The 137,596-nt window shown below is 50.3% G+C and overlaps 2 protein-coding genes and 1 long non-coding RNA gene across 5 annotated transcripts in view; all 3 read right to left on the bottom strand.

The window, feature by feature from the left end:
• Positions 1-6,911, bottom strand: part of LOC142910232 (protocadherin Fat 1-like) — a 14,878-nt gene extending 7,967 nt beyond the window's left edge. The window contains exons 1-6 of the mRNA XM_076059938.1: positions 5,654-6,911; positions 5,272-5,396; positions 4,940-5,171; positions 2,928-2,989; positions 1,228-1,557; positions 795-1,008 (exon numbers count right to left, since the gene is read on the bottom strand). Of these exons, the coding sequence (XP_075916053.1) occupies positions 795-1,008; positions 1,228-1,557; positions 2,928-2,989; positions 4,940-5,171; positions 5,272-5,396; positions 5,654-6,911 (2,221 nt within the window). The remainder of the gene's footprint in view (positions 1-794; positions 1,009-1,227; positions 1,558-2,927; positions 2,990-4,939; positions 5,172-5,271; positions 5,397-5,653) is intronic.
• A 13,093-nt stretch (positions 6,912-20,004) lies between these two features.
• LOC142910269 (uncharacterized) lies at positions 20,005-27,569 on the bottom strand. Its single transcript, XR_012932810.1, has 3 exons — positions 26,821-27,569; positions 23,469-23,595; positions 20,005-20,339 (listed from the first exon to the last, which is right to left on the bottom strand). It is a non-coding gene; the product is annotated as an uncharacterized LOC142910269 (long non-coding RNA).
• A 1,862-nt stretch (positions 27,570-29,431) lies between these two features.
• Positions 29,432-102,196, bottom strand: LOC142910177 (uncharacterized). Of its 3 annotated transcripts, XM_076059852.1 has the most exons (8): positions 102,023-102,196; positions 99,199-99,335; positions 98,978-99,055; positions 35,454-35,546; positions 34,295-34,406; positions 33,103-33,269; positions 31,983-32,231; positions 29,432-29,872 (listed from the first exon to the last, which is right to left on the bottom strand). In XM_076059852.1, exons 1-8 carry the CDS (start codon positions 102,133-102,135, stop codon positions 29,703-29,705), a joined length of 1,119 nt encoding a protein of 372 aa, XP_075915967.1. In that variant the 5' UTR covers positions 102,136-102,196; the 3' UTR covers positions 29,432-29,702. The 3 variants fall into 3 exon arrangements, with proteins under 3 accessions (XP_075915967.1, XP_075915969.1, XP_075915968.1); XM_076059854.1 differs by lacking the exon at positions 99,199-99,335; XM_076059853.1 differs by lacking the exon at positions 102,023-102,196 and having other exon boundaries at positions 99,199-99,428.
• Positions 102,197-137,596: the final 35,400 nt, after the last annotated feature.

Here is a 137,596-nt window from a genome sequence, read left to right as displayed (position 1 = left end):
GTGTGGGGTGTGTGGTGTGTGTGTGTGTGGTGTGTGTGTGGTGTGTGGTGTGTGTATGGTGTGTGTGGTGTGTGTGGTGTGTGTGTGGTGTGTGTGGTGTGTGCGGTGTGTGTGGTGTGTGTGTGGTGTGTGTGGTGCGTGTGTGTGGTGTGTGTGTGTGTGGTGTGTGTGTGTGGTGCGTGTGGTGTGTGTGTGTAGTGTGTGTGTGGTGTGTGTGGTGTGTGTGGTGTGTGGTGTGTGTGGTGTGTGTGGTGTGTGTGGTGTATATGTGTGTGTGTGTTGAGTGTGTGGTGTGTGTGTGTGGTGTGTGTGGTGTGTGTGGTGTGTGTGGTGTATATGTGTGTGTGTGTTGAGTGTGTGGTGTGTGTGTGGTGTGTGTGGTGCGTGTGTGTAGTGTGTGTGTGTGGTGTGTGTGTGGTGCGTGTGGTGTGTGTGTGTGGTGCGTGTGGTGTATGTGTGGTGTGTGTGTGGTGTGTGTGGTGTGTGTGTGGTGTGTGTGGTGTGTGTGTGGTGTGTGTGGTGTGTGTGTGGTGTGTGTGGTGTGTGTGGTGTGTGTGGTGTGTGGTGTGTGTGGTGTGTGGTGTGTGTGGTGTGTGGTGTGTGTGGTGTGTGTGTGGTGTGTGTGGTGTGTGTGTGTGGTGTGTGTGGTGTGTGTGGTGTATGTGTGTGTGTGGTGTGTGTGGTGAGTGTGTGGTGTGTGTGTGGTGTGTGTGGTGTGTGTGTGTGGTGTGTGTGTGGTGTGTGTGGTGTGTGTGTGGTGTGTGTGTGTGGTGTGTGTGGTGGCACCACGTGACCTGTGATGCTGAACCACAGGAGGCTCCCCCACGTGCTCTCCGTGGGCAGCACGATCACCACCATGCCCACGGCGGCCGTCTCCGCCACGGTGACCGCATGCTGCCTCAGGGCGAAGGCCGCAGGCGTCTCGGGTGGCCGTGGAGCGGCGATCCACTCCACGTGGAGTGTGGCCATCGATGACTTGGGCGGTCGCCCCCCGTCCGTGGCGTGGACCTGCGGGGCCGGCGACGCCGACATCGGCGAGTTCCGTTTCAGCGGTCGAATCGTCGCGGCGATAAGAGGCGAGGCGGGGGGGGGGGTCCTTGCGTCGGGTCGGGGTTACCTCGTCATGCGTGTCTGCGTGAGGAGGGAGAGGAGGAGGGAGAGGAGGAGGGAGAGGGGGAGTAGGGAGAGCAGGAGAGGAGGAGGTAGCATGTGGAGTGTGCCCAGCACCGTGATTGAGTTGGATGTCCCCGCAGCCTGCTGCCTGCTCTGGCTGTAGACGATTCCTCGCGCGCGGTCGATGGCAAAGTCTCCGACGTCGTGCCCCCCGCTGATGACGTAACGCAAATCCGCGTTGATGCCCCGGTCGGCGTCGGCGGCGTAGACACGGGCGACGGGCACCGCCGGGCCCGGGGTCGGCGCCGCCGCCGCCGCCGCGACGACTTTGACTCGCGTGAGGTTCCTGGGGAAGCGCGGGGCGTTGTCGTTCTCGTCGGAGACGCTCAGCGTCACCGCCACCCTCGCTTCACGCGGGGGGACGCCGCCGTCCACGATGGACACCTGGCGCCGGCCGGCGGGAAGCACACACAGACACGCACAGACACGCACAGACACGCACGCACAGACACACACGCACAGACACACACAGACACGCACAGACACACACAGACACACAGACACGCACAGACACACACAGACACGCACGCACAGACACACACACACAGACACACACAGACACACACAGACACACACAGACACAGACACACACAGACACGCACAGACACACACTGACACGCACAGACACGCACAGACATGCACAGACACGCACGCACAGACACACACAAACACGCACAGACACGCACAGACATGCACAGACACGCATGCACAGACACACATGCACAGACACACACAGACACGCACAGACACGCAAGCACAGACACACACAGACACGCACAGACACGCACGCACAGACACGCACATACAGACACGCACGCACAACAACAACCGCCATTCGGCCACTAAGTGGCAGTGATGTCACCATGACGCTTGTGCCAGGCTAGGTGCACGTTGAAGCCACGTGAAGTATCGAACGCCCGCTGGCCGGAGGTCACGGGGCAGACCCAGGTGCCACGGGTCGACTGAGATGACTGGCTGATGCACCAACTGTGTCCCCTACTGTACCACCACTACCACCACTACTACCACCACCACCACTACCACTACTACCACCACCATTATCACTACCACCACAACTACCACCACCACAGCCACTACTACCACTACCACCACCATCACTCCACCACCACCACCATCCCTACCACCACTACTACCACCACCACCACTACCACCATCATCACTACTACTACCACCACTAATACCACTACCACCACCCACCACTACCATCACCACTACTACTACCACCACCACAACTTCCACCACTACCAGCACAACTTCCACCACCACTACTACCACTACCACCACCATCACTACCACCACTACCAATGCCACCACCAACACAACTACCACTACCACCACCATTACTACTACCATTATCATCACCACCACCAATAGCACCAGCACTACTACCACCATCACCACTACTACCACCACCACCATCACTCCACCACTACCACTACTACCAACACCACTACTACCAGCATCACTACCACCACCGCCACTATTTCCACCACTACCACCACAACTTCCACCACCACTACTACCACTACCACCACCATCACGAACACCGCTACCAACACCACCACAACTACCACTAACACCACCACTACTACAACTACCACCACTACTACCACCACCATTATCACTACCACCACCACTACTACTACAACCACCACTACCACCACCACTACCACCAACACCACCACCACAACTACCACCCCCACCACAACCACCACCCTCACGGTGACTCTCACCTCCAGCTCGTGCTCCGCCTGCCTCTCTCTGTCCAGCGGCCTGCTGGTGGTGTGGATGACGCCTGTGACGAGTCGTTCACCAGAGGTGAACCACAACCCTCCCACGCCGGCCGGCACACGCACACGGTGGGGTGGGGGGCGTCAACGTGGAGACGGGGTGGGGGGGGGGGTAGCTCGTCAGTTGACAACTTAAAGACGACATCACCACGTGATGTCAGGCTATGTTGGGTCACATCGTGCCAAATGGAAATGCGTCGATAGTAAATGTTGTTGGATTTGCTCTCTATACACTACAATACACTACAATACACGCTATACACTACGCTACACACTGCTATACACTACACTATACACTACTATACACTACACTATACACTACTATACATTACACTAAACACTACACTATACACTACAATACACTACTATACACTACAATATACACTACACTATACACTACGCTAAGCACTATTATACACTATACAATACACTATACACTACACTATACACTTATACACTACAATATACACTACTATACACTACACTATACACTACTATACAATACACTATTATACACTACACTATACACTTATACACTACAATATACACCATAATACACTACAATACACGCTATACACTACGCTACACACTGCTATACGCTACACACTGCTATACACTACACTATACACTACTATACACTACACTATACACTACGCTATACACTGCTATACACTTCGCTATACACTATACACTACACTATACACTACACTACTATACACTACACTACTATACACTACACTACTATACACTACACTACTATACACTACACTATACACTACGCTGCACACTGCTATACGCTACACACAACACTGTACACTACACTGCACACTACACTATACACTACACTATACACTACACTATACTACTGTAGAGGTGTTAACTACGCGCTGTTGCGTAACCTGCATTGCCACCAGGGCAGTGCAGCATTACCCCTGGGTACAACGGTTGGGGTCAGTCGAGGTGAAACGAATCGAAGACAGAAGACTGGGCTGAAGCCTAGCTAGGACCCTGGACCAGCCTTCCAGCCCTTCTAAGGGCTAAGGCTCGGCATACCCAGTGGTCAGGACCCACCGGGCCAGCGGTGGGTCAGATAGCCTCCCCTAGGTCCTAGCCGGAGGACTAGGATAGCGGTAGACGTGTGAGTCCCGCCAAGTCCGGAGGTTGTACCTCCTTAGGTATCAAGGAGGTTAGCGGTAGACGTGTGAGTCCCGCCAGGTCCAGAGGCTGTACCTCCCTAGGGTATCGGGTGAGGGGACCGAATATCCCTCTGTGTGTGTTAAGCGTTGTACAAGGAAATAATACAATAAACAGAGTGTGCCTCCAAAAGAAGTCTGCTCGTCCTTACAACACTACACTAAAATACACTACAATACACTATACACTACGCTATACACTACGCTATATACTATACACTACACTATACACTACACGCTATACACTACTATACACTACGCTACACACAACACAACACACTACGCTACACACAACACAACACACTACACTACACACAACACTACACTATACACTACACTATATACTACACTGCTACACACTACACTATACACTACACTATACACTACGCTACACACTGCTATACGCTACACACAACACTGTACACTACACTATACATTACTATACACTACAGTACTATACACTATACTATACACTACACTATACACTACGCTATACACTATACACTACACTATACACTACACTATACACTACGCTACACACTGCTATACGCTACACACAACACTGTACACTACACTATACATTACTATACACTACACTACTATACACTACACTATACACTACACTATACACTACGCTATACACTATACACTACACTATACACTACGCTGCAAACTGCTATACGCTACACACAACACTGCACACTACACTATCGTTGTAAATGTTGTGGATTTGCTCTCCACCCCCAGCACCACCGCCCCCACCTGTGCTGGTGTTTATGCTGAAGAATCCCTGCGGGTCTCCGCAGACGATGTTGAACGTGAGGCCCCTGCCCCGCGCCTCCCCGGCGGTGTCGGCGGCGGTGTCGGCGACGGCGTCGGCGTTGTCCGGGTCCCAGGCGTCAACTTGCGCTGCCGCGACGCCTCCTGGGGAGTTCTCCGCCACCTCGGCCCGGTACCACAGACGCGACGCCCGTGGGGGGTTGTCGTTCACGTCCTGGGGGGGGGTGGCGGGACGGGGGCGGGAGAGACGCACGGTGCAAACGCACGCACTCACACGTGCGTGCGTGCGCGCAAGTGCGCACGGGTTCCCGTACCTGCACCTCCACGTAGACGTGCAGCGTGGCGAAGCGAGGGACGAGTCCGCGATCCGTAGCGCGCACCGCGAGCCAGTAGCTGCTCGCCGTCTCGCGATCCAGCGGCCGCGCCGTGACGATCGCCCCTGCCGGCGCGGGACACGGCATCATTAGCCGCGAGGGTTTTTAGTTTTTTTAGTTTATTTATTTTGGTTATAGCCCTGTGAGCCATTCGGCGCTTGAATCGGGTGCAACCACAACAAACAAACAAAAACACGAACAAGAAAAACATCTTACAGTGACTATGTGACTGTGCAGGATGAGGGGGGGAGGGAGGAGGGAGGTAGCGGTGGTAGCTGTAGTAGTGGTGGTTGTAGTGATAGCAGTAGTGGGTGTGATCTACCGGTCTCCGGATGAACGCTGAAGACCCCCAGGTCGGACCCGTCCACGAGGGAGTACCGCACCTCCCCGTCGATTCCCCGGTCTTCGTCCGCGGCCGCGACGGTGACGACGACGGCCCCCGCGGGGGTGTCCTCCCGCACGGCGGCGGCCGCCGCGAACTCCGTGAACCGCGGGGCGTGGCGGTTCTCGTCCACGTCCGCCACCTCCACCGTCGCCCGGCAGACCGCCGGCGGCGGCCCCCCGGGGTCGCCGTCGCGCGCGGCCACCGTCAGGTCGTAGCGGCGTCGCCTCTCGAAATCGAGCGGCCGCGCCAGACGCAGGGCCCCGCTCGTCTCGTGCACCGCGAACGTGACGCCGTCCTCGTCCTCGCCCCGCAGGGAGTAGCGCGCCTCCCCGGCGGGGCCGCCAGCATCGAGCCAGCCGAGGACGGCCCCCACCGGGACGTCCTCGGGCACGCGGAGGCGGAGGGGGGCCGGCCCGCACACGGGCGCGCGGGTCGCGGCGACGGCGACGCGCGGGGCGTGGGCGTTCGCCCGGCTCACGTTCACTACGACGCGCGCCGAGCCGCTCAGCCCGCCGCCGTCAACGGCCGTCACCTTGAACTCGTGCGGCCCCGCGTCGCCGGGCTCCGTCAGCCTCCTGGCGAGCGTCACCTCGCCGCTCGCCGGGTGCACGGCGAAGGCGTCCGAGCGCTGCTCCAGGGCGTAACTGAAGCGCCCGTTGGGGCCCTCGTCGGCGTCCGTGGCGGCGACGCGTAGGACCGCGGCGCCCGCCGGCGCGTCGTCGGCGACGCCGGCGGAGTACGACGACGCCGAGAACAGCGGACTCAGGTCGTTGCGGTCCAGCACGTGGACGAAGACCTCGGCGGACGCCGCCCCGCGGCCGTTCTCGGAGAACGCTGTGACCCCCAGCGTGTAGCCGCGGCGCTCCTCGCGGTCCAACGGCACGCCCCTCATGCGGACGCGCAGGAACCAAAAGTCGCCCACGACGAGCCCCTCCGCCTCGAACGCGGCCCCCTCGTCCCCGGACACGACGGCGTACCGGGCCCCGGGGGCCGAGCGGCCGACGTGGATCCCCATCTTGTCGTGGCTCTCCACGTACGTGCCGGGCGCGGAGTTCTCGTAGACGGTGGCGTGGTAGGACGGCCTGGTGAAGCGCAGGGGCGACCCTGGTGGGCCGCGTTGCCCGGCGAGGCATCTCACGCACGGCGGCAGCAGCAGCGGCAGGAGCAGCGGCAGCGGGAGGAGCGCCAAGGCCATCGTGTCGGGCGTCGGGTCCTGCGCCTGAGAGCCGCCGACGACACGGAGCCGCAGTCGGAGAGGCGGGCGCCGTCAAAGTCTCCGGGTTCGTTGGGCGCTCCCGATGGGGTGTCGGTCCTCCTCCTCCTCCTCTAACGTGTCAGATCGAGACCAAACACAAACCAAACAATTTTTCTTTTTGCCAGGCAAGGCGCCCCGCTGAGCTACCGGGTAGCGCTTTTTCAGAAGCGACCTGGCCATCGTAAACGATAGCTCGACAATGTGGCTCATCAGCGTCATCGTCATCATCATCACGTGGACATTTACAATTACAGCAGCAGACAAATACTCAAAAGGCACGTTTCTACAACAACCGCCATTCGCCACTAACTGGCGGTGGCGTCACCACGACGCTTGTGCCAGGCCATGTGCACGTTGAGGCCACGTGAAGTGTCGAACGCTCGCAGGCAGGAGGTCACGGGGCAGATCCAGGTGCCACGGGTCGACTGACTGAGATGACTGAGATGACTGGCTGATGCACCACCTGTGCCCCCTACTGTGCCAACCTGCTGTGCTTTAGCCACCCGGCGCTCCGCTCGTTGTTGTGAGCGTCGCTCCTCCGCCCTCCGTTGTTGTTGGAGGGCGACTGCCTCCAACTGCCAAGTAGCGTCCTTCACGAGCATCCTCCACAGAGGCCGATCTTGACACCGCTGGTACCAGTCATCGGCATGTCCACTCAGCTCCACATCCTTCTGTACCACGTCACTCCATCTCTTCTCTAGCCCGTGCCGCGCCCGTTTAGCTCCCTCAATCCGGCTGAACAAAAGCTGTTTAGGCATGCGGTGACTGGACATGTGGGCTACATGACCCAGCCAACGCAGCCTTGCCTGCCGGAGGAGCTCACCGATGGGACTTTGTCCAAATCATTCAAGGGTTTGTAAGCTCCTTACAGAATTCAGCTTGGTTAAACCAGCATAAATTTTTCCAACCGGTGAAGATGCTCCATTAAGGGAGTTAACGTTTCGCAAGCATAAAAAAGGGAGGGAATGACCGTGGCCGAAAAGACCTGAAGCTTCGTGCGGAGCGACAGACCAGGTAGCTTCCACACAGCAGCGTTACGCAAACGATGAAAAGATATTGCCGCTCGACTGATTCGGAGACATCTGCTGTCAAACGGGAGCCGGTCATGAGCACACTGCCCAGGTATTGGAAACTCTCCACTCTCTCCACAACTGCCCCATCACCTCCTTCTGTTCGCCCACTTATTGGTTACTCACAATACTCCTCTACACTACTGTAGAGCCAGACACTACTGCAGAGTCACTACTGGATACTAACTTGATTAGGCGCTTTCGTGATTTTTAATTAACCGACCGTCTGTGTTGCTTTATATAGTTTCCAAATTTTGCTAAACCCTGTTTGATTTAGTGTGATGTGCCGTCTCTCTGTATCCCTTGGTATATCTGTGTTAATTCTCCCTACTTAAGGTCTGTCTGTGGTTATGTTTCCTCTACCTGATAATGATTGCTTGTGTTGCGATCGAAACGTCGTATGCTATTATATAATTTGATTTTTTATTATTTTTTATTATTTCTACGTGACTTTACCGAAAAAAACAAAGAGTCACTACATACTACCCACCTGCATGTAGGGTGTGTAGGTATCTATGCCTACACAGGGATGTGTCCCACCCCCCCCCAATATATATTATAATTACGGCCTTGCCACACACTACACATTCTTATAATTTCGAGACCACACACTACACATAAAAAAGACCACACACTACATCGATATATAAAAGGCAAAGTTGTGATTGTGTGTTGTCTGTTCAAAATGTTTAGCGTACTTCCCGACATGCAACACACTTTAAATTTGCCATGTGGGTACTTTCCAGACTGTACACCGTGCAAACTTTATACAAATACACTTTTGTTTCTTTGGGGGGTGGGTGGGGGCACAATAATGCATTTAGATTTTGCACGGCAAGTGAGCTGTGACGTCACATGTGTGTTGTGGTTCGAGCAGCCGGCGACCCGGGTTCGATTCCCGCCCACGGCCACCGCCGGTGACGATTATCTGAACCGGTCCTGGGCCTCCCCTAGGTCGACTCAGCCTCAAATGTGTTACCCGGTGCTGTGTGTAGTAAACATCGCTAGCACTGGGGAGACAAAGGTGGCCGGGCGCGGTGCTGGCCACCCACCCCCTCGTGTGCCACAGTGCCGGCGGCCTTCATAGCTGCTGCTGCTGCTCGCTAGCAGCACTTGCCCCTACAGTCTCACAGGCTACACGGTGTGGGATCTTTGTCTTTATCCTTTGTGTGTGGCGGGGGGGGGCAGTGACTGAGTAGCGCTACGCTGCGCTACGAACCCGGCGAACCGAGTTCCATTCCCGCTCACGGCCACCGCCGGTGAAGATTATTTGAACCGGTCCTGGGCCTCCCCTAGGTCGACTCAGCCTCAAACGAGTAACTGCTGTGATGTGTGAACATCGCCACTGGGGAGACAAAGGTGGCCGGGCGTGGTGAATCCAAATCCCGGGCGAAGCCGGGCAGTAGCAGCTAGTTGTCTGTATATATAATGAAAGGGAAATGTGTGGATGTGTGTCTGTTCGAGATGTTTAGCATGCTTCCCAACATGCTATAAAAAAAAAATTTGGCACGTGGGTAGCTCCCATATTCTAGATTTGAAGCTTTCGTGACTGCAAGGATCCATACTCTTTGGTTCTATTCGGTAAAGTCACGTAGGTAAAAAAATAAAATAACATAAATCACGACGTTTCGGCCACAACACCTGATGAAGGCCACTTGTGCTGTGGCCGAAACGTCGTGAATTTTATTTTTTTACCTATGTGACTTTACCGAATAGAACCAAAGAGTATGGCTCCCATATTGTACACAATGTCAAACGTATAAAAATAAGACTTTTTGTATATTGGTCTGCAAGGCTGAACCCCTACCACGTGGCGTGCTCCACGTGGCGTGCTCCACGCGGCGTGCTCCACGCGGCGTGCTCCACCTCGACAGCTGTGAGCAGCGTGCGAGAGTTCAGGTGGCGTACGCCTCGCTCCTGGCCCATTAAGCCACTTGGCCTTCTTCTCCCGAGTTGCAATACTTGACATGGCACGCGCCACCTCTCAAAGTTTTCGCTCTTTCGCGGATATCACCCAACTTCCTGGGACTCGTGAACCGATATAACAGCCTTCAGAGCGGCATTGAAAATCAGACAAATATCTTGTTGGATTCCGTTAGTGTTTTATAAGAGCAGGCCCCGTACTTACGAGGCCTAGGGAGCCATTTCATTGTCACGCAATTTGTGGAGGGGTTAAATTTCGATTTAAAGCTTTCGTGACTGTAAGGATTCATCTTCTTTGGTTCTTTCGGTAAAGTCACCACCACGTAGAATGAGAATAAAATAATAAATTGATAAAATAACACAATAAAATTCTCACGACGTTTCGGCCACAACACAAGTGGCCTTCATCAGGTGAAGGGGACGAGACTGTCTGGAGGACAGCGCAGTCTCGTCCCCTTCACCTGATGAAGGCCGCTTGTGTTGTGGCCGAAACGTCGTGAGAATATTATTGTGTAATTTTAGCAATTTATTATTTTATTATTTTATTCTCATTCTACGTGACTTTACCGAAAGAACCAAAGAAGATGTGGAGGGGTTTTTAGTCTACTTGGGGGGGGGGGGGGGGTTTGTGAACATATTTTATCTCGCCGCGTCTGCAATAAGAGCCAGTAGCGTGTTGTCTGGAGCTTGGTGTCTGTCCTCACGCAACCCTCTAGGCTCAGAATCACCAGCGGCACTCAGCTGTTTAATATTACGACTAGGACTAAACTATCGATTTCCGTGAACGGGGACAACTTTGAGTCATTAATATATCGAGACCACACTTACAGCGTCAAGTGCAGTGGTAGTAGTGGTGGTGGTAGTCGTGGTGGTGGTAGTAGTGGTGGTAGTAGTGGTAGTAATAGTAGTAATAGTAGTGGTAGTCGTGGTAGTAGCAGTGGTAGTAGTGGTGGTAGTAGTGGTGGTGGTGATAGTAGTGGTGATAGTAGTGATAGTAATACTAGTGATAGTAATAGTAGTGGTAGTAGTCGTGGTAGTAGTGGTGGTAGTAGTGGTGGTGGTAGTCGTGGTGGTGGTGGTAGTAGTGGTGATAGTAGTGGTGATAGTAGTGGTGATAGTAGTGATAGTAATAGTAGTGATAGTAATAGTAGTGGTAGTAGTCGTGGTAGTAGTGGTGGTAGCAGTGGTGGTGGTAGTCGTGGTGGTGGTAGTAGTGGTGATAGTAATAGTAGTGATAGTAGTGGTAGTCGTGGTAGTAGCAGTGGTAGTAGTGGTGGTAGTCGTGGTGGTGGTAGTAGTGGTGGCAGTCGTGGTGGTGGTAGTTAGTGGTGGTAGTAGTTGTGGTAGTAGTGATAGTAATAGTAGTGATAGTAATAATAGTGGTAGTCGTGGTAGTAGCAGTGGTAGTAGTGGTGGTAGTTAGTGGTAGTGGTGGTAGTTAGTGGTGGTAGTCGTGGTGGTGGTTGTGGTGATAATAGTGATGTTAGTAGTGATAGTAATAGATGTGGTAGTCGTGGTGGTAGTTAGTGGTAGTTAGTGGCAACATAGTGGTAGTTAGTAGTAACATTGTAGTAACATTGCCACTCGCCTGCAGGCTTGTGAGAGTGAACGGCGCCACGTGGAATGCGCAGCTGCACCAGCACGGGACGGAGGCAGCGGCACACTGAGGGGGAGGGGCAGCGCTGGGGGGAGGGGCAGCGCTAGGGGGGAGGGGCAGCGCTGGGGGGAGGGGCAGCGCTAGGGGGAGGGGCAGCGCTAGGGGGGAGGGGCAGCGCTGGGGGGAGGGGCAGCGCTAGGGGGGAGGGGCAAAGCGAGTGGGTGAGTGAGTGGGTGGCTGTTTGGGTGAGTGGGTGGGTGGGTGAGTGAGCGGGTGGCTGATTGGGTGAGTGGGTGGGTCAGTGGGTGGGTGAGTGGGTGGCTGCTTGTGTGAGTGGGTGGGTGAGTGGGTGGCTGTTTGGCTGATTGGGTGGGTGAGTGGGTGGGTGAGTGAGCGGGTAACTGATTGGGTGAGTGGGTGGGTCATTGGGTGGGTGAGTGGGTGGCTGCTTGTGTGAGTGGGTGGGTGAGTGGGTGGGTGAGTGAGTAGGTGGGTAAGTGAGTGGGTGAGTGAGTAGGTGGCTGATGGGCTAATTGGGTGAGTGGGTGGGTGAGTGAGTGGGTGGCTGATTGGGTGAGTGGGTGGGTCAGTGGGTGGGTGAGTGGGTGGGTGATTGGCTGATTGGGTGAGTGGGTGGGTCAGTGGGTGGGTGAGTGGGTGGGTGGGTGAGTGAGTGGGTGAGTGAGTAGGTGTCCGGCAAAACAACCCCCTACCTAAATTTTGATTTAAAGCTTTCGTGACTGCAGTAATTCATATTCTTAGTTTTTTCGGTAAAGTCACGTTGAAGAGAAACAACAAAATAACAAAATATATATAAACCCCCTACCTCCTCGCGGTGCCGGACGGGCAACTCTGTCGTGGACAGTGCTGTGAGGAGAGGGCCAATTCCGATTGGCCCCTCCCCTCATGGCGTCTGTGACCACCACAGTGGCTAAACGGGGGCCCCGGGGGGACAGGCGTCTATGACGTCTCCTGGCCAAACCCCAATTGGCGGAGCCAGGAGATTGAATCTCTACCCTCGGGGCTCCTCCAGAAACAACGAAAAGCCACTTCGTGTGGCCACGTGGAAGGTTCGAATGCTCACTGGGGAGGAGAGGCTGCCACTCCTCTGTCGGGAGCTGGACCGGTACCGCCTGGATCTCTGTGGCATTCAGGAGGTCCGGTGGACCGGTTCTGGCTCCTGCCACCATGAGGGGTGGACAGTCCATGAGGGATGGGTGGTTACTTATGCCCCCACCGAAGACGAACATCCGTGGAGGGATGCAGGCAAAGCTGATGAGTCAGATGCCTTCTATGACCTCCTGTCACAGGTGCTGGCTAAAGTGGCCCCTCGGGATAGAGTCATCTTGTTGGGTGACTTCAATGCCCGAGTTGGTCATGATGCTGGCACCTGGTCTGGAGTGATTGGAGGGCATGGGCCAGATCAGCTCAATAACAACGGTAGGAGGCTGCTAGATTTTTGTGCAGCCCATGGGCTTGTAATTACCAACACGCTGTTCCAGCATTGGCGCATCCACACAACATCATGGATGCATGCCGAGTCCAAGCAAGAACATCTGCTGGACTACATAGTGACGGACCAGCGGATGCGAGCCCATGTCCTTGACACCAGGACCTACCGTGGAGCTGATCTGCCCTATAACCATAGACTAGTCATCTGTAAGATGCGGCTGTCATTCTTTCACTCCGGTGGTGGATGTACATCCAGGACCCCATTCCAATTTTAAGTGGCCTGGTCTCAGTTATCTGATGAAAGTTGCAAGCGAGAATTTCATCATGTCGAGGGTAAATGGGCGAGGTTTAGGACTGTGACTCATGCTGCTGCAATGGCTGCTTTGGGTACGCGGTGCAGTCCTGCCCAGAGACCCTGGCTGACAGAGGTGTTCAGGATGTTTGAGAAAAAGCGACAGGCCCACTGTCATCGGCTACAGAATCCCACGTCAGAGACTGAGGAGGCTTACCGCAGCCTTCGCTCGGAGGTTCGGAGAGCCATGAGGCGCTGCAAGGATGGGTTGTGGTCGCGGGTTGCAGAGGAGATGGAGTCTGCCTCAGTGGCCCGTGATCAAAAATCTCTATTTAACTCCATCAAAAAAATAACCTGCAGTGCCACACCTATTACCATCATTAGGGGAAAAAACGGTGGTCGAATCTCCGGCCCCCAGGAAAAGGTTTGTAGATGTGCTGAGCATTTCTGTGAGGTCCTGGGGGAGGGAAAATCCCTCAGCCAGGAAAACATCGTGGCACAAAGTCGGGATGACCCTGCTGAAGCTGCAGTGCCTCAAATATTGGAAGACGTTACCCCGTGTGAGTGGCTGGCTGAGGTGCCATCAGTTGAGGAAGTACTGAGGGCGATCCGGAGTCTGAGACCAGGAAAGGCACTGGGCAGAGATGATCTCCCAAGCGAAATGCTGAGGGAGGGTGGCGTTTGTGCACAGACTGCCCTATATGACATCATAACAACAGTCTGGACCTCTGGACAGGTTCCGCAAGATTGGAAGGATGCCCTGGTGGTCCCCCTCTTTAAGAAGGGGGACCACACAGACTGTAACAACTACAGGGGCATCTCACTCCTCAGGGTGCCGGGAAAGGTCCTGGCAAGGATTATTCAACATCGACTTGCCAGGCACGTTGAGGAGAGGCTTGCGGAGCCCCAATGCGGTTTCAAGAAAAGGCGGTCCTGCACAGATGCCATATTTTCTGTCCGTCTGCTACAGCAGAGGTGTAGGAAATTCCAATAAGACCTACATCTCTGCTTTATTGACCTGGTCAAGGCCTATGATACCATCAGTAGGCCTGGGCTCTGGGTTGTTCTTCGTGCTTTTGGAGTCCCTGACCCTCTGCTCACGATCATTAAGGACCTTCATGATGGTGAGTGGGCCCGGGTAAAACTACATGGCCGGGAGTCAGCGCCATTCCCTGTACACCTTGGGGTGCGACAGGGATGTCCTCTGGCTCCCACATTATTTAACATCTATTTTGACCACGTAGTTCGTGAAGCCTTCAATAGTTGTACCGGGGGAATCTCCATTTGGTACAGATATAATCGGAGGCTGATCGATGTCCGGGTGCGATCAAGGGATGGCTACCTATTGCTCAACCACGTTATGTATGCCAATGATTTGGTAATAGCTGCTCATTCAGAGGAGGAGTTGGAGACGCTGCTGCTGGGACTGGAGCGTGGCACTAAGAGATGGGGCCTTACTATCAGCCCCACCAAAACTAAGCACCTGCCTGGGTATTTTGTACCATCAGACACTCCAACCCCACAACTCCCAATCGGTGATGGGGCAGTTGTGTTTCCCATACCTGGGCAGTGAGCTTACGACCGGCTCCGGTTTGACAGCAGAGGTCTCACTCCAAATAAGTTGAGCGGCAATATATTTACATCGGTTGCGTAATGCTGTGTGGAAGCTACCTGGTCTGTCGTTCCGCACGAAGCTTCAGGTCTTCTCGGCCACGGTCATTCCCTTCCTTCTCTACGCTTGCGAAACGTGGACCCCCCTAATGGAACATCTTCGCCGGTTAGAAACATTTAGGCTATCCTGCCTACGATCCATCCTGGATTTAACCAGGCTGGATTGTGTAAGGAGCTCACAAATCTTTGAAAGATCTGGGCAAGGTCCCATCGGTGAGCTTCTCCGGCAGGCAAGGCTGCGTTGGCTTGGTCATGTAGACCGCATGCACAGCCACCGCATGCCGATACACCTTTTGTTCGACCGGATCGAGGAGGCTAAACGGGCGCGGGACAGACTAGAGAAGAGATGGAGTGATGTGGTACAGGAGGACGTGGAGCTGAGTGGACTTGCCGATGACTGGTACCAGCGGTGTCAAGCCTTTGTGGAGGAGGCTCGTGAAGGACGCTACTGGGCAGTTGGAGGCAGTCACCCTCCAACAACAATGGAGGGCGGAGGAGCGATGCTCACAACAACGAGCGGAGCCCCGGGTGGCTAAAGCACAGCAGGTTGGCACAGTAGGGGGCACAGGTGGTGCATCAGCCAGTCATCTTAGTCAGTCGACCCGTGGCACCTGGGTCTGCCCCGTGACCTCCTGTCAGCGGGCCTTCGACACTTCACGTGGCCTCAAGGTGCACATGGCCTGGCACAAGCGTCGTGGTGACATCACCACCACTTAGTGGCGAATGGCGGTTGTTGCTGTTTAGGTGGCTGTTTGGCTGATTGGGTGAGGTGTATATTGTAGTGTATAGAGTAGTGTAGTGTATAGTGTCATGTATAGTGTAGTGTAAAGTGTAGTGTATAGTATAGTGTAGTGTATATTGAAGTGTATAGAGTAGTGTAGTGTATATTGTAGTGTATAGTGTACTGTATATTGTAGTGTAGTGTATATTAGGGTAGTGTAGTGCCTCCATAGAGCCCAATGTATTAGCTTACCGTCCATTCCCCTGTTAACGATAGGTTGTTGAAGGTACAGTAAAAATGTATGAATGCATCCATTAACCATGTTTCTTTTAATATTACTTGTTTATATCTTTATGTTTTAATATCTATTGTTTCAATATATGAAGTACAGTGGCACCTCGGTACACGTCGTTAATTTGTTTCAGAAGGTAGGAGGACTCATACCCAAAATGATGAATACCAAACGCATTTTTCCCATAAGAAATAAAGGGAATGGAACTAATCCGTTCCAGAGTAAAAGAAATGATATTTTATATGGCATATTATACATTAATGGGGTTGTATACGATAATTTAGACACTACTTATTACTAAAATGCATACATAAATTAAAATAAATGCATAAATAAATAGAAAAAAATAAAATTTAACGTCACTTTGCCTTGTTGAGAGGAGTTGATAGCCTACGAGGATGGTGGTGAGGAAGGGGAGAAATCGGTGACTCATCCCGACCCAGACAAGTTCTAGCAAGCACATCGTACCTCAAGCAAGACGCCGTATCACAAGCAAGACGACGTATCACAAGACGTCGTATCACAAGCAAGACGTATCACAAGACGTATCACAAGACGTCGTATCACAAGACGTATCACAAGCAAGATGTATCACAAGACGTCGTATCACAAGCAAGACGTATCACAAGACGTATCACAAGACGTTGTATCACAAGCAAGTCGTATCACAAGCAAGACGTATCTCATGCAAGATGTATCACAAGCAAGACGTCATAAAGTCACGTAGATGAGTTCTTTTATTTTCTTTGAACCTATCAACGTGACCTGAAAGACCCAAGAATACGTACACTAGACTACTGTACACTACACTACCATGGTCCTCTACACTATCCACTACGCTATACACTACACCAGTGGTTCTTAACCTGTGGGTCATGCACCCCCTGGGGGGTGCGAGACATGGCCGGATGATTTTTAAAAGTGAAATCGTCAAACTCAAACGAAGCCACGGGGCAACGTAAGTAAGAACTTTGTTTGGTCAAGCCCCCTCCCCCTACGTCGTTATTAACATCGTCACATGTCTAACGATTTCAGAGCCAAAGGGGGTGGGTGCAAGGCTACAGAAAAGGTTCAAGAACCACTGCCCTTAGGTTACAATAGCAGCAGCAGCAACTCCTTCTTGCACTGGGAAGTTCAGCATGCATACATACACGAGCACAGTTTTGTTTACCGTCTTTTTAATAATTCCCTATAGCAAGAGAAAGGCACGACTCTATTGTATACACGCACGTGGGGTGGTCACACGTGGGGGGGGGGGGGTATAGTGTCCCCCGGGTAGGCACTAGGCCTGAACGATTAAATCGATTTAAAATCGAACAATCGCAATTTGAAACAATGCGATTAGCAAAATCGCAAAGGTTGCGATTTTTGTTGCGATTTGACAAGTCTTATTACTCTCTTAATGGCATTGTTTTGTTATTATAACTTTATTTCACTTAACAACTGTTCTACGTTTGATCGTTCTATTCCAATTAAAACGTTTTAAATGAATACACGTCGGAAGCGATTCACATCTTTTAAGTTCTCATCCTTGCATTAGAATATATATGTAGTGGAGTAGAAAATACACATGGGTAAATTGGCCATATACAGTACATACAGTGTGGGTCATGTAAGTTCGAGCAGGTGATGAAGTCACGGGTGGCGTAAACAAGCCAAAGTAATTAAGGGAGTCAAGGGACGAGGGCTGTGATTGGTCGAGAGGCTGTTAGCGTTAAGTGGCAGCGTCACAGAGTCTGGGCCGTTGGACAGGTGCGGAGCTGGCGGGAAAATGCCAGCGAGGCACGTGGCAATTAATTAATGCTGATTGGAAAGGGGATAAAAACGCTAGGTGATTTGGACGGCAGGGGAGTTGGCGAGAAGTGGAGACAGCAGCGGGTAGAGAGAGATGCAAAGAGGCGAAGCCGGCAAGTGTTAGTGGGAAATAGATTGAGAGCCGAACCCAGGGGACAATAAATAGCGAAAGCGAGAGTTAGCGTTAGCAGAGTGGAGATTACGGTATAGGTAGGTACAGGGAGAGTTAGTGATAGACAAGTCACTGTGTGTGAAGAGATAGACAAGTCACTGTGTGTGAGGTGATAAACAGGTCACTGTGTGTGAAGAGATAGAGTCACTGCGTGTGAAGAGATAGAGATAGAACTACTGTGTGTGCGGTGAGGAGATAGACGAGTCACTGTGTGTGAGGAGATAGAGATAGAACCACTGTGTGTGCGGGGAGAGAAGAAGAGACTGTGTGGGGAGACGAGCATGAGCGGACAGTGCTGAGGGGAATTCGAGTGTTCGAGTTGGCGGAGCGCGGAGAGGAGAAATTATATAGTGTGTGTGAAATTATAGTGTGTGTGTGTGTGCGGAACGATGGAAATAAAAGTGACGGTGGAAGAAAGGCGATTGTCGTCCGAGTGAATCCAAGGCACTACATATATAGAGAGAGCAGTTGATATTGTTGATGGTATCACGTGCTAATGCTCCATCACGTGTTTTACATCTATTACACAGTGAATATTGAACTGAAGCTTCACTTGACAATGAGGCGCGTGTCGCACAAACGGCTCGCCCCACGATATTTTCCCTCGCGGGTGCCCCTTGGGTTGTCGCTTCCCTGCTTCTGTGCTGGAAAGAAGTCGAGCAATAAGCGATGCCAAAATCTGCCATCGGGGCACGGTTAATGCTGAACCATCCTGAATCTGCAGACACCTCGCAATCTACAGGGGCATCCATTAAACAAACTAAAAAAGAGGCGTTGTCCACGATTAAATTAGTTTTTTTTATTCGTCGGAAGTTACAAACGCACGGCTCAAAGTGTTGGCTCAATGCGCATCCTCTTCGCTTAGATTGCGTTTCGAGCTGAAGAGATGAGAGTGAATCTTCAGCGGCGCACTGCGTGAGAATCCGAAACACAATCAACAATCCCACGACGGCTGGGCAAAAAACAACCGTGACTTTCTAAACTAGATCCCCGCTCGCTGGCAAACGGCCGTGACGATTGTCTGAACCGGTCATCCCTGGGCCTCCCCCACAGGTTGACTCGGGTTCAAATGGGTACCTGGCGCGTTGTGCAAAAACATTGACACTGGGGAAACAAAGGCGGACGTGCGTGGTTTGCTGGCTACCTACCGCCTCGTGCCCGATGCCAGCCTTCACAACACGAGGTGCCGCTGGCTAACGCCGCTTGCTCCAACGGTCGGATAAAGGCTAGACGGGGTATTTCTGTCTTTTTAGTTCAACCGAGTTCAATGCGCTGTCAAATAATGAATAGTTAAACAATGGACAAAGAGTTTTCGTGAACAGCGCGCAAGCGATAAGTGACACGGGCCACCACCAGGGTTGTACCAATAATCCACGCCGAACAGAATTCCTTTCGGGCCACGAGCGTCTCCTCGTTATCACTTCGAGCGTAGACCTCTAAGACTGTGTGGGTGGAGTGGGGGGTGGGGTGGGGGGGTGGAGTGGGGGGGTGGAGTGCGGGGTGGAGTGGGAGGGTGGGGGGTGGGGTGGGGTGGGGGGTGGGGGGGTGGGGTGGGGGGTGGAGTGGGGGGTGGGGGGGGGTAGAGTGGGGGGTAGAGTGGGGGGTAGAGTGGGGGGTAGAGTGGGGGGTGGAGTGGGGGGTAGAGTGGGGGGTGGAGTGAGGGGTAGAGTGGGGGGTAGAGTGGGGGGTAGAGTGGGGGGTAGAGTGGGGGGTAGAGTGGGGGGTGGAGTGTGGGGTAGAGTGGGGGGTAGAGTGGGGGGTGGGGTGGGGGGTAGAGTGGGGGGTGGAGTGGTGGGTGGAGTGGGGGGTAGAGTGGGGGGTAGAGTGGGGGGTGGGGTAGGGGGTGGGGTGGGGGTAGAGTGGGGGGTGGAGTGGGGGGTAGAGTGGGGGGTAGAGTGGGGGGTAGAGTGGGGGGTGGGGTAGGGGGTGGAGTGGGGGTAGAGTGGGGGGTAGAGTGGGGGTAGAGTGGGGGGTGGAGTGTGGGGTAGAGTGGGGGGTAGAGTGGGGGGTGGAGTGGGGGGTAGAGTGGGGGGTGGGGTAGGGGGTAGAGTGGGGGGTAGAGTGTGGGGTGGAGTGTGGGGTAGAGTGGGGGGTGGAGTGGGGGGTAGAGTGGGGGGTGGGGTGGGGGGTAGAGTGGGGGGTAGAGTGGGGGGTAGAGTGTGGGGTAGAGTGGGGGGTAGAGTGGGGGATAGAGTGGGGGGTGTGGTGGGGCACCACAGTGCCAGCTGTCCCGGCACACCCGGCTGGTCACTGCTGCGCTCGTCACGCCGCTGCCGCTCCACCGGCCGCTCCGGCACCTCGCGGCTCCGCCTCGGCCAGGGGCTGCCCCCGCTGGGGAGTTGTCGCTGCACGGCCCGCCAGCGCTTCCCTCCTCCTGGTGGTTACTACACCAGCAGCAGCAGCGGCACACAGGGGGTTGTTGTTGTGTCCGTCCGTCGTGCATCCACAAATGGGAGGGGTGGGGCTGGGTGGGGAGGGGAGGGGAGGGTGGGGAGGGGCTGGGTGGGGAGGGTGGAGAGGGGAGGGGCTGGGTAGGGCTGGGTGGGGGTGGGAGGGGTGGGCCTGGTTGGTGAGGGGCTGGTGCCCTTATAAAACTCAACCCAACGTTCCCTACCGGCTCCCTCCGGCAGGAATGTGTTCTCACGCCGATGTCGGCGCGGCGGCGGATGGGGTCACGTGACCCCATCCCCCCTACCCCGCCGTGAAGGAGCGGACTTCCTGCGTGCCCTTGCCCGCTACGCAGGAGGTCGTGGGGTTCCATCCCGACCCCAGCACCTGCTGCTGCTGCCTATTTGGGAGTTGGCGTGCGTCTCTCTCAACGTCGATTTCCCCCCCGGGTTCCTCCGGGTTTTTCACCCTCCGCATTTTGTAATCGACGTCGCACGTTCGGAGAGTACTCGGCCTACCGCGAAACATCCACGCGGTGATAATAATGAGCCACTTCCGCTTGGGCTATCGTCATTTGTGATCGCCAGGCAGCTTACGATACGGCTCAGTGAGCCTTACCTGGTAAAATAAAATAAAAACAAAAAGTTGATCGTTGAAATAGATGAAATCAGAATCAGAATAATTATTTATACTGGAGGAATCCGATGAGCTGTTGAATGAATTTTCACAGATGTCCAGTAGGGGCGGATAAAAACGTTACAGTAACAAACAGTAAAACAAATGACCCAATCGCATGCAAATGAAACTAAACCATCCCCATCTCACCAGGCAAAGCCCACTGATGTATTCACTTATTTTTTTTGTCACAAGTGACACTGGCCACGAATGACAGCGCGACAAAGCGGCCCATCGTTTGCACATTCGGGAGCACCAAATTAATCTCCCAAAGTCTCAACGCATGTTTCTTCATGTGGAGGGATAAAACCGGAGGAGCTGGAGGAAGAATTTCACACGACCGCGTCAGGGTCGGGATCTAACACCCGACCTGCATACCAGGCGCAGGAGTTTACATCATCTCGGAGCCGCCCTCCGCAGAGAGAAGGGCGGCAAGTGAGCCGTGGCCAGGGGAGCAGAGGAAGGCCCTAAGTGGGGGCAAGAGTTCATCTTCTTTGGTTCTTTCGGTAAGATCACGTAGAATGAGAATAAAATAATAAAATAACAGAATAAAATTCTCACGACGAAACGTCACGACGAAACGTCGTGAGAATTTTATTGTTATTTTATTATTTTATTATCATTCTACGTGACCTTACCGAAAGAACCAAAGAAGATGAATCCTTGCAGTCACGAAAGCTTTAAATCGAAATTTGGGGGCAAGAGGTCCGGCGGCATGGATGGTTCACGATGGATTTCTTTGGTGGTGGGGCCAGTTGGGTCACCGCGTAAGTAAAATGTCGTGCCGCACACCCTCCTCCACCCGACGCGGCCGATGAAAACGGCCGTCACGTGGCGAACTGCAAGCGTCGCCATATTACGGCTTCGACAGCACCGCCGGGTGCTTCTTGCGGGAGAGCGATCCGCACGCGACGTTTGCCCACACGGGACGGACGTTTTGCTGCCGGCACAGATGGCTTCTTCACATCAGCGTGCGTTGCAGGGACGCCTCTCTAAGCGGGAATGCCGTGTAAACCCCAACCCACAATGCCTTGCGAGGTGCGGCCACTCACCAGTGTGTGCCTGGAGTGAATCTACCACCACAGCGACAGGAGATAAACCCCCTGGCACAGATCAAATAAGACACGCGCGCAGAGCGTGAATATTTCCCTCTCCTGCCCACTTCACACTCTTTCGTTCTTTCGGTAAACTCGCGTGGGAAGAAAGAAAATAAAAATAATTTTGATTTATTTTAAATTTTTGTTACTTATTTTATATCTAACTACGTCACTTTACCCTACACCCCCCCTCCCTCTATCTCTCCCCCCTTGCTCCTCCTCCCCCCCTCTCTTACCTACATGGCCTCTTGTCACGGCAGCCCTTCTGCCCACCTCAGCAACTGTCTCCTTGCTGTGGTTGTTCCCTATCTGGTGACGTACAGCTTCATGTTGCGCCCATAAACGTCGCGGATTAAAATTTTGATTGAAAGCTTTCGTGACTGCAAGGATTCATCTCCTTTGGTTCTTTCGGTAAAGTCACCACGTAGAATGAGAATAAAATAATATAAATAAAATAACACGATAAAATTCTCACGACGTTTCGAAGAAGGCCACTTGTGTTGTGGCCGAAACGTCGTGAGAATTTTATTGTGTTAGCTTATTTTATTATTTTATTCTCATTCTACGTGACTTTACCGAAAGAACCAAAGAAGATGTCGCGGATTTAATTTATTTTATTCCCGCGTGGACTTTACCGACGGAAGCAAAGAGCACGTGGTACCTATTGGTCCCATGTTGTAGTTGCTCACTACCAGCTGTAAATGCTCCGATAGCGACCCTTTGTCTTTGTACTTTTGTCCTCTTGATGTGCTCTGGGGGTACGACTCTGAGTGTAGGGTGTGGGCCAATCAGTTTCAAAGACAATGCAAATGTGATCGGAGCGTGTTTTGTTAACATGTTCAACACAAACACTCTCTCTGTGTCTGTGCGTGTGGTTAATGCAGATTATATTCGGTTTCTATTTTTGGTGTTTGAACATCTTAACGCATTTTATTTTTCGATTTAAAGCTTTCGTGGCTGCAGGGATTAATATTCTTGGTTTTCACACCCGATGATGATGATTGCTTGTGTTGCAGTGTGAGTGTGATGGGGGTGTGAGTGTGAGTGTGATGGGGGCGTGAGTGTGATGGGGGTGTGAGTGTGATGGGGGTGTGAGTGTGATGGGGGTGTGAGTGTGATGGGGGTGTGAGTGTGATGGGGGTGTGAGTGTGATGGGGGTGTGAGTGTGATGGGGGTGTGAGTGTGATGGGGGTGTGAGTGTGATGGGGGTGTGAGTGTGATGGGGGTGTGAGTGTGAGTGTGATGTGGGTGTGAGTGTGATGGGGGTGTGAGTGTGATGGGGGTGTGAGTGTGATGGGGGTGTCAGTGTGATGGGGGTGTCAGTGCGATGGGGTGTGAGTGCGATGGAGTTACCGGAGCTCACACTCTGTGTTGCAGCCCTGGCTGAGTGGCTCGGGCCGCCGTAGGTGATGGCAGCGCTGCTCCGAGGCCACGAGGCGATGGCTCTCCCGCACGCACGCCACCTCCCTGTGCTGCTCCCCTGCACGCGGGGGGGGGGGGGGGGGGGGGCGCCTCGTTACCCCCGTCGCCAGCTCACCGGCGGCGATCCCCAATTTGAAATCGATTCAAAACGCGCCGAAACATTTGACACTGCAAAACCAAACGTGTGCTAGGTGAGGTTTCAGATAACGGCCCTTTTCCCGTCGCTCTCTTACTACGCGCCACGAAGACGGGCCATCGACCGAGGTGGGCCACTGACCACCGTGCAACGTGGCATCACGAAACAATATTCCACGAGGGAGGGTTGCGGCACACACGTGCACGTGGGGGCCTCCGCCCCCCTCTATCCATGTCGATACGCCGACCACGTGACCGATCGCGCCGCGGCCAACAGCGGACGAACGCCGCCCCTCGGCAACGTGGACCCGGGGCGAACCTCGAACCGCGAACTCCCTGCGACGAGGGCGGCAAGACGCTCCCCCCCCCCCGCCGCCCCCCCGCTCGGCCGCGGTGCCACTGCCCGGGGGCTCGTCCGGGCATGCCCCTCGACGGGACTCGCGAAAGGGCGTCGGGAGGGTCGGGCTCGTGTCACGCAAAATGCCGATCTCGTCGGGGACCGCAAACCGCCGCCCGAAACTTCTGGGGCGGCCTCGCGAGCGGCGGCGGCGGCTTTGCGCTGACCGTCAAACGGAGCCAGGATGTGCGTTCGTGCCGGAGGAATCCGATGAGCCGCGAAGCTCTTTTTCACTGGACGTTCGAGAGTTGCGCAGATGCCTAAAAACAAAGGCGGTCACCGCATCGCGCGCTTTCAGGAGCGCTCCTGCGGCCGTCTGGAAAGCTCTTCCTTCTGATATCAGGAAGCCACCGGAGCTATGCACGAGATTGACAAATTCATTTTTTAGTAAAACTGCTTCCCGTGTTTCAGTTTGTTGTCCTTCCGCCGATCGTTCGATGAGCACGGTTGGCTCCAAACGGTGCGAAAGACGTTCAACATTCACAAATAAAGACAAAGATCCCCATATAGCCTTAACAGCCCGTTGAGACAAGTGGTGTTAGTGAGCAGCACCTATGAAGGCTGGAACGTCGGGGGGAGGGTGGCCAGCAACACACCCGGCCGCCTTTGTCTCCCCAGTGGCGATGTTTACACACCGCACCGGGTACTCATTTGAGGCCGAGTCTATCTAGGGGAGGCCCAGGACCGGCTCAGATAAACGTCGCCAGTGTTGGCCGTGAACGGGAATCGAACCAGGGTCGCCGGGTTCGTAGCGGGGCGTGCCAACCGCTGCACCACCGCTCCCCACAACACACACAGTGACACACACACACACACGTACACACACGTACACACACACACACACACGTAAACACACACGTACACACACGTACACACACACGCATATACGCACACACGTACACACACGTACACACACACGTACACACGCACACACACACGTACACTTACACACACACGTACACACACACATACACGTACACACACACGTACACTTACACACACACACGTACACACACACACGTACACATAGTCTTACACACACACATACACACACAAAAAACAAAGATCCCCCATATAGCCTTAACAGACTGTAGGGGCAAGTGCTGTTAGCGAGCACCTATGAAGGTCGGTAACGGTACACGAGGGGGTGGGAGGCCAGCACCACGCCCGACCGCCTTTGTCTCCCCAGTAGCAATGTTTTTTATCAAGCGCACCAGGTACACATTTGAGGCTTAGTCGACCTAGGGGAGGCCCAGGACCGGTTCAGATAATCGTCACTGGTGTTGGCCGTGAGCGGGAATCGAACCCGGGTCGACAGGTTCATAGCGCAGCGCGTTAACCGCTACACTACCGCTCCCCACACGTACACACATACACGTACACACGTACACAACAACAATCGCCATTCGCCACTAAGTGGCGGTGACGTCACCACGACGCTTGTGCCAGGCCATGTGCACCTTGAGGCCACGTGAAGTGTCGAACGCCCGCTGGCAGGAGGTCACAGGGCAGAGCCAAATGCCACGGGTCGACTAAGATGACTGAGATGACTGGCTGATGCACCACCTGTGCCCCCTACTGTGCCAACCTGCTGTGCTTTAGCCACCCAGCGCTCCGCTCGTTGTTGTGAGCGTCGCTCCTCTGCCCTCCGTTGTTGTTGGAGGGCGACTGCCTCCAACTGCCCAGTAGCGTCCTTCACGAGCCTCCTCCACAGAGGCCGATCTTGACACCGCTGGTACCGGTCATCGGCAAGTCCACTCAGCTCCACGTCCTCCTGTACCACATCACTCCATCTCTTCTCTAGCCCGTGCCGCGCCCGTTTAGCCCACTCGATCCGGCTGAACAAAAAGCTGTTTAAGCATGCGGTGGCTGGGCATGCGGGCTACATGACCCAGCCAACGAATCCTTGCCCGCCGGAGGAGCTCACCGATGGGACCTTGCCCAGATCTTTCAAGGATTTGTGAGCTCCTCACACAAACCAGCCTGGTTAAACCCAGGATGGATCGTAGGCAGGCCAGCCTAAATGTTTCAACCGGCGAAGATGTTCCATTAAGGGGGTCCACGTTTCGCAAGCGTAGAGAAGGGAGGGAATGACCGTGGCCGAGAAGACCTGAAGCTTCGTGCGGAGCGACAGACCAGGAAGCTTCCACACAGCGTTACGCAACCGATGAAAATATATTGCCGCTCGACTGATTCGGAGTGAGACCTCTGCTGTTAAACTGGAGCCGGTCATAAGCACAATGCCCAGGTATGGGAAACTCTCCACTCTATCCACAACTGCCCCATCACCGATTGGGAGTTGTGGGGGTGGAGTGTCCGATGGTACAAAATACCCAGGCAGGTGCTTATTTTTGGTGGGGCTGATGGTAAGACCCCACCTCTTAGTACACTCACACGGACACACAAGACACACACACACTAGTACACTCACTCTGTGACACTCTCTCACACTCATTAACACTCTCTCACACTCATTAACACTCTGTGACACTCTCTCACACTCATTAACACTCTGTGAAACACTCTCACACTCATTAACACTCTGTGACACTCTCTCACACTCATTAACACTCTGTGACACACTCTCTCACACTCATTAACACTCTGTCGCACTCTGTCACACTCTCTCACACTCTGTGACTCTCTCACACTCATTAACACTCTGTGACACACTCACACTCATTAACACTCTGTGACACACTCTCTCACACTCATTAACACTCTGTGACACACTCTCTCACACTCGCTGACCTTGGCGGGGATGGAGAGGTGTTCTCGCGCGTGCGAGAAGACACAAAGTGGGCAGCGAGTTGACGCCGAGACCCAGCACACAGAGGAGGCCTCCCCAGAGACCCAGCACACAGAGGAGGCCTCCCCAGAGACCCAGCACACAGAGGAGGCCTCCCCAGAGACCCAGCACACAGAGGAGGCCTCCCCAGAGACCCAGCACACAGAGGAGGCCTCCCCAGAGACCCAGCACACAGAGGAGGCCTCCCCAGAGACCCAGCACACAGAGGAGGCCTCCCCAGCGCATCGCTCACTCCAGCAGCAGCAGTGGTGGTGGTGTAGGTGGTGGTGAAGGTGGTGGAGGTGGTGATGGTGAAGGTGGTGGTGGTGAAGGTGGTGGTGAAGGTGCCGGGCAGGGAGCAGCAGCAGCAGGAGGGGGTGGGGTGCCCCACGCTCGTCTCCTCCTCCTCCTCCACCACCAACAGCCTCGCTTCTCAGCAGCAGCAGCAGGAGGAGCCGTGTCTCAACTTTCTCGATTTGCACCAAGCGCACTAATAATGATGATGCTGGCGTGTAGTTTGTGGACGCGGCTTTGCTGTCTGTGTGTTGTATGTTATATGTATGTTATACGTGTGTTGTATGTATGTTGTATGTATGCTGTATGTATGTTATATGTATGTTGTATGTATATGGAGATGTTGACATCGCACAGTACGTAGCCAAGCGTTTGGTGGAGTCAGCTGGACGACTGGGTGAGTGAGAGGTGAGTGAGAGGGTGACTGATTGGCTGAGAGGTTGAGTGAGGGGGTGGCTGATTGGATGAGTGGGTGAGTGAGAGTGTGGCTGATTGGCTGAGAGGTTGAGTGAGGGGGTGGCTGATTGGATGAGTGGGTGAGTGAGGGGGTGGCTGATTGGCTGAGTGGGTGAGTGGGTAGGTGAGTGGGTGGGTAGGTGAGTGGGTGGGTAGGTAGTGGGTAGGTGAGTGTGTGGGTAGGTGAGTGAGTGGGTAGGTGAGTGAGTGGGCGAATGACTGGATGGTTAGACGAGTGGGTGGGTAGGTGAGTGGGTGGGTAGGTGAGTGAGTGGGTGGGTAGGTGAGTGGGTGGGTAGGTGAGTGGGTGGGCGAATGACTGGATGGGTAGGTGAGTGGGTGGGTAGGTGAGTGGGTGGGTAGGTGAGTGAGTGGGTAGGTGAGTGGGTGGGTAGGTGAGTGGGCGAATGACTGGATGGGTAGATGAGTGGGTGGGTAATTGAGTGAAAGGGTGGGTGAATCGGTCGGCGGGTGAGTGGGAGGGTGGGTGTGGATGTGTACTGTGATGCATCTGCCAGTTGTCTCAGTCAGTCAACCCATGGCATCTGGGTCTGTCCCGTGACCTGTCAGCGAACTTGGCCTAAGCTCCGTGGTGATCTCACAGGCGGTGTTTGAATGGCTTCTCAGGCTGTGGAGGTGGTCGGGGCATTTAAACTGGAGCATGATGTGTTTATTTTGTTCCCCATAGAATGTGGAGATTTTACGTGGTAACAACTTCTTTAAACACCACCGAGGCGTCGTTAAGCGTCTCTTTCAAACCGTGATAGTTTGCGAACGGTAGTTTCCCTTATCTCCATATATATAAAAGGCAAAGTTGTGATTGTGTGTTGTCTGTTCAAAATGTTTAGCGTACTTCCCGACATGCAACAAACTTGAAATTTGCCATGTGGGTACTTTCCAGACTGTACACCGTGCAAACATTATACAAATACACTTTCAGTTTCTTTTTTAGGGGGGGGGGAGCTCAATAATGTATAGATTTTTTGCACGGCAAGTGAGCTGTGACGTCAAATCTGTCACGTGACCCTCGCATGTGGAAGAGTAACGCATTGTAGTGTAGCGGTTAGCGTTGTCTGTGTGTGTGTCTGTGTGTTTGTGTCTGTGTGTCTGTGTGTGTGTGGAAGCGTAACTCATTGTAGTGTAGCGGTTAGCGTTGTCTGTGTGTGTGTCTGTGTGTGTGTCTGTGTGTGTGTCTGTGTGTTTGTGTCTGTGTGTGTGTCTGTGTGTTTGTGTCTGTGTGTCTGTGTGTGTGTGGAAGCGTCACACATTGTAGTGTAGCGGTTAGCGCTACGCCGCGCTACGAACCCGGCGACCCGAGTTCGATTCCCGCTCACGGCCACCACCGGCGACGATTATTTCAACCGGTCCTGGGCCTCCCCTAGGTCGACTCAGCCTCAAACGAGTAACTGTTGTGGTGTGAACATCGCCACTGGGGAGACAAAGGCGGCCGGACGTGGTGAATCCAAGTCCCGGGCGAAGCCGGGTAGTTAAAGCTCGTGCTGTTATATTCATAATCAGATGTTTTTTTATTTCGACTCGAGGAAAATCGGTGAAATCGGAAGCCAACGATAGGCCCCAGTTGTGGGCCCTTCTTAACCTGCTAACAAAATATTATTCTTCGTCAGTGGTGTCCTCACCTAAGCGTCTGAGACGAGACGGACGCACAAGACTCTAGTCTCCCTTTGCTGTACATCACTCACAGAGCACCACAGCGCCCCCCACCCCCCCGATCCACAACAGCGTTCGCCCCGCAAGACTCTGGCACATTCTCCCTGCCTCAGCTGGACCATCAAGAACGGCAACATTTGTGTCAACAACAGCAGCAACAGCTAACTTGGCGCCTTTATCATTACGTCTTCAGCACGGCAGCAGCAGCACGGAACAACTTCAGGGCATGACTCAGTCGCAACTCGCGTTTAAAATCGTCACGCAAGACGGCTCTCCGCGAGACGTCGCGGGCACACGGCGCGTTACTTTTATCCCCGAATAAAACTCGGACAACGTGAATGCGTGGAAACGAGAAACGATGTCGGAACGCAACGGGGCATCGCAAATCGTGAAGATTTTTGCGAGAGCGGGAAAGAAAAGCTTCCTTCTAGACGTCGCCGCCGCGCGCCAACGACGGCACCAGCGTGAGCAGAAGCGCCGTGGGCCAAGCGGCACCGGGACAGCAAGACGCCTTGCTGGTGGCGGACGCCCGCCCCGCTGACGTCGTCACCGCTGACGTCGTCGCCGCTGACGTCGCCGCTGCTGATGTCGTCGCCGCTGCAAAGGGGCAAGCGGAGAAACGAGACGTCAGTCGCCATCGCTACGATGAGAGCGATGTACGAGTACCGGGGGGCCTCTTACAACCCTCCGCCTCCTCCATTTCCACCACCAACAACACCACCAACACCACCAACACCACCAACACCACCACCAACACCACCAACATCACCAACACCAACACCACCACCAACACCACCAACACCAACACCACCATCAACACCACCAACACCACCACCAACACCACCAACATCACCACCAACACCACCAACACCAACACCACCAACACCAACACCACCAACACCACCACCATCACCACCAACACCACCATCACCACCACCACCAACAACACCACCAACACCACCACCAACATCACCACCAACACCACCAACACCACCAACATCACCACCAACACCACCACCAACACCACCAACATCACCACCAACACCACCACCAACACCACCAACACCACCACCAACACCACCAACACCAACACCACCAACACCAACACCACCAACACCACTAACACCACCACCGCCACCACCTCCTAAGGGATGGAAGATTTGCTGGAGGTTGTTGGTAGTTGAGACTGAAACCTCTTCCTCACTTGTTCATTCAGCCACTCACCCACCCACCCAATCACTCATTCAGAGAGACGATCCATCACACTACGGTTAAAACTATTTGGTAAATTAAAACGCCGACTGTCACATCATCAACGTCGGGTGCCCGATTGTAACTCCTCTGCGGTGAGCGGTGGACCACCACCACCACCACCGCCACCTGCGTGTCAACAACGCTCTTTGCCAAAACAGCAAACCCCTGCCCAGAGTTGCGATGCTGAGAATCCTTTTATTGTCAAAGCGTTCTTTTATCTCCGTTTGACCGCAAATTAGTTGACTGCCCTCGATGTGTGCACCTCCGTGAGTCTATGGGAACCTTTAACATTGAAGTCTATGGGAGCCTTTAACAGTGAAGTCTATGGGAGGCTTTAACATTGAAGTCTATGGGAGCCTGTAACTTTGAAGTCTATGGGAGCCTGTAACATTGAAGTCTATGGGAGCCTTTAACAGTGAAGTCTATGGGAGCATGTAACGTTGAAGTATATGGGAGCCTTTAACATTGAAGTCTATGAGAGCCTTTCACAGTGGCGTCTATGGGAGCCTGTAACATTGAAGTCTATGGGTGCCTTTAACATTGAAGCCTATGCGAGCCTTTGACATTGAAGTCTATGGGAGCCTTTAACATTGAAGTCTATGACAGCCTTTCACAGTGACGTCTATGGGAGCCTGTAACATTGAAGTCTATGGGTGCCTTTAACATTGAAGCCTATGCGAGCCTTTGACATTGAAGTCTATGGGAGCCTTTAACATTAAGTCTATGGGAGCCTTTAACATTGAAGTCTATGGGAGCCTTTAACATTGAAGTCTATGGGAGCCTTTAACATTGAAGTCTATGGGAGCCTTTAACAATGAAGTCTATGGGAGCCTTTAACAATGAAGTCTATGGAAGCCTTTAACATTGAAGTCTATGGGAGCCTTTAACATTGAAGTCTATGGGAGCCTTTAACATTGAAGTCTATGGGAGCCTTTAACATTGAAGTCTATGGGAGTCTTTACCATTGAAGTCTATGGGAGCCTTTAACATGGAAGTCTATGGGAGCCTTTAACATTGAAGTCTATGGGAGCCTTTAACATTGAAGTCTATGGGAGCCTTTAACATTGAAGTCTATGGGAGCCTTTAACATTGAAGTCTATGGGAGCCTTTAACATTGAAGTCTATGAAAGCCTTTAACATTGAAGTCTATGGAAGCCTGTAACATTGAAGTCTATGGGAACCTTTAACATTGAAGTCTATGGGAGCCTTTAACATTGAAGTCTATGGGAGCCTTTAACATTGAAGTCTATGGGAGCCTTTAACATTGAATCCAAGCATGAATGGGGCAAGCACTTGGGAACCCGAGCAGCCAATGGAGATTCACGGGGTGGCCGAAACCCAGTTTTTTTTTTTAAACCCAGGACTTTCCGCGCCGCCGACCTCATTGGGCTGACCACGGCCATTTGCATCGTCAGGGTGGTCAGACGATCCAAGCCGCCGCCCTCCCGCGTACCTGGCGAGGTAGCTAACAGCTCGTCGTCGTCATCCTCGCCCTCGTCAGCACCGCCGTCACGGCCGCTACCGGCGTTGGGGGCCGATGGCGAGGACGTAGAGGCCTCCTTGCCATCGTCCTGGCCCTCCTCCTCGTCCTCCTCCTCGTCCTCCTCCTTGTCCTCCTCCTTGTCCTCCTCCTCGTCCTCGTCCTCGTCCCCCTCCTCGTCCTCGTCCTCCTCCTCGTCCTCCTCCTCATCGTCCGACGCCACTGTGGGGGTGGTTGTGGGGGTGATGGTGGTGGTAGTTAATGGTGGTGGTGGTGGTGGCGGCGGCGGGTGTAGCGGTCTACGCCGCACTACGAACCCGGCCGTACCGAGTTCGATTCCCGCTCACGGCCACCAACACGCGGTGACGATTATCTGAACCGGTCTTGGGCCTCCCCTAGGTCGACTCGGCCTCAAACGAACACCCGGTGCGGTGTGTGGCGAACATCGCCAGCACCGGGGAGACAAAGGAGGTCGGGCGTGGCGCTGGCCACCCACCCCCTCGTGCGCCGTGCCGGCCTTCACAGGTGCTACTTGCTAACAGCGCTTGCCCCTGCGGCCTGTTGAGGCTACACCAAACGTGGGCAAAGTACGGCCCCCGGGCCTTCTACGGCCCGTTGGGCTTTTTAATCTGGCCCGCCGAACTTGTCAAAATATTATTATTCAATTAAATTTTACCTTTCTCCTGTAATGCCCCCATTTCCCCATTAGAGGCGCTGTTTTCACGATGTTTGATCAGTCACGTTACGACATGTTTTGTATTGTTCATGTTCGTGCAATTTGTTAAATTGCCTTGCAAATAAATGCTTTGCTACCTGTTAAAGGCCAAATCCTTTCACGTAATGATTTTTAACACGTCATTTATATTAGTTCACACAAACACTCCATCCGTCTGTTCCTGGCCCGGCCCCTCTGTCAAATTTTAGAATCCACTGTGGCCCGCGAGTCAAAAAATTTGCCCACCCCTGAGCTACACGGTGGGGGATCTTCGTCTTCGATGGCGGCTGTTGCGGTGCGGCGGCGGTTAACGGCTCAGCGCCGGATCGGAGAGGGATTCCGGCCGGCGGGTTTGTTGCCGGCGGCGACTTTGCTCACCTTCGACGGAGAGGTGCGCCCGCAGCTGGCCGGTGTTCAGGTTGTTGGTGGCGAAGCAGGTGTAAGTGTCCGTGTCCTCGCGCCGCAAGTCCACGATGTGAAGGGTGCCGTTCTCGAAGATCTGGAAGCGCTCGCCCTCAACATTCAAGCTCCGGTAGTTCCTGAACCTGGCGGTGCGCGGGAAGGCGTGGGGGGGGGGCAGGCGGGGGGCGTGAACCGTTGAGGTTTGACGGCGATGCCGTCGGGGGTTTTGAGATCCGGGGTCGGCGGCTTCGGGAGACGCGGAGGCGAACGTCCCGCGGGACGTTGGAGCGGCGAGGTTCACGCGGCCCTCCGCCGCGTTGAGTGCCCCTCTCGCTCTCTCGCTCTGAGCCACGTCCGTGTGGTGGCCATCGACAGTCGCCCAACCCCGCCCCCGTGCGCGCGAAATTATAAATGTTAGCCTATGGGAGCCTTTAACATTGAAGTCTATGGGAATCTTTAACATTGAAGTCTATGGGAGCCTTTAACATTGAAGTCTATGGGAGCCTTTAACATTGAAGTCTATGGGAGCCTTTAACATTGAAGTCTATGGGAGCCTTTAACATTGAAGTCTATGAGAGCCTTTAACATTGAAGTCTACGGGAGCCTTCAACATTGAAGTCTATGGGAGCCTTTAACATTGAAGTCTATGGGAGCCTTTAATATTGAAGTCTATGGGAGCCTTTAACATTGAAGTCTATGGGAGTGTTCTATGTTGAACTTCTTTCGCTCCGTACGTGGCCAGCCATGCAAACCCGCTGGCGGCATTCACAAAACAGACTCAGCTCCCGTGCCTCTGATTAGCACGGTTGGCCACGTAGGGTGCGAAAGAAGTTCAGGGCACGTACACATACAGAGAGACCCACGGACACCCAGCTCCACGGAGGCACAGATTAGCACGGTTGGCCACGTAGGGTGCGAAAGAAGTTCAGGGCACGTACAGCCCTCGCGACAGGGAGCGTCGAGGCGCGGTGACGGCGTGCCGAACGAACGAGGAGCCTCTTCGTCGTCAGGGCCGTCGTTTGCGACATGGCCCGGGTAGCTTCTGAAAAACAGCTGCACGGCTCGGTGGGCATCAGGCGGTGAAATAAACAAAAAGAGTTTCCAGCGAGCGGAGAGCGAGAGGAGAGGCGGAGAGGGACGGACGCTCAGGTGCGGCGTTCGGTCTCACCACAGGATGGTGGCGGGCGGCCACGCCAACACCGAGCACTCCATGTACACCGCCTCTCCCTCTCTCGCCCTGTACATCCTGTCTGGCTCCGACAGCATCTGCGGGGCGCTGGCTGTGTGAGGCGGTGGTGGGGGGGCAGAGACAGCGCGCGGGCAGAGGTCGCTCCCGAGGGGGGGGGGGGGGGTGGGGTCGCTCCGGGCCGTCGGGAGGCTGCCGTGTCCCCCCTACGAGTCGTGGAGGGGGGGGGGTCGTAGAAGGCGATTCGCACAAAGTGGGTTTTTAAAAAATATATAAAAAAATCGATTTTCAGAACCCTCTCTCTCTCTCCCTCTCGCCTGCGAGGTTCTGCGGCTCGGAGTGGTGGTTTCTCGCGTTGGCCTCTCGTCACCGTGGCGGTCGCGTGGATTTCTTTCTCCGGGTCCTTCCGGGCGTCTCTCCCCGTGCGCCGCGCTCAGAATCGACGTCGCGCGTTTCAAAGCGTTTGGGCCGCAAAACGAAAAATGTCCACTCGCGCTGACGACGGCGACGGCCCGGTCGCCGGTGAAAAAGCGCCACGTAGCTCGGTGGGGCCCTTACCTGCCGGTCAAACACAAAAACAAAGTTTTTCGCAGTTTTAGTTTTCCTAACGAGGGGACGCCAGCCCGGCCCCCGGGGGTCTTCGTGGGGGGGTCACGCCGGGGTCGCGGGTCGTGAGCGACGACTCCGTTGTTGTCCACCCGGCGGTGGGAGTGAGCTCACCGCGGTGCTTCCCGTCTAGGCGGGTGGCACGCGGTGGGGGTGAAGTGTGGGGCACTTCAAGAGGTTTGGCTGGCGTGGTGGAGGAGTGGGGTCCAACGTGCACCTGCCTAGAGGGGAGCTACCTACAGCCCTCTGTGCAGTGAAGGACCTCCTCCTTATCCTCCTCCCCCTCCTCCTCCTCATCCTCCTCCTCCTCATCCTCCTCCCCCTCCTCCTCATCCTCCTCCTCATCCTCCTCTACCTCCTCCCCCTCATCCTCCTCATCCTCCTCCCCCTCCTGCTCCCCCTCCTCATCCTCCTCCCTCCTATTCCTCCTTCCGCCAACAGGGGCACGAGCAAGTACTTGCAGTGCTGCACCTTAACAAACCGCGTACTCAACTGGGCCCTGTACGTGTGTGTGTGTGATGTCGCAACCGTGCACCTTTCCGTCGTGTGTCCGGAGGTTGCTGCTTTGCTGCATTCGCCAGATTTGAGCTTCTTTGGTACCGTACGTGGCCAGAGATGATAACCGCAGCTGCGGGCGAAAATACAGCAGAGTGTTAGTAGGGTCTCTGTGTGAGTAGTGTGTGGGTCTCTCTGTGTGAGTAGTGTGTGGGTCTCTCTGTGTGAGTAGTGTGTGGGTCTCTCTGTGTGAGTAGTCTGTGGGTCTCTGTGTGAGTGTGGGTCTCTGTGTGAGTAGTCTGTGGGTCTCTGTGTGAGTAGTGTGTGGGTCTCTGTGTGAGTAGTGTGTGGGTCTCTCTGTGAGTAGTGTCTGGGTCTCTGTGTGAGTAGTGTGTGGGTCTCTGTGTGAGTAGTGTGTGGGTCTCTGTGTGAGTAGTCTGTGGGTCTCTGTGTGAGTAGTGTGTGGGTCTCTGTGTGAGTAGTGTGTGGGTCTCTCTGTGAGTAGGGTCTGGGTCTCCGTGTGAGTAGTGTGTGGGTCTCTGTGTGAGTAGTGTGTGGGTCTCTGTGTGAGTAGTGTGTGGGTCTCTGTGTGAGTAGTGCGTGGGTCTCTGTGTGAGTAGTCTGTGGGTCTCTGTGTGAGTAGTGTGTGGGTCTCTGTGTGAGTAGTGTGTGGGTCTCTCTGTGTGAGTAGTGTGTGGGTCTCTCTGTTAGTAGTGTGTGGGTCTCTGTGTGAGTAGTGTGTGGGTCTCTGTGTGAGTAGTGCGTGGGTCTCTGTGTGAGTAGTCTGTGGGTCTCTGTGTGAGTAGTGTGTGGGTCTCTGTGTGAGTAGTGTGAGGGACTCTCTGTGTGAGTAGTGTGTGGGTCTCTGAGTGAGTAGTCTGTGCTTCACTATGTGAGTAGTGTGTGGGTCTCTGTGTGAGTAGTTTGTGGGTCTCTGTGTGAGTAGTGTGTGGGTCTCTCTGTGAATAGTGACTGGGTCTCTGTGTGAGTAGTGTGTGGGTCTCTCTGTGAGTAGTGTGTGGGTCTCTGAGTGAGTAGTCTGTGCTTCTATATGTGAGTAGTGTGTGGGTCTCTGTGTGAGTAGTGTGTGGGTTTCTCTGTTAGTAGTGCGTGGGACTCTGTGTGAGTAGTCTGTGGGTCTCTGTGTGAGTGTGGGTCTCTGTGTGAGTAATCTGTGGGTCTCTCTGTTAGTAGTGCGTGGGTCTCTGCGTGAGTAGTGTGTGGGTCTCTCTGTTAGTAGTGCGTGGCTCTCTGTGTGAGTAGTGTGTGGGTCTCTCTGTTAGTAATGCGTGGGTCTCTGTGTGAGTAGTCTGTGGGTCTCTCTGTTAGTAGTGTGTGGGTCTCTGTGTGAGTAGTGTGTGGGTCTCTGTGTGAGTAGTCTGTGGGTCTCTATGTGAGTAGTGTGTGGGTCTCTGAGTGAGTAGTGTGTGGGTCTCTCTGTTAGTAGTGCGTGGCTCTCTGTGTGAGTAGTGTGTGGGTCTCTGTGTGAGTAGTGTGTGGGTCTCTCTGTGAGTAGTGTCTGGGTCTCTGTGTGAGTAGTGTGTGGGTCTCTGTGTGAGTAGTGTGTGGGTCTCTGTGTGAGTAGTCTGTGGGTCTCTGTGTGAGTAGTGTGTGGGTCTCTGTGTGAGTAGTGTGTGGGTCTCTCTGTGAGTAGGGTCTGGGTCTCCGTGTGAGTAGTGTGTGGGTCTCTGTGTGAGTAGTGTGTGGGTCTCTGTGTGAGTAGTGTGTGGGTCTCTGTGTGAGTAGTGCGTGGGTCTCTGTGTGAGTAGTCTGTGGGTCTCTGTGTGAGTAGTGTGTGGGTCTCTGTGTGAGTAGTGTGTGGGTCTCTCTGTGTGAGTAGTGTGTGGGTCTCTCTGTTAGTAGTGTGTGGGTCTCTGTGTGAGTAGTGTGTGGGTCTCTGTGTGAGTAGTGCGTGGGTCTCTGTGTGAGTAGTCTGTGGGTCTCTGTGTGAGTAGTGTGTGGGTCTCTGTGTGAGTAGTGTGTGGGACTCTCTGTGTGAGTAGTGTGTGGGTCTCTGAGTGAGTAGTCTGTGCTTCACTATGTGAGTAGTGTGTGGGTCTCTGTGTGAGTAGTTTGTGGGTCTCTGTGTGAGTAGTGTGTGGGTCTCTCTGTGAATAGTGACTGGGTCTCTGTGTGAGTAGTGTGTGGGTCTCTCTGTGAGTAGTGTGTGGGTCTCTGAGTGAGTAGTCTGTGCTTCTATATGTGAGTAGTGTGTGGGTCTCTGTGTGAGTAGTGTGTGGGTTTCTCTGTTAGAAGTGCGTGGGACTCTGTGTGAGTAGTCTGTGGGTCTCTGTGTGAGTGTGGGTCTCTGTGTGAGTAATCTGTGGGTCTCTCTGTTAGTAGTGCGTGGGTCTCTGTGTGAGTAGTGTGTGGGTCTCTCTGTTAGTAGTGCGTGGCTCTCTGTGTGAGTAGTGTGTGGGTCTCTCTGTTAGTAATGCGTGGGTCTCTGTGTGAGTAGTCTGTGGGTCTCTCTGTTAGTAGTGTGTGGGTCTCTGTGTGAGTAGTGTGTGGGTCTCTGTGTGAGTAGTCTGTGGGTCTCTATGTGAGTAGTGTGTGGGTCTCTGAGTGAGTAGTGTGTGGGTCTCTCTGTTAGTAGTGCGTGGCTCTCTGTGTGAGTAGTGTGTGGGTCTCTCTGTTAGTAGTGCGTGGGTCTCTGTGTGAGTAGTGTGTGTGTCTCTGTGTGAGTAGTGTGTGGGTCTCTCTGTGAGTAGTGTGTGGGTCTCTGTGTGAGTAGTGTGTGGGTCTCTGTGTGAGTAGTGTGAGGGTCTCTGTGTGAGTAGTGTGTGGGTCTCTGTGTGAGTAGTGTGAGGGTCTCTGTGTGAGTAGTGCGTGGGTCTCTGAGTGAGTAGTGTGTGGGTCTCTCTGTGAGTAGTCTGTGGGTCTCTCTGTGAGTAGTCTGTGGGTCTACTGTGTGAGTAGTGTGTGGGTCTCTGTGTGAGTAGTGTGTGGGCCTCTGTGTGAGTAGTCTGTGGGTCTCTGTGTGAGTAGTCTGTGGGTCTCTGTGTGAGTAATCTGTGGGTCTCTATGTGAGTAGTGTGTGGGTCTCTCTGTGAGTAGTGTGTGGGTCTCTGTGTGAGTAGTGCGTGGGTCTCTGTGTGAGTAGTCTGTGGGTCTCTGTGTGAGTAGTGTGTGGGTCTCTGTGTGAGTAGTGTGTGGGACTCTCTGTGTGAGTAGTGTGTGGGTCTCTGAGTGAGTAGTCTGTGCTTCACTATGTGAGTAGTGTGTGGGTCTCTGTGTGAGTAGTTTGTGGGTCTCTGTGTGAGTAGTGTGTGGGTCTCTCTGTGAATAGTGACTGGGTCTCTGTGTGAGTAGTGTGTGGGTCTCTCTGTGAGTAGTGTGTGGGTCTCTGAGTGAGTAGTCTGTGCTTCTATATGTGAGTAGTGTGTGGGTCTCTGTGTGAGTAGTGTGTGGGTTTCTCTGTTAGTAGTGCGTGGGACTCTGTGTGAGTAGTCTGTGGGTCTCTGTGTGAGTGTGGGTCTCTGTGTGAGTAATCTGTGGGTCTCTCTGTTAGTAGTGCGTGGGTCTCTGTGTGAGTAGTGTGTGGGTCTCTCTGTTAGTAGTGCGTGGCTCTCTGTGTGAGTAGTGTGTGGGTCTCTCTGTTAGTAATGCGTGGGTCTCTGTGTGAGTAGTCTGTGGGTCTCTCTGTTAGTAGTGTGTGGGTCTCTGTGTGAGTAGTGTGTGGGTCTCTGTGTGAGTAGTCTGTGGGTCTCTATGTGAGTAGTGTGTGGGTCTCTGAGTGAGTAGTGTGTGGGTCTCTCTGTTAGTAGTGCGTGGCTCTCTGTGTGAGTAGTGTGTGGGTCTCTCTGTTAGTAGTGCGTGGGTCTCTGTGTGAGTAGTGTGTGTGTCTCTGTGTGAGTAGTGTGTGGGTCTCTCTGTGAGTAGTGTGTGGGTCTCTGTGTGAGTAGTGTGTGGGTCTCTGTGTGAGTAGTGTGAGGGTCTCTGTGTGAGTAGTGTGTGGGTCTCTGTGTGAGTAGTGTGAGGGTCTCTGTGTGAGTAGTGCGTGGGTCTCTGAGTGAGTAGTGTGTGGGTCTCTCTGTGAGTAGTCTGTGGGTCTCTCTGTGAGTAGTCTGTGGGTCTACTGTGTGAGTAGTGTGTGGGTCTCTGTGTGAGTAGTGTGTGGGCCTCTGTGTGAGTAGTCTGTGGGTCTCTGTGTGAGTAGTCTGTGGGTCTCTGTGTGAGTAATCTGTGGGTCTCTATGTGAGTAGTGTGTGGGTCTCTCTGTGAGTAGTGTGTGGGTCTCTGTGTGAGTAGTGTGTGGGTCTCTGTGTGAGTAGTGTGTGGGTCTCTATGTGAGTAGTGTGTGTGTCTCTGTGTGAGTAGTGTGTGGGTCTCTATGTGAGTAGTGTGTGGGTCTCTGTGTGAGTAGTGTGTGGGTCTCTCTGTGAGTAGTGTGTGGGTCTCTGAGTGAGTAGTCTGTGCTTCTCTATGTGAGTAGTGTGCGGGTCTCTGTGTGAGTAGTGTGTGGGTCTCTGTGTGAGTAGTGTGTGGGTCTCTCTGTTAGTAGTGCGTGGGACTCTGTGTGAGTAGTCTGTGGGTCTCTGTGTGAGTGTGGGTCTCTGTGTGAGTAATCTGTGGGTCTCTCTGTTAGTAGTGCGTGGGTCTCTGTGTGAGTAGTGTGTGGGTCTCTCTATTAGTAGTGCGTGGGTCTCTGTGTGAGTAGTCTGTGGGTCTCTCTGTTAGTAGTGCGTGGGTCTCTGTGTGAGTAGTGTGTGGGTCTCTGTGTGAGTAGTGTGTGGGTCTCTGTGTGAGTAGTGTGAGGGTCTCTGTGTGAGTAGTGCGTGGGTCTCTGTGTGAGTAGTGTGTGGGTCTCTCTGTGAGTAGTGTGATGGTCTCTGTGTGAGTAGTCTGTGGGTCTCTGTGTGAGTAGTCCGTGGGTCTACTGTGTGAGTAGTCTGTGGGTGTCTGTGTGAGTAGTGTGTGGGCCTCTGTGTGCGTAGTCTGTGGGTCTCTGTGTGAGTAGTCTGTGGGTCTCTGTGTGAGTAATCTGTGGGTCTCTATGTGAGTAGTGTGTGGGTCTCTCTGTGAGTAGTGTGTGGGTCTCTGTGTGAGTAGTGTGTGGGTCTCTGTGTGAGTAGTGTGTGGGTCTCTATGTGAGTAGTGTGTGTGTCTCTGTGTGAGTAGTGTGTGGGTCTCTATGTGAGTAGTGTGTGGGTCTCTGTGTGAGTAGTGTGTGGGTCTCTCTGTGAGTAGTGTGTGGGTCTCTGAGTGAGTAGTCTGTGCTTCTCTATGTGAGTAGTGTGCGGGTCTCTGTGTGAGTAGTGTGTGGGTCTCTGTGTGAGTAGTGTGTGGGTCTCTCTGTTAGTAGTGTGTGGGTCTTTGCGTGAGTAGTGTGTGGGTCTCTCTGTTAGTAGTGCGTGGGACTCTGTGTGAGTAGTCTGTGGGTCTCTGTGTGAGTGTGGGTCTCTGTGTGAGTAATCTGTGGGTCTCTCTGTTAGTAGTGCGTGGGTCTCTGTGTGAGTAGTGTGTGGGTCTCTCTATTAGTAGTGCGTGGGTCTCTGTGTGAGTAGTCTGTGGGTCTCTCTGTTAGTAGTGCGTGGGTCTCTGTGTGAGTAGTGTGTGGGTCTCTGTGTGAGTAGTGCGTGGGTCTCTGTGTGAGTAGTCTGTGGGTCTCTGTGTGAGTAGTGTGTGGGTCTCTGTGTGAGTAGTGTGTGGGTCTCTCTGTGTGAGTAGTGTGTGGGTCTCTCTGTTAGTAGTGTGTGGGTCTCTGTGTGAGTAGTGTGTGGGTCTCTGTGTGAGTAGTGCGTGGGTCTCTGTGTGAGTAGTCTGTGGGTCTCTGTGTGAGTAGTGTGTGGGTCTCTGTGTGAGTAGTGTGTGGGTCTCTCTGTGTGAGTAGTGTGTGGGTCTCTGAGTGAGCAGTCTGTGCTTCTCTATGTGAGTAGTGTGTGGGTCTCTGTGTGAGTAGTTTGTGGGTCTCTGTGTGAGTAGTGTGTGGGTCTCTCTGTGAATAGTGACTGGGTCTCTGTGTGAGTAGTGTGTGGGTCTCTCTGTGAGTAGTGTGTGGGTCTCTGAGTGAGTAGTCTGTGCTTCTATATGTGAGTAGTGTGTGGGTCTCTGTGTGAGTAGTGTGTGGGTTTCTCTGTTAGTAGTGCGTGGGACTCTGTGTGAGTAGTCTGTGGGTCTCTGTGTGAGTGTGGGTCTCTGTGTGAGTAATCTGTGGGTCTCTCTGTTAGTAGTGCGTGGGTCTCTGTGTGAGTAGTGTGTGGGTCTCTCTGTTAGTAGTGCGTGGCTCTCTGTGTGAGTAGTGTGTGGGTCTCTCTGTTAGTAGTGCGTGGGTCTCTGTGTGAGTAGTCTGTGGGTCTCTCTGTTAGTAGTGTGTGGGTCTCTGTGTGAGTAGTGTGTGGGTCTCTGTGTGAGTAGTCTGTGGGTCTCTATGTGAGTAGTGTGTGGGTCTCTGAGTGAGTAGTGTGTGGGTCTCTCTGTTAGTAGTGCGTGGCTCTCTGTGTGAGTAGTGTGTGGGTCTCTCTGTTAGTAGTGCGTGGGTCTCTGTGTGAGTAGTGTGTGTGTCTCTGTGTGAGTAGTGTGTGGGTCTCTCTGTGAGTAGTGTGTGGGTCTCTGTGTGAGTAGTGTGTGGGTCTCTGTGTGAGTAGTGTGAGGGTCTCTGTGTGAGTAGTGTGTGGGTCTCTGTGTGAGTAGTGTGAGGGTCTCTGTGTGAGTAGTGCGTGGGTCTCTGAGTGAGTAGTGTGTGGGTCTCTCTGTGAGTAGTCTGTGGGTCTCTCTGTGAGTAGTGTGAAGGTCTCTGTGTGAGTAGTCTGTGGGTCTCTGTGTGAGTAGTCTGTGGGTCTACTGTGTGAGTAGTGTGTGGGTCTCTGTGTGAGTAGTGTGTGGGCCTCTGTGTGAGTAGTCTGTGGGTCTCTGTGTGAGTAGTCTGTGGGTCTCTGTGTGAGTAATCTGTGGGTCTCTATGTGAGAAGTGTGTGGGTCTCTCTGTGAGTAGTGTGTGGGTCTCTGTGTGAGTAGTGTGTGGGTCTCTGTGTGAGTAGTGTGTGGGTCTCTATGTGAGTAGTGTGTGTGTCTCTGTGTGAGTAGTGTGTGGGTCTCTATGTGAGTAGTGTGTGGGTCTCTGTGTGAGTAGTGTGTGGGTCTCTCTGTGAGTAGTGTGTGGGTCTCTGAGTGAGTAGTCTGTGCTTCTCTATGTGAGTAGTGTGCGGGTCTCTGTGTGAGTAGTGTGTGGGTCTCTGTGTGAGTAGTGTGTGGGTCTCTCTGTTAGTAGTGCGTGGGACTCTGTGTGAGTAGTCTGTGGGTCTCTGTGTGAGTGTGGGTCTCTGTGTGAGTAATCTGTGGGTCTCTCTGTTAGTAGTGCGTGGGTCTCTGTGTGAGTAGTGTGTGGGTCTCTCTATTAGTAGTGCGTGGGTCTCTGTGTGAGTAGTCTGTGGGTCTCTCTGTTAGTAGTGCGTGGGTCTCTGTGTGAGTAGTGTGTGGGTCTCTGTGTGAGTAGTGTGTGGGTCTCTGTGTGAGTAGTGTGAGGGTCTCTGTGTGAGTAGTGCGTGGGTCTCTGTGTGAGTAGTGTGTGGGTCTCTCTGTGAGTAGTGTGATGGTCTCTGTGTGAGTAGTCTGTGGGTCTCTGTGTGAGTAGTACGTGGGTCTACTGTGTGAGTAGTCTGTGGGTGTCTGTGTGAGTAGTGTGTGGGCCTCTGTGTGCATAGTCTGTGGGTCTCTGTGTGAGTAGTCTGTGGGTCTCTGTGTGAGTAATCTGTGGGTCTCTATGTGAGTAGTGTGTGGGTCTCTCTGTGAGTAGTGTGTGGGTCTCTGTGTGAGTAGTGTGTGGGTCTCTGTGTGAGTAGTGCGTGGGTCTCTATGTGAGTAGTGTGTGGGTCTCTGTGTGAGTAGTGTGTGGGTCTCTCTGTGAGTAGTGTGTGGGTCTCTGAGTGAGTAGTCTGTGCTTCTCTATGTGAGTAGTGTGCGGGTCTCTGTGTGAGTAGTGTGTGGGTCTCTGTGTGAGTAGTGTGTGGGTCTCTCTGTTAGTAGTGTGTGGGTCTTTGCGTGAGTAGTGTGTGGGTCTCTCTGTTAGTAGTGCGTGGGACTCTGTGTGAGTAGTCTGTGGGTCTCTGTGTGAGTGTGGGTCTCTGTGTGAGTAATCTGTGGGTCTCTCTGTTAGTAGGTAGTGGGTCTCTGTGTGAGTAGTGTGTGGGTCTCTCTATTAGTAGTGCGTGGGTCTCTGTGTGAGTAGTCTGTGGGTCTCTCTGTTAGTAGTGCGTGGGTCTCTGTGTGAGTAGTGTGTGGGTCTCTGTGTGAGTAGTGTGTGGGTCTCTGTGTGAGTAGTCTGTGGGTATCTGTGTGAGTAGTGTGTGGGTCTCTGAGTGAGTAGTGTGTGGGTCTCTCTGTTAGTAGTGCGTGGCTCTCTGTGTGAGTAGTGTGTGGGTCTCTCTGTTAGTAGTGCGTGGGTCTCTGTGTGAGTCGTGTGTGTGTCTCTGTGTGAGTAGTGTGAGGGTCTCTGTGTGAGTAGTGTGTGGGTCTCTGTGTGAGTAGTGTGTGGGTCTCTCTGTGAGTAGTGTGTGGGTCTCTGTGTGAGTAGTCTGTGGGTCTCTGTGTGAGTAGTGTGTGGGTCTACTGTGTGAGTAGTGTGTGGGTCTCTGTGTGAGTAGTCTGTGGGTCTCTGTGTGAGTAGTGTGTGGGTCTCTCTGTGAGTAGTGTGTGGGTCTCTGTGTGAGTAGTGTGTGGGTCTCTCTGTGTGAGTAGTGTGTGGGTCTCTATGTGAGTAGTGTGTGGGTCTCTCTGTGAGTATTGTGTGGGTATCTCTGTGAGTAGTGTGTGGGTCTCTGTGTGAGTAGTGTGTGGGTCTCTGTGTGAGTAGTGTGTGGGTCTCTCTGTTAGTAGTGTGTGGGTCTCTGTGTGAGTAGTGTGTGGGTCTCTCTGTTAGTAGTGCGTGGGTCTCTGTGTGAGTAGTGTGTGTGTCTCTGTGTGAGTAGTGTGTGGGTCTCTCTGTGAGTAGTGTGTGGGTCTCTGTGTGAGTAGTGTGTGGGTCTCTGTGTGAGTAGTGTGAGGGTCTCTGTGTGAGTAGTGTGTGGGTCTCTGTGTGAGTAGTGTGAGGGTCTCTGTGTGAGTAGTGCGTGGGTCTCTGAGTGAGTAGTGTGTGGGTCTCTCTGTGAGTAGTCTGTGGGTCTCTCTGTGAGTAGTGTGAGGGTCTCTGTGTGAGTAGTCTGTGGGTCTCTGTGTGAGTAGTCTGTGGGTCTACTGTGTGAGTAGTGTGTGGGTCTCTGTGTGAGTAGTGTGTGGGCCTCTGTGTGAGTAGTCTGTGGGTCTCTGTGTGAGTAGTCTGTGGGTCTCTGTGTGAGTAATCTGTGGGTCTCTATGTGAGAAGTGTGTGGGTCTCTCTGTGAGTAGTGTGTGGGTCTCTGTGTGAGTAGTGTGTGGGTCTCTGTGTGAGTAGTGTGTGGTCTCTATGTGAGTAGTGTGTGTGTCTCTGTGTGAGTAGTGTGTGGGTCTCTATGTGAGTAGTGTGTGGGTCTCTGTGTGAGTAGTGTGTGGGTCTCTCTGTGAGTAGTGTGTGGGTCTCTGTGTGAGTAGTGTGTGGGACTCTGTGTGAGTAGTCTGTGGGTCTCTGTGTGAGTGTGGGTCTCTGTGTGAGTAATCTGTGGGTCTCTCTGTTAGTAGTGCGTGGGTCTCTGTGTGAGTAGTGTGTGGGTCTCTCTATTAGTAGTGCGTGGGTCTCTGTGTGAGTAGTCTGTGGGTCTCTCTGTTAGTAGTGCGTGGGTCTCTGTGTGAGTAGTGTGTGGGTCTCTGTGTGAGTAGTGTGTGGGTCTCTGTGTGAGTAGTGTGAGGGTCTCTGTGTGAGTAGTGCGTGGGTCTCTGTGTGAGTAGTGTGTGGGTCTCTCTGTGAGTAGTGTGATGGTCTCTGTGTGAGTAGTCTGTGGGTCTCTGTGTGAGTAGTCCGTGGGTCTACTGTGTGAGTAGTCTGTGGGTGTCTGTGTGAGTAGTGTGTGGGCCTCTGTGTGCGTAGTCTGTGGGTCTCTGTGTGAGTAGTCTGTGGGTCTCTGTGTGAGTAATCTGTGGGTCTCTATGTGAGTAGTGTGTGGGTCTCTCTGTGAGTAGTGTGTGGGTCTCTGTGTGAGTAGTGCGTGGGTCTCTGTGTGAGTAGTGTGTGGGTCTCTATGTGAGTAGTGTGTGTGTCTCTGTGTGAGTAGTGCGTGGGTCTCTATGTGAGTAGTGTGTGGGTCTCTGTGTGAGTAGTGTGTGGGTCTCTCTGTGAGTAGTGTGTGGGTCTCTGAGTGAGTAGTCTGTGCTTCTCTATGTGAGTAGTGTGCGGGTCTCTGTGTGAGTAGTGTGTGGGTCTCTGTGTGAGTAGTGTGTGGGTCTCTCTGTTAGTAGTGTGTGGGTCTTTGCGTGAGTAGTGTGTGGGTCTCTCTGTTAGTAGTGCGTGGGACTCTGTGTGAGTAGTCTGTGGGTCTCTGTGTGAGTGTGGGTCTCTGTGTGAGTAATCTGTGGGTCTCTCTGTTAGTAGGTAGTGGGTCTCTGTGTGAGTAGTGTGTGGGTCTCTCTATTAGTAGTGCGTGGGTCTCTGTGTGAGTAGTCTGTGGGTCTCTCTGTTAGTAGTGCGTGGGTCTCTGTGTGAGTAGTGTGTGGGTCTCTGTGTGAGTAGTGTGTGGGTCTCTGTGTGAGTAGTCTGTGGGTATCTGTGTGAGTAGTGTGTGGGTCTCTGAGTGAGTAGTGTGTGGGTCTCTCTGTTAGTAGTGCGTGGCTCTCTGTGTGAGTAGTGTGTGGGCCTCTCTGTTAGTAGTGCGTGGGTCTCTGTGTGAGTAGTGTGTGTGTCTCTGTGTGAGTAGTGTGAGGGTCTCTGTGTGAGTAGTGTGTGGGTCTCTGTGTGAGTAGTGTGTGGGTCTCTCTGTGAGTAGTGTGTGGGTCTCTGTGTGAGTAGTCTGTGGGTCTCTGTGTGAGTAGTGTGTGGGTCTACTGTGTGAGTAGTGTGTGGGTCTCTGTGTGAGTAGTCTGTGGGTCTCTGTGTGAGTAGTGTGTGGGTCTCTCTGTGAGTAGTGTGTGGGTCTCTGTGTGAGTAGTGTGTGGGTCTCTCTGTGTGAGTAGTGTGTGGGTCTCTATGTGAGTAGTGTGTGGGTCTCTCTGTGAGTATTGTGTGGGTATCTCTGTGAGTAGTGTGTGGGTCTCTGTGTGAGTAGTGTGTGGGTCTCTGTGTGAGTAGTGTGTGGGTCTCTCTGTTAGTAGTGTGTGGGTCTCTGTGTGAGTAGTGTGTGGGTCTCTCTGTTAGTAGTGCGTGGGTCTCTGTGTGAGTAGTGTGTGTGTCTCTGTGTGAGTAGTGTGTGGGTCTCTCTGTGAGTAGTGTGTGGGTCTCTGTGTGAGTAGTGTGTGGGTCTCTGTGTGAGTAGTGTGAGGGTCTCTGTGTGAGTAGTGTGTGGGTCTCTGTGTGAGTAGTGTGAGGGTCTCTGTGTGAGTAGTGCGTGGGTCTCTGAGTGAGTAGTGTGTGGGTCTCTCTGTGAGTAGTCTGTGGGTCTCTCTGTGAGTAGTGTGAGGGTCTCTGTGTGAGTAGTCTGTGGGTCTCTGTGTGAGTAGTCTGTGGGTCTACTGTGTGAGTAGTGTGTGGGTCTCTGTGTGAGTAGTGTGTGGGCCTCTGTGTGAGTAGTCTGTGGGTCTCTGTGTGAGTAGTCTGTGGGTCTCTGTGTGAGTAATCTGTGGGTCTCTATGTGAGTAGTGTGTGGGTCTCTCTGTGAGAAGTGTGTGGGTCTCTGTGTGAGTAGTGTGTGGGTCTCTGTGTGAGTAGTGTGTGGGTCTCTATGTGAGTAGTGTGTGTGTCTCTGTGTGAGTAGTGTGTGGGTCTCTATGTGAGTAGTGTGTGGGTCTCTGTGTGAGTAGTGTGTGGGTCTCTCTGTGAGTAGTGTGTGGGTCTCTGAGTGAGTAGTCTGTGCTTCTCTATGTGAGTAGTGTGCGGGTCTCTGTGTGAGTAGTGTGTGGGTCTCTGTGTGAGTAGTGTGTGGGTCTCTCTGTTAGTAGTGTGTGGGTCTTTGCGTGAGTAGTGTGTGGGTCTCTCTGTTAGTAGTGCGTGGGACTCTGTGTGAGTAGTCTGTGGGTCTCTGTGTGAGTGTGGGTCTCTGTGTGAGTAATCTGTGGGTCTCTCTGTTAGTAGTGCGTGGGTCTCTGTGTGAGTAGTGTGTGGGTCTCTCTATTAGTAGTGCGTGGGTCTCTGTGTGAGTAGTCTGTGGGTCTCTCTGTTAGTAGTGCGTGGGTCTCTGTGTGAGTAGTGTGTGGGTCTCTATGTGAGTAGTGTGAGGGTCTCTGTGTGAGTAGTGCGTGGGTCTCTGTGTCAGTAGTGTGTGGGTCTCTCTGTGAGTAGTGTGATGGTCTCTGTGTTAGTAGTCTGTGGGTCTCTGTGTGAGTAGTCCGTGGGTCTACTGTGTGAGTAGTCTGTGGGTGTCTGTGTGAGTAGTGTGTGGGCCTCTGTGTGCGTAGTCTGTGGGTCTCTGTGTGAGTAGTCTGTGGGTCTCTGTGTGAGTAATCTGTGGGTCTCTATGTGAGTAGTGTGTGGGTCTCTCTGTGAGTAGTGTGTGGGTCTCTGTGTGAGTAGTGTGTGGGTCTCTGTGTGAGTAGTGTGTGGGTCTCTATGTGAGTAGTGTGTGTGTCTCTGTGTGAGTAGTGTGTGGGTCTCTATGTGAGTAGTGTGTGGGTCTCTGTGTGAGTAGTGTGTGGGTCTCTCTGTGAGTAGTGTGTGGGTCTCTGAGTGAGTAGTCTGTGCTTCTCTATGTGAGTAGTGTGCGGGTCTCTGTGTGAGTAGTGTGTGGGTCTCTGTGTGAGTAGTGTGTGGGTCTCTCTGTTAGTAGTGTGTGGGTCTTTGCGTGAGTAGTGTGTGGGTCTCTCTGTTAGTAGTGCGTGGGACTCTGTGTGAGTAGTCTGTGGGTCTCTGTGTGAGTAGTGTGTGGGTCTACTGTGTGAGTAGTGTGTGGGTCTCTGTGTGAGTAGTCTGTGGGTCTCTGTGTGAGTAGTGTGTGGGTCTCTCTGTGAGTAGTGTGTGGGTCTCTGTGTGAGTAGTCTGTGGGTCTCTGTGTGAGTAGTGTGTGGGTCTACTGTGTGAGTAGTGTGTGGGTCTCTGTGTGAGTAGTCTGTGGGTCTCTGTGTGAGTAGTGTGTGGGTCTCTCTGTGAGTAGTGTGTGGGTCTCTGTGTGAGTAGTGTGTGGGTCTCTCTGTGTGAGTAGTGTGTGGGTCTCTATGTGAGTAGTGTGTGGGTCTCTCTGTGAGTATTGTGTGGGTATCTCTGTGAGTAGTGTGTGGGTCTCTGTGTGAGTAGTGTGTGGGTCTCTGTGTGAGTAGTGTGTGGGTCTCTCTGTTAGTAGTGTGTGGGTCTCTGTGTGAGTAGTGTGTGGGTCTCTCTGTTAGTAGTGCGTGGGTCTCTGTGTGAGTAGTGTGTGTGTCTCTGTGTGAGTAGTGTGTGGGTCTCTCTGTGAGTAGTGTGTGGGTCTCTGTGTGAGTAGTGTGTGGGTCTCTGTGTGAGTAGTGTGAGGGTCTCTGTGTGAGTAGTGTGTGGGTCTCTGTGTGAGTAGTGTGAGGGTCTCTGTGTGAGTAGTGCGTGGGTCTCTGAGTGAGTAGTGTGTGGGTCTCTCTGTGAGTAGTCTGTGGGTCTCTCTGTGAGTAGTGTGAGGGTCTCTGTGTGAGTAGTCTGTGGGTCTCTGTGTGAGTAGTCTGTGGGTCTACTGTGTGAGTAGTGTGTGGGTCTCTGTGTGAGTAGTGTGTGGGCCTCTGTGTGAGTAGTCTGTGGGTCTCTGTGTGAGTAGTCTGTGGGTCTCTGTGTGAGTAATCTGTGGGTCTCTATGTGAGTAGTGTGTGGGTCTCTCTGTGAGAAGTGTGTGGGTCTCTGTGTGAGTAGTGTGTGGGTCTCTGTGTGAGTAGTGTGTGGGTCTCTATGTGAGTAGTGTGTGTGTCTCTGTGTGAGTAGTGTGTGGGTCTCTATGTGAGTAGTGTGTGGGTCTCTGTGTGAGTAGTGTGTGGGTCTCTCTGTGAGTAGTGTGTGGGTCTCTGAGTGAGTAGTCTGTGCTTCTCTATGTGAGTAGTGTGCGGGTCTCTGTGTGAGTAGTGTGTGGGTCTCTGTGTGAGTAGTGTGTGGGTCTCTCTGTTAGTAGTGTGTGGGTCTTTGCGTGAGTAGTGTGTGGGTCTCTCTGTTAGTAGTGCGTGGGACTCTGTGTGAGTAGTCTGTGGGTCTATGTGTGAGTGTGGGTCTCTGTGTGAGTAATCTGTGGGTCTCTCTGTTAGTAGTGCGTGGGTCTCTGTGTGAGTAGTGTGTGGGTCTCTCTATTAGTAGTGCGTGGGTCTCTGTGTGAGTAGTCTGTGGGTCTCTCTGTTAGTAGTGCGTGGGTCTCTGTGTGAGTAGTGTGTGGGTCTCTGTGTGAGTAGTGTGTGGGTCTCTATGTGAGTAGTGTGAGGGTCTCTGTGTGAGTAGTGCGTGGGTCTCTGTGTCAGTAGTGTGTGGGTCTCTCTGTGAGTAGTGTGATGGTCTCTGTGTGAGTAGTCTGTGGGTCTCTGTGTGAGTAGTCCGTGGGTCTACTGTGTGAGTAGTCTGTGGGTGTCTGTGTGAGTAGTGTGTGGGCCTCTGTGTGCGTAGTCTGTGGGTCTCTGTGTGAGTAGTCTGTGGGTCTCTGTGTGAGTAATCTGTGGGTCTCTATGTGAGTAGTGTGTGGGTCTCTCTGTGAGTAGTGTGTGGGTCTCTGTGTGAGTAGTGTGTGGGTCTCTGTGTGAGTAGTGTGTGGGTCTCTATGTGAGTAGTGTGTGTGTCTCTGTGTGAGTAGTGTGTGGGTCTCTATGTGAGTAGTGTGTGGGTCTCTCTGTTAGTAGTGTGTGGGTCTTTGCGTGAGTAGTGTGTGGGTCTCTCTGTTAGTAGTGCGTGGGACTCTGTGTGAGTAGTCTGTGGGTCTCTGTGTGAGTGTGGGTCTCTGTGTGAGTAATCTGTGGGTCTCTCTGTTAGTAGTGCGTGGGTCTCTGTGTGAGTAGTGTGTGGGTCTCTCTATTAGTAGTGCGTGGGTCTCTGTGTGAGTAGTCTGTGGGTCTCTCTGTTAGTAGTGCGTGGGTCTCTGTGTGAGTAGTGTGTGGGTCTCTGTGTGAGTAGTGTGTGGGTCTCTGTGTGAGTAGTCTGTGGGTCTCTGTGTGAGTAGTGTGTGGGTCTCTGAGTGAGTAGTGTGTGGGTCTCTCTGTTAGTAGTGCGTGGCTCTCTGTGTGAGTAGTGTGTGGGTCTCTCTGTTAGTAGTGCGTGGGTCTCTGTGTGAGTAGTGTGTGTGTCTCTGTGTGAGTAGTGTGAGGGTCTCTGTGTGAGTAGTGTGTGGGTCTCTGTGTGAGTAGTGTGTGGGTCTCTCTGTGAGTAGTGTGTGGGTCTCTGTGTGAGTAGTCTGTGGGTCTCTGTGTGAGTAGTGTGTGGGTCTACTGTGTGAGTAGTGTGTGGGTCTCTGTGTGAGTAGTCTGTGGGTCTCTGTGTGAGTAGTGTGTGGGTCTCTCTGTGAGTAGTGTGTGGGTCTCTGTGTGAGTAGTGTGTGGGCCTCTGTGTGAGTAGTGTGTGGGTCTCTCTGTTAGTAGTGCGTGGGACTCTGTGTGAGTAGTCTGTGGGTCTCTGTGTGAGTGTGGGTCTCTGTGTGAGTAATCTGTGGGTCTCTCTGTTAGTAGTGCGTGGGTCTCTGTGTGAGTAGTGTGTGGGTCTCTCTATTAGTAGTGCGTGGGTCTCTGTGTGAGTAGTCTGTGGGTCTCTCTGTTAGTAGTGCGTGGGTCTCTGTGTGAGTAGTGTGTGGGTCTCTGTGTGAGTAGTGTGTGGGTCTCTGTGTGAGTAGTGTGAGGGTCTCTGTGTGAGTAGTGCGTGGGTCTCTGTGTGAGTAGTGTGTGGGTCTCTCTGTGAGTAGTGTGATGGTCTCTGTGTGAGTAGTCTGTGGGTCTCTGTGTGAGTAGTCCGTGGGTCTACTGTGTGAGTAGTCTGTGGGTGTCTGTGTGAGTAGTGTGTGGGCCTCTGTGTGCGTAGTCTGTGGGTCTCTGTGTGAGTAGTCTGTGGGTCTCTGTGTGAGTAATCTGTGGGTCTCTATGTGAGTAGTGTGTGGGTCTCTCTGTGAGTAGTGTGTGGGTCTCTGTGTGAGTAGTGTGTGGGTCTCTGTGTGAGTAGTGTGTGGGTCTCTATGTGAGTAGTGTGTGTGTCTCTGTGTGAGTAGTGTGTGGGTCTCTATGTGAGTAGTGTGTGGGTCTCTGTGTGAGTAGTGTGTGGGTCTCTCTGTGAGTAGTGTGTGGGTCTCTGAGTGAGTAGTCTCTGCTTCTCTATGTGAGTAGTGTGCGGGTCTCTGTGTGAGTAGTGTGTGGGTCTCTGTGTGAGTAATCTGTGGGTCTCTATGTGAGTAGTGTGTGGGTCTCTCTGTGAGTAGTGTGTGGGTCTCTGTGTGAGTAGTGTGTGGGTCTCTGTGTGAGTAGTGTGTGGGTCTCTATGTGAGTAGTGTGTGTGTCTCTGTGTGAGTAGTGTGTGGGTCTCTATGTGAGTAGTGTGTGGGTCTCTGTGTGAGTAGTGTGTGGGTCTCTCTGTGAGTAGTGTGTGGGTCTCTGAGTGAGTAGTCTCTGCTTCTCTATGTGAGTAGTGTGCGGGTCTCTGTGTGAGTAGTGTGTGGGTCTCTGTGTGAGTAGTGTGTGGGTCTCTCTGTGAGTAGTGTGTGGGTCTCTGAGTGAGTAGTCTCTGCTTCTCTATGTGAGTAGTGTGCGGGTCTCTGTGTGAGTAGTGTGTGGGTCTCTGTGTGAGTAATCTGTGGGTCTCTCTGTTAGTAGTGCGTGGGTCTCTGTGTGAGTAGTGTGTGGGTCTCTCTATTAGTAGTGCGTGGGTCTCTGTGTGAGTAGTCTGTGGGTCTCTCTGTTAGTAGTGCGTGGGTCTCTGTGTGAGTAGTGTGTGGGTCTCTGTGTGAGTAGTGTGTGGGTCTCTGTGTGAGTAGTGTGAGGGTCTCTGTGTGAGTAGTGCGTGGGTCTCTGTGTGAGTAGTGTGTGGGTCTCTCTGTGAGTAGTGTGATGGTCTCTGTGTGAGTAGTCTGTGGGTCTCTGTGTGAGTAGTCCGTGGGTCTACTGTGTGAGTAGTCTGTGGGTGTCTGTGTGAGTAGTGTGTGGGCCTCTGTGTGCGTAGTCTGTGGGTCTCTGAGTGAGTAGTGTGTGGGTCTCTCTGTTAGTAGTGCGTGGCTCTCTGTGTGAGTAGTGTGTGGGTCTCTCTGTTAGTAGTGCGTGGGTCTCTGTGTGAGTAGTGTGTGTGTCTCTGTGTGAGTAGTGTGAGGGTCTCTGTGTGAGTAGTGTGTGGGTCTCTGTGTGAGTAGTGTGTGGGTCTCTCTGTGAGTAGTGTGTGGGTCTCTGTGTGAGTAGTCTGTGGGTCTCTGTGTGAGTAGTGTGTGGGTCTACTGTGTGAGTAGTGTGTGGGTCTCTGTGTGAGTAGTCTGTGGGTCTCTGTGTGAGTAGTGTGTGGGTCTCTCTGTGAGTAGTGTGTGGGTCTCTGTGTGAGTAGTGTGTGGGTCTCTGTGTGAGTAGTGTGTGGGTCTCTCTGTTAGTAGTGCGTGGGACTCTGTGTGAGTAGTCTGTGGGTCTCTGTGTGAGTGTGGGTCTCTGTGTGAGTAATCTGTGGGTCTCTCTGTTAGTAGTGCGTGGGTCTCTGTGTGAGTAGTGTGTGGGTCTCTCTATTAGTAGTGCGTGGGTCTCTGTGTGAGTAGTCTGTGGGTCTCTCTGTTAGTAGTGCGTGGGTCTCTGTGTGAGTAGTGTGTGGGTCTCTGTGTGAGTAGTGTGTGGGTCTCTGTGTGAGTAGTGTGAGGGTCTCTGTGTGAGTAGTGCGTGGGTCTCTGTGTGAGTAGTGTGTGGGTCTCTCTGTGAGTAGTGTGATGGTCTCTGTGTGAGTAGTCTGTGGGTCTCTGTGTGAGTAGTCCGTGGGTCTACTGTGTGAGTAGTCTGTGGGTGTCTGTGTGAGTAGTGTGTGGGCCTCTGTGTGCGTAGTCTGTGGGTCTCTGTGTGAGTAGTCTGTGGGTCTCTGTGTGAGTAATCTGTGGGTCTCTATGTGAGTAGTGTGTGGGTCTCTCTGTGAGTAGTGTGTGGGTCTCTGTGTGAGTAGTGTGTGGGTCTCTGTGTGAGTAGTGTGTGGGTCTCTATGTGAGTAGTGTGTGTGTCTCTGTGTGAGTAGTGTGTGGGTCTCTATGTGAGTAGTGTGTGGGTCTCTGTGTGAGTAGTGTGTGGGTCTCTCTGTGAGTAGTGTGTGGGTCTCTGAGTGAGTAGTCTGTGCTTCTCTATGTGAGTAGTGTGCGGGTCTCTGTGTGAGTAGTGTGTGGGTCTCTGTGTGAGTAATCTGTGGGTCTCTCTGTTAGTAGTGCGTGGGTCTCTGTGTGAGTAGTGTGTGGGTCTCTCTATTAGTAGTGCGTGGGTCTCTGTGTGAGTAGTCTGTGGGTCTCTCTGTTAGTAGTGCGTGGGTCTCTGTGTGAGTAGTGTGTGGGTCTCTGTGTGAGTAGTGTGTGGGTCTCTGTGTGAGTAGTGTGAGGGTCTCTGTGTGAGTAGTGCGTGGGTCTCTGTGTCAGTAGTGTGTGGGTCTCTCTGTGAGTAGTGTGATGGTCTCTGTGTGAGTAGTCTGTGGGTCTCTGTGTGAGTATTCCGTGGGTCTACTGTGTGAGTAGTCTGTGGGTGTCTGTGTGAGTAGTGTGTGGGCCTCTGTGTGCGTAGTCTGTGGGTCTCTGTGTGAGTAGTCTGTGGGTCTCTGTGTGAGTAATCTGTGGGTCTCTATGTGAGTAGTGTGTGGGTCTCTCTGTGAGTAGTGTGTGGGTCTCTGTGTGAGTAGTGTGTGGGTCTCTGTGTGAGTAGTGTGTGGGTCTCTATGTGAGTAGTGTGTGTGTCTCTGTGTGAGTAGTGTGTGGGTCTCTATGTGAGTAGTGTGTGGGTCTCTGTGTGAGTAGTGTGTGGGTCTCTCTGTGAGTAGTGTGTGGGTCTCTGAGTGAGTAGTCTGTGCTTCTCTATGTGAGTAGTGTGCGGGTCTCTGTGTGAGTAGTGTGTGGGTCTCTGTGTGAGTAGTGTGTGGGTCTCTCTGTTAGTAGTGTGTGGGTCTTTGCGTGAGTAGTGTGTGGGTCTCTCTGTTAGTAGTGCGTGGGACTCTGTGTGAGTAGTCTGTGGGTCTCTGTGTGAGTGTGGGTCTCTGTGTGAGTAATCTGTGGGTCTCTCTGTTAGTAGTGCGTGGGTCTCTGTGTGAGTATGTGTGGGTCTCTCTATTAGTAGTGCGTGGGTCTCTGTGTGAGTAGTCTGTGGGTCTCTCTGTTAGTAGTGCGTGGGTCTCTGTGTGAGTAGTGTGTGGGTCTCTGTGTGAGTAGTGTGTGGGTCTCTGTGTGAGTAGTCTGTGGGTCTCTGTGTGAGTAGTGTGTGGGTCTCTGAGTGAGTAGTGTGTGGGTCTCTCTGTTAGTAGTGCGTGGCTCTCTGTGTGAGTAGTGTGTGGGTCTCTCTGTTAGTAGTGCGTGGGTCTCTGTGTGAGTAGTGTGTGTGTCTCTGTGTGAGTAGTGTGAGGGTCTCTGTGTGAGTAGTGTGTGGGTCTCTGTGTGAGTAGTGTGTGGGTCTCTCTGTGAGTAGTGTGTGGGTCTCTGTGTGAGTAGTCTGTGGGTCTCTGTGTGAGTAGTGTGTGGGTCTACTGTGTGAGTAGTGTGTGGGTCTCTGTGTGAGTAGTCTGTGGGTCTCTGTGTGAGTAGTGTGTGGGTCTCTCTGTGAGTAGTGTGTGGGTCTCTGTGTGAGTAGTGTGTGGGTCTCTGTGTGAGTAGTGTGTGGGTTTCTCTGTTAGTAGTGCGTGGGTCTCTGTGTGAGTAGTGTGTGGGTCTCTGTGTGAGTAGTGTGAGGGTCTCTGTGTGAGTAGTGCGTGGGTCTCTGTGTGAGTAGTGTGTGGGTCTCTCTGTGAGTAGTGTGATGGTCTCTGTGTGAGTAGTCTGTGGGTCTCTGTGTGAGTAGTCCGTGGGTCTACTGTGTGAGTAGTCTGTGGGTGTCTGTGTGAGTAGTGTGTGGGCCTCTGTGTGCGTAGTCTGTGGGTCTCTGTGTGAGTAGTCTGTGGGTCTCTGTGTGAGTAATCTGTGGGTCTCTATGTGAGTAGTGTGTGGGTCTCTCTGTGAGTAGTGTGTGGGTCTCTGTGTGAGTAGTGTGTGGGTCTCTGTGTGAGTAGTGTGTGGGTCTCTATGTGAGTAGTGTGTGTGTCTCTGTGTGAGTAGTGTGTGGGTCTCTATGTGAGTAGTGTGTGGGTCTCTGTGTGAGTAGTGTGTGGGTCTCTCTGTGAGTAGTGTGTGGGTCTCTGAGTGAGTAGTCTGTGCTTCTCTATGTGAGTAGTGTGCGGGTCTCTGTGTGAGTAGTGTGTGGGTCTCTGTGTGAGTAATCTGTGGGTCTCTCTGTTAGTAGTGCGTGGGTCTCTGTGTGAGTAGTGTGTGGGTCTCTCTATTAGTAGTGCGTGGGTTTCTGTGTGAGTAGTCTGTGGGTCTCTCTGTTAGTAGTGCGTGGGTCTCTGTGTGAGTAGTGTGTGGGTCTCTGTGTGAGTAGTGTGTGGGTCTCTGTGTGAGTAGTGTGAGGGTCTCTGTGTGAGTAGTGCGTGGGTCTCTGTGTGAGTAGTGTGTGGGTCTCTCTGTGAGTAGTGTGATGGTCTCTGTGTGAGTAGTCTGTGGGTCTCTGTGTGAGTAGTCCGTGGGTCTACTGTGTGAGTAGTCTGTGGGTGTCTGTGTGAGTAGTGTGTGGGCCTCTGTGTGCGTAGTCTGTGGGTCTCTGAGTGAGTAGTGTGTGGGTCTCTCTGTTAGTAGTGCGTGGCTCTCTGTGTGAGTAGTGTGTGGGTCTCTCTGTTAGTAGTGCGTGGGTCTCTGTGTGAGTAGTGTGTGTGTCTCTGTGTGAGTAGTGTGAGGGTCTCTGTGTGAGTAGTGTGTGGGTCTCTGTGTGAGTAGTGTGTGGGTCTCTCTGTGAGTAGTGTGTGGGTCTCTGTGTGAGTAGTCTGTGGGTCTCTGTGTGAGTAGTGTGTGGGTCTACTGTGTGAGTAGTGTGTGGGTCTCTGTGTGAGTAGTCTGTGGGTCTCTGTGTGAGTAGTGTGTGGGTCTCTCTGTGAGTAGTGTGTGGGTCTCTGTGTGAGTAGTGTGTGGGTCTCTGTGTGAGTAGTGTGTGGGTCTCTCTGTTAGTAGTGCGTGGGACTCTGTGTGAGTAGTCTGTGGGTCTCTGTGTGAGTGTGGGTCTCTGTGTGAGTAATCTGTGGGTCTCTCTGTTAGTAGTGCGTGGGTCTCTGTGTGAGTAGTGTGTGGGTCTCTCTATTAGTAGTGCGTGGGTCTCTGTGTGAGTAGTCTGTGGGTCTCTCTGTTAGTAGTGCGTGGGTCTCTGTGTGAGTAGTGTGTGGGTCTCTGTGTGAGTAGTGTGTGGGTCTCTGTGTGAGTAGTGTGAGGGTCTCTGTGTGAGTAGTGCGTGGGTCTCTGTGTGAGTAGTGTGTGGGTCTCTCTGTGAGTAGTGTGATGGTCTCTGTGTGAGTAGTCTGTGGGTCTCTGTGTGAGTAGTCCGTGGGTCTACTGTGTGAGTAGTCTGTGGGTGTCTGTGTGAGTAGTGTGTGGGCCTCTGTGTGCGTAGTCTGTGGGTCTCTGTGTGAGTAGTCTGTGGGTCTCTGTGTGAGTAATCTGTGGGTCTCTATGTGAGTAGTGTGTGGGTCTCTCTGTGAGTAGTGTGTGGGTCTCTGTGTGAGTAGTGTGTGGGTCTCTGTGTGAGTAGTGTGTGGGTCTCTATGTGAGTAGTGTGTGTGTCTCTGTGTGAGTAGTGTGTGGGTCTCTATGTGAGTAGTGTGTGGGTCTCTGTGTGAGTAGTGTGTGGGTCTCTCTGTGAGTAGTGTGTGGGTCTCTGAGTGAGTAGTCTGTGCTTCTCTATGTGAGTAGTGTGCGGGTCTCTGTGTGAGTAGTGTGTGGGTCTCTGTGTGAGTAATCTGTGGGTCTCTCTGTTAGTAGTGCGTGGGTCTCTGTGTGAGTAGTGTGTGGGTCTCTCTATTAGTAGTGCGTGGGTCTCTGTGTGAGTAGTCTGTGGGTCTCTCTGTTAGTAGTGCGTGGGTCTCTGTGTGAGTAGTGTGTGGGTCTCTGTGTGAGTAGTGTGTGGGTCTCTGTGTGAGTAGTGTGAGGGTCTCTGTGTGAGTAGTGCGTGGGTCTCTGTGTGAGTAGTGTGTGGGTCTCTCTGTGAGTAGTGTGATGGTCTCTGTGTGAGTAGTCTGTGGGTCTCTGTGTGAGTAGTCCGTGGGTCTACTGTGTGAGTAGTCTGTGGGTGTCTGTGTGAGTAGTGTGTGGGCCTCTGTGTGCGTAGTCTGTGGGTCTCTGTGTGAGTAGTCTGTGGGTCTCTGTGTGAGTAATCTGTGGGTCTCTATGTGAGTAGTGTGTGGGTCTCTCTGTGAGTAGTGTGTGGGTCTCTGTGTGAGTAGTGTGTGGGTCTCTGTGTGAGTAGTGTGTGGGTCTCTATGTGAGTAGTGTGTGTGTCTCTGTGTGAGTAGTGTGTGGGTCTCTATGTGAGTAGTGTGTGGGTCTCTGTGTGAGTAGTGTGTGGGTCTCTCTGTGAGTAGTGTGTGGGTCTCTGAGTGAGTAGTCTGTGCTTCTCTATGTGAGTAGTGTGCGGGTCTCTGTGTGAGTAGTGTGTGGGTCTCTGTGTGAGTAGTGTGTGGGTCTCTCTGTTAGTAGTGTGTGGGTCTTTGCGTGAGTAGTGTGTGGGTCTCTCTGTTAGTAGTGCGTGGGACTCTGTGTGAGTAGTCTGTGGGTCTCTGTGTGAGTGTGGGTCTCTGTGTGAGTAATCTGTGGGTCTCTCTGTTAGTAGTGCGTGGGTCTCTGTGTGAGTAGTGTGTGGGTCTCTCTATTAGTAGTGCGTGGGTCTCTGTGTGAGTAGTCTGTGGGTCTCTCTGTTAGTAGTGCGTGGGTCTCTGTGTGAGTAGTGTGTGGGTCTCTGTGTGAGTAGTGTGTGGGTCTCTGTGTGAGTAGTCTGTGGGTCTCTGTGTGAGTAGTGTGTGGGTCTCTGAGTGAGTAGTGTGTGGGTCTCTCTGTTAGTAGTGCGTGGCTCTCTGTGTGAGTAGTGTGTGGGTCTCTCTGTTAGTAGTGCGTGGGTCTCTGTGTGAGTAGTGTGTGTGTCTCTGTGTGAGTAGTGTGAGGGTCTCTGTGTGAGTAGTGTGTGGGTCTCTGTGTGAGTAGTGTGTGGGTCTCTCTGTGAGTAGTGTGTGGGTCTCTGTGTGAGTAGTCTGTGGGTCTCTGTGTGAGTAGTGTGTGGGTCTACTGTGTGAGTAGTGTGTGGGTCTCTGTGTGAGTAGTCTGTGGGTCTCTGTGTGAGTAGTGTGTGGGTCTCTCTGTGAGTAGTGTGTGGGTCTCTGTGTGAGTAGTGTGTGGGTCTCTGTGTGAGTAGTGTGTGGGTCTCTCTGTTAGTAGTGCGTGGGACTCTGTGTGAGTAGTCTGTGGGTCTCTGTGTGAGTGTGGGTCTCTGTGTGAGTAATCTGTGGGTCTCTCTGTTAGTAGTGCGTGGGTCTCTGTGTGAGTAGTCTGTGGGTCTCTCTGTTAGTAGTGCGTGGGTCTCTGTGTGAGTAGTGTGTGGGTCTCTGTGTGAGTAGTGTGTGGGTCTCTGTGTGAGTAGTCTGTGGGTCTCTGTGTGAGTAGTGTGTGGGTCTCTGAGTGAGTAGTGTGTGGGTCTCTCTGTTAGTAGTGCGTGGCTCTCTGTGTGAGTAGTGTGTGGGTCTCTCTGTTAGTAGTGCGTGGGTCTCTGTGTGAGTAGTGTGTGTGTCTCTGTGTGAGTAGTGTGAGGGTCTCTGTGTGAGTAGTGTGTGGGTCTCTGTGTGAGTAGTGTGTGGGTCTCTCTGTGAGTAGTGTGTGGGTCTCTGTGTGAGTAGTCTGTGGGTCTCTGTGTGAGTAGTGTGTGGGTCTACTGTGTGAGTAGTGTGTGGGTCTCTGTGTGAGTAGTCTGTGGGTCTCTGTGTGAGTAGTGTGTGGGTCTCTCTGTGAGTAGTGTGTGGGTCTCTGTGTGAGTAGTGTGTGGGTCTCTGTGTGAGTAGTGTGTGGGTCTCTCTGTTAGTAGTGCGTGGGACTCTGTGTGAGTAGTCTGTGGGTCTCTGTGTGAGTGTGGGTCTCTGTGTGAGTAATCTGTGGGTCTCTCTGTTAGTAGTGCGTGGGTCTCTGTGTGAGTAGTGTGTGGGTCTCTCTATTAGTAGTGCGTGGGTCTCTGTGTGAGTAGTCTGTGGGTCTCTCTGTTAGTAGTGCGTGGGTCTCTGTGTGAGTAGTGTGTGGGTCTCTGTGTGAGTAGTGTGTGGGTCTCTGTGTGAGTAGTGTGAGGGTCTCTGTGTGAGTAGTGCGTGGGTCTCTGTGTGAGTAGTGTGTGGGTATCTCTGTGAGTAGTGTGATGGTCTCTGTGTGAGTAGTCTGTGGGTCTCTGTGTGAGTAGTCCGTGGGTCTACTGTGTGAGTAGTCTGTGGGTGTCTGTGTGAGTAGTGTGTGGGCCTCTGTGTGCGTAGTCTGTGGGTCTCTGTGTGAGTAGTCTGTGGGTCTCTGTGTGAGTAATCTGTGGGTCTCTATGTGAGTAGTGTGTGGGTCTCTCTGTGAGTAGTGTGTGGGTCTCTGTGTGAGTAGTGTGTGGGTCTCTGTGTGAGTAGTGTGTGGGTCTCTATGTGAGTAGTGTGTGTGTCTCTGTGTGAGTAGTGTGTGGGTCTCTATGTGAGTAGTGTGTGGGTCTCTGTGTGAGTAGTGTGTGGGTCTCTCTGTGAGTAGTGTGTGGGTCTCTGAGTGAGTAGTCTGTGCTTCTCTATGTGAGTAGTGTGCGGGTCTCTGTGTGAGTAGTGTGTGGGTCTCTGTGTGAGTAATCTGTGGGTCTCTCTGTTAGTAGTGCGTGGGTCTCTGTGTGAGTAGTGTGTGGGTCTCTCTATTAGTAGTGCGTGGGTCTCTGTGTGAGTAGTCTGTGGGTCTCTCTGTTAGTAGTGCGTGGGTCTCTGTGTGAGTAGTGTGTGGGTCTCTGTGTGAGTAGTGTGTGGGTCTCTGTGTGAGTAGTGTGAGGGTCTCTGTGTGAGTAGTGCGTGGGTCTCTGTGTGAGTAGTGTGTGGGTCTCTCTGTGAGTAGTGTGATGGTCTCTGTGTGAGTAGTCTGTGGGTCTCTGTGTGAGTAGTCCGTGGGTCTACTGTGTGAGTAGTCTGTGGGTGTCTGTGTGAGTAGTGTGTGGGCCTCTGTGTGCGTAGTCTGTGGGTCTCTGTGTGAGTAGTCTGTGGGTCTCTGTGTGAGTAATCTGTGGGTCTCTATGTGAGTAGTGTGTGGGTCTCTCTGTGAGTAGTGTGTGGGTCTCTGTGTGAGTAGTGTGTGGGTCTCTGTGTGAGTAGTGTGTGGGTCTCTATGTGAGTAGTGTGTGTGTCTCTGTGTGAGTAGTGTGTGGGTCTCTATGTGAGTAGTGTGTGGGTCTCTGTGTGAGTAGTGTGTGGGTCTCTCTGTGAGTAGTGTGTGGGTCTCTGAGTGAGTAGTCTGTGCTTCTCTATGTGAGTAGTGTGCGGGTCTCTGTGTGAGTAGTGTGTGGGTCTCTGTGTGAGTAGTGTGTGGGTCTCTCTGTTAGTAGTGTGTGGGTCTTTGCGTGAGTAGTGTGTGGGTCTCTCTGTTAGTAGTGCGTGGGACTCTGTGTGAGTAGTCTGTGGGTCTCTGTGTGAGTGTGGGTCTCTGTGTGAGTAATCTGTGGGTCTCTCTGTTAGTAGTGCGTGGGTCTCTGTGTGAGTAGTGTGTGGGTCTCTCTATTAGTAGTGCGTGGGTCTCTGTGTGAGTAGTCTGTGGGTCTCTCTGTTAGTAGTGCGTGGGTCTCTGTGTGAGTAGTGTGTGGGTCTCTGTGTGAGTAGTGTGTGGGTCTCTGTGTGAGTAGTCTGTGGGTCTCTGTGTGAGTAGTGTGTGGGTCTCTGAGTGAGTAGTGTGTGGGTCTCTCTGTTAGTAGTGCGTGGTTCTCTGTGTGAGTAGTGTGTGGGTCTCTCTGTTAGTAGTGCGTGGGTCTCTGTGTGAGTAGTGTGTGTGTCTCTGTGTGAGTAGTGTGAGGGTCTCTGTGTGAGTAGTGTGTGGGTCTCTGTGTGAGTAGTGTGTGGGTCTCTCTGTGAGTAGTGTGTGGGTCTCTGTGTGAGTAGTCTGTGGGTCTCTGTGTGAGTAGTGTGTGGGTCTACTGTGTGAGTAGTGTGTGGGTCTCTGTGTGAGTAGTCTGTGGGTCTCTGTGTGAGTAGTGTGTGGGTCTCTCTGTGAGTAGTGTGTGGGTCTCTGTGTGAGTAGTGTGTGGGTCTCTGTGTGAGTAGTGTGTGGGTCTCTCTGTTAGTAGTGCGTGGGACTCTGTGTGAGTAGTCTGTGGGTCTCTGTGTGAGTGTGGGTCTCTGTGTGAGTAATCTGTGGGTCTCTCTGTTAGTAGTGCGTGGGTCTCTGTGTGAGTAGTGTGTGGGTCTCTCTATTAGTAGTGCGTGGGTCTCTGTGTGAGTAGTCTGTGGGTCTCTCTGTTAGTAGTGCGTGGGTCTCTGTGTGAGTAGTGTGTGGGTCTCTGTGTGAGTAGTGTGTGGGTCTCTGTGTGAGTAGTGTGAGGGTCTCTGTGTGAGTAGTGCGTGGGTCTCTGTGTGAGTAGTGTGTGGGTCTCTCTGTGAGTAGTGTGATGGTCTCTGTGTGAGTAGTCTGTGGGTCTCTGTGTGAGTAGTCCGTGGGTCTACTGTGTGAGTAGTCTGTGGGTGTCTGTGTGAGTAGTGTGTGGGCCTCTGTGTGCGTAGTCTGTGGGTCTCTGTGTGAGTAGTCTGTGGGTCTCTGTGTGAGTAATCTGTGGGTCTCTATGTGAGTAGTGTGTGGGTCTCTCTGTGAGTAGTGTGTGGGTCTCTGTGTGAGTAGTGTGTGGGTCTCTGTGTGAGTAGTGTGTGGGTCTCTATGTGAGTAGTGTGAGGGTCTCTGTGTGAGTAGTGTGTGGGTCTCTGTGTGAGTAGTGTGTGGGTCTCTCTGTGAGTAGTGTGTGGGTCTCTGTGTGAGTAGTCTGTGGGTCTCTGTGTGAGTAGTGTGTGGGTCTACTGTGTGAGTAGTGTGTGGGTCTCTGTGTGAGTAGTCTGTGGGTCTCTGTGTGAGTAGTGTGTGGGTCTCTCTGTGAGTAGTGTGTGGGTCTCTGTGTGAGTAGTCTGTGGGTCTCTGTGTGAGTAGTGTGTGGGTCTACTGTGTGAGTAGTGTGTGGGTCTCTGTGTGAGTAGTCTGTGGGTCTCTGTGTGAGTAGTGTGTGGGTCTCTCTGTGAGTAGTGTGTGGGTCTCTGTGTGAGTAGTGTGTGGGTCTCTGTGTGAGTAGTGTGTGGGTCTCTCTGTTAGTAGTGCGTGGGACTCTGTGTGAGTAGTCTGTGGGTCTCTGTGTGAGTGTGGGTCTCTGTGTGAGTAATCTGTGGGTCTCTCTGTTAGTAGTGCGTGGGTCTCTGTGTGAGTAGTCTGTGGGTCTCTCTGTTAGTAGTGCGTGGGTCTCTGTGTGAGTAGTGTGTGGGTCTCTGTGTGAGTAGTGTGTGGGTCTCTGTGTGAGTAGTCTGTGGGTCTCTGTGTGAGTAGTGTGTGGGTCTCTGAGTGAGTAGTGTGTGGGTCTCTCTGTTAGTAGTGCGTGGCTCTCTGTGTGAGTAGTGTGTGGGTCTCTCTGTTAGTAGTGCGTGGGTCTCTGTGTGAGTAGTGTGTGTGTCTCTGTGTGAGTAGTGTGAGGGTCTCTGTGTGAGTAGTGTGTGGGTCTCTGTGTGAGTAGTGTGTGGGTCTCTCTGTGAGTAGTGTGTGGGTCTCTGTGTGAGTAGTCTGTGGGTCTCTGTGTGAGTAGTGTGTGGGTCTACTGTGTGAGTAGTGTGTGGGTCTCTGTGTGAGTAGTCTGTGGGTCTCTGTGTGAGTAGTGTGTGGGTCTCTCTGTGAGTAGTGTGTGGGTCTCTGTGTGAGTAGTGTGTGGGTCTCTGTGTGAGTAGTGTGTGGGTCTCTCTGTTAGTAGTGCGTGGGACTCTGTGTGAGTAGTCTGTGGGTCTCTGTGTGAGTGTGGGTCTCTGTGTGAGTAATCTGTGGGTCTCTCTGTTAGTAGTGCGTGGGTCTCTGTGTGAGTAGTGTGTGGGTCTCTCTATTAGTAGTGCGTGGGTCTCTGTGTGAGTAGTCTGTGGGTCTCTCTGTTAGTAGTGCGTGGGTCTCTGTGTGAGTAGTGTGTGGGTCTCTGTGTGAGTAGTGTGTGGGTCTCTGTGTGAGTAGTGTGAGGGTCTCTGTGTGAGTAGTGCGTGGGTCTCTGTGTGAGTAGTGTGTGGGTCTCTCTGTGAGTAGTGTGATGGTCTCTGTGTGAGTAGTCTGTGGGTCTCTGTGTGAGTAGTCCGTGGGTCTACTGTGTGAGTAGTCTGTGGGTGTCTGTGTGAGTAGTGTGTGGGCCTCTGTGTGCGTAGTCTGTGGGTCTCTGTGTGAGTAGTCTGTGGGTCTCTGTGTGAGTAATCTGTGGGTCTCTATGTGAGTAGTGTGTGGGTCTCTCTGTGAGTAGTGTGTGGGTCTCTGTGTGAGTAGTGTGTGGGTCTCTGTGTGAGTAGTGTGTGGGTCTCTATGTGAGTAGTGTGTGTGTCTCTGTGTGAGTAGTGTGTGGGTCTCTATGTGAGTAGTGTGTGGGTCTCTGTGTGAGTAGTGTGTGGGTCTCTCTGTGAGTAGTGTGTGGGTCTCTGAGTGAGTAGTCTGTGCTTCTCTATGTGAGTAGTGTGCGGGTCTCTGTGTGAGTAGTGTGTGGGTCTCTGTGTGAGTAATCTGTGGGTCTCTCTGTTAGTAGTGCGTGGGTCTCTGTGTGAGTAGTGTGTGGGTCTCTCTATTAGTAGTGCGTGGGTCTCTGTGTGAGTAGTCTGTGGGTCTCTCTGTTAGTAGTGCGTGGGTCTCTGTGTGAGTAGTGTGTGGGTCTCTGTGTGAGTAGTGTGTGGGTCTCTGTGTGAGTAGTGTGAGGGTCTCTGTGTGAGTAGTGCGTGGGTCTCTGTGTGAGTAGTGTGTGGGTCTCTCTGTGAGTAGTGTGATGGTCTCTGTGTGAGTAGTCTGTGGGTCTCTGTGTGAGTAGTCCGTGGGTCTACTGTGTGAGTAGTCTGTGGGTGTCTGTGTGAGTAGTGTGTGGGCCTCTGTGTGCGTAGTCTGTGGGTCTCTGTGTGAGTAGTCTGTGGGTCTCTGTGTGAGTAATCTGTGGGTCTCTATGTGAGTAGTGTGTGGGTCTCTCTGTGAGTAGTGTGTGGGTCTCTGTGTGAGTAGTGTGTGGGTCTCTGTGTGAGTAGTGTGTGGGTCTCTATGTGAGTAGTGTGTGTGTCTCTGTGTGAGTAGTGTGTGGGTCTCTATGTGAGTAGTGTGTGGGTCTCTGTGTGAGTAGTGTGTGGGTCTCTCTGTGAGTAGTGTGTGGGTCTCTGAGTGAGTAGTCTGTGCTTCTCTATGTGAGTAGTGTGCGGGTCTCTGTGTGAGTAGTGTGTGGGTCTCTGTGTGAGTAGTGTGTGGGTCTCTCTGTTAGTAGTGTGTGGGTCTTTGCGTGAGTAGTGTGTGGGTCTCTCTGTTAGTAGTGCGTGGGACTCTGTGTGAGTAGTCTGTGGGTCTCTGTGTGAGTGTGGGTCTCTGTGTGAGTAATCTGTGGGTCTCTCTGTTAGTAGTGCGTGGGTCTCTGTGTGAGTAGTGTGTGGGTCTCTCTATTAGTAGTGCGTGGGTCTCTGTGTGAGTAGTCTGTGGGTCTCTCTGTTAGTAGTGCGTGGGTCTCTGTGTGAGTAGTGTGTGGGTCTCTGTGTGAGTAGTGTGTGGGTCTCTGTGTGAGTAGTCTGTGGGTCTCTGTGTGAGTAGTGTGTGGGTCTCTGAGTGAGTAGTGTGTGGGTCTCTCTGTTAGTAGTGCGTGGTTCTCTGTGTGAGTAGTGTGTGGGTCTCTCTGTTAGTAGTGCGTGGGTCTCTGTGTGAGTAGTGTGTGTGTCTCTGTGTGAGTAGTGTGAGGGTCTCTGTGTGAGTAGTGTGTGGGTCTCTGTGTGAGTAGTGTGTGGGTCTCTCTGTGAGTAGTGTGTGGGTCTCTGTGTGAGTAGTCTGTGGGTCTCTGTGTGAGTAGTGTGTGGGTCTACTGTGTGAGTAGTGTGTGGGTCTCTGTGTGAGTAGTCTGTGGGTCTCTGTGTGAGTAGTGTGTGGGTCTCTCTGTGAGTAGTGTGTGGGTCTCTGTGTGAGTAGTGTGTGGGTCTCTGTGTGAGTAGTGTGTGGGTCTCTCTGTTAGTAGTGCGTGGGACTCTGTGTGAGTAGTCTGTGGGTCTCTGTGTGAGTGTGGGTCTCTGTGTGAGTAATCTGTGGGTCTCTCTGTTAGTAGTGCGTGGGTCTCTGTGTGAGTAGTGTGTGGGTCTCTCTATTAGTAGTGCGTGGGTCTCTGTGTGAGTAGTCTGTGGGTCTCTCTGTTAGTAGTGCGTGGGTCTCTGTGTGAGTAGTGTGTGGGTCTCTGTGTGAGTAGTGTGTGGGTCTCTGTGTGAGTAGTGTGAGGGTCTCTGTGTGAGTAGTGCGTGGGTCTCTGTGTGAGTAGTGTGTGGGTCTCTCTGTGAGTAGTGTGATGGTCTCTGTGTGAGTAGTCTGTGGGTCTCTGTGTGAGTAGTCCGTGGGTCTACTGTGTGAGTAGTCTGTGGGTGTCTGTGTGAGTAGTGTGTGGGCCTCTGTGTGCGTAGTCTGTGGGTCTCTGTGTGAGTAGTCTGTGGGTCTCTGTGTGAGTAATCTGTGGGTCTCTATGTGAGTAGTGTGTGGGTCTCTCTGTGAGTAGTGTGTGGGTCTCTGTGTGAGTAGTGTGTGGGTCTCTGTGTGAGTAGTGTGTGGGTCTCTATGTGAGTAGTGTGAGGGTCTCTGTGTGAGTAGTGTGTGGGTCTCTGTGTGAGTAGTGTGTGGGTCTCTCTGTGAGTAGTGTGTGGGTCTCTGTGTGAGTAGTCTGTGGGTCTCTGTGTGAGTAGTGTGTGGGTCTACTGTGTGAGTAGTGTGTGGGTCTCTGTGTGAGTAGTCTGTGGGTCTCTGTGTGAGTAGTGTGTGGGTCTCTCTGTGAGTAGTGTGTGGGTCTCTGTGTGAGTAGTGTGTGGGTCTCTGTGTGAGTAGTGTGTGGGTCTCTCTGTTAGTAGTGCGTGGGACTCTGTGTGAGTAGTCTGTGGGTCTCTGTGTGAGTGTGGGTCTCTGTGTGAGTAATCTGTGGGTCTCTCTGTTAGTAGTGCGTGGGTCTCTGTGTGAGTAGTGTGTGGGTCTCTCTATTAGTAGTGCGTGGGTCTCTGTGTGAGTAGTCTGTGGGTCTCTCTGTTAGTAGTGCGTGGGTCTCTGTGTGAGTAGTGTGTGGGTCTCTGTGTGAGTAGTGTGTGGGTCTCTGTGTGAGTAGTGTGAGGGTCTCTGTGTGAGTAGTGCGTGGGTCTCTGTGTGAGTAGTGTGTGGGTCTCTCTGTGAGTAGTGTGATGGTCTCTGTGTGAGTAGTCTGTGGGTCTCTGTGTGAGTAGTCCGTGGGTCTACTGTGTGAGTAGTCTGTGGGTGTCTGTGTGAGTAGTGTGTGGGCCTCTGTGTGCGTAGTCTGTGGGTCTCTGTGTGAGTAGTCTGTGGGTCTCTGTGTGAGTAATCTGTGGGTCTCTATGTGAGTAGTGTGTGGGTCTCTCTGTGAGTAGTGTGTGGGTCTCTGTGTGAGTAGTGTGTGGGTCTCTGTGTGAGTAGTGTGTGGGTCTCTATGTGAGTAGTGTGTGTGTCTCTGTGTGAGTAGTGTGTGGGTCTCTATGTGAGTAGTGTGTGGGTCTCTGTGTGAGTAGTGTGTGGGTCTCTCTGTGAGTAGTGTGTGGGTCTCTGAGTGAGTAGTCTGTGCTTCTCTATGTGAGTAGTGTGCGGGTCTCTGTGTGAGTAGTGTGTGGGTCTCTGTGTGAGTAATCTGTGAATCTCTCTGTTAGTAGTGCGTGGGTCTCTGTGTGAGTAGTGTGTGGGTCTCTCTATTAGTAGTGCGTGGGTCTCTGTGTGAGTAGTCTGTGGGTCTCTCTGTTAGTAGTGCGTGGGTCTCTGTGTGAGTAGTGTGTGGGTCTCTGTGTGAGTAGTGTGTGGGTCTCTGTGTGAGTAGTGTGAGGGTCTCTGTGTGAGTAGTGCGTGGGTCTCTGTGTGAGTAGTGTGTGGGTCTCTCTGTGAGTAGTGTGATGGTCTCTGTGTGAGTAGTCTGTGGGTCTCTGTGTGAGTAGTCCGTGGGTCTACTGTGTGAGTAGTCTGTGGGTGTCTGTGTGAGTAGTGTGTGGGCCTCTGTGTGCGTAGTCTGTGGGTCTCTGTGTGAGTAGTCTGTGGGTCTCTGTGTGAGTAATCTGTGGGTCTCTATGTGAGTAGTGTGTGGGTCTCTCTGTGAGTAGTGTGTGGGTCTCTGTGTGAGTAGTGTGTGGGTCTCTGTGTGAGTAGTGTGTGGGTCTCTATGTGAGTAGTGTGTGTGTCTCTGTGTGAGTAGTGTGTGGGTCTCTATGTGAGTAGTGTGTGGGTCTCTGTGTGAGTAGTGTGTGGGTCTCTCTGTGAGTAGTGTGTGGGTCTCTGAGTGAGTAGTCTGTGCTTCTCTATGTGAGTAGTGTGCGGGTCTCTGTGTGAGTAGTGTGTGGGTCTCTGTGTGAGTAGTGTGTGGGTCTCTCTGTTAGTAGTGTGTGGGTCTTTGCGTGAGTAGTGTGTGGGTCTCTCTGTTAGTAGTGCGTGGGACTCTGTGTGAGTAGTCTGTGGGTCTCTGTGTGAGTGTGGGTCTCTGTGTGAGTAATCTGTGGGTCTCTCTGTTAGTAGTGCGTGGGTCTCTGTGTGAGTAGTGTGTGGGTCTCTCTATTAGTAGTGCGTGGGTCTCTGTGTGAGTAGTCTGTGGGTCTCTCTGTTAGTAGTGCGTGGGTCTCTGTGTGAGTAGTGTGTGGGTCTCTGTGTGAGTAGTGTGTGGGTCTCTGTGTGAGTAGTCTGTGGGTCTCTGTGTGAGTAGTGTGTGGGTCTCTGAGTGAGTAGTGTGTGGGTCTCTCTGTTAGTAGTGCGTGGTTCTCTGTGTGAGTAGTGTGTGGGTCTCTCTGTTAGTAGTGCGTGGGTCTCTGTGTGAGTAGTGTGTGTGTCTCTGTGTGAGTAGTGTGAGGGTCTCTGTGTGAGTAGTGTGTGGGTCTCTGTGTGAGTAGTGTGTGGGTCTCTCTGTGAGTAGTGTGTGGGTCTCTGTGTGAGTAGTCTGTGGGTCTCTGTGTGAGTAGTGTGTGGGTCTACTGTGTGAGTAGTGTGTGGGTCTCTGTGTGAGTAGTCTGTGGGTCTCTGTGTGAGTAGTGTGTGGGTCTCTCTGTGAGTAGTGTGTGGGTCTCTGTGTGAGTAGTGTGTGGGTCTCTGTGTGAGTAGTGTGTGGGTCTCTCTGTTAGTAGTGCGTGGGACTCTGTGTGAGTAGTCTGTGGGTCTCTGTGTGAGTGTGGGTCTCTGTGTGAGTAATCTGTGGGTCTCTCTGTTAGTAGTGCGTGGGTCTCTGTGTGAGTAGTGTGTGGGTCTCTCTATTAGTAGTGCGTGGGTCTCTGTGTGAGTAGTCTGTGGGTCTCTCTGTTAGTAGTGCGTGGGTCTCTGTGTGAGTAGTGTGTGGGTCTCTGTGTGAGTAGTGTGTGGGTCTCTGTGTGAGTAGTGTGAGGGTCTCTGTGTGAGTAGTGCGTGGGTCTCTGTGTGAGTAGTGTGTGGGTCTCTCTGTGAGTAGTGTGATGGTCTCTGTGTGAGTAGTCTGTGGGTCTCTGTGTGAGTAGTCCGTGGGTCTACTGTGTGAGTAGTCTGTGGGTGTCTGTGTGAGTAGTGTGTGGGCCTCTGTGTGCGTAGTCTGTGGGTCTCTGTGTGAGTAGTCTGTGGGTCTCTGTGTGAGTAATCTGTGGGTCTCTATGTGAGTAGTGTGTGGGTCTCTCTGTGAGTAGTGTGTGGGTCTCTGTGTGAGTAGTGTGTGGGTCTCTGTGTGAGTAGTGTGTGGGTCTCTATGTGAGTAGTGTGTGTGTCTCTGTGTGAGTAGTGTGTGGGTCTCTATGTGAGTAGTGTGTGGGTCTCTGTGTGAGTAGTGTGTGGGTCTCTCTGTGAGTAGTGTGTGGGTCTCTGAGTGAGTAGTCTGTGCTTCTCTATGTGAGTAGTGTGCGGGTCTCTGTGTGAGTAGTGTGTGGGTCTGTGTGTGAGTAGTGTGTGGGTCTCTCTGTTAGTAGTGTGTGGGTCTTTGCGTGAGTAGTGTGTGGGTCTCTCTGTTAGTAGTGCGTGGGACTCTGTGTGAGTAGTCTGTGGGTCTCTGTGTGAGTGTGGGTCTCTGTGTGAGTAATCTGTGGGTCTCTCTGTTAGTAGTGCGTGGGTCTCTGTGTGAGTAGTGTGTGGGTCTCTCTATTAGTAGTGCGTGGGTCTCTGTGTGAGTAGTCTGTGGGTCTCTCTGTTAGTAGTGCGTGGGTCTCGGTGTGAGTAGTGTGTGGGTCTCTGTGTGAGTAGTGTGTGGGTCTCTGTGTGAGTAGTCTGTGGGTATCTGTGTGAGTAGTGTGTGGGTCTCTGAGTGAGTAGTGTGTGGGTCTCTCTGTTAGTAGTGCGTGGCTCTCTGTGTGAGTAGTGTGTGGGTCTCTCTGTTAGTAGTGCGTGGGTCTCTGTGTGAGTAGTGTGTGTGTCTCTGTGTGAGTAGTGTGAGGGTCTCTGTGTGAGTAGTGTGTGGGTCTCTGTGTGAGTAGTGTGTGGGTCTCTCTGTGAGTAGTGTGTGGGTCTCTGTGTGAGTAGTCTGTGGGTCTCTGTGTGAGTAGTGTGTGGGTCTACTGTGTGAGTAGTGTGTGGGTCTCTGTGTGAGTAGTCTGTGGGTCTCTGTGTGAGTAGTGTGTGGGTCTCTCTGTGAGTAGTGTGTGGGTCTCTGTGTGAGTAGTGTGTGGGTCTCTCTGTGTGAGTAGTGTGTGGGTCTCTATGTGAGTAGTGTGTGGGTCTCTCTGTGAGTATTGTGTGGGTATCTCTGTGAGTAGTGTGTGGGTCTCTGTGTGAGTAGTGTGTGGGTCTCTGTGTGAGTAGTGTGTGGGTCTCTCTGTTAGTAGTGTGTGGGTCTCTGTGTGAGTAGTGTGTGGGTCTCTCTGTTAGTAGTGCGTGGGTCTCTGTGTGAGTAGTGTGTGTGTCTCTGTGTGAGTAGTGTGTGGGTCTCTCTGTGAGTAGTGTGTGGGTCTCTGTGTGAGTAGTGTGTGGGTCTCTGTGTGAGTAGTGTGAGGGTCTCTGTGTGAGTAGTGTGTGGGTCTCTGTGTGAGTAGTGTGAGGGTCTCTGTGTGAGTAGTGCGTGGGTCTCTGAGTGAGTAGTGTGTGGGTCTCTCTGTGAGTAGTCTGTGGGTCTCTCTGTGAGTAGTGTGAGGGTCTCTGTGTGAGTAGTCTGTGGGTCTCTGTGTGAGTAGTCTGTGGGTCTACTGTGTGAGTAGTGTGTGGGTCTCTGTGTGAGTAGTGTGTGGGCCTCTGTGTGAGTAGTCTGTGGGTCTCTGTGTGAGTAGTCTGTGGGTCTACTGTGTGAGTAGTGTGTGGGTCTCTGTGTGAGTAGTCTGTGGGTCTACTGTGTGAGTAGTGTGTGGGTCTCTGTGTGAGTAGTGTGTGGGCCTCTGTGTGAGTAGTCTGTGGGTCTCTGTGTGAGTAGTCTGTGGGTCTCTGTGTGAGTAATCTGTGGGTCTCTATGTGAGTAGTGTGTGGGTCTCTCTGTGAGAAGTGTGTGGGTCTCTGTGTGAGTAGTGTGTGGGTCTCTGTGTGAGTAGTGTGTGGGTCTCTATGTGAGTAGTGTGTGTGTCTCTGTGTGAGTAGTGTGTGGGTCTCTATGTGAGTAGTGTGTGGGTCTCTGTGTGAGTAGTGTGTGGGTCTCTCTGTGAGTAGTGTGTGGGTCTCTGAGTGAGTAGTCTGTGCTTCTCTATGTGAGTAGTGTGCGGGTCTCTGTGTGAGTAGTGTGTGGGTCTCTGTGTGAGTAGTGTGTGGGTCTCTCTGTTAGTAGTGTGTGGGTCTTTGCGTGAGTAGTGTGTGGGTCTCTCTGTTAGTAGTGCGTGGGACTCTGTGTGAGTAGTCTGTGGGTCTCTGTGTGAGTAGTGTGTGGGTCTCTCTGTTAGTAGTGTGTGGGTCTCTGTGTGAGTAGTGTGTGGGTCTCTCTGTTAGTAGTGCGTGGGACTCTGTGTGAGTAGTCTGTGGGTCTCTGTGTGAGTGTGGGTCTCTGTGTGAGTAATCTGTGGGTCTCTCTGTTAGTAGTGCGTGGGTCTCTGTGTGAGTAGTGTGTGGGTCTCTCTGTTAGTGGTGCGTGGGTCTCTGTGTGAGTAGTCTGTGGGTCTCTCTGTTAGTAGTGCGTGGGTCTCTGTGTGAGTAGTGTGTGGGTTTTTGTGTGAGTAGTGTGTGGGTCTCTCTGTGAGTAGTCTGTGGGTCTCTATGTGAGTAGTGTGTAGGTCTCTGAGTGAGTAGTGTGTGGGTCTCTCTGTTAGTAGTGCATGGCTCTCTGTGTGAGTAGTGTGTGGGTCTCTCTGTTAGTAGTGCGTGGGTCTCTGTGTAAGTAGTGTGTGTGTCTCTGTGTGAGTAGTGTGAGGGTCTCTGTGTGAGTAGTCTGTGGGTCTAATGTGTGAGTAGTCTGTGGGTCTCTGTGTGAGTAGTGTGTGGGCCTCTGTGTGAGTAGTCTGTGGGTCTCTGTGTGAGTAGTCTGTGGGTCTCTGTGTGAGTAGTGTGTGGGTCTCTGTGTGACTAGTGTGTGGGTCTCTATGTGAGGAGTGTGTGGGTCTCTCTGTGAGTAGTGTGTGGGTATCTCTGTGAGTAGTCTGTGGGTCTCTGTGTGAGTAGTGTGTGGATCTCCGTGTGAGCAGTGTGTGGGCCTCTGTGTGAGTAGTGTGTGGGTCTCTGTGTGAGTAGTCTGTGGGTCGCTGTGTGAGTAGTGTGTGGGTCTCTGAGTGAGTAGTGTGTGGGTCTCTGAGTGAGTAGTGTCTGGGTCTCTATGTGAGTAGTGCGTGGGTCTCTGTGAGTAGTGTGTGGGCCTCAGTGTGAGTAGTGTGTGGGTCTCTGTGTGAGTAGTGTGAGGGTCTCTGTGTGAGAAGTGCGTGGGTCTCTGTGTGAGTAGTGTGTGGGTCTCTCTGTGAGTAGTGTGTGGGCCTCTGTGTGAGTAGTCTGTGGGTCTCTGTGTGAGTAGTCTGTGGGTCTCTGTGTGAGTAATCTGTGGGTCTCTATGTGAGTAGTGTGTGGGTCTCTCTGTGAGTAGTCTGTGGGTCTCTGTGTGAGTAGTGTGAGGGTCTCTGTGTGAGTAGTGCGTGGGTCTCTGTGTGAGTAGTGTGTGGGTCTCTCTGTGAGTAGTGTGATGGTCTCTGTGTGAGTAGTCTGTGGGTCTCTGTGTGAGTAGTCCGTGGGTCTACTGTGTGAGTAGTCTGTGGGTGTCTGTGTGAGTAGTGTGTGGGCCTCTGTGTGCGTAGTCTGTGGGTCTCTGTGTGAGTAGTCTGTGGGTCTCTGTGTGAGTAATCTGTGGGTCTCTATGTGAGTAGTGTGTGGGTCTCTCTGTGAGTAGTGTGTGGGTCTCTGTGTGAGTAGTGTGTGGGTCTCTATGTGAGTAGTGTGTGTGTCTCTGTGTGAGTAGTGTGTGGGTCTCTATGTGAGTAGTGTGTGGGTCTCTCTGTGAGTAGTGTGTGGGTCTCTGTGTGAGTAGTGTGTGGGTCTCTGTGTGAGTAGTGTGTGGGTCTCTATGTGAGTAGTGTGTGTGTCTCTGTGTGAGTAGTGTGTGGGTCTCTATGTGAGTAGTGTGTGGGTCTCTGTGTGAGTAGTGTGTGGGTCTCTGTGTGAGTAGTGTGTGGGTCTCTCTGTTAGTAGTGTGTGGGTCTTTGCGTGAGTAGTGTGTGGGTCTCTCTGTTAGTAGTGCGTGGGACTCTGTGTGAGTAGTCTGTGGGTCTCTGTGTGAGTGTGGGTCTCTGTGTGAGTAATCTGTGGGTCTCTCTGTTAGTAGTGCGTGGGTCTCTGTGTGAGTAGTGTGTGGGTCTCTCTATTAGTAGTGCGTGGGTCTCTGTGTGAGTAGTCTGTGGGTCTCTCTGTTAGTAGTGCGTGGGTCTCTGTGTGAGTAGTGTGTGGGTCTCTGTGTGAGTAGTGTGTGGGTCTCTGTGTGAGTAGTCTGTGGGTCTCTGTGTGAGTAGTGTGTGGGTCTCTGAGTGAGTAGTGTGTGGGTCTCTCTGTTAGTAGTGCGTGGCTCTCTGTGTGAGTAGTGTGTGGGTCTCTCTGTTAGTAGTGCGTGGGTCTCTGTGTGAGTAGTGTGTGTGTCTCTGTGTGAGTAGTGTGAGGGTCTCTGTGTGAGTAGTGTGTGGGTCTCTGTGTGAGTAGTGTGTGGGTCTCTCTGTGAGTAGTGTGTGGGTCTCTGTGTGAGTAGTGTGTGGGTCTCTGTGTGAGTAGTGTGTGGGTCTCTATGTGAGTAGTGTGTGTGTCTCTGTGTGAGTAGTGTGTGGGTCTCTATGTGAGTAGTGTGTGGGTCTCTGTGTGAGTAGTGTGTGGGTCTCTCTGTGAGTAGTGTGTGGGTCTCTGAGTGAGTAGTCTGTGCTTCTCTATGTGAGTAGTGTGCGGGTCTCTGTGTGAGTAGTGTGTGGGTCTCTGTGTGAGTAGTGTGTGGGTCTCTCTGTTAGTAGTGTGTGGGTCTTTGCGTGAGTAGTGTGTGGGTCTCTCTGTTAATAGTGCGTGGGACTCTGTGTGAGTAGTCTGTGGGTCTCTGTGTGAGTGTGGGTCTCTGTGTGAGTAATCTGTGGGTCTCTCTGTTAGTAGTGCGTGGGTCTCTGTGTGAGTAGTGTGTGGGTCTCTCTATTAGTAGTGCGTGGGTCTCTGTGTGAGTAGTCTGTGGGTCTCTCTGTTAGTAGTGCGTGGGTCTCTGTGTGAGTAGTGTGTGGGTCTCTGTGTGAGTAGTGTGTGGGTCTCTGTGTGAGTAGTCTGTGGGTCTCTGTGTGAGTAGTGTGTGGGTCTCTGAGTGAGTAGTGTGTGGGTCTCTCTGTTAGTAGTGCGTGGCTCTCTGTGTGAGTAGTGTGTGGGTCTCTCTGTTAGTAGTGCGTGGGTCTCTGTGTGAGTAGTGTGTGTGTCTCTGTGTGAGTAGTGTGAGGGTCTCTGTGTGAGTAGTGTGTGGGTCTCTGTGTGAGTAGTGTGTGGGTCTCTCTGTGAGTAGTGTGTGGGTCTCTGTGTGAGTAGTCTGTGGGTCTCTGTGTGAGTAGTGTGTGGGTCTACTGTGTGAGTAGTGTGTGGGTCTCTGTGTGAGTAGTCTGTGGGTCTCTGTGTGAGTAGTGTGTGGGTCTCTCTGTGAGTAGTGTGTGGGTCTCTGTGTGAGTAGTGTGTGGGTCTCTCTATTAGTAGTGCGTGGGTCTCTGTGTGAGTAGTCTGTGGGTCTCTCTGTTAGTAGTGCGTGGGTCTCTGTGTGAGTAGTGTGTGGGTCTCTGTGTGAGTAGTGTGTGGGTCTCTGTGTGAGTAGTCTGTGGGTCTCTGTGTGAGTAGTGTGTGGGTCTCTGAGTGAGTAGTGTGTGGGTCTCTCTGTTAGTAGTGCGTGGGTCTCTGTGTGAGTAGTGTGTGGGTCTCTCTGTTAGTAGTGCGTGGCTCTCTGTGTGAGTAGTGTGTGGGTCTCTCTGTTAGTAGTGCGTGGGTCTCTGTGTGAGTAGTGTGTGTGTCTCTGTGTGAGTAGTGTGAGGGTCTCTGTGTGAGTAGTGTGTGGGTCTCTGTGTGAGTAGTGTGTGGGTCTCTCTGTGAGTAGTGTGTGGGTCTCTGTGTGAGTAGTCTGTGGGTCTCTGTGTGAGTAGTGTGTGGGTCTACTGTGTGAGTAGTGTGTGGGTCTCTGTGTGAGTAGTCTGTGGGTCTCTGTGTGAGTAGTGTGTGGGTCTCTCTGTGAGTAGTGTGTGGGTCTCTGTGTGAGTAGTGTGTGGGTCTCTCTATTAGTAGTGCGTGGGTCTCTGTGTGAGTAGTCTGTGGGTCTCTCTGTTAGTAGTGCGTGGGTCTCTGTGTGAGTAGTGTGTGGGTCTCTGTGTGAGTAGTGTGTGGGTCTCTGTGTGAGTAGTCTGTGGGTCTCTGTGTGAGTAGTGTGTGGGTCTCTGAGTGAGTAGTGTGTGGGTCTCTCTGTTAGTAGTGCGTGGGTCTCTGTGTGAGTAGTGTGTGGGTCTCTCTGTTAGTAGTGCGTGGGTCTCTGTGTGAGTAGTGTGTGTGTCTCTGTGTGAGTAGTGTGAGGGTCTCTGTGTGAGTAGTGTGTGGGTCTCTGTGTGAGTAGTGTGTGGGTCTCTCTGTGAGTAGTGTGTGGGTCTCTGTGTGAGTAGTCTGTGGGTCTCTGTGTGAGTAGTGTGTGGGTCTACTGTGTGAGTAGTGTGTGGGTCTCTGTGTGAGTAGTCTGTGGGTCTCTGTGTGAGTAGTGTGTGGGTCTCTCTGTGAGTAGTGTGTGGGTCTCTGTGTGAGTAGTGTGTGGGTCTCTCTGTGTGAGTAGTGTGTGGGTCTCTATGTGAGTAGTGTGTGGGTCTCTCTGTGAGTAGTGTGTGGGTATCTCTGTGAGTAGTGTGTGGGTCTCTGTGTGAGTAGTGTGTGGGTCTCTGTGTGAGTAGTGTGTGGGTCTCTCTGTTAGTAGTGTGTGGGTCTCTGTGTGAGTAGTGTGTGGGTCTCTCTCTTAGTAGTGCGTGGGACTCTGTGTGAGTAGTCTGTGGGTCTCTGTGTGAGTGTGGGTCTCTGTGTGAGTAATCTGTGGGTCTCTCTGTTAGTAGTGCGTGGGTCTCTGTGTGAGTAGTGTGTGGGTCTCTCTGTTGGTGGTGCGTGGGTCTCTGTGTGAGTAGTCTGTGGGTCTCTCTGTTAGTAGTGCGTGGGTCTCTGTGTGAGTAGTGTGTGGGTTTTTGTGTGAGTAGTGTGTGGGTCTCTCTGTGAGTAGTCTGTGGGTCTCTATGTGAGTAGTGTGTAGGTCTCTGAGTGAGTAGTGTGTGGGTCTCTCTGTTAGTAGTGCGTGGCTCTCTGTGTGAGTAGTGTGTGGGTCTCTCTGTTAGTAGTGCGTGGGTCTCTGTGTGAGTAGTGTGTGTGTGTCTGTGTGAGTAGTGTGAGGGTCTCTGTGTGAGTAGTCTGTGGGTCTAATGTGTGAGTAGTCTGTGGGTCTCTGTGTGAGTAGTGTGTGGGCCTCTGTGTGAGTAGTCTGTGGGTCTCTGTGTGAGTAGTCTGTGGGTCTCTGTGTGAGTAGTGTGTGGGTCTCTGTGTGAGTAGTGTGTGGGTCTCTATGTGAGTAGTGTGTGGGTCTCTCTGTGAGTAGTGTGTGGGTATCTCTGTGAGTAGTCTGTGGGTCTCTGTGTGAGTAGTGTGTGGATCTCCGTGTGAGCAGTGTGTGGGCCTCTGTGTGAGTAGTGTGTGGGTCTCTGTGTGAGTAGTCTGTGGGTCGCTGTGTGAGTAGTGTGTGGGTCTCTGAGTGAGTAGTGTGTGGGTCTCTGAGTGAGTAGTGTCTGGGTCTCTATGTGAGTAGTGCGTGGGTATCTCTGTGAGTAGTGTGTGGGCCTCAGTGTGAGTAGTGTGTGGGTCTCTGTGTGAGTAGTGTGAGGGTCTCTGTGTGAGTAGTGCGTGGGTCTCTGTGTGAGTAGTGTGTGGGTCTCTCTGTGAGTAGTGTGATGGTCTCTGTGTGAGTAGTCTGTGGGTCTCTGTGTGAGTAGTCCGTGGGTCTACTGTGTGAGTAGTCTGTGGGTGTCTGTGTGAGTAGTGTGTGGGCCTCTGTGTGAGTAGTCTGTGGGTCTCTGTGTGAGTAGTCTGTGGGTCTCTGTGTGAGTAATCTGTGGGTCTCTATGTGAGTAGTGTGTGGGTCTCTCTGTGAGTAGACTGTGGGTCTCTGTGTGAGTAGTGTGAGGGTCTCTGTATGAGTAGTGCGTGGGTCTCTGTGTGAGTAGTGTGTGGGTCTCTCTGTGAGTAGTGTGATGGTCTCTGTGTGAGTAGTCTGTGGGTCTCTGTGTGAGTAGTCCGTGGGTCTACTGTGTGAGTAGTCTGTGGGTGTCTGTTTGAGTAGTGTGTGGGCCTCTGTGTGCGTAGTCTGTGGGTCTCTGTGTGAGTAGTCTGTGGGTCTCTGTGTGAGTAATCTGTGGGTCTCTATGTGAGTAGTGTGTGGGTCTCTCTGTGAGTAGTGTGTGGGTCTCTGTGTGAGTAGTGTGTGGGTCTCTGTGTGAGTAGTCTGTGGGTCTCTGTGTGAGTAATCTGTGGGTCTCTATGTGAGTAGTGTGTGGGTCTCTCTGTGAGTAGTGTGTGGGTCTCTGTGTGAGTAGTGTGTGGGTCTCTGTGTGAGTAGTGTGTGGGTCTCTATGTGAGTAGTGTGTGTGTCTCTGTGTGAGTAGTGTGTGGGTCTCTATGTGAGTAGTGTGTGGGTCTCTGGGTGAGTAGTGTGTGGGTCTCTCTGTGAGTAGTGTGTGGGTCTCTGAGTGAGTAGTCTGTGCTTTTCTATGTGAGTAGTGTGCGGGTCTCTGTGTGAGTAGTGTGTGGGTCCCTGTGTGAGTAGTGTGTGGGTCTCTCTGTTAGTAGTGTGTGGGTCTTTGCGTGAGTAGTGTGTGGGTCTCTCTGTTAGTAGTGCGTGGGACTCTGTGTGAGTAGTGTGTGTGTCTCTGTGTGAGTAGTGTGAGGGTCTCTGTGTGAGTAGTCTGTGGGTCTAATGTGTGAGTAGTCTGTGGGTCTCTGTGTGAGTAGTGTGTGGGCCTCTGTGTGAGTAGTCTGTGGGTCTCTGTGTGAGTAGTCTGTGGGTCTCTGTGTGAGTAGTGTGTGGGTCTCTGTGTGAGTAGTGTGTGGGTCTCTGTGTGAGTAGTGTGTGGGTCTCTGTGTGAGTAGTGTGTGGGTCTCTATGTGAGTAGTGTGTGTGTCTCTGTGTGAGTAGTGTGTGGGTCTCTATGTGAGTAGTGTGTGGGTCTCTGGGTGAGTAGTGTGTGGGTCTCTCTGTGAGTAGTGTGTGGGTCTCTGAGTGAGTAGTCTGTGCTTTTCTATGTGAGTAGTGTGCGGGTCTCTGTGTGAGTAGTGTGTGGGTCCCTGTGTGAGTAGTGTGTGGGTCTCTCTGTTAGTAGTGTGTGGGTCTTTGCGTGAGTAGTGTGTGGGTCTCTCTGTTAGTAGTGCGTGGGACTCTGTGTGAGTAGTGTGTGTGTCTCTGTGTGAGTAGTGTGAGGGTCTCTGTGTGAGTAGTCTGTGGGTCTAATGTGTGAGTAGTCTGTGGGTCTCTGTGTGAGTAGTGTGTGGGCCTCTGTGTGAGTAGTCTGTGGGTCTCTGTGTGAGTAGTCTGTGGGTCTCTGTGTGAGTAGTGTGTGGGTCTCTGTGTGAGTAGTGTGTGGGTCTCTATGTGAGTAGTGTGTGGGTCTCTGTGTGAGTAGTGTGTGGGTCTCTGTGTGAGTAGTCTGTGGGTCTCTGTGTGAGTAGTGTGTGGATCTCCGTGTGAGCAGTGTGTGGGCCTCCGTGTGAGTAGTGTGTGGGTCTCTGTGTGAGTAGTCTGTGGGTCGCTGTGTGAGTAGTGTGTGGGTCTCTGAGTGAGTAGTGTGTGGGTCTCTGAGTGAGTAGTGTCTGGGTCTCTATGTGAGTAGTGCGTGGGTATCTCTGTGAGTAGTGTGTGGGCCTCAGTGTGAGTAGTGTGTGGGTCTCTGTGTGAGTAGTGTGAGGGTCTCTGTGTGAGTAGTGCGTGGGTCTCTGTGTGAGTAGTGTGTGGGTCTCTCTGTGAGTAGTGTGATGGTCTCTGTGTGAGTAGTCTGTGGGTCTCTGTGTGAGTAGTCCGTGGGTCTACTGTGTGAGTAGTCTGTGGGTGTCTGTGTGAGTAGTGTGGGGGCCTCTGTGTGAGTAGTCTGTGGGTCTCTGTGTGAGTAGTCTGTGGGTCTCTGTGTGAGTAATCTGTGGGTCTCTATGTGAGTAGTGTGTGGGTCTCTCTGTGAGTAGTCTGTGGGTCTCTGTGTGAGTAGTGTGAGGGTCTCTGTGTGAGTAGTGCGTGGGTCTCTGTGTGAGTAGTGTGTGGGTCTCTCTGTGAGTAGTGTGATGGTCTCTGTGTGAGTAGTCTGTGGGTCTCTGTGTGAGTAGTCCGTGGGTCTACTGTGTGAGTAGTCTGTGGGTGTCTGTGTGAGTAGTGTGTGGGCCTCTGTGTGCGTAGTCTGTGGGTCTCTGTGTGAGTAGTCTGTGGGTCTCTGTGTGAGTAATCTGTGGGTCTCTATGTGAGTAGTGTGTGGGTCTCTCTGTGAGTAGTGTGTGGGTCTCTGTGTGAGTAGTGTGTGGGTCTCTGTGTGAGTAGTGTGTGGGTCTCTATGTGAGTAGTGTGTGTGTCTCTGTGTGAGTAGTGTGTGGGTCTCTATGTGAGTAGTGTGTGGGTCTCTGTGTGAGTAGTGTGTCGGTCTCTCTGTGAGTAGTATGTGGGTCTCTGAGTGAGTAGTCTGTGCTTTTCTATGTGAGTAGTGTGCGGGTCTCTGTGTGAGTAGTCTGTGGGTCGCTGTGTGAGTAGTGTGTGGGTCTCTGAGTGAGTAGTGTGTGGGTCTCTGAGTGAGTAGTGTCTGGGTCTCTATGTGAGTAGTGCGTGGGTATCTCTGTGAGTAGTGTGTGGGCCTCAGTGTGAGTAGTGTGTGGGTCTCTGTGTGAGTAGTGTGAGGGTCTCTGTGTGAGTAGTGCGTGGGTCTCTGTGTGAGTAGTGTGTGGGTCTCTCTGTGAGTAGTGTGATGGTCTCTGTGTGAGTAGTCTGTGGGTCTCTGTGTGAGTAGTCCGTGGGTCTACTGTGTGAGTAGTCTGTGGGTGTCTGTGTGAGTAGTGTGTGGGCCTCTGTGTGAGTAGTCTGTGGGTCTCAGTGTGAGTAGTCTGTGGGTCTCTGTGTGAGTAATCTGTGGGTCTCTATGTGAGTAGTGTGTGGGTCTCTCTGTGAGTAGTCTGTGGGTCTCTGTGTGAGTAGTGTGAGGGTCTCTGTGTGAGTAGTGCGTGGGTCTCTGTGTGAGTAGTGTGTGGGTCTCTCTGTGTGAGTAGTCTGTGGGTGTCTGTGTGAGTAGTGTGTGGGCCTCTGTGTGCGTAGTCTGTGGGTCTCTGTGTGAGTAGTCCGTGGGTCTACTGTGTGAGTAGTCTGTGGGTGTCTGTGTGAGTAGTGTGTGGGCCTCTGTGTGCGTAGTCTGTGGGTCTCTGTGTGAGTAGTCTGTGGGTCTCTGTGTGAGTAATCTGTGGGTCTCTATGTGAGTAGTGTGTGGGTCTCTCTGTGAGTAGTGTGTGGGTCTCTGTGTGAGTAGTGTGTGGGTCTCTGTGTGAGTAGTCTGTGGGTCTCTGTGTGAGTAATCTGTGGGTCTCTATGTGAGTAGTGTGTGGGTCTCTCTGTGAGTAGTGTGTGGGTCTCTGTGTGAGTAGTGTGTGGGTCTCTGTGTGAGTAGTGTGTGGGTCTCTATGTGAGTAGTGTGTGTGTCTCTGTGTGAGTAGTGTGTGGGTCTCTATGTGAGTAGTGTGTGGGTCTCTGTGTGAGTAGTGTGTGGGTCTCTCTGTGAGTAGTGTGTGGGTCTCTGAGTGAGTAGTCTGTGCTTTTCTATGTGAGTAGTGTGCGGGTCTCTGTGTGAGTAGTGTGTGGGTCCCTGTGTGAGTAGTGTGTGGGTCTCTCTGTTAGTAGTGTGTGGGTCTTTGCGTGAGTAGTGTGTGGGTCTCTCTGTTAGTAGTGCGTGGGACTCTGTGTGAGTAGTGTGTGTGTCTCTGTGTGAGTAGTGTGAGGGTCTCTGTGTGAGTAGTCTGTGGGTCTAATGTGTGAGTAGTCTGTGGGTCTCTGTGTGAGTAGTGTGTGGGCCTCTGTGTGAGTAGTCTGTGGGTCTCTGTGTGAGTAGTCTGTGGGTCTCTGTGTGAGTAGTGTGTGGGTCTCTGTGTGAGTAGTGTGTGGGTCTCTATGTGAGTAGTGTGTGGGTCTCTCTGTGAGTAGTGTGTGGGTATCTCTGTGAGTAGTGTGTGGGTCTCTGTGTGAGTAGTGTGTGGGTCTATGTGTGAGTAGTGTGTGGGTCTCTGTGTGAGTAGTCTGTGGGTCTCTGTGTGAGTAGTGTGTGGATCTCCGTGTGAGCAGTGTGTGGGCCTCCGTGTGAGTAGTGTGTGGGTCTCTGTGTGAGTAGTCTGTGGGTCGCTGTGTGAGTAGTGTGTGGGTCTCTGAGTGAGTAGTGTGTGGGTCTCTGAGTGAGTAGTGTCTGGGTCTCTATGTGAGTAGTGCGTGGGTATCTCTGTGAGTAGTGTGTGGGCCTCAGTGTGAGTAGTGTGTGGGTCTCTGTGTGAGTAGTGTGAGGGTCTCTGTGTGAGTAGTGCGTGGGTCTCTGTGTGAGTAGTGTGTGGGTCTCTCTGTGAGTAGTGTGATGGTCTCTGTGTGAGTAGTCTGTGGGTCTCTGTGTGAGTAGTCCGTGGGTCTACTGTGTGAGTAGTCTGTGGGTGTCTGTGTGAGTAGTGTGGGGGCCTCTGTGTGAGTAGTCTGTGGGTCTCTGTGTGAGTAGTCTGTGGGTCTCTGTGTGAGTAATCTGTGGGTCTCTATGTGAGTAGTGTGTGGGTCTCTCTGTGAGTAGTCTGTGGGTCTCTGTGTGAGTAGTGTGAGGGTCTCTGTGTGAGTAGTGCGTGGGTCTCTGTGTGAGTAGTGTGTGGGTCTCTCTGTGAGTAGTGTGATGGTCTCTGTGTGAGTAGTCTGTGGGTCTCTGTGTGAGTAGTCCGTGGGTCTACTGTGTGAGTAGTCTGTGGGTGTCTGTGTGAGTAGTGTGTGGGCCTCTGTGTGCGTAGTCTGTGGGTCTCTGTGTGAGTAGTCTGTGGGTCTCTGTGTGAGTAATCTGTGGGTCTCTGTGTGAGTAGTGTGTCGGTCTCTCTGTGAGTAGTATGTGGGTCTCTGAGTGAGTAGTCTGTGCTTTTCTATGTGAGTAGTGTGCGGGTCTCTGTGTGAGTAGTGTGTGGGTCTCTGTGTGAGTAGTGTGTGGGTCTCTCTGTTAGTAGTGTGTGGGTCTTTGCGTGAGTAGTGTGTGGGTCTCTCTGTTAGTAGTGCGTGGGACTCTGTGTGAGTAGTCTGTGGGTCTCTGTGTGAGTGTGGGTCTCTGTGTGAGTAATCTGTGGGTCTCTCTGTTAGTAGTGCGTGGGTCTCTGTGTGAGTAGTGTGTGGGTCTCTCTATTAGTAGTGCGTGGGTCTCTGTGTGAGTAGTCTGTGGGTCTTTCTGTTAGTAGTGCGTGGGTCTCTGTGTGAGTAGTGTGTGGGTCTCTGTGTGAGTAGTCTGTGGGTCTCTGTGTGAGTAATCTGTGGGTCTCTATGTGAGTAGTGTGTGGGTCTCTCTGTGAGTAGTGTGTGGGTCTCTGTGTGAGTAGTGTGTGGGTCTCTGTGTGAGTAGTGTGTGGGTCTCTATGTGAGTAGTGTGTGTGTCTCTGTGTGAGTAGTGTGTGGGTCTCTATGTGAGTAGTGTGTGGGTCTCTGTGTGAGTAGTGTGTGGGTCTCTCTGTGAGTAGTGTGTGGGTCTCTGAGTGAGTAGTCTGTGCTTTTCTATGTGAGTAGTGTGCGGGTCTCTGTGTGAGTAGTGTGTGGGTCCCTGTGTGAGTAGTGTGTGGGTCTCTCTGTTAGTAGTGTGTGGGTCTTTGCGTGAGTAGTGTGTGGGTCTCTCTGTTAGTAGTGCGTGGGACTCTGTGTGAGTAGTGTGTGTGTCTCTGTGTGAGTAGTGTGAGGGTCTCTGTGTGAGTAGTCTGTGGGTCTAATGTGTGAGTAGTCTGTGGGTCTCTGTGTGAGTAGTGTGTGGGCCTCTGTGTGAGTAGTCTGTGGGTCTCTGTGTGAGTAGTCTGTGGGTCTCTGTGTGAGTAGTGTGTGGGTCTCTGTGTGAGTAGTGTGTGGGTCTCTATGTGAGTAGTGTGTGGGTCTCTCTGTGAGTAGTGTGTGGGTATCTCTGTGAGTAGTGTGTGGGTCTCTGTGTGAGTAGTGTGTGGGTCTCTGTGTGAGTAGTGTGTGGGTCTCTGTGTGAGTAGTCTGTGGGTCTCTGTGTGAGTAGTGTGTGGATCTCCGTGTGAGCAGTGTGTGGGCCTCCGTGTGAGTAGTGTGTGGGTCTCTGTGTGAGTAGTCTGTGGGTCGCTGTGTGAGTAGTGTGTGGGTCTCTGAGTGAGTAGTGTGTGGGTCTCTGAGTGAGTAGTGTCTGGGTCTCTATGTGAGTAGTGCGTGGGTATCTCTGTGAGTAGTGTGTGGGCCTCAGTGTGAGTAGTGTGTGGGTCTCTGTGTGAGTAGTGTGAGGGTCTCTGTGTGAGTAGTGCGTGGGTCTCTGTGTGAGTAGTGTGTGGGTCTCTCTGTGAGTAGTGTGATGGTCTGTGTGAGTAGTCTGTGGGTCTCTGTGTGAGTAGTCCGTGGGTCTACTGTGTGAGTAGTCTGTGGGTGTCTGTGTGAGTAGTGTGGGGGCCTCTGTGTGAGTAGTCTGTGGGTCTCTGTGTGAGTAGTCTGTGGGTCTCTGTGTGAGTAATCTGTGGGTCTCTATGTGAGTAGTGTGTGGGTCTCTCTGTGAGTAGTCTGTGGGTCTCTGTGTGAGTAGTGTGAGGGTCTCTGTGTGAGTAGTGCGTGGGTCTCTGTGTGAGTAGTGTGTGGGTCTCTCTGTGAGTAGTGTGATGGTCTCTGTGTGAGTAGTCTGTGGGTCTCTGTGTGAGTAGTCCGTGGGTCTACTGTGTGAGTAGTCTGTGGGTGTCTGTGTGAGTAGTGTGTGGGCCTCTGTGTGCGTAGTCTGTGGGTCTCTGTGTGAGTAGTCTGTGGGTCTCTGTGTGAGTAATCTGTGGGTCTCTATGTGAGTAGTGTGTGGGTCTCTCTGTGAGTAGTGTGTGGGTCTCTGTGTGAGTAGTGTGTGGGTCTCTGTGTGAGTAGTGTGTGGGTCTCTATGTGAGTAGTGTGTGTGTCTCTGTGTGAGTAGTGTGTGGGTCTCTATGTGAGTAGTGTGTGGGTCTCTGTGTGAGTAGTGTGTCGGTCTCTCTGTGAGTAGTATGTGGGTCTCTGAGTGAGTAGTCTGTGCTTTTCTATGTGAGTAGTGTGCGGGTCTCTGTGTGAGTAGTGTGTGGGTCTCTGTGTGAGTAGTGTGTGGGTCTCTCTGTTAGTAGTGTGTGGGTCTTTGCGTGAGTAGTGTGTGGGTCTCTCTGTTAGTAGTGCGTGGGACTCTGTGTGAGTAGTCTGTGGGTCTCTGTGTGAGTGTGGGTCTCTGTGTGAGTAATCTGTGGGTCTCTCTGTTAGTAGTGCGTGGGTCTCTGTGTGAGTAGTGTGTGGGTCTCTCTATTAGTAGTGCGTGGGTCTCTGTGTGAGTAGTCTGTGGGTCTTTCTGTTAGTAGTGCGTGGGTCTCTGTGTGAGTAGTGTGTGGGTCTCTGTGTGAGTAGTGTGTGGGTCTCTGTGTGAGTAGTCTGTGGGTCTCTGTGTGAGTAGTGTGTGGGCCTCTGTGTGAGTAATGTGTGGGTCTCTGTGTGAGTAGTCTGTGGGTCGCTGTGTGAGTAGTGTGTGGGTCTCTGAGTGAGTAGTGTCTGGGTCTCTATGTGAGTAGTGTGAGGGTCTCTGTGTGAGTAGTGCGTGGGTCTCTGAGTGAGTAGTGTGTGGGTCTCTGTGTGAGTAGTGTGTGGTTCTCTCTGTGAGTAGTGTGTGGGTCTCTGTGTGAGTAGTGTGTGGGTCTCTCTGTGAGTAGTCTGTGGGTCTCTGTGTGAGTAGTCTGTGGGTCTACTGTGTGAGTAGTCTGTGGGTGTCTGTGTGAGTAGTGTGTGGGCCTCTGTGTGAGTAGTCTGTGGGTCTCTGTGTGAGTAGTCTGTGGGTCTCTGTGTGAGTAATCTGTGGGTCTCTATGTGAGTAGTGTGTGGGTCTCTCTGTGTGTAGTGTGTGGGTATCTCTGTGAGTAGTGTGTGCGTCTCTGTGTGAGTAGTGTGTGGGTCTCTGTGTGAGTAGTGTGTGGGTCTCTCTGTTAGTAGTATGTGGGTCTCTGTGTGAGTAGTGTGTGGGTCTCTCTGTTAGTAGTGCGTGGGACTCTGTGTGAGTAGTCTGTGGGTCTCTGTGTGAGTGTGGGTCTCTGTGTGAGTAATCTGTGGGTCTCTCTGTTAGTAGTGCATGGGTCTCTGTGTGAGTAGTGTGTGGGTCTCTCTGTTAGTGGTGCGTGGGTCTCTGTGTGAGTAGTCTGTGGGTCTCTCTGTTAGTAGTGCGTGGGTCTCTGTGTGAGTAGTGTGTGGGTCTCTGTGTGAGTAGTGTGTGGGTCTCTCTGTGAGTAGTCTGTGGGTCTCTATGTGAGTAGTGTGTAGGTCTCTGAGTGAGTAGTGTGTGGGTCTCTCTGTTAGTAGTGCGTGGCTCTCTGTGTGAGTAGTGTGTGGGTCTCTCTGTTAGTAGTGCGTGGGTCTCTGTGTGAGTAGTGTGTGTGTCTCTGTGTGAGTAGTGTGAGGGTCTCTGTGTGAGTAGTCTGTGGGTCTAATGTGTGAGTAGTCTGTGGGTCTCTGTGTGAGTAGTGTGTGGGCCTCTGTGTGAGTAGTCTGTGTGTCTCTGTGTGAGTAGTCTGTGGGTCTCTGTGTGAGTAGTGTGTGGGTCTCTGTGTGAGTAGTGTGTGGGTCTCTGTGTGAGTAGTGTGTGGATCTCCGTGTGAGCAGTGTGTGGGCCTCTGTGTGAGTAGTGTGTGGGTCTCTGTGTGAGTAGTCTGTGGGTCGCTGTGTGAGTAGTGTGTGGGTCTCTGAGTGAGTAGTGTGTGGGTCTCTGAGTGAGTAGTGTCTGGGTCTCTATGTGAGTAGTGCGTGGGTATCTCTGTGAGTAGTGTGTGGGCCTCAGTGTGAGTAGTGCGTGGGTCTCTGTGTGAGTAGTGTGTGGGTCTCTGTGTGAGTAGTGTGTGGGTCTCTCTGTGAGTAGTCTGTGGGTCTCTATGTGAGTAGTGTGTAGGTCTCTGAGTGAGTAGTGTGTGGGTCTCTCTGTTAGTAGTGCGTGGCTCTCTGTGTGAGTAGTGTGTGGGTCTCTCTGTTAGTAGTGCGTGGGTCTCTGTGTGAGTAGTGTGTGTGTCTCTGTGTGAGTAGTGTGAGGGTCTCTGTGTGAGTAGTCTGTGGGTCTAATGTGTGAGTAGTCTGTGGGTCTCTGTGTGAGTAGTGTGTGGGCCTCTGTGTGAGTAGTCTGTGTGTCTCTGTGTGAGTAGTCTGTGGGTCTCTGTGTGAGTAGTGTGTGGGTCTCTGTGTGAGTAGTGTGTGGGTCTCTGTGTGAGTAGTGTGTGGATCTCCGTGTGAGCAGTGTGTGGGCCTCTGTGTGAGTAGTGTGTGGGTCTCTGTGTGAGTAGTCTGTGGGTCGCTGTGTGAGTAGTGTGTGGGTCTCTGAGTGAGTAGTGTGTGGGTCTCTGAGTGAGTAGTGTCTGGGTCTCTATGTGAGTAGTGCGTGGGTATCTCTGTGAGTAGTGTGTGGGCCTCAGTGTGAGTAGTGTGTGGGTCTCTGTGTTAGTGTGGGTCTCTGTGTGAGTAATCTGTGGGTCTCTCTGTTAGTAGTGCGTGGGTCTCTGTGTGAGTAGTGTGTGGGTCTCTCTGTTAGTAGTGCGTGGCTCTCTGTGTGAGTAGTGTGTGGGTCTCTCTGTGAGTAGTGTGATGGTCTCTGTGTGAGTAGTCTGTGGGTCTCTGTGTGAGTAGTCCGTGTGTCTACTGTGTGAGTAGTCTGTGGGTGTCTGTGTGAGTAGTGTGTGGGCCTCCGTGTGAGTAGTCTGTGGGTCTCTGTGTGAGTAGTCTGTGGGTCTCTGTGTGAGTAATCTGTGGGTCTCTATGTGAGTAGTGTGTGGGTCTCTCTGTGAGTAGTCTGTGGGTCTCTATGTGAGTAGTGTGTGGGTCTCTGTGTGAGTAGTGTATGGGTCTCTGTGTGAGTAGTGTGTGGGTCTCTCTGTGAGTAGTGTGTGGGTCTCTGTGTGAGTAGTCTGTGGGTCTCTATGTGAGTAGTGTGTGGGTCTCTGAGTGAGTAGTGTGTGGGTCTCTGTGTGAGTAGTCTGTGGGTCTCTATGTGAGTAGTGTGTGGGTCTCTGAGTGAGTAGTGTGTGGGTCTCTCTGTTAGTAGTGCGTGGGTCTCTGTGTGAGTAGTGTGTGGGTCTCTGTGTTAGTGTGTGGGTCTCTCTGTGAGTAGTGTGAGGGTATCTGTGTGAGTAGTCTGTGGGTCTAATGTGTGAGTAGGCTGTGGGTCTCTGTGTGAGTAGTCTGTGGGTCTCTGTGTGAGTAGTCTGTGGGTCTCTCTGTGAGTAGTGTGTGGGTCTCTATGTGAGTAGTGTGTGGGTCTCTCTGTGAGTAGTGTGTGGGTCTCTCTGTTAGTAGTGCGTGGGTCTCTGTGTGAGTAGTCTGTGGGTCTCTGTTTGAGTAGTGTGTGGGTCTCTGTGTGAGTAGTGTGTGGGTCTCTATGTGAGTAGTGTGTGGGTATCTCTGTGAGTAGTGTGTGGGTCTCTGTGTGAGTAGTGTGTGGGTCTCTGTGTGAGTAGTGTGTGGGTCTCTGTGTGAGTAGTGTGTGGGTCTCTGTGTGAGTAGTGTGTGGCTCTCTCTGTGAGTAGTGTGTGGGTCTCTATGTGAGTAGTGTGTGGGTCTCTGTGTGAGTAGTCTGTGGGTCTCTGTGTGAGTAGTCTGTGGGTCTCTGTGTGAGTAGTCTGTGGGTCTCTGTGTGAGTAGTCTGTGGGTCTCTGTGTGAGAAGTGTGTGGGTCTCTGTGTGAGTAGTCTATGGGTATCTCTGTGAGTAGTGTGTGGGTCTCTGTGTGAGTAGTCTGTGGGTCTCTGTGTGAGTAGTGTGTGGATCTCCGTGTGAGTAGTGTGTGGGCCTCTGTGTGAGTAATGTGTGGGTCTCTGTGTGAGTAGTCTGTGGGTCGCTGTGTGAGTAGTGTGTGGGTCTCTGAGTGAGTAGTGTCTGGGTCTCTATGTGAGTAGTGTGAGGGTCTCTGTGTGAGTAGTGCGTGGGTCTCTGAGTGAGTAGTGTGTGGGTCTCTGTGTGAGTAGTGTGTGGTTCTCTCTGTGAGTAGTGTGTGGGTCTCTGTGTGAGTAGTGTGTGGGTCTCTCTGTGAGTAGTCTGTGGGTCTCTGTGTGAGTAGTCTGTGGGTCTCTGTGTGAGTAATCTGTGGGTCTCTATGTGAGTAGTGTGTGGGTCTCTCTGTGAGTAGTGTGTGGGTCTCTGTGTGAGTAGTGTGTGGGTCTCTGTGTGAGTAGTGTGTGGGTCTCTGTGTGAGTAGTATGTGGGTCTCTGTGTGAGTAGTGTGTGGGTCTCTCTGTTAGTAGTGCGTGGGTCTCTGTGTGAGTAGTGTGTGGGTCTCTCTGTTAGTAGTGTGTGGGTGTCTGTGTGGGTGTCTGTGTGAGTAGTCTGTGGGTCTACTGTGTGAGTAGTCTGTGGGTCTCTGTGTGAGTAGTGTGTGGGCCTCTGTGTGAGTAGTCTGTGGGTCTCTGTGTGAGTAGTCTGTGGGTCTCTGTGTGAGTAGTCTGTGGTTCTCTATGTGAGTAGTGTGTGGGTCTCTCTGTGAGTAGTGTGTGGGTCTCTGTGTGAGTAGTGTGTGGGTCTCTCTGTGAGTAGTGTGTGGGCCTCTGTGTGAGTAGTCTGTGGGTCTCTGTGTGAGTAGTCTGTGGGTCTCTGTGTGAGTAGTGTGTGGGTCTCTCTGTGTGAGTAGTGTGTGGGTCTCTGTGTGAGTAGTCTGTGGGTCTCTGTGTGAGTAGTGTGTGGGTCTCTCTGTGAGTAGTGTGTGGGTCTCTGTGTGAGTAGTCTGTGGGTCTCTATGTGAGTAGTGTGTGGGTCTCTGTGTGAGTAGTGTGTGGGTCTCTGTGTGAGTAGTCTGTGGGTCTCTGTGTGAGTAGTGTGTGGGTCTCCGTGTGAGTAGTGTGTGGGTCTCTGTCTGAGTAGTATGTGGGTCTCTGTGTGAGTAGTGTGTGGGTCTCTGTGTGAGTAGTGTGTGGGTCTCTGTGTGAGTAGTCTGTGGGTCTCTATGTGAGTAGTGTGTGGGTCTCTGTGTGAGTAGTGTGTGGGTCTCTGTGTGAGTAGTCTGTGGGTCTCTGTGTGAGTAGTGTGTGGGTCTCCGTGTGAGTAGTGTGTGGGTCTCTGTGTGAGTAGTGTGTGGGTCTCTGTGTGAGTAGTGTGTGGGTCTCTGTGTGAGTAGTATGTGGGTCTCTGTGTGAGTAGTGTGTGGGTCTCTCTGTTAGTAGTGCGTGGGTCTCTGTGTGAGTAGTGTGTGGGTCTCTCTGTTAGTAGTGTGTGGGTGTCTGTGTGAGTAGTGTGTGGGTCTCTCTGTGAGTAGTCTGTGGGTCTCTCTCTGAGTAGTGTGTGGGTCTCTCTGTGAGTAGTCTGTGGGTCTCTGTGTGAGTAGTCTGTGGGTCTCTGTGTGAGTAGTCTGTGGGTCTCTGTGTGAGTAGTCTGTGGGTCTCTGTGTGAGTAGTGTGTGGGTCTCTGTGTGAGAAGTCTGTGGGTCTCTGTGTGAGTAGTCTGTGGGTCTACTGTGTGAGTAGTCTGTGGGTCTCTGTGTGAGTAGTGTGTGGGCCTCTGTGTGAGTAGTCTGTGGGTCTCTGTGTGAGTAGTCTGTGGGTCTCTGTGTGAGTAGTCTGTGGTTCTCTATGTGAGTAGTGTGTCGGTCTCTCTGTGAGTAGTGTGTGGGTCTCTGTGTGAGTAGTGTGTGGATCTCTGTGTGAGTAGTGTGTGCGTCTCTGTGTGAGTAGTGTGTGGGTATCTCTGTGAGTAGTGTGTGGGTCTCTGTGTGAGTAGTCTGTGGGTCTCTGTGTGAGTAGTCTGTGCGTCTCTGTGTGAGTAGTGTGTGGGTCTCTCTGTGTGAGTAGTGTGTGGGTCTCTGTGTGAGTAGTGTGTGGGTCTCTGTGTGAGTAGTGTGTGGGTCTCTCTGTGAGTAGTGTGTGGGTCTCTGTGTGAGTAGTCTGTGGGTCTCTATGTGAGTAGTGTGTGGGTCTCTGTGTGAGTAGTCTGTGGGTCTCTGTGTGAGTAGTGTGGGGGTCTCCGTGTGAGTAGTGTGTGGGTCTCTGTCTGAGTAGTGTGTGGGTCTCTGTGTGAGTAGTGTGTGGGTCTCTCTGTGAGTAGTGTGTGGGTCTCTGTGTGAGTAGTCTGTGGGTCTCTATGTGAGTAGTGTGTGGGTCTCTGTGTGAGTAGTGTGTGGGTTTCTCTGTGTGAGTAGTGTGTGGGTCTCTGTGTGAGTAGTGTGTGGGTCTCTGTGTGAGTAGTGTGTGGGTCTCTCTGTGAGTAGTGTGTGGGTCTCTGTGTGAGTAGTCTGTGGGTCTCTATGTGAGTACTGTGTGGGTCTCTGTGTGAGTAGTGTGTGGGTCTCTGTGTGAGTAGTCTGTGGGTGTCTGTGTGAGTAGTGTGTGGGCCTCCGTGTGAGTAGTCTGTGGGTCTCTGTGTGAGTAGTCTGTGGGTCTCTGTGTGAGTAATCTGTGGGTCTCTATGTGAGTAGTGTGTGGGTCTCTCTGTGAGTAGTCTGTGGGTCTCTATGTGAGTAGTGTGTGGGTCTCTGTGTGAGTAGTGTATGGGTCTCTGTGTGAGTAGTGTGTGGGTCTCTCTGTGAGTAGTGTGTGGGTCTCTGTGTGAGTAGTCTGTGGGTCTCTATGTGAGTAGTGTGTGGGTCTCTGAGTGAGTAGTGTGTGGGTCTCTGTGTGAGTAGTCTGTGGGTCTCTATGTGAGGAGTGTGTGGGTCTCTGAGTGAGTAGTGTGTGGGTCTCTCTGTTAGTAGTGCGTGGGTCTCTGTGTGAGTAGTGTGTGGGTCTCTCTGTTAGTAGTGTGTGGGTGTCTGTGTGAGTAGTGTGTGGGTCTCTCTGTGAGTAGTCTGTGGGTCTCTCTCTGAGTAGTGTGTGTGCCTCTCTGTGAGTAGTCTGTGGGTCTCTGTGTGAGTAGTCTGTGGGTCTCTGTGTGAGTAGTCTGTGGGTCTCTGTGTGAGTAGTCTGTGGGTCTCTGTGTGAGTAGTGTGTGGGTCTCTGTGTGAGTAGTCTGTGGGTCTCTGTGTGAGTAGTCTGTGGGTCTACTGTGTGAGTAGTCTGTGGGTCTCTGTGTGAGTAGTGTGTGGGCCTCTGTGTGAGTAGTCTGTGGGTCTCTGTGTGAGTAGTCTGTGGGTCTCTGTGTGAGTAGTCTGTGGTTCTCTATGTGAGTAGTGTGTGGGTCTCTCTGTGAGTAGTGTGTGGGTCTCTGTGTGAGTAGTGTGTGGGTCTCTGTGTGAGTAGTGTGTGGGTCTCTGTGTGAGTAGTGTGTGGGTATCTCTGTGAGTAGTGTGTGGGTCTCTGTGTGAGTAGTCTGTGGGTCTCTGTGTGAGTAGTCTGTGGGTCTCTGTGTGAGTAGTGTGTGGGTCTCTCTGTGTGAGTAGTGTGTGGCTCTCTGTGTGAGTAGTGTGTGGGTCTCTGTGTGAGTAGTGTGTGGGTCTCTCTGTGAGTAGTGTGTGGGTCTCTGTGTGAGTAGTCTGTGGGTCTCTGTGTGAGTAGTCTGTGCGTCTCTGTGTGAGTAGTGTGTGGGTCTCTCTGTGTGAGTAGTGTGTGGGTCTCTGTGTGAGTAGTGTGTGGGTCTCTGTGTGAGTAGTGTGTGGGTCTCTCTGTGAGTAGTGTGTGGGTCTCTGTGTGAGTAGTCTGTGGGTCTCTATGTGAGTAGTGTGTGGGTCTCTGTGTGAGTAGTGTGTGGGTCTCTGTGTGAGTAGTCTGTGGGTCTCTGTGTGAGTAGTGTGGGGGTCTCCGTGTGAGTAGTGTGTGGGTCTCTGTCTGAGTAGTGTGTGGGTCTCTGTGTGAGTAGTGTGTGGGTCTCTCTGTGAGTAGTGTGTGGGTCTCTGTGTGAGTAGTCTGTGGGTCTCTATGTGAGTAGTGTGTGGGTCTCTGTGTGAGTAGTGTGTGGGTCTCTCTGTGTGAGTAGCGTGTGGGTCTCTGTGTGAGTAGTGTGTGGGTCTCTGTGTGAGTAGTGTGTGGGTCTCTATGTGAGTAGTGTGTGGGTCTCTGTGTGAGTAGTCTGTGGGTCTCTATGTGAGTAGTGTGTGGGTCTCTGTGTGAGTAGTGTGTGGGTCTCTGTGTGAGTAGTCTGTGGGTGTCTGTGTGAGTAGTGTGTGGGCCTCCGTGTGAGTAGTGTGTGGGTCTCTGTGTGAGTAGTCTGTGGGTCTCTGTGTGAGTAATCTGTGGGTCTCTATGTGAGTAGTGTGTGGGTCTCTCTGTGAGTAGTCTGTGGGTCTCTATGTGAGTAGTGTGTGGGTCTCTGTGTGAGTAGTGTATGGGTCTCTGTGTGAGTAGTGTGTGGGTCTCTCTGTGAGTAGTGTGTGGGTCTCTGTGTGAGTAGTCTGTGGGTCTCTATGTGAGTAGTGTGTGGGTCTCTGAGTGAGTAGTGTGTGGGTCTCTGTGTGAGTAGTCTGTGGGTCTCTATGTGAGTAGTGTGTCGGTCTCTGAGTGAGTAGTGTGTGGGTCTCTCTGTTAGTAGTGCGTGGGTCTCTGTGTGAGTAGTGTGTGGGTCTCTCTGTTAGTAGTGTGTGGGTGTCTGTGTGAGTAGTAAGTGGGTCTCTCTGTGAGTAGTCTGTGGGTCTCTCTCTGAGTAGTGTGTGGGTCTCTCTGTGAGTAGTCTGTGGGTCTCTGTGTGAGTAGTCTGTGGGTCTCTGTGTGAGTAGTCTGTGGGTCTCTGTGTGAGTAGTCTGTGGGTCTCTGTGTGAGTAGTGTGTGGGTCTCTGTGTGAGTAGTCTGTGGGTCTCTGTGTGAGTAGTCTGTGGGTCTACTGTGTGAGTAGTCTGTGGGTCTCTGTGTGAGTAGTGTGTGGGCCTCTGTGTGAGTAGTGTGTGGGTCTCTGTGTGAGTAGTCTGTGGGTCTCTGTGTGAGTAGTCTGTGGTTCTCTATGTGAGTAGTGTGTGGGTCTCTCTGTGAGTAGTGTGTGGGTCTCTGTGTGAGTAGTGTGTGGGTCTCTGTGTGAGTAGTGTGTGGGTCTCTGTGTGAGTAGTGTGTGGGTATCTCTGTGAGTAGTGTGTGGGTCTCTGTGTGAGTAGTCTGTGGGTCTCTGTGTGAGTAGTCTGTGGGTCTCTGTGTGAGTAGTGTGTGGGTCTCTATGTGTGAGTAGTGTGTGGGTCTCTGTGTGAGTAGTGTGTGGGTCTCTCTGTGAGTAGTGTGTGGGTCTCTATGTGAGTAGTGTGTGGGTCTCTGTGTGAGTAGTCTGTGGGTCTCTGTGTGAGTAGTATGTGGGTCTCTGTGTGAGTAGTCTGTGGGTCTCTGTGTGAGTAGTCTGTGGGTCTCTGTGTGAGAAGTGTGTGGGTCTCTGTGTGAGTAGTCTATGGGTATCTCTGTGAGTAGTGTGTGGGTCTCTGTGTGAGTAGTCTGTGGGTCTCTGTGTGAGTAGTGTGTGGATCTCCGTGTGAGTAGTGTGTGGGCCTCTGTGTGAGTAATGTGTGGGTCTCTGTGTGAGTAGTGTGTGGGTCTCTGTGTGAGTAGTGTGTGGGTCTCTGTGTGAGTAGTGTGTGGGTCTCTGTGTGAGTAGTATGTGGGTCTCTGTGTGAGTAGTGTGTGGGTCTCTCTGTTAGTAGTGCGTGGGTCTCTGTGTGAGTAGTGTGTGCGTCTCTCTGTTAGTAGTGTGTGGGTGTCTGTGTGAGTAGTCTGTGGGTCTACTGTGTGAGTAGTCTGTGGGTCTCTGTGTGAGTAGTGTGTGGGTCTCTGTGTGAGTAGTCTGTGGGTCTCTGTGTGAGTAGTCTGTGGGTCTCTGTATGAGTAGTCTGTGGTTCTCTATGTGAGTAGTGTGTGGGTCTCTCTGTGAGTAGTGTGTGGGTCTCTGTGTGAGTAGTGTGTGGGTCTCTCTGTGAGTAGTGTGTGGGCCTCTGTGTGAGTAGTCTGTGGGTCTCTGTGTGAGTAGTCTGTGGGTCTCTGTGTGAGTAGTGTGTGGGTCTCTCTGTGTGAGTAGTGTGTGGGTCTCTGTGTGAGTAGTGTGTGGGTCTCTGTGTGAGTAGTGTGTGGGTCTCTCTGTGAGTAGTGTGTGGGTCTCTGTGTGAGTAGTCTCTGGGTCTCTATGTGAGTAGTGTGTGGGTCTCTGTGTGAGTAGTGTGTGGGTCTCTGTGTGAGTAGTCTGTGGGTCTCTGTGTGAGTAGTGTGTGGGTCTCCGTGTGAGTAGTGTGTGGGTCTCTGTCTGAGTAGTGTGTGGGTCTCTGTGTGAGTAGTGTGTGGGTCTCTCTGTGAGTAGTGTGTGGGTCGCTGTGTGAGTAGTCTGTGGGTCTCTATGTGAGTAGTGTGTGGGTCTCTGTGTGAGTAGTGTGTGGGTCTCTGTGTGAGTAGTCTGTGGGTCTCTGTGTGAGTAGTGTGTGGGTCTCCGTGTGAGTAGTGTGTGGGTCTCTGTGTGAGTAGTGTGTGGGTCTCTGTGTGAGTAGTGTGTGGGTCTCTGTGTGAGTAGTATGTGGGTCTCTGTGTGAGTAGTGTGTGGGTCTCTGTGTGAGTAGTGTGTGGGCCTCTGTGTGAGTAATGTGTGGGTCTCTGTGTGAGTAGTGTGTGGGTCTCTGTGTGAGTAGTGTGTGGGTCTCTGTGTGAGTAGTGTGTGGGTCTCTGTGTGAGTAGTATGTGGGTCTCTGTGTGAGTAGTGTGTGGGTCTCTCTGTTAGTAGTGCGTGGGTCTCTGTGTGAGTAGTGTGTGCGTCTCTCTGTTAGTAGTGTGTGGGTGTCTGTGTGAGTAGTCTGTGGGTCTACTGTGTGAGTAGTCTGTGGGTCTCTGTGTGAGTAGTGTGTGGGCCTCTGTGTGAGTAGTCTGTGGGTCTCTGTGTGAGTAGTCTGTGGGTCTCTGTGTGAGTAGTCTGTGGTTCTCTATGTGAGTAGTGTGTGGGTCTCTCTGTGAGTAGTGTGTGGGTCTCTGTGTGAGTAGTGTGTGGGTCTCTCTGTGAGTAGTGTGTGGGCCTCTGTGTGAGTAGTCTGTGGGTCTCTGTGTGAGTAGTCTGTGGGTCTCTGTGTGAGTAGTGTGTGGGTCTCTCTGTGTGAGTAGTGTGTGGGTCTCTGTGTGAGTAGTGTGTGGGTCTCTGTGTGAGTAGTGTGTGGGTCTCTCTGTGAGTAGTGTGTGGGTCTCTGTGTGAGTAGTCTCTGGGTCTCTATGTGAGTAGTGTGTGGGTCTCTGTGTGAGTAGTGTGTGGGTCTCTGTGTGAGTAGTCTGTGGGTCTCTGTGTGAGTAGTGTGTGGGTCTCCGTGTGAGTAGTGTGTGGGTCTCTGTCTGAGTAGTGTGTGGGTCTCTGTGTGAGTAGTGTGTGGGTCTCTCTGTGAGTAGTGTGTGGGTCGCTGTGTGAGTAGTCTGTGGGTCTCTATGTGAGTAGTGTGTGGGTCTCTGTGTGAGTAGTGTGTGGGTCTCTGTGTGAGTAGTCTGTGGGTCTCTGTGTGAGTAGTGTGTGGGTCTCCGTGTGAGTAGTGTGTGGGTCTCTGTGTGAGTAGTGTGTGGGTCTCTGTGTGAGTAGTGTGTGGGTCTCTGTGTGAGTAGTATGTGGGTCTCTGTGTGAGTAGTGTGTGGGTCTCTCTGTTAGTAGTGTGTGGGTCTCTGTGTGAGTAGTGTGTGGGTCTCTCTGTTAGTAGTGTGTGGGTGTCTGTGTGAGTAGTGTGTGGGTCTCTCTGTGAGTAGTCTGTGGGTCTCTCTCTGAGTAGTGTGTGGGTCTCTCTGTGAGTAGTCTGTGGGTCTCTGTGTGAGTAGTCTGTGGGTCTCTGTGTGAGTAGTCTGTGGGTCTCTGTGTGAGTAGTCTGTGGGTCTCTGTGTGAGTAGTGTGTGGGTCTCTGTGTGAGTAGTCTGTGGGTCTCTGTGTGAGTAGTCTGTGGGTCTACTGTGAGTAGTCTGTGGGTCTCTGTGTGAGTAGTGTGTGGGCCTCTGTGTGAGTAGTCTGTGGGTCTCTGTGTGAGTAGTCTGTGGGTCTCTGTGTGAGTAGTCTGTGGTTCTCTATGTGAGTAGTGTGTGGGTCTCTCTGTGAGTAGTGTGTAGGTCTCTGTGTGAGTAGTGTGTGGGTCTCTGTGTGAGTAGTGTGTGGGTCTCTGTGTGAGTAGTGTGTGGGTATCTCTGTGAGTAGTGTGTGGGTCTCTGTGTGAGTAGTCTGTGCGTCTCTGTGTGAGTAGTGTGTGGGTCTCTCTGTGTGAGTAGTGTGTGGGTCTCTGTGTGAGTAGTGTGTGGGTCTCTGTGTGAGTAGTGTGTGGGTCTCTCTGTGAGTAGTGTGTGGGTCTCTGTGTGAGTAGTCTGTGGGTCTCTATGTGAGTAGTGTGTGGGTCTCTGTGTGAGTAGTGTGTGGGTCTCTCTGTGAGTAGTGTGTGGGTCTCTGTGTGAGTAGTCTGTGGGTGTCTGTGTGAGTAGTGTGTGGGCCTCCGTGTGAGTAGTCTGTGGGTCTCTGTGTGAGTAGTCTGTGGGTCTCTGTGTGAGTAATCTGTGGGTCTCTATGTGAGTAGTGTGTGGGTCTCTCTGTGAGTAGTCTGTGGGTCTCTATGTGAGTAGTGTGTGGGTCTCTGTGTGAGTAGTGTATGGGTCTCTGTGTGAGTAGTGTGTGGGTCTCTCTGTGAGTAGTGTGTGGGTCTCTGTGTGAGTAGTCTGTGGGTCTCTATGTGAGTAGTGTGTGGGTCTCTGAGTGAGTAGTGTGTGGGTCTCTGTGTGAGTAGTCTGTGGGTCTCTATGTGAGTAGTGTGTGGGTCTCTGAGTGAGTAGTGTGTGGGTCTCTCTGTTAGTAGTGCGTGGGTCTCTGTGTGAATAGTGTGTGGGTCTCTGTGTTAGTGTGTGGGTCTCTCTGTGAGTAGTGTGAGGGTCTCTGTGTGAGTAGTCTGTGGGTCTAATGTGTGAGTAGTCTGTGGGTCTCTGTGTGAGTAGTCTGTGGGTCTCTGTGTGAGTAGTCTGTGGGTCTCTCTGTGAGTAGTGTGTGGGTCTCTATGTGAGTAGTGTGTGGGTCTCTCTGTGAGTAGTGTGTGGGTCTCTCTGTTAGTAGTGCGTGGGTCTCTGTGTGAGTAGTCTGTGGGTCTCTGTGTGAGTAGTGTGTGGGTCTCTGTGTGAGTAGTGTGTGGGTCTCTATGTGAGTAGTGTGTGGGTATCTCTGTGAGTAGTGTGTGGGTCTCTGTGTGAGTAGTGTGTGGGTCTCTGTGTGAGTAGTGTGTGGGTCTCTGTGTGAGTAGTCTGTGGGTGTCTGTGTGAGTAGTGTGTGGGCCTCCGTGTGAGTAGTCTGTGGGTCTCTGTGTGAGTAGTCTGTGGGTCTCTGTGTGAGTAATCTGTGGGTCTCTATGTGAGTAGTGTGTGGGTCTCTCTGTGAGTAGTCTGTGGGTCTCTATGTGAGTAGTGTGTGGGTCTCTGTGTGAGTAGTGTATGGGTCTCTGTGTGAGTAGTGTGTGGGTCTCTCTGTGAGTAGTGTGTGGGTCTCTGTGTGAGTAGTCTGTGGGTCTCTATGTGAGTAGTGTGTGGGTCTCTGAGTGAGTAGTGTGTGGGTCTCTGTGTGAGTAGTCTGTGGGTCTCTATGTGAGTAGTGTGTGGGTCTCTGAGTGAGTAGTGTGTGGGTCTCTCTGTTAGTAGTGCGTGGGTCTCTGTGTGAGTAGTGTGTGGGTCTCTGTGTTAGTGTGTGGGTCTCTCTGTGAGTAGTGTGAGGGTCTCTGTGTGAGTAGTCTGTGGGTCTAATGTGTGAGTAGTCTGTGGGTCTCTGTGTGAGTAGTCTGTGGGTCTCTGTGTGAGTAGTCTGTGGGTCTCTATGTGAGTAGTGTGTGGGTATCTCTGTGAGTAGTGTGTGGGTCTCTGTGTGAGTAGTGTGTGGGTCTCTGTGTGAGTAGTGTGTGGGTCTCTGTGTGAGTAGTGTGTGGGTCTCTGTGTGAGTAGTGTGTGGGTCTCTCTGTGAGTAGTGTGTGGGTCTCTATGTGAGTAGTGTGTGGGTCTCTGTGTGAGTAGTCTGTGGGTCTCTGTGTGAGTAGTCTGTGGGTCTCTGTGTGAGTAGTCTGTGGGTCTCTGTGTGAGTAGTCTGTGGGTCTCTGTGTGAGAAGTGTGTGGGTCTCTGTGTGAGTAGTCTATGGGTATCTCTGTGAGTAGTGTGTGGGTCTCTGTGTGAGTAGTCTGTGGGTCTCTGTGTGAGTAGTGTGTGGATCTCCGTGTGAGTAGTGTGTGGGCCTCTGTGTGAGTAATGTGTGGGTCTCTGTGTGAGTAGTCTGTGGGTCGCTGTGTGAGTAGTGTGTGGGTCTCTGAGTGAGTAGTGTCTGGGTCTCTATGTGAGTAGTGTGAGGGTCTCTGTGTGAGTAGTGCGTGGGTCTCTGAGTGAGTAGTGTGTGGGTCTCCGTGTGAGTAGTGTGTGGGTCTCTGTCTGAGTAGTGTGTGGGTCTCTGTGTGAGTAGTGTGTGGGTCTCTCTGTGAGTAGTGTGTGGGTCTCTGTGTGAGTAGTGCGTGGGTCTCTGAGTGAGTAGTGTGTGGGTCTCCGTGTGAGTAGTGTGTGGGTCTCTGTCTGAGTAGTGTGTGGGTCTCTGTGTGAGTAGTGTGTGGGTCTCTCTGTGAGTAGTGTGTGGGTCTCTGTGTGAGTAGTCTGTGGGTCTCTATGTGAGTAGTGTGTGGGTCTCTGTGTGAGTAGTGTGTGGGTCTCTGTGTGAGTAGTCTGTGGGTCTCTGTGTGAGTAGTGTGTGGGTCTCCGTGTGAGTAGTGTGTGGGTCTCTGTGTGAGTAGTGTGTGGGTCTCTGTGTGAGTAGTGTGTGTGTCTCTGTGTGAGTAGTGTGTGGGTCTCTGTGTGAGTAGTGTGTGGGTCTCTCTGTGAGTAGTGTGTGGGTCTCTCTGTGAGTAGTCTGTGGGTCTCTCTGTGAGTAGTCTGTGTGTCTCTGTGTGAGACCCACAGAGACCCACACACTACTCACACAGAGACCCACACACTACTCACACAGATACCCAGACACTACTCACACAGATACCCACACACTACTCACACAGATACCCACACACTACTCACGCAGATACCCACACACTACTCACACAGATACCCACAAGTGTTTCGAGTACTCGGCCCCGCTTGAACGTCGAAGTGCTTCGTTGAAGCCATCATTTGCAGGAGCCGGGGCGCTTCTGAAAAAAAAAAGAGCCACGAAGCTCAGTGGGCATTGCCTGGTGAAGTCAAAAGAGTCGAGTTTAGTCGATGGCCTTTACTGGGAGTAGCGTTGAGAGGGGGCATCGTCTCAAGTGGGGTAGCGGCGCTGTTTGCTACTCACGGTCAAGGGGCAGGGCGAAGGGGTTGTGACGGTCGCCCAGCACAACGACCAGCAAGGCCACTAAACGGGTGGTGTGGAAAGTCTCCATTGGGGGGGGGGGGTGGCAGATGGTCGGCCTGGCGGCTTCCTTCACTTGGCTAGGAGGGGTGAAGGGGAGGGAGTAGGAGGAGCAGTGGGAATGATATTTATTTAGACTGCAAGAGGAGGAATCCAAAGCGCTACGAAGCTCTTTTTGTCACAGGTGTCCAGCTGTGGCGCTGGGTCAGAAACATGACAACAAACACAAAACAAAAACACGGCGTGAGTGCAGAGTTACAGGAAGAGTAAAACAAATAACTTTAAAAAATATATATACTAATAAAACTAACCAATGTTTAATCTTGCCACGCGAAGCACACCACCGTGCTACATAGCTCTTTTTAAGAAGAGACATTGAACCATAAACGGTGGGCTGATATCAAGTGGACATTCAGGGCAAAATACTCTAAACGCGTGGCGTTTCTGAATGTGGAGGGGAAAAAACCGGAGGACTCTGGGAGAGAAATCCACGCGGCCGCGGGGCGCGAGAAACGTCAACTCCAAAGATAGAGCAGGGAGTGTCAGGGTCGGTATCAAACCCCACGACCTCCTGTACACCAGGTGACAACCATGCCGGGTTAAAGACCTCCTCCTTCACAACGGGACAATTGGATGCATGCCTAAGGCTCCATCACTGATGGACACGTTCCTCCTGTGTTGAGCAAAATGTTTAGGTTCTCATCGTTTCGCAGAGGCTGCATTTTTTGCCACCGCAGAAAACGAACGTTGGGGGAAACGCCTCCTCGCATCGGACTCTTTCTTTTTTTTTTGCTAAGGTCACGTAGGTAAAAAAAAAAATCTATAAAATAAATAAATGAAAAAAACAACTCAATTAAAATCACGACGTTTCGGAGGCAGCAGCACAAGCTTCCATCTTGAGGTGGAAACCGTCACGGCAAAATTGCTGCATCAAGTGAAGAGAACTCTAAGACACCCGAGATTGTATACAGGTTAAGGGGGGGGGAGATAAGAAGGGCCGTGGGGGGGGGCTAAGTTAAGCCGCCTTCTGTTATGCTGCAGGGGGTTGGGGGGGACGGAGAGATGGCCGTGTGCAGGTTGAAGAGCGTTACACACGTGAACCGGAGGCAGGAGGCAGTAGTTAAGCTGACAAACTGGTTGCCTTGCAGAGCATACTGCTGTAAACTATAAGGCTGCTAAAGTTTAACTTGGGTTTAACTTTATTTTTTTTACCTCCGCGGCTTTACCGAAAAAAATCCAAAGAGTATGAATCCTTGCACATCGCGAAAGCTTCAAATCTAGCGCCTCACATCGTGTTAGTTTGGCACCGATGTTCGTGCTGATTGTTTTAAACTAGATCAATAAAACAACATTGATTACAGCCCCAGCTCAGGTTTTTTTTCCCATCAATGAAACAGCCCCTGAAGTGAGAGCACCTCCCAGGGTATAAACCAACACTGCCGCACGTCTGTCCAAGAGCTGTGTAAAAAAACAATTGAGTTGAAAAAAATGTCAAGCCGACAGGGAAAGGGGCTCCTGGCAACTGTGACCGCCAGCCAGGTCGATGTGTTGGTAATGAGAATGTGCAATTTTTTTGTCCTTGGAAACACGGACTATGAATAAAACGAGATATTCTTAACTCTTTCGGTAAAGTCACGTTGAAGGGAAACAATAAAATAATAAAATATATATAAAACAATAAAAATTCTCACGACGTTTCGACCATAACACAAACGGTCGTCATCAGGTCGAAACGTCGTGAGAATTTTCAATTGATTTATATATTTTTTATTATTTTATTGTTTCCCTTCAACGTGACTTTACCGAAAGAGCTAAGAATATGAATTACTGCAGTCACGAAAGCATCACATCAAGATTCAAAACGAGATACTCGCAGAGTTTACGCTTCTGAATGTGCACTTGTTCAAGCGATTCACTCGGGTCTAAGAGGCAGACGCACGGTAAATTATTGGGCGGCACTTTGTAAGCTCCTAAGGTAGACAAAGCGAGCTTGAACACGACGCGCTCGAGTGAAGTCTTTGAGCGACGCATAGTTCATAGTTCATTTATTTGGTATAGCCCTGTGAGCCATTCGGCTCTTGAATCGGGTGCAACCGCAACAAACAAAAAAACATGAACAAGAAAACATCTTAAAGTGATTATGTGACTGTGCAAACAGAAAATACAGGAAAAAAAAATATCAAAATATTCCTGAAATAGCACCGTACACCAACGCTGTGTGCAAAAATCCCAGTGGGATGCAAGTCAAATAACAACCACAAGACAACTAAGATTAAAGCCATCAGTCTAACTCCGTACTACAATAAACAAAAACATGGCCAAAACAAAAAAAACTTTTCTAAATCACCAAAATAAAAGCCATAAATCCAATGTAACAGTGATCATAGGGACTGTGACCGAATTTTTAACAATAAACTACATAAAAAAATTATAACACCAAAATCTAGAGCCATAATTTAGGCCACTGAATAGCAGTGGCAGCTAGGGTTGTACAACTCCTCTAGAGCACATTGACACGCGTTTATTGCAAATAATTCAAGTTTAAAACACGCAGCAAAGATTCGTTACAAAAGCCGAGCGGCAGCCTTCACGCATCCTTTGGAAGCTTGCTAGCCCACAACATAACCTAGAGACCATCTTCCAGGTCTCTATGGAGGCCATCGCATGACAGCGGCATCTGTAGCCGGCCAAAGTGCCGCCTCGGTCGGCTGGGCAATCTAGCCGAGACCGGTGACACTCCCGGAATAGGCCTCAACACGGCACTCACCAGCGCAACGCTGCGTAGGTGTCTGGGGGGGGGGGGTCTTGAGCTATATCCTCCTTCGTGGTGAGGTTACAAACAAAGCAATGTCCTCGTGTGGTCGTGGTGGAGGAGGACATTCGACGTTCCGTGCCTTGAATCACGGGCAGGCGACTCGGCGGGGCTGCTATCACGTGAGGCCTTAGCAGGGCGCTTTTATAAATCGTAGTGCGGATAGGCGAACACGCAGTGCGAGCGAGGCTCAGATTCTGTAGAACTGATAAACACTGCCCATAGACTCAGCACTGCCCATAGACTCAACACTGCACCATAGACTCAACACTGCACCATAATAGACTCAGCACTGCCCATAGACTCAACACTGCCCGTAGACTCAACACTGCCCGTAGACTCAACACTGCCCATATACTCAACACTGCACCATAGACTCAACACTGCCCGTAGACTCAACACTGCCCATAGACTCAACACTGCCCATAGACTCAACACTGCCCATAGACTCAACACTGCCCATAGACTCAACACTGCCCCATAGACTCACCACTGTGATCTCTACATTGGGTCAAACTTAACATCTCTTAATGTTCGACGGCTTGTGCACCAGATCTTATTTATTCACGATGTACTTACAAAAAATTCCGCAGACTACCTACTGGATCTCCTCTCTGCTTCAAAGAACAAATTTGACCTCAGGTCTTCACTCATTTACCAGCTTCACATTCCCTATTGCCGTACAAAAACTGGAGGAAGGGCCTTTGCTATTCATGACCCCAGGGTCTGGAATGCTATTGCCAATAAACTGCAACTTGAATCACTACCTATGAGATCTTCACTCAAAACTGCTCTAGAGGAGTTGTACACCCCTAGCTGCCACTGCTATTCAGTGGCCTAAAATATGGCTCTAGATTTTGGTGTTATAATTTATTTATATATTTTATTGTAAAAAATTCGGTCACACTCCCTATGATCACTGTTACATTGCATTTATGGCTTTTATTTTGGTGATTTCGAAAAGTGTTTTTGGTTTAGGCCATGTTAATGTTTATTGTAGTACGGAGTTAGACTGATGGCCTTAATCTTAGTTATCTACATAATGACACCTTGCCGATATTAACTATGTTAACCTATTTGTATTTTTTATATTTAAATTATATCTTAAAGCTATTTTATATTCGATATTTATTCAATTTTACATACTTCAGCCCCTTGGTGTTAGACTTTTAACCCTTATTATAGTAAGACTTGTTTAAAACTTATTTAAGATTTTAGATTCCTATATGTTGAATGGATGCACCATCCTGCCAAAGTAAATTAGTGTCAGTGTGAACTTTCATGGCGAATAAAACCCTTTCTGATTCTGATTCTATTGTGGTTATTGTTGTTGTTATTTGACTTGCATCCCACTGGGATTTTGCACACAGCGTTGGTGTACGGTGCTATTTCAGGAATATTTTGATATTTTTTCCTGTATTTTCTGTTTGCACAGTCGCATAATCATTTTAAGATGTTTTCTTGTTCATGTTTTTTGTTTGTTGCGGTTGCACCCGATTCAAGAGCCGAATGGCTCACAGGGCTATACCAAATAAATAAACAAATGAACTGCAATGAACTAATATCGAAAGGAACATTAGCATAATTTATTCATACTCTAATTTATTTATTTACGGAGAAGCTCATTGTGGGAGGAGCGTGTCCCGTTCCCCGTAAGTGACGTCATGTCACCTGCTGCCGCGTGACGTCACGAGGTAACAGGAAGCTATCGCTTTCTGCACTGAAATCCGAGGTGAGAAATTCTCATTGCGATTGTGGTTGTTGTGGTGGTGGTTGTGGTGGTTGTTGTTGTTGTTTACCAAGGTAGAGCCTCTCTCTCTCAGGGATGTCAGTTGAGTAGCAGCGAGCATGGGAATCGATGTCCAGGTTGGAACTTTACAACGCGGGGCCTAGCCACGCGGGGCCTTGCCTCCTGCCCTCGCCTGATTGCATTCACTTTAATTATCTCGCTTAAGTTTAATTTGTCTTCACCCGGCTCGCCACTTTGTAACTTTGTTTTATTGTAAATATTCACGCAGTTTTTTTATTTTTTTCACCAGGCCAAGCCCGCTTGAGCTGCTATACCGCTCTTGTTATCAGAAGCGACCTGCCCACAACAGCACAAGGTGAGGCTTTGTCAACGTGTGTGAATGTTTTGACTTAAAACTTTGGTGACTGCAGGAATTAATATTCTTGGTTCTTTCGGTAAAGTCACGTAGATAGAAAATAAAAATAACATAATATTTTTTCTTTTTTACAATGAAGCAAAACACCCCACAACGTTTCTATGGCAACATTAATATTGAAGATGCGAGGGCTTACAGGAATATTTATGACATTTGCCCTCTCATTGCGTGCCATGACAGTGCTGTTTGCACAGTCACACATAGTCACTGTAAGATGTTTCTCTTGGTCGTGTTTTTGTTTTGTTGCTTGTTGTGGTTGCACCCGATTCAAGAGCCGAATGGCTCACGGGACTATACCAAAATAAATCAAACTGAAAATCAAAAAACTGAAACCGCGTGATGAATTTTGGGAAAGTTTTTCACTGCATCTCCAAATATATATAAAAGGCAAAGTTGTGATTGTGTGTGTTGTCTGTTCAAAATGTTTAGCATACTTCCCGACATGCAGCAAACTGGAAATTTGCCATGTGGGTACTTTCCAGAACTGTACACCGTACAAACATTATACAAATACACTTTTGTGTTTTTGTGGGGGGGGGGGGGGAGAGCTCAATAATGTATAGATTTTTTGCACGGCAAGTGAGCTGTGACGTCAAATCTGTCACGTGACCCTCGCACGTGGAAGCCTAACGCATTGTAGTGTAGCGGTTAGCGTTGTCTGTGTGTGTGTGTCTGTGTGTGTGTGTCTGTGTGTGTGTCTGTGTGTGTCTGTGTGTGTGTATCTGTGTCTGTGTGTGTCTGTGTGTGTCTATGTGTGTCTGTGTGTGTGTCTGTGTGTGTGTGGAAGAGTAACACATTGTAGTGTAGCGATTAGCGCTACGCCGCGCTACGAACCCGGCGACCCGAGTTCGATTCCCGCTCACGGCCACCACCGGTGACGATTATTTGAACCGCTTCTGGGCCTCCCCTAGGTCGACTCAGCCTCAAACGAGTAACTGCTGTGGTGTGAACATCGCTACTGGGGAGACAAAGGCGGCCGGACGTGGTGGATCCAAGTCCCGGGCGAAGCCGGGTAGTACAGCTAGTCGTGAATACATGATTGAATATAGACGTGTAAGTCACGTATGACTGTATATATTCATTCCTCCATGGCTCGATACTGACGTGTAGATGGTGTGGATATTCTTATTTTCTGTCTGCAGCTGACGCTGGTCTGATGGAGCAAAGGCCCTCAGCGCGGCAGCTCGGTACGACAAGTCAACAATGCGACCAGCGTGCATACAGCATGGATCGGACTGGAAATTTGACACAGCACCAGAGAACTCGCACAGGAGAGAAAGCCTTCAAGTGCACTGTGTGTGACAAGGCATTTGCATGGTCATCAGTTCTTGAGACCCACCAGCGAACACACACAGGAGAGAAACCCTTCAAGTGCACTGTGTGTGGGAAGGCATTTTCACAGTCATCTGCTCTTAAAACACACCAGAGAATACACACGGGAGAGAAACCCTTCAAGTGCAGTGTGTGTGGGAAGGCATTTTCAGATTCATCTCATCTTCAAAGACACCAGAGAACACACACGGGAGAGAAACCCTTCAAGTGCAGTGTGTGTGGGAAGACATTTTCAGATTCATTTGCTCTTAAAACACACCAGAGAACACACACGGGAGAGAAACCCTTCAAGTGCAGTGTGTGTGGAAAGGCATTTTCACAGTCATTTGCTCTTAAAACACACCAGAGAATACACACGGGAGAGAAACCCTTCAAGTGCAGTGTGTGTGGGAAGACATTTTCAGATTCATCTACTCTTAAAAAACACCACAGAACACACACGGGAGAGAAACCCTTCAGGTGCAGTGTGTGTCGGAAGACATTTTCAGGTTCATTTGCTCTTAAAACACACCAGAGAACACACACGGGAGAGAAACCCTTCAAGTGCAGTGTGTGTGGGAAGGCATTTTCAGATTCATCTCATCTTCAAAGACACCAGAGAACACACACGGGAGAGAAACCCTTCAAGTGCAGTGTGTGTGACAAGGCATTTGCATGGCCATCAGTTCTTAAGACCCACCAGAGAACTCACACAGGAGAGAAACCCTTCAGGTGCAGTGTGTGTGGGAAGGCATTTTCACGGTCATCTGCTCTTAAAATACACCAGAGAACACACACAGGAGAGAAACCCTTCAGGTGCATTTTGTGTGGGATGATGTTTGCACAGTCATCAAATCTTCAAGTACACGAGAGAACACACACGGGAGAGAAACCCTTCAAGTGCACTCTGTGCGGGAAGGCGTTTTCACAGTCACCACATCTTAAAGTACACCAGAGAACACACACGGGAGAGAACCCCTTCAAGTGCAGTGTGTGTGTGAAGGCATTTTCACGGTCATCTGCTCTTAAAATACACCAGAGAACACACACAGGAGAGAAACCCTTCAGGTGCAGTGTGTGTGGGAAGACATTTTCAGATTCATCTACTCTTAAAACACACCAGAGAACACACATGGGAGAGAAACCCTTCAAGTGCAGTGTGTGTGGGAAGGCATTTCCAGATTCACTTAATCTTCAAAGGCACCAGAGAACACACACGGGAGAGAAACCATTCAAGTGCAGTGTGTGTGGGAAGGCATTTTCAGATTCATCTAATCTTCAAAGACACCAGAAAACACACACGGGAGAGAACCCCTATAAGTGCATTGTTTGTGGGAAGGCATTTTCACGGTCATCTGCTCTTAAAAAACACCAGAGAACACACATGGGAGAGAAACCCTTCAACTGCACTGTGTGTGGGAATGCATTTGCACATTCATCAAATCTTCAAGTCCACCAGAGAACACACAAGCATCAGATGATCCACAAGGAGGGGAGTCTGAAATCAGCTTGTGAAAGTCAAAGTGCCGCAATGAGCCCATCCCTCATGAAACATGAACCGGAAGAAAATCCCAGCTTGGACACTTTTAAAGGTATCGAGGTGATATATGAAGAGGTGAAGGTGAAATGTGAAGAGGTGATAGAAAAGAGCGAAGAAGTGAAAGTAAAATGTGAAGATGAAGATTCAAATGCAAAATGGGACCTTCACATCAATGGAGGCAACGTGAAGCAGGAGGAGAATTCTGACTGAGTCAGAGTGAGGCAACTCCCAGCAGTTTGTGGAAGTGGAGGTGTGGGTGGACTTCCTCCGAGACAATCCAAAGTCAAGTGGAGACCCGGTAGATGTGTAAGCTTGAGATGATGTCGCTACAATAGATGCACCTTTGTCACAGGCCTTTAATGAAAAGAATGTGAAGTTGGACACTCAGTTGCTAGGTTCAACCTGCAGAGTAAGGGCGGCCAGTCTTTGTGGACATGTGTGTTGGGTAGATCTTTAACCAGGAGCGAGAGACAATAAGCTCCCAAGCATTCACTATGTTATACTATTTGCATTTACACGGTGCTTGCTTAACCGCCTCAGCAACTCGGAGTTTTGTGTCGTACCTCGTCTGAAACACTCGAAGAGCATCTCCAAGTACCAGCTGCCCCTGTGTGGCACAAGGTGGTGGCCCTGCACCGGCCTGCATGTGGACAAGAGCCTGTCAGTAGGGGGCGATGATTGATGCGTCATCTCGGTTGTGTAGTTTGTAGGCAATCTTGATTCGAAGCTTTCGTGACTGCAGGAATCCACACTCTTGAGTTCTTTAGGTAAATTCACCACGTGGGTAGAAACATAACAGATCACGGCGTTTAGATCACAACACAAGCAATCGTCATCAGGTGTGACAACCACAGCAAGAGAAACTGCTGAAGTAGTAGGTGCCTACTCCAGCAGTTTCTTCTTATTGCTGCTGTGCTTGTCCCACCTGATGACGATTGCTTGTGTTGCCATCGAAACGCCGTGATCTATTATTTGTAGCGTAATGTTTAGAATTTGATAAATTTTGACCCAGACGCCAGCATGCAACGGCCTACTCGTTTTGAATGACGCAACAATAGTACGGTGTACATTCACTGTTAAGCAGATGGTGCGTATTTGTAAAATAACTTCTTGTTAATACGATGTAACGTGATGCAGTCAATTTCGCTGCAGTAATTCAATTTTGTTAATATGCCAATCAATGATTTAGAATGAATACTTGTCTGATTGTGCGTGTAAATGTAACATTTTATCTGAGGGTCACACATTGAATAAGTGATGTTAGGACAAAGTGTGTGTGTGTTTTGGAAGTAACCTGTACAGAGAACTCAGGTGAGACCCGTTGTTCTTGTGATACAGGTCAAAGGGTACTTTTGTGTTTCACGAAGCCTCTGGAGCAACTCATTGTCTTTGAAATAGGGAGCACGCTCGGATCATTCATCAGTTACAAGGCATACCACTTGAAAGTTACACGTATAGGAGGAGATACATTCTCTACAACACGAATTGTAGTTTTGTCTTACGTGTTGACGTAGATTTTGTCTAACTGGGACTAGAAATGCACCTTGCTGATTCACGTCTGGATGTTCGTACCTATCGGTTGAAGCAAACCCCACTGCTGTTGTTGAGACGCTGTGCACCAATAATGGTCCAACACATTGACGGCCTTCAGGCCAGGAAAGTCACAACATTTGCACACGAAGGACGCATTCACGCAAGTACCCGGTGCTCCGTTTTGAAGTTTTAAAATGAAACATCTTTGAATTGTGTTGTGTTTTGATTTACATTATTTCTTCATTAAAAGTTCATTTTACATCTGGAAGACTTCGTTGAGAAGGACATTTCGAGTGAATTTTCTCTTGTCGTTAAGTAGATGGCCTTGCCGGGGGTTCGGTTCGATGCGGACTTTCACCTGGTAGGGGATCGCGGGATCGAGATAAGGCGACACGGAGCTGCTGGCCGTCTGCAGATCGATTCCAACGTAATCGAACGTCTGTCCCTGCGCGTCTGTCGTTCGCATGCAGGGAGCGCGTGTAGGTTTACAGCGCCCCCTGCAGGAAAACGACAAAGTGCAGCGTTCATCACGGATAAAGTTGTGCGCTTATTTTTTAAATGTTCTTTTATAAGGTGATGTTGATATCGAAAACTGACATAGCTGGCATGCCATAAATAGGAAATTAACTCTGCTTATTCGAATCAATGTATTCATATATGTTGCTAAACTGTTTCAAGCAGATTGTCTCTTAATTGCAACTACAGGGACCACGTGATTGTTTAAAAATGTCTTTGATTATAACTATAATTGCCTACAATTAGTCATGTGTAGCTTATTTAGACTATAATTTATTCACTACCCAAAATGTATTTACTTGAAAACATAGAGCTGATATTTATTCTTGGTTCTTTCGGTAAAGTCACGTAGAAGGGAAACAAAATAACAAAAATATAAAACAATTAAATTCTCACGACGTTTCGACTGCAACACAAGCAATCATCATCAGGTGTCACACACAGGCACACACACAGAGACAGGCACACACAGTGTGTACGTACACACGTACACACACACTGTGTGTGTGTACACTCTGTGTGTGTACACACTGTGTGTGTGTACACACACAGAGTGTACACACACACACAGTGTACACACAGTGTAGACAGTGTATACACAGTGTACACACACACAGTGTATACACATAGTGTACACACACACAGTGTATACACAGTGTACACACACACAGTGTATACACACATAGTGTACACACACAGTGTGTACACACAGAAACAGTGTACACACAGTAATGTCCACGTTGTAGCTGCTGAGTTCACGCACGCAAGGGGTCTCTGTTCGAGAGATGGAGCAATGGAAAATGAATCAACTTAAACTCCTTCTTTGGTTCTTTCGGTAAAGTCACGTAGAATGATAAAAAATAATAAATTGATAAAATAAAATAACAATAATATTCTCACGACGTTTCGGCCACAACACAAGCGGCCTTCATCAGGTGAAGGGGGCGAGACTGTCTGGTAGGACAGCGCTGGAGTGAAAGAGCCACGTTCAGATACGGCCTTTAAGCTGTGTGAGAGGAACAAAGCGACTTGACAAAGGAATTAGCATATAATTTAGCATTGAAATGGCTGAATGATTAGCTTGTGACTGGTCACAGAAATAGCTATGTTAAAAGTTAAAGCATACACACCCGCAGAGGCACCCATTGTTAAAGGGATTAGCATAGAATTTAGCATTGAAATAGCTAAGTTAAGGCATACACATCTTGACAATGGAATTAGCATAAAATTTAGCATTGAGATAGCTGAGTGATTAGCTTGTACCTGCTGCAGAAATAGAGCTTGTACCTGCTGCAGAAATAGCTACGTTAAAGTCAGAGCATACACATTCACCGAGGCCCTTAATACAAATCAAACAGGAGAATTTAGCATTGAAATAACTAGGCGAATCCAGCATTGAAACAACTGAGTGATTAGCTAGTGACTGGTCACAGAAATGACTACACATCTGAGCTATTCACATTACTATATAGTGAACCAATAAAAACTAAAATATAAATTACCTTCATGTTATCAATAAACTCTATATTCTCCAATCAGCTAAGCTACCAACAATAAGTCGTTATATATCACAATGCTATATGGCGAAAAAATGGGTGGATTCTTACCCTCAAATTTCAGCACCACGGATAGCTACGGGCCCCGTTCAGACGGACGAGTTCGTCCATGGTCGGAACAGAGGAGGGGGAGAGAGACAGCCGCGAGGCCCTAGTATGCTCCATATTGTAAAACTATACCATTAACCGTGGTGTGAGAGGTATTAAGAGGCAATGCTGGAGAAAGAGCTGCGGTCTGAAGGTCATCGTAAAAATACAATTAATTAAGAACAGAAATGATTTAAAACATCTTTCCAGTGGTTACTAAGCCTGAATCCATCTTCTCGGTTGAAATTGTCTCTGTGCTTGTATATGTGAATGGCCTCATGAACGAATCTCTCATGGTAGCCGGTTGGTTTGCAAAGAACCTCCGTCTTGGAGAAGTCAATGTCATGTGAGCCCACTGAATTATAACAGTGATCTGCCACGGCAGAGGAGTTCGTCCTACCGTGTTTCAAGTCTGCTTTGTGTTCGCGGATGCGGTCCGAGATATGTCTTTTGGTTTCTCCAATGTAGCTACTACCACAGAGGCACTTTAGTTTGTAAACGCCCGGGTACTGTATGTCTGGAACAGCATCTTTTACAGATGGAACTAATTCACGGATTTTATGTACTGTGTTGAATCGGATCTGGATCTTGTGTTTGTTCAGGATTTTGGAGATCTTTTTAGTGACCCCTGCAATGTAGGGTAAGGTGATGGTTTTGAGTGGCTCCACAAGAGGATCCTTCTTCATGACTGGAGTGATGGCTTTGCGGATTGTGTAGTCGGAGTAGCCATTAGCCTTGAGAGCCTGGTGTACGTGCTTGAGTTCACTGGTAATGTGTTCCTGGTCGGAAATGCATTGGGCTCTATGGTATAGAGTCTTGATGAGGGAGTTCTTCTGGGATGGATGGTGGTGGGAATCCGGTTTCAAGTAAGCATCTGTATGGGTAGCTTTCCTGTAGACAGAGTGGCTCATTGAACCATCATGTCTTCTTTTAATTAAGACATCCAAAAAGGGTAGTTTGCCATCTTTTTCGACCTCCATGGTAAATCTGATGGCTTGGTGTATGGAATTGATGTGGTCGCGGAATTGGTCTAGAGCAGGCTGGCCATGTGGCCAGATGACAAAGGTGTCATCAACGTACCTCTTCCATAAGGTCGGGCGTAGAGTGGCAGTCTGGATGGCGTCAGTTTCAAATTTTTCCATGAATACGTTGGCTACAACCGGAGATAGGGGGGAGCCCATTGGGGTGCCCTCAGTTTGTTTGTAGAAAGTTCCATTCCAGGTGAAGTAAGTGTTGGTTAAGCAATGTCTCACCAGGGGGGGTACATCAGTATGCAGTCCTTGATGAACCAGGTCTTCAATGATAGCGATGGTGTCAGGTACCGGGACTTTGGTGAACAAGGACACCACATCAAAACTGACAAGCAGGTCGTTTGGGGACAGGGAAATGCCTTTGATTGTCGATACCAGGTGAGTAGAATTTAGTACCGCAGAGGTGGTTTTTCCGGTGAAAGGTCGCAGTATATCAGCAAGAAAACGTGCCAGTTTGTAGGTGGGGGAGCTGATAGTAGAGACGATGGGATGAAGGGGTGTATCTTCTTTGTGTATCTTTGGAAGGCCATATAATCTTGGTGGTCTGGCAGCAGAGGGCTTCAACGAGAACTGTTTGATCTCATCAATTAATGCTGTTGAATCAGAGATTACTTTGTTCGTTTTGGTGACCAGGCTGTTGGTGGGATCTCTTTTTATTTTTGTGTAGCTGCCATCGTTGAGTAGTTCTTGAATTTTGTTGTTATATTCTGTTTTGTCCATGATGACAGTGGCATTGCCTTTGTCGGCTGAGAGGACGACAATATCATCCCTATTTTTTAATTGAGATAATTCAAAACGTTCATCTTTGCTGATGTTGCTGGGTGGCAACTTAGCGTTTTTGAGGGTTGCAGCGATTTCAGATCTTGCTACGTCTGCAGAGATGTGACTCAAGCCCTTGAGTGCAACGTCGACATGGGCAATGATATCATTAACCGGTAAGTGTCTCGGTGTGACAGCTTGATGAGATCAAACAGTTCTCGTTGAAGCCCTCTGCTGCCAGACCACCAAGATTATATGGCCTTCCAAAGGTACACAAAGAAGATACACCCCTTCGTCCCATCGTCTCTACTATCAGCTCCCCCACCTACAAACTGGCACGTTTTCTTGCTGATATACTGCGACCTTTCACTGGAAAAACCACCTCTGCGGTACTAAATTCTACTCACCTGGTATCGACAATCAAAGGCATTTCCCTGTCCCCAAACGACCTGCTTGTCAGTTTTGATGTGGTGTCCTTGTTCACCAAAGTCCCGGTACCTGACACCATCGCTATCATTGAAGACCTGGTTCATCAAGGACTGCATACTGATGTACCCCCCCTGGTGAGACATTGCTTAACCAACACTTACTTCACCTGGAATGGGACTTTCTACAAACAAACTGAGGGCACCCCAATGGGCTCCCCCCTATCTCCGGTTGTAGCCAACGTATTCATGGAAAAATTTGAAACTGACGCCATCCAGACTGCCACTCTACGCCCGACCTTATGGAAGAGGTACGTTGATGACACCTTTGTCATCTGGCCACATGGCCAGCCTGCTCTAGACCAATTCCGCGACCACATCAATTCCATACACCCAGCCATCAGATTTACCATGGAGGTCGAAAAAGATGGCAAACTACCCTTTTTGGATGTCTTAATTAAAAGAAGACATGATGGTTCAATGAGCCACTCTGTCTACAGGAAAGCTACCCATACAGATGCTTACTTGAAACCGGATTCCCACCACCATCCATCCCAGAAGAACTCCCTCATCAAGACTCTATACCATAGAGCCCAATGCATTTCCGACCAGGAACACATTACCAGTGAACTCAAGCACGTACACCAGGCTCTCAGGGCTAATGGCTACTCCGACTACACAATCCGCAAAGCCATCACTCCAGTCATGAAGAAGGATCCTCTTGTGGAGCCACTCAAAACCATCACCTTACCCTACATTGCAGGGGTCACTAAAAAGATCTCCAAAATCCTGAACAAACACAAGATCCAGGTCCGTTTCAACACAGTACATAAAATCCGTGATTTAGTTCCATCTGTAAAAGATGCTGTTCCAGACATACAGTACCCGGGCGTTTACAAACTAAAGTGCCTCTGTGGTAGTAGCTACATTGGAGAAACCAAAAGACATATCTCGGACCGCATCCGCGAACACAAAGCAGACTTGAAACACGGTAGGACGAACTCCTCTGCCGTGGCAGATCACTGTTATAATTCAGTGGGCTCACATGACATTGACTTCTCCAAGACGGAGGTTCTTTGTAAGCCATCTGGCTTCCATGAGAGATTCGTTCATGAGGCTATCCACATATACAAGCTCAGAGACAATTTCAACCGAGAAGATGGATTCTATCTTAGCAATCATTGGAAAGATTTGATAAACCATTTCAGTTCTTAATTGATTGTTTACGCTTACAGTGGCTTTCAGACAGCATACATTATAAAAAATTTCGTCTCCCCCCTCCTCTTTTCAAAAAAAATAGATGGACTAGTCCTGGGCAAACTGCCAAATCGCTGCGCGTGACGCCAACGTTTTTTTTATAAATAAATAAATGCGGCGTTTAAAAATAAAAATAAATTTATGCAAACCAACACACCTGAAGATGACCGTTTGAGTTATGGTCGAAACGTCGTGAGAATTTTTTATTGTTTTATATATATTTTATTATTTTGTTGTTTGTCTTCAACGTGACTTTACCGAAAAAACTAAGAATATGAATTACTGCAGTCACGAAAGCTTTAAATCAAAATTTTATAGCTATTTCTGTGACCAATCACAAGCTAATCATTCAGCCATTTCAATGCTAAATTATATGCTAATTCCTTTGTCAAGTCGCTTTGCTCCTCTCACACAGCTTAAAGGCCGTATCTGAACGTGGCTCTTTCACTCCAGCGCTGTCCTACCAGACACACTCGCCCCCTTCACCTGATGAAGGCCGCTTGTGTTGTGGCCGAAACGTCGTGAGAATATTATTGTTATTTTATTTTATCAATTTATTATTTTTTATCATTCTACGTGACTTTACCGAAAGAACCAAAGAAGATGAATCATTGCAGTCACGAAAGCTTTAAATCGAAATTTAACTTAAACTCCATTCCCGCTCTGTGACGTCACCACTCAGCATGACCTCATCGCTGTGAAACGCCAGGGGGAGGTGTGCCTCGCTAGTGACGTCATCTCACCAAGGTATTCACCCCACCCCCGTCCACCGCGCCCTTGTCACCTCTGCTTGGTCACTGCCAATATCTGTCTGGTACAATCCTTATTTGGGCAAAGCTACGCTCAGTGACTGGCGGCTCATTAACATAATGTGTTCGTGAAAGCCGTCGCGAGTTTATTGCGACGGGTTCAGCACCCACGCCGCTCGTGGTAGCAGAGTGTCTTGTACCCCGGACTGACGACATGTCAGCTGCTGCTGCCGCGCGACGTCACGAGGTAACAGGAAGCGATCGCTTCGCTCTTGCACTGAAATCCGAGGTGAGAAATTCTCATCGTTGTGGTGGTCGTGGTCGTGGTGGTCGTGGTGGTTGTTGTTGTGGTGGTGGTCGTTGTGGTGGTGGTTGTTGTTGTTGTTGTTTACCGAGGTAGAGCCTCGCTCTCTCTCGTAGGGATGTCAGTTGAGTAGCAGCGAGCATGGGAATCGATGTCCAGGTTGGAACTTTACAACGCGGGGCCTAGCCACGTGGGGCCTTGCCTCCTGCCCTCGCCTGATTGCATTCACTTTAATTATCTCGCTTAAATTTAATTTGTCTTCACCCGGCACGTCACTTTGTAACTTTGTTTTATTGTAAATATTCACGCAGTTTTTATTTTCGATCTTTTGTTAGCAGGCCAAGCCCGCTTGAGCTGCTATACCGCTCTTGTTATCAGAAGCGACCTGCCCACAACAACACAAGGTGAGGCTTTGTCAACGTGTGTGAATGTTTTGACTTAAAACTTTGGTGACTGCAGGAATTAATATTCTTGGTTCTTTCGGTAAAGTCACGTAGATAGAAAATAAAATTAAAATAACAGGTAATAAATTAAATGAAAAATAAAAAAAATAAAATGAATCAAGAAAACCCACGATGTTTCGATCGCAACACAAGTCTTTATCTTATTAAATTTAATCTGTTATTTTTATTTTCTATCTACGTGACTTTACTGAAAGAACCAACAATACGTGTGTCAATGTATCTATCGGTCAAAGACGCTAAGCGCGTGCCGCTGTTGACTCTGAATGTGTGGAGGGGAACACCTTCATCACGGGGAGAGAGAGAGACACGGATAGCCTCGGCTATGTTGATTGATCCTCGATTCATTACTTGGTGGAGTGAGGAAGAATTAATGCTGAGCAGATGAAGATGGCCAGGCATGGTTCTGGTCACACCACCACCTGTTTACTCATGGCAGTGTGTGACAGTGTCAAGTTTGTGTTTGCAGTAAAGTCTATTAACTAGGTTGAACACGGAGGTTATATCAAAGCAATAGTTTATTTTTGTTTTCCTCTGGAACTCTTTGTAAGAATGGAAACAGGATGTGAACACAGCACACACATTCAGCTGAAGTCAGAACTGTTCATCCCCAGCATTCAAGAACATCTGAGCCTGGACTCACACCTGAGTTGCGATTGAACATTAATTCATGCATTTCTGCAAAACACAAATAGTATTGTTTTCAAAACCCTTTGCAATGTCAGCTGAATTTAGTTTTCATAAATATTCATTTTGTAGTCAGACAGCCGAAATTGTGTGCTTAGAGTTTTGGGATAACATTCATCTTGAAGATATGAAGGCTTCCAGGCATATTAATGACATTTTCCCTCTCATTGTGTGCCATAGCAGCCCGTGGAGAGAAACCCTTCAGGTGCACTCTGTACGTGAAGGCGTTTGCACAGTCACCACATCTTAAAGTACACCAGAGAACACACACGGGAGATAAACCCTTCAAGTTGCAGTGTGTGCGTGAAGGCATTTGCACGTTCATCAAATCTGATGAATTTGGGAAACTTTTTCACTACATCATGAATATATTAATAAGTTTAGACGTGTAAGTCACGTGTGCATTCCTCTGTACCTGACGTGTAGATGGTGTGGATATTCTTTTTTTATGTCTGCAGCTGACGCTTCCTCTGCAGAATTGGTCTGATGGAGCAAAGGCACTCAGCGCAGCTCGGTACGACAAGTCAACAATGCGACCAGCGTGCATACAGCACGGACCGGACTGGAAATTTGACACGGCACCAGAGAAGTCACACAGGAGAGAAACCCTTCAAATGTACTGTGTGTAACAAGGCATTTGCATGGCCATCAGTTTTTCAGAAACACCAGAGAACACACACGGGAGAGAAACCCTTCAAGTGCACTGTGTGTGGGAAGGCATTTTCAGATTTATCTACTCTTAAAAAACACCAGAGAACACACACAGGAGAGAAACCCTTCAAGTGCAGTGTGTGCGTGAAGGCGTTTACACAGTCATGTAATCTTGTAACACACCAGAGAACACATACGGGAGAGAAACCCTTCAAGTGCAGTGTGTGTGGGAAGACATTTTCAGGTTCATTTGTTCTTAAAACACACCAGAGAACACACACGGGAGAGAAACCCTTCAAGTGCAGTGTGTGCGTGAAGGCATTTGCACAGTCATCTGCTCTTGTAAAACACCAGAGAACACACACGGGAGAGAAACCCTTCAGGTGCACGATGTGCGGGATGGCGTTTACACAGTCATGTAATCTTGTAACACACCGGAGAACACACACGGGAGAGAAACCCTTCAGGTGCAGTGTGTGCATGAAGGCATTTGCACAGTCATCTGATCTTGTAAAACACCAGAGAACACACACGGGAGAGAAACCCTTCAGGTGCACGATGTGCGGAATGGCGTTTACACAGTCATGTAATCTTGTAACACACCAGAGAACACACACGGGAGAGAAACCCTAAAAGTGCAGTGTGTGTGGGAAGGCATTTTCAGATTTATCTACTCTTAAAAAACACCAGAGAACACACACAGGAGAGAAACCCTTCAAGTGCAGTGTGTGCGTGAAGGCATTTTCATGGTCATCTGCTCTTAAAAAACACCAGAGAACACACACGGGAGAGAAACCCTTCAAGTGCAGTGTTTGTGGGAAGGCATTTTCACAGTCATCTGCTCTTAAAAAACACCAGAGAGCACACACGGGAGAGAAACGTTTCAGGTGCACTCTGTGCGGGAAGGCATTTGCACATTCATCAAATCTTCAAGTACACCAGAGAACACATCGGAAGATCCACAAGGAGCGGAGTCGGAGTCTGAAATCAGCTTGTGAAAGTCAAAGTGCCGCAATGAGCCCATCCCTCATGAAACAAGAACCGGACGAAAATCCCAGCTTGGACACTTTTAAAGGTATCGAGGTGAAATATGAAGAGGTGATGGTGAAATGTGAAGAGCTGATGAGCGAAGAAGTGAAGGTAAAATGTGAAGACGAAGATTCAACTCCAAAATGGAACCTTCACATCGTAAAGCAGGAGGAGAATTCTGACTGAGGCAGAGCGAGGCAACTCCCAGCAGTTTGTGGAAGTGGAGGTGTGGGTGGACTTCCTCCGAGACAATACAAAGTCAAGTGGAGACCCGGTAGATGTGTAAGCCAGAGACGATGTCACTACAATAGATGCACCTTTGTAAATAGGCCTTTAATGACAAGAATGTGAAGTTGAACACTTTATGGGCCCGTGGGTTGGGTAGATCTCTAACCAGGAGCAAGATCCAATAAGCTCCCAAGCATTCACTATGGTATAATAATTTATTTTACATGGTGCTTGCTTAACCGCCTCAGCAACTCGGAGTTTTGTGTCGTACCTCGTCTGAAACACTCGAAGAGCATCCCCAAGTAGCAGCTGCCCCTGTGTGGCACAAGGTGGTGGCCCTGCACCGGCCTGCATGTGGACAAGAGCCTGTCAGTAGGGGGCGATGATTGATGCGTCATCTCAGTTGTGTAGTTTGTAGGTAATGTTTAGAATTTGCTACATTTTCACTCAGACGCCAGCATGCAATGGCCTACTCGTTTTGAATGACACAATAGTATGTTTTACACTGTGAAGCAGACTGTGCAACTTTTTTTAAAAGCTTCTTGTTAATACGATGTAACGTGATGCAGTATATCATTCACTGCAGTAATCCAATTTTGTTAATATGCCTGTCAATAATTTAGAATGTATACTTGTCTGGTTTTGTGCATATCTGTAACATTTGATCTCTAAGGGTCAAACATTGAATAAGTGATGTTAGGACAAAGTGTGTGTGTGTGTGTTTGAAAGTAACCTGTACACAGAACTCAGGTGAGACCCGTTGTTCTTGTGATACAGGTCAAACGGTGTTTTTGTGTTCCATGAAGCATCTGGAGCAACTCATTGTCTTTTTAAATAGGTTGCACACTCGGATCATTCATCAGTTACAAGGCATACCACTTAAAAGTTACACGTATATGAGAAGGTACATTCTCTACAGCACGAATTATAGTTTTGTCTTACGTGTTGAGGCCACGTGATGTGTCGAAGGCTCTCTGCCAGCTCACAGGACATACCCAAGTGCCCTGTGCTCAATAAGATGACTGACAGAGGCACCACTGCACCGACTTGGTGTGGCCGGCGCTCCGCTGGTTGTTGTGAGCGTCGCTCATCTGCCCTCCGTTGTTACTGGAGGGCGACTGCCTCCAACTGCCCAGCAGCGTGCTTCACGAACCTCCTCCACAGAGGCCGATCTTGACACCGCTGGTACCGGTCATCGGCAAGCCCACTCAGCTCCACATTCTTCTTGTACAGCATCAGTCCATACATCTTCAAGATGGTTATCGAAATGCCATGCTACAGACAGATGGGCAGATATGAACGAACAGAGCTAATGCATTAACATCTCAACCTTGGTTGGAAAGCATTAAAAAGGAATGTCTTATTTGACCTGAACTGCATATTGTTTGATTTGAGTTCAGGACAATAAAAAAAACATACAGAGATCGTGCACTCACATCAGTCTGGGTTAGCGCGTGAGAGGACCTCCTGTAATACTATGATCTTACCAGATATGGAGACAAATTGGCATTAATGCAGATTTGAGGCTATGCGGATGGCTTTGAACCCAAAGCACCCTTCAATGGTAATGCACATAATAGAGACATGATTTGTTCACTTTTCTAAACCCATGCTTTTAAAATAATCTCAAGCAATTTTCTCTGCCAGTCATTCCCTGATCTTATTGGACACAAACACACACAAACACACACAAAGATCCCCCGTACAGCCTTCAACAGACTGCTGGGGCAAGTGCTGTTGGTGAGCTATAAACGCTGGCACGCACGGCACTCGAGGGGGAGGGTGGCCAAACACCACACCGGGCCGCCTTTGTCTCCCCTGATATTTACACCACACTAGGAAGTCATTCAAGACTACATCGATGTAGGGAAAACCCAGGACTGGTTTAAAAATCTGCCACTGTTGTGTGTCATGTGCAGGAATCCAATTTGGGTCACCGGGTTACGGAGTGCAGTGCGATAGCCACTAAATTACCGCTCCCCACTCGTACACAACAACACGAACAAAGATCCCCGGTAGAGCATTAACAGACTAGACTCTAGGGGCAAGTGCTGTTAGCGAGCACCTATGAAGGCTGGCACGGCACACGAGGGGGGTGGGTAGCCAGCACCGCGCCCGGCCGCCTTTGTATCCTGAGTGGTGATGCTCACATCACACTGGGTACTCATTTTTAGGCTGAGTCGACCTAGGGAAGGCCCAGGACCGGTTCAGATAATCGTCACTGGCGGTATTGGCCGTGAGCGGGAAATGAACCCGGGTCTCCGGGTTCGTAGCGCAGCGTAGCGCTAACCGCTGCCCTACCGCTCGTACAAAGATACGTTTAAACATGCGCACGCAAATACACATTCTGTTTGACTAACTTCTTTCAAACCTTCCGTAGCCAAACATTTCCGTTGAGACACATAGACACAGACACATAGACACACACAGACACAGACACACAGAGACGCATAGACACAGAGACATAGATACACAGACACAGAGACATAGATACACAGACACGCAAAGACACATGGACACACACAAACACAGACACAAAGACATGGACACACAGAGACATAGACACACGCAGACACACACATAGACACGCAGAGACACATCAACACGTAGACACAGAAACACAGACACATAGACACACAGACACATAGACACGCAGAGACACAGACACGCAGAGACACAGACACACGCAGAGACAGACACACACGCAGAGACACAGACACAGACAGAGGCGTGTGTGTGTGTGTCTGCCAGGATGAGTAAAAAAAGGTGTCGTCTGTCGACTTGGAAATAATCCCACGGGAACGCTGTCTCGAGACAGATGATAAAAGTGTTTTGAAGTTATATCCGTTGACTTGTGAACCGAATAAATCCCGTGTTCTTCACACATTGAGTCTCGTCATCGTTTTTTCTTTTCTTACCTATAAAAGGCATTTTTTTTCTGTGTGTCCGTCTGTCTGTCTCTGTGTGGACGCACACTTGCTCGCGAATCGTGGAGTTTACGTTTAAAAAAAATAGCCGGGTACCACGCCGTAAGCCCCGTGGTGAGCCAGCGCCATTCCGTTTTCCCATCCGTAAACTTTAAAAGTTGTTAAATTAATTTAGTGCTATTTCGCATTATTTAAGTATTTCCTTGCTCCGCTAAAGCTGCCCGGGGGTTGCCCCTAGCAACGCTCGCGCGTCATCGGTGGAGGGTGGGGGGGGGATTTCTCATTCGCGTTCAAAATGGTTTTATTTAACTTGATTCCTCTGTTTGTCGCGGTCAAATGCCGTGATAAAGATTTCGTCCACTTCCCGTCGTCCAATCAATTCCACATTTTGCACACGGTACTCAGATGCGGTGACAATGCATGCCTGTATCAAAATCGGCATAAATTAATCAATTAATTGGCTACTTTAAAGCGATTAACATTTTGTATGGACGCCTTATTATTCATATATATTTGTGTGTAGGTCAAAAACGCCTCGGTCCCTAAACTGTGGAATCGTGTGAACGAGTTACGGGCACCCTCACTCTACACAAACAAAAGTTGTATATTGAAGATTGATTCATAAAATAACCAATTAATTCAAGTAAACGTTGATGTGTGAGCAGGCGCCGCATCATTGACGTACTTCTTGACGGTGAGTTGAACGAAGTTGTGACAAAAAGTTATTCAACTTCATTCCTCTGTTTGATGTCGTGGTCAAATCTTGTACTCAAGATGTCGTCCACTTCCCGTTGTCCAATCGAGTTCTTTACTTTTTAGTACACTTTAAAATAAAACTTTTTTAAAAAGAGTTTTTCACTATTCAAAAGCCACCACAACCATTTCAATGCTACGACGTTTGGGCAATTATAATTGAGTTAAACATTCTTGTCATAACCATTCTTGTATTACTATCCGAGTGTCTACCCTTAAATTTTGATTTAAAGCTTTCGTGACTGCAGTAATTCATATTCTTAGTTTTTTCGGTAAAGTCACGTTGAAGAGAAACAACAAAATAATAAAATATATATAAAACAATAAAAAATTCTCACAACGTTTCGACCATAACTCAAACGGTCATCTTCAGGTGTGTTGGTTTGCATAAATTTATTTTTAAACGGCGCATTTATTTATTTATAAAAAAACGTTAGCGCCACGCGCAGCGATTTGGCAGTTTACCCAGGACTAGTCCATCTATATTTTGAAAAGAGGAGGGGGGAGACGAATTTTTTTATAATGTATGCTGTCTGAAAGCCACTGTAAGCGTGAACAATCAATTAAGAACTGAAATGGTTTATCAAATCTTTCCAATGATTGCTAAGATAGAATCCATCTTCTCGGTTGAAATTGTCTCTGTGCTTGTATATGTGGATAGCCTCATGAACGAATCTCTCATGGAAGCCAGATGGCTTACAAAGAACCTCTGTCTTGGAAAAGTCAATGGCATGTGAGCCTACTGAATTAGAACAATGATCTGCTACGGCCGAGGTGTTGGTCCTACCGTGTTTAAGGTCTGCTTTGTGTTCACGAATGCGGTCCGAGACATGGCGTTTGGTTTCTCCAATGTAACTACTACCACAGAGGCAACTTAGTTTGTAGACACCAGGGTATTGTATGTCCGGAATCACATCTTTTACAGACGGAACCAGATCACGGATTTTATGTAATGTGTTGAAACGGACCTGGATCTTGTGTTTATTCAAAATTTTGGAGATCTTTTTTGTGATCCCAGCAATGTAGGGTAAAGTGATGGTTTTGAAAGGCTCCTCAAGAGGGTTCTTCTTCATGGTTTGAGTGATAGCTTTGCGGATTGTATAGTCGGAGTAACCATTAGCCCTAAGAGCTTGGTGTACGTGCTTGAGTTCACTGCTTATGTGTTCCTGGTCGGATATGCATTGGGCTCTATGATACAGAGTCTTGATGAGAGAATTCTTCTGTGATGGATGGTGGTGGGAATCCAGTTTCAGATAAGCATCCGTATGGGTAGCTTTCCTGTAGACAGAGTGGCTCATTGAACCATCAGGTCTCTTTTTAATTAGGACATCCAAAAAAGGTATCTTGCCATCTATTTCGACTTCCATGGTAAATCTGATGGCTGGGTGTATGGAATTGATGTGGTCGAAGAATTGGTCTAGAGCAGGCCGGCCATGTGGCCAGATGACAAAAGTGTCATCCACGTACCTCTTCCATAAGGTTGGGCGCAGAGTGGCAGTCTGGATGGCGTCAGTCTCAAATTTCTCCATGAAAATGTTAGCTATAACTGGAGAAAGGGGGGAGCCCATTGGGGTGCCCTCAGTTTGTTTGTAGAAAGTTCCATTCCAAGTGAAGTATGTATTGGTTAAACAGTGTCTCACCAGGGGGGGTACCTCAGTGTTTAGTCCTTGATGAACCAAGTCTTCAATGATTGCAATGGTGTCAGGTACAGGAACCTTGGTGAATAAGGAAACTACATCAAAACTGACAAGCAGGTCATCTGGGGACAGGGAAATACCCTTGATTGTCGATACCAGGTGAGTAGAATTTTGTACCGCAGAGGTAGTCTTTCCAGTGAAAGGACGCAGGATTTCAGACAAAAAACGAGCTAGTTTGTAGGTGGGGGAGCTGATAGTAGAGACTATGGGATGAAGAGGTGTATCTATTTTATGTATTTTTGGTAAGCCGTATAATCTTGGTGGCCTGGCAGCAGAAGGTTTCAACGAAAACTGTTTAGATTGATCAATTAATGCGGTTGAATCAGAAATTATTTTGTTGGTTTGTGTGACGAGGCTGTTGGTGGGATCTCTTTTTATTTTTGTATAACTACCATCGTCGAGTAATTCTTTAATTTTGTTGTTGTATTCTATTTTATCCATGATGACAGTAGCATTGCCTTTGTCAGCTGAGAGGACTACAATATCATTCCTCTTTTTTAATTTATATAATTCAAAACGCTCATCTTTGCTGAGGTTGCTAGCTGGCATCTTAGCGTTTTTGAGGGTTGCAGCGATTTCAGATCTTGCTACGTCTGCAGCGATGTGACCCAGGCCCCTGAGAGCAACGTCTACTTGGGCAATTATTTAATTAACTGGTATGTGTTTAGGTGTGACTGCAAAGTTTAGACCTTTAGCTAAAACGGATTTCAGACCATCGGAAATAGAACTGTTACTGCGATTAATTACAACTTTATTAACGTCTAACTTTTTGGTGTGTGAGTCCGGTCTTTTGTTGAAGAGGGGGTTAAATTTGGAAATCAGGTTTTCCTTACATTTGGTCGACATAGTAGCAGCTGAAGAGGCAGTCATATTGTCTACATGTTCCCAATCCGATGTGGACATTATTGCCGTCAATGATAAGTGTGATTTGTAGAGTGTCTTGTCTAACTGATCTAGTTCTGTGCGTATAAGTCTGATTTTTTCTGAGATAAGAGCTAAGCTAGTTTTGAAAAGAATTCGTTTCGCATTAGAAGAAGTTACAGCAGCAGAGGTCAGTGTAAATGCGATTGGTATTACCCCAGAGTCGCGGCATCTCTTCAGGAAGGTGAGAGACTCGATCAGCTGAGCTTTCTTATCCCGGAGTTTGTTGAAGGATCTTAAAGTTATGTGAAAACCCTCCCCGTAGAGGCGATTAAATTTTGATTTAAAGCTTTCGTGACTGCAGTAATTCATATTCTTAGTTTTTTCGGTAAAGTCACGTTGAAGAGAAACAACAAAATAATAAAATATATATAAAACAATAAAAAAATTCTCACAACGTTTCGACCATAACTCAAACGGTCATCTTCAGGTGTGTTGGTTTGCATAAATTTATTTTTAAACGGCGCATTTATTTATTTATAAAAAAACGTTAGCGCCACGCGCAGCGATTTGGCAGTTTACCCAGGACTAGTCCATCTATATTTTGAAAAGAGGAGGGGGGAGACGAATTTTTTTATAATGTATGCTGTCTGAAAGCCACTGTAAGCGTGAACAATCAATTAAGAACTGAAATGGTTTATCAAATCTTTCCAATGATTGCTAAGATAGAATCCATCTTCTCGGTTGAAATTGTCTCTGTGCTTGTATATGTGGATAGCCTCATGAACGAATCTCTCATGGAAGCCAGATGGCTTACAAAGAACCTCTGTCTTGGAAAAGTCAATGGCATGTGAGCCTACTGAATTAGAACAATGATCTGCTACGGCCGAGGTGTTGGTCCTACCGTGTTTAAGGTCTGCTTTGTGTTCACGAATGCGGTCCGAGACATGGCGTTTGGTTTCTCCAATGTAACTACTACCACAGAGGCAACTTAGTTTGTAGACACCAGGGTATTGTATGTCCGGAATCACATCTTTTACAGACGGAACCAGATCACGGATTTTATGTAATGTGTTGAAACGGACCTGGATCTTGTGTTTATTCAAGATTTTGGAGATCTTTTTTGTGATCCCAGCAATGTAGGGTAAAGTGATGGTTTTGAAAGGCTCCTCAAGAGGGTTCTTCTTCATGGTTTGAGTGATAGCTTTGCGGATTGTATGGTCGGAGTAACCATTAGCCCTAAGAGCTTGGTGTACGTGCTTGAGTTCACTGCTTATGTGTTCCTGGTCGGATATGCATTGGGCTCTATGATACAGAGTCTTGATGAGAGAATTCTTCTGTGATGGATGGTGGTGGGAATCCGGTTTCAGATAAGCATCCGTATGGGTAGCTTTCCTGTAGACAGAGTGGCTCATTGAACCATCAGGTCTCTTTTTAATTAGGACATCTAAAAAAGGTATCTTGCCATCTATTTCGACTTCCATGGTAAATCTGATGGCTGGGTGTATGGAATTGATGTGGTCGAAGAATTGGTCTAGAGCAGGCCGGCCATGTGGCCAGACGACAAAAGTGTCATCCACGTACCTCTTCCATAAGGTTGGGTGCAGAGTGGCAGTCTGGATGGCGTCAGTCTCAAATTTCTCCATGAAAATGTTAGCTATAACTGGAGAAAGGGGGGAGCCCATTGGGGTGCCCTCAGTTTGTTTGTAGAAAGTTCCATTCCAAGTGAAGTATGTATTGGTTAAACAGTGTCTCACCAGGGGGGGTACCTCAGTGTTTAGTCCTTGATGAACCAAGTCTTCAATGATTGCAATGGTGTCAGGTACAGGAACCTTGGTGAATAAGGAAGCTACATCAAAACTGACAAGCAGGTCGTCTGGGGACAGGGAAATACCCTTGATTGTCGATACCAGGTGAGTAGAATTTTGTACACACTTACAGTGGCTTTCAGACAGCATACATTATAAAAAATTTCGTCTCCCCCCTCCTCTTTTCAAAATATAGATGGACTAGTCCTGGGTAAACTGCCAAATTGCTGCGCGTGGCGCTAACGTTTTTTATAAATAAATAAATGCGACGTTTACAAATAAATTTATGCAAACCAACACACCTGAAGATGACCGTTTGAGTTATGGTCGAAACGTTGTGAGAATTTTTTTTATTGTTTTATATATATTTTATTATTTTGTTGTTTCTCTTCAACGTGACTTTACCGAAAAAACTAAGAATATGTCTACCCTTAATTAACTCCTGTCTGGTTCTCATGAATTAACCAAAGCAGCATTACATTTTTGTGAACAGGGCTGAGGGTTCAGAGCATATACATTCTAATCTCAAATCATCAGTGACGTCGATAACTGGAACAGATGAGTATTCTTGTTTTTTTCGGTAAAGTCACCTCGTAGAAGGGAAACAATAAAATAATAAAAATATAAAACAAAATTCTCACGACGTTTCGACTGCAACACAAGAAGCAATCATCAGGTGTGAAAACCACAGCAAGAAAATTTCAAAAAAATTATTGCTGTGGTTTTCACACAAGAAAATTTGAAAAAAATTATTGCTGTGGTTTTCACACCTGATGATGATTGCTTCTTGTGTTGCAGTCGAAACGTCGTGAGAATTGTATTGTTTTATATTTTTATTATTTTATTGTTTCTCTTCTACGTGGTGGTGACTTTACTGAAAGAACCAAGAATATGAATCCCTGCAGTCACGAAAGCTTTAAATCGAAAAATGGAACAGATGTGTTATATTAGCTTGGCTTTGTGAAACACAGATAAAAAGAGGCCTTCAACATTGATTGTGCCTTGTACTGACAGTTGCTGAGTGGTCCAGTGCCATCACCATCAGAATCCATGGTCAATCCACTGCTAGATGAGGTTCTCAAAAAGCTCTCACCATCTCCCGAGATCCCGAAAAGTAATTAATCCACCCAGTACCTGCAGATGAACTCATCAGCTGATATTATCCCGTCATCTCGATGGGCATCCTATTGGCCGCATTCCATTCCTTGGCTGTCATTCCATCACTATCCTCAACCAACCATCGGCCAACATTCCATAACAGAATTCAACCAAGGGAGAGTATTTGAAAGGATGCGATTAATTCACCCACCCATGGGATACGGGTCCATAATAGCAAATCATTCCATTTGCAGGCGCATGATGAATTGTAACGATGGAGACACTACAGCACGCCGCCGATTTGCGGTGCGACGATGCAATTAACTGAGCTCGATTTTTCGATTTAAAGCTTTCGTGACTGCAAGGATTCATCTTCTTTGGTTCTTTCGGTAAAGTCACCACCACGTAGAATGAGAATAAAATAATAAAATAACACAATACAATTCTCACGTCGTTTCGGCCACAACGCAAGCGGCCGTCTTCAGGTGAAAGCTCCATTGAAGCTCTGTCGTCCCGACAGTTCTGTACCTTTCACCTGAAGACGGCCGCTTGCGTTGTGACCGAAACGTCGTGAGAATTTTATTGTGTTATTTTATTATTTTATTCTCATTTTACGTGGTGGTGACTTTACCGAAAGAACCAAAGAAGATGAATCCTTACAGTCACGAAACCTTTAAATCGAAATTTAACCGCCTCTACGGGGAGGGATTTCACACAACCTTAAGCACCTGAAGACGGCCGCTTGCGTTGTGGCCGAAACGTCGTGATAATTTTATCGTGTTATTCTCATTCCACGTGGCGGTGACTCTACCGAAAGAACCAAAGGAGATGAGCTCGATTTCTTTTGGGTGGATAAAGGCAACGGGCGCAGGCACACTAGATCCCGGGGACGTGAATAACTTCACGCGCATTCAGGGCGTCCACATTGCCCTGTCAAGAGGCTGCAGCAGAGCGGGCGAAACAAAGAACCCTGTGCTCGCCACGCGGACGGTCGCCCAGACAAACAACAAACTCTTCCAGGCTTCATCTTCTTTGGTTATTTCGGTAAAGTCACCACCACGTGGAATGAGAATAAAATAATAAATTAATAAAAAAACACGATAAAATTCTCACGACGTTTCGGGCCACAACACAAGTGGCCTTCAGGTGAAAGGAACAAACCTGTCGGGACGACAGAGCTTCAATTAACATTGTGTTATTTTATTAATTTATTATTTTATTCTCATTCTACGTGGTGGTGACTTTACCGAAAGAACCAAAGAAGATGAATCCTTGCAGTCACGAAAGCTTTAAATCGAAACTCTTCCAGGCTTCACGCGGGCCGGACGAGCGGCATACAGGAAAAAAAAAACATCACAACCATTATTAGCGCGGACGTCCAGAATAAAAAACAAACTCGTTCAAAAACCCCAAAACACGGCAACCCTCCTGGCTTTGGCGTTTCTTGGAAGACACCTGCTTCATCGACAACCGCATCAGAACACCACCAGGCCGATGCGCACCCGAATTGATCCATCAGCGACTGACACGGGGACTGCGTCGCGATCGTCACGTGGACGGTTCAATCGTCGCGGGCAGCCATCGCCTCGGCGCGTCGTCTCCGCGGCGTCGATACAAAACAACGACTTGGTGAGAGGTCAACGGCGTTTGTCCTTTTTGAAACACTCGTCCCTGCCGCGCGAGTGTGGTATTTCCACTTAAGTGTGAGAGGGCGCACCGACTGCCTGCCAGTGGTTTCACATTCAGTCCGCCAGGGGGCGAACACGAATTGGGCATCAGACAAAGCAGTGCCTTCAATAGAAGGTTCAGTTCATATTCTTAGCTCTTTCGGTAAAGTCACCACGTTGAAGGGAAACAATAAAATCATAATATATAAAAAACTATAAAAATTCTCACGATGTTTCGACCATAACACAAACGGTCGTCATCAGTTAAGTTTTATTCAGTTCAGTTTATTTTGGTATAGCCCTGTGAATTCTAGATTTAAAGCTTTCGTGACTGCAAGGATCCATACTCTTTGGTTCTATTGGGTAAAGTCACGTAGGTAAACAATAAAACAAAAATCACGACGTTTCGGCCACACCTGATGAAGGCCGCTTGTGTTGTGGCCGAAACGTCGTGATTTTTGTTTTATTTTTTACCCACGTGACTTTACCGAATAGAACCAAAGAGTATAGCCCTGTGAGCCATCTGGCTCTTGAATCAGAGTGCAACCACAACAAACAAAAAAACTAAAACATGAACAATAAAAACATCTTAAAGTGACTACTTTGTGTTGACTGTGCAAAACAGAAAATCCATGGGGAAAAAACCCAGCAAAAATATTCCTGAAAAAAAATCACCGTACACCACCAATGCTGTGTGCAAAAACTCCCAGTGGGATGTAAGTCAAACAACAACAACAATGACCACAAAAACTTAGATTAAGGCCATCAGTACTACAACAAAACACACATGTCCAACGAGGTTGTTGTGTGTGTGTGTATGCAGGGGTCCATTACCACTCGGGAGACAAAGATGGCCGGGCGTGGTGCTGGCCACCCACCCCTCGTGTGATGTGCCGGCCTTCATCGGCGCCACTCGATAACGGCACTTCCCCCTAAAGTCTGTTAATGCTGTACAAGGGATACTTGTGTGTATCTATTATGGGGGGGAGTGGTGGGTGCAGTAGCGAGACAATATCACGATCTACCCCAGCGACCCCAGTTACATTCCTGGCCACGGCTAACACGAGTGAGGGATTCTGTTCGTCCCGGTCCTGGGTCTCCCCTGGGTCTACTCGGCATGGGGAGACAAAGGCGGCAACTGGGAATGGAGTTGGCCATGCAATCCTTCCGTGCGCCACGTGGGCCTTGAGATTCGCCGCCCACCCAGCAGCACGTCCCACCGGCCAATCAAGTCTGGGGCCTGCAGGCGGGGGAGACGCGGTGGCTGTGGTAAGGGCTAACCCCGGTGTCTTGTGTGCATGGCCAAGATTTGCATATACCACGATCCAGAGGCGGAGCCAGGGGGGGTGGTGACAGGGGTGACATTCTGCGTGTAAGTGCACGACACTCGGTCTGGAGAACTCCGTGCAACTGCAATGTCAGAGCGTGTTGCCAACCGATGGCGTCCGGTTCAACAGTCCGACTCTCTCTAAATCATTCTTGAAATTAACATTTGTTGAATGTCACCCCGGGCTGAAAATCCTGGCTCCGCCCCTGCCACGATCGCCACCCGCCGAGCTTAAAGGTCAAGAAGGAATTGGCTGGAGGCCCTGTCAGGACGGGCAGATCGTGTAGCACGACGGGAGGGTGGGGTGGCTGTGGGGGATGACAGGGTGCAAGTGGTCGCGTCACCGCCCCCGTTGGGTCGTCAAAGACATAATCACGTGACATTCTCTCCTGGTTAGTTTTAGTTTCATTCATTTTGGTATAGCCCTGTGAGCCATTCGGCTCTTGAATCGGGTGCAACCGCAACAAACAAAAAAACAAAAACGTGAACAAGAAAACATCTTAAAGTGACTTTGTGTGACTGTGCAAACAGAAAATCCAGGAAAAAAAACATCAAAATATTCCGGAGATAGCACCGTACACCACCAACGCTGTGTGCAAAATCCCAGTGGGATGCAAGTCAAACAACAACAGCCACAACAAGAAAACTCAGATTAAGGCCATCAGTCTAACAAGGCCCGCGTGTCATTGGAACACACGGGCCATCGCGGATACGCGATTGTGTTGCCGTCACGTGACACGTCCCGCACAGTCACGTTGCAGCCCCGTGTCGAGCCATTAACAAGAAAGCAACACGTCACACGATTGTGTCACTACCACACTGCCGATGCAGCAGCACCAAATAACGAGCAATTACATGTCGTAGAATCCATTGTTGTAACGTGATCCCTGGCCGAATTGCACATTATAAATGTCAATTATTTTTATAAAAATTCCCCCATTGTAATAAGATGTTTTTTTGTTGTTCTTATTTTTGTTGTTTGTTGTGGTTGCACCCGATTCAAGAGCCGGAAGGCTCACAGGGCTATACCAAAATAAACTAAACTGAACCCACGTCTATGCTCCTGGCCTTCAACACAGCGACATGAACCCTACAAGTCTTGTGGGGGGGGACCTCCCTTGCAGTTTGCAGCGGCACGACTGAGACGCTTGACTGAGAGGTACTCACTTGATGACTCCCACTAGCAAAGAAACCTCGTGTGCAATGTCTCTGAAGCATCGGGAATTAACGTAGCGTTAGCCCGGCCAACAAAAGACGCAGATCCCCCCGTGGTAATCTTTAACAGACTGTTGGGGCAAGTGCCCGTTAGCGAGCACCTCGGAAGCAGAATGTTTATTCACAGTGGAGAAATCCGATGAGCTATGAAGCTCTTTTTCACAGATGTCCAGTAGGCGCACGGGGTGAGAACGTTAAAACAACACAAAGTAGAACACGTGATGGTAGTGCAAAGTACAACAATGGTAAATAAATCGCCCACACACACACGCAACTAAACCATCCCCGTCCTACCAGGCAAAGCCCACTGAACTGCTATTCACTTATTTTACAGAAGCGATTTGGCCTATGAGGGTCGACTGACTGAGATGACTGGACAATGCACCGCCATTGCCCCCCACTACACACACACAGTGTGTACACACTGTGTGTACACACTGTGTGTGTGTGTACGTACACACACCGTGTGTGTGTGCACGTACACACAGTGTGTACATACACACACACAGTGTGTACACACACACAGTATACACAACAATGTCCACGTTGTTGTTGCTGAGTTCACGCACACAAGGGAGGGGGCAATGAAAAATGAAGCTAAATCAACTTAAACTCCTTCCCCGCTCTGTGACGTCACTACTCAGCATGACCTCATCGGCAAGAAGTGCCAGCGGGAGGTGTACCTCGCTAGTGACGTCATGTCACCAAGGTATTCACACTCCCCCAACCCCGTCCACAGCGCTCTTGAGCGTGATGTCACTTCCGCCTGGGTCACTGCCGATATCAATCCAGTGGCAATCCTTATTTGGGCAAAGCTACGCCCAGTGACTGCAGTTCATTAACATAATGTGTTCGTTGAAGCCGTCGGGTTCAGCAGCCACGCCCCATCCCTCGACATATGGCCAGTTAACATTAACATAATTTATTCAGTTACAGAGCCGCTCTTTTACGGGAGGGGCGTGTCTCTTAACCCGGAAGTGACGTCACGTTACCTGCTTACACGCGTGACGTCACGAGGTAACAGGAGGCTGCCGATCCACGCTTGCACTGAAATCCGAGGTGAGAAATTCTCATGGTAGTGGTGGTTGTTGTTGTTTACCAAGGTAGAGCCTCTCTCTCTCGTAGGGATGTCAGTTGAGTAGCAGCGAGCATGGGAATCGATGTCCAGGTTGGAACTTTACAACGAGGGGCCTAGCCACGCGGGGCCTTGCCTCCTGCCCTCGCCTGATTGCATTTACTTTAATTATCTCGCTTAAGTTTAATTTGTCTTCACCCGGCTCGCCACTTTGTAACTTTGTTTCATTGTAAATATTCACGCAGTTTTTATTTTCTTTTGTTACCAGGCCAAGCCCGCTTGAGCTGCTATACCGCTCTTGTTATCAGAAGCCACCTGCCCACAACAACACAAGGTGAGGCTTTGTCAACGTGTGTGAATGTTTTGACTTAAAACTTTGGTGACTGCAGGAATTAATATTCTTGGTTCTTTCGGTAAAGTCACGTAGATAGAAAATAAAAATAACAGATAATAATTTTTCTTTTTTACAATGAAGCAAAAAACCCCACAACGTTGCGATGGCAACATTAATGTTGAAGATGCGAGGGGTTACAGGAATATTTATGACATTTGCCCTCTCATTGCGTGCCATGACAGTGCTGTTTGCACAGTCACACATAGTCACTGTAAAATGTTTCTCTCGGTCGTGTTTTTGTTTTGTCGCTTGTTGTGGTTGCACCCGATTCAAGAGCCGAATGGCTCACGGGACTATAACCAAAATAAATCAAACTGAAAATCAAAAAACTGAAACCGCGTGATGAATTTGGGAAAGTTTTTCACTGCATCTCCAAATATATATAAAAGGCAAAGTTGTGATTGTGTGTGTTGTCTGTTCAAAATGTTTAGCGTACTTCCCGACATGCAACAAACTGGAAATTTGCCATGTGGGTACTTTCCAGACTGTACACCATACAAACATTATACAAATACACTTTTAGTTTCTTTTTGGAGGGTAGAGGGGAGCTCAATAATGTATAGATTTTTTGCACGGCAAGTGAGCTGTGACGTCAAATCTGTCACGTGACCCTCGCATGTGGAAGCGTAACGCATTGTAGTGTAGTGGTTAGCGTTGTCTGTGTGTGTCTGTGTGTGTGTCTGTGTGTGTGTATCTGTGTGTGTGTTACTGTGTGTGTGTCTGTGTGTCTGTGTGTGTGTCTGTGTGTGTCTATGTGTGTCTTTGTGTCTGTGTGTGTGTGGAAGCGTAACTCATTGCAGTGTAGCGGTTAGCGCTACGCTGCGCTACGAACCCGGCGACCCGAGTTCGATTCCCGCTCACGGCCACCACCGGTGATAATTGTTTGAACCGGTTCTGGGCCTCCCCTATGTCGACTCAGCCTCAAATGAGTACCCGGTGCGGTGTGTAAACATTACTTTACAGTTTGTGAGTACAATTCCTCGCAAGTTGCGTCCACAGACACAGACAGACAGACAATGAGGTTTATAGGTAAGAGTAAGAAATTAATCTACGTGTCGAGGAGAGATGAGAGAGCCAAGAGGTCACCTCGGGAGATGGGGCGGCGCGTCAACCTTAGTCACGTGACGGAAGGAGTGTGGGCGTGCCGTGCGTGTGTGTGTGTACCGTGTCTGTGTGTGTACTGTGCGTGTGTGTCGTGTACTGTGTGTGTCCCGTGCGTGTGTGTACCGTGTGTGTGTACTGTGTGTGTGTACTGTGCGTGTGTGTGTACTGTGCGTGTGTGTGTACTGTGTGTGTGTGTGAACTGTGTGTGTGTGCACCGTGTGTGTGTGTACCGTGTGTGTTGTGCGTGTGTGTGTGTACCGTGCGTGTGTACCGTGCGTGTGTGTGCACCGTGTGTGTGTACTGCGTGCGTGTGTGTGTGTACTGTGCGTGTGTGTACTGTGCGTGTGTACCGTGCGTGTGTGTGTACTGTGTGTGTGTACTGTGCGTGTTTGTGTACTGTGTGTATACTGTGCGTGTGTGTACCGTGTGTGTGTGTGTGTACTGTGCGTGTGTACTGTGCGTGTGTACTGTGAGTGTGTGTGTGTGTACTGTGCGTGTGTGTCGTGCGTGTGTGTGCACCGTGTATGTGTACTGTGCGTGTGTATGTGTGCACCGTGTGTATGTACTGTGCGTGTGTGTGTCGTGCGCGTGTGTGCACCGTGTGTGTGTACTGTGCGTGTGTGTGTGTACTGTATGTGTGTACTGTGTGTGTGTGTACTGTGTGTGTGTGTACCGTGTGTGTGTGTACTGTGTGTGTGTACTGTGTGTGTGTGTACCGTGCGTGTGTGTACTGTGTGTGTGTACTGTGTGTGTGTGTGTAACGTGCGTGTGTGTGTACCGTGCGTGTGTGTGTGTACTGTGTGTGTGTGTGTACTGTGTGTGTGTGTGTGTACTGTGTGTGTACTGTGTGTGTGTGTGTGTAACGTGTGTGTGTACTGTGTGTGTGTAACGTGTGTGGTGGTAGTCTAGCGGTTAGTGCACTGCTTTACGAACATAACGACCCGAGTTTGATTCCCGCTCACAGCCAACACCCAGTGACGATTATTTGAACCGGTTCTGGGCCTCCCCTAGGTCGACTCAGCCTCAAATGTGTGTGTGTGTACGTACACTATACACACACACAGTGTGTACGTACACACAATAATGTCCACGTTGTTGTTGCTGAGTTCACGCACCCAAGGGAGGGGGCAATGGAAAATGAATCTAAATCAACTTAAACTCCATCCCCGCTCTGTGACGTCACCACTCATCATGACCTCATCGGCATGAAGTGCCAGCGGGAGGTGTACCTCGCTAGTGACGTCATGTCACCAAGGTATTCACACTCCCCCAACCCCGTCCACGGTGCTCTTGGGCGTAACGTCACCTCCCCTTGGGTCACTGCAGATATCAATCCAGTGGCAATCCTTATTTGGGCAAAGCAACGTCCAGTGAGGGCGGTTCATTAACATAATGTGTCCGTTGAAGCCGTCGGGTTAAGCAGCCACGCCCCATCCCTCGACATATGGCCAGTTAACATTAACATAATTTATTCATATTCTTAGTTTTTTCGGTAAAGTCACGTTGAAGAGAAACAACAAAATAACAAAATATATATAAAACAATAAAAAATTCTCACGACGTTTCGACCATAACTCAAACGGTCATCATCAGGTGTGTCGGTTTGCATAAATTTATTTTGAAAACGGCATATTTATTTATATATAAAAAAATAACGTTTGCGTCACGCGCAACGATGGCAGTTTGCCCAGGACTAGTCCATCTATTTTTTGAAAAGAGGAGGGGGGAGACGAAATTTGTTTTTATGTATGCTGTCTGAAAGCCACTGTAAGCGTGAACAATCAATCAAGAAGTGAAATGATTTATCAAATCTTTCCAATGATTGCTAAGATAGAATCCATCTTCTCGGTTGAAATTGTCTCTGTGTTTGTATATGTGGATAGCCTCATGAACGAATCTCTCATGGAAGCCAGATGGCTTACAAAGAACCTCCGTCTTGGAAAAGTCAATGGCATGTGAGCCTACTGAATTAGAACAATGATCTGCTACGGCCGAGGTGTTGGTCCTACCGTGTTTAAGGTCTGCTTTATGTTCACGAATGCGGTCCGAGATATGGCGTTTGGTTTCTCCAATGTAACTACTACCACAGAGGCAACTTAGTTTGTAGACACCAGGGTATTGTATGTCCGGAATCACATCTTTTACAGACGGAACCAGATCACGGATTTTATGTAATGTGTTGAAACGGACCTGGATCTTGTGTTTATTCAAGATTTTGGAGATCTTTTTTGTGATCCCAGCAATGTAGGGTAAAGTGATGGTTTTGAAAGGCTCCTCAAGAGGGTTCTTCTTCATGGTTTGAGTGATAGCTTTGCGGATTGTATAGTCGGAGTAACCATTAGCCCTAAGAGCTTGGTGTACGTGCTTGAGTTCACTGCTTATGTGTTCCTGGTCGGATATGCATTGGGCTCTATGATACAGAGTCTTGATGAGAGAATTCTTCTGTGATGGATGGTGGTGGGAATCCGGTTTCAGATAAGCATCCGTATGGGTAGCTTTCCTGTAGACAGAGTGGCTCATTGAACCATCAGGTCTCTTTTTAATTAGGACATCCAAAAAAGGTATCTTGCCATCTATTTCGACTTCCATGGTAAATCTGATGGCTGGGTGTATGGAATTGATGTGGTCAAAGAATTGGTCTAGAGCAGGCCGGCCATGTGGCCAGATGACAAAAGTGTCATCCACGTACCTCTTCCATAAGGTTGGGCGCAGAGTGGCAGTCTGGATGGCGTCAGTCTCAAATTTCTCCATGAAAATGTTAGCTATAACTGGAGAAAGGGGGGAGCCCATTGGGGTGCCCTCAGTTTGTTTGTAGAAAGTTCCATTCCAAGTGAAGTATGTATTGGTTAAACAGTGTCTCACCAGGGGGGGTACCTCAGTGTTTAGTCCTTGATGAACCAAGTCTTCAATGATTGCAATGGTGTCAGGTACAGGAACCTTGGTGAATAAGGAAACTACATCAAAACTGACAAGCAGGTCGTCTGGGGACAGGGAAATACCCTTGATTGTTGATACCAGGTGAGTAGAATTTTGTACCGCAGAGGTGGTCTTTCCAGTGAAAGGACGCAGGATTTCAGACAAAAAACGAGCTAGTTTGTAGGTGGGGGAGCTGATAGTAGAGACTATGGGACGAAGAGGTGTATCAACTTTATGTATTTTTGGTAAGCCGTATAATCTTGGTGGCCTGGCAGCAGAAGGTTTCAACGAAAACTGTTTAGATTGATCAATTAATGCGGTTGAATCAGAAATTATTTTGTTGGTTTGTGTGACGAGGCTGTTGGTGGGATCTCTTTTTATTTTTGTATAACTACCAT

The sequence above is a fragment of the Petromyzon marinus genome, unplaced genomic scaffold (assembly GCF_048934315.1).
Source record: "Petromyzon marinus isolate PM22_M1 ecotype Great Lakes invasive population unplaced genomic scaffold, UKy_Petmar_22M1.pri1.0 PM_G_Scaffold_14, whole genome shotgun sequence".
Taxonomy (NCBI): domain Eukaryota; kingdom Metazoa; phylum Chordata; class Hyperoartia; order Petromyzontiformes; family Petromyzontidae; genus Petromyzon; species Petromyzon marinus.
Note: the sequence above shows the minus strand (reverse complement) of the source record. Positions and strands in the feature narration are given on the sequence as shown.

Excerpts from the sequence above, each read along its gene's own strand:
- LOC142910177 (XM_076059852.1), bottom strand. The coding sequence starts at position 102,135 with ATGTCCTCCTCCACCACGACCACACGAGGACATTGCTTTGTTTGTAAC. Across the intron at positions 35,547-98,977 it reads GCCGAGTACTCGAAACACTT|CTGCGGTTATCATCTCTGGC; the intron begins GTGGGTATCTGT and ends TTTCGCCCGCAG. Across the intron at positions 32,232-33,102 it reads GGCGCACCTCTCCGTCGAAG|TGGCGTCGGACGATGAGGAG; the intron begins GTGAGCAAAGTC and ends CCACCCCCACAG.